This window comes from Sorex araneus, chromosome 2, assembly GCF_027595985.1.
Source record: "Sorex araneus isolate mSorAra2 chromosome 2, mSorAra2.pri, whole genome shotgun sequence".
Taxonomy (NCBI): Eukaryota; Metazoa; Chordata; class Mammalia; order Eulipotyphla; family Soricidae; genus Sorex; species Sorex araneus.
Window position 1 is genome coordinate 318,731,761 of NC_073303.1, and position 144,179 is coordinate 318,875,939.

The 144,179-nt window shown below is 38.8% G+C and overlaps 1 protein-coding gene across 1 annotated transcript; it reads right to left on the reverse strand.

Moving 5' to 3' along the window:
• Nucleotides 1-11,557: 11,557 nt before the first annotated feature.
• Nucleotides 11,558-105,934, reverse strand: IKZF1 (IKAROS family zinc finger 1). The gene is made up of 9 exons (XM_055127590.1): nt 105,815-105,934; nt 92,940-92,993; nt 83,315-83,434; nt 44,171-44,230; nt 36,415-36,675; nt 30,316-30,483; nt 25,836-25,961; nt 22,532-22,666; nt 11,558-12,548 (listed from the first exon to the last, which is right to left on the reverse strand). Exons 2-9 carry the CDS (start codon nt 92,977-92,979, stop codon nt 11,848-11,850), a joined length of 1,611 nt encoding a protein of 536 aa, XP_054983565.1. The 5' UTR covers nt 92,980-92,993; nt 105,815-105,934; the 3' UTR covers nt 11,558-11,847.
• Nucleotides 105,935-144,179: the final 38,245 nt, after the last annotated feature.

Here is a 144,179-nt window from a genome sequence, read left to right on the forward strand (position 1 = left end):
TGCTGGTCCTCCCTCAGGGGGCCTATGTCTTGACATAGAATCCTCCCAGGGCTGTGTGTGTAAGGTGTGTAAGCACAGCCCTCCTCAGTGTACTCTTTTTCCATACTCTGGTCCAACAATTACACCATCTCTCTGCCTAAAGTTCTCTTGCCACCTTTCATCACCCAAAAATAACCTCTTCTGTTTCAGTTTCACCAAGTCCTAACTGATTTTCTGCCTGTTAGATCTGCCCATTTCCCAAAGGGGGTGTTGTTGAAGTCTTCAACTGTAATAATGAGTTCATCTATATATTCTTTCAGTATATTATCTTTGCCCTTAAGTATTATGATGCTCTGCTGTTGGTGCATACATATTAAGGATTGTTATATCTTATTTTAAAATGGACTCATTTTTTATTATTGTATTATCTCTATGTCTGATAGCAATCCTTGTTCTGAGATAAACTTTATCTGGGACTAATACAGGTATTTATGATTTTGGGGGGGTTAGTGTTGGCATAGTGTATTATTCTCCATTCCTTAACTTTCTTTTTAAAATAATATTCTATTTTATTTGTTTTTTTATTGATTTATTCCTAGTCATGCTTGAACACTGCTACTGGCTCTGTTCTTGGGATTTTTTGTGGTGGTGCTCAGAGGACTGTGAGATGCTGAAGATCAAACTCATATCTTCAATGTGAAGAATGAGTTCAGTTTCAAATCCTAGAATTCCATATTTCAGCCTTTGGATGTCTCAGTGTTTATCAGCTTAATAAGCATGAGGCTATGAGTTTAGTAAGTGGTGCTGTCCACAGGTGTGGAGCATGTCCCTCACGGTCCTGGTATTGCAATGGGGTCTGTGATCTCAGGGGCAAGGCCAGGTAAATCTATGCACTGTGTCTCAAAGAGGGTGACCCCCATGAGTATTACGAGCAAGAACACCAAGACCAGGAAGTGAATCCTCTGGCAAGTACACATGTGAATGCCACAGTGGTGTTTCAAAAAGACTAACCAGCATGCATGTGAATATTGCTGAATGAGTGTGGATATGGCAGGCATGTATACAAAGACTACAACCAAAGTGCATACCTCCTTGCAAGTACAGAACCTAAGTGAATGAGTGCACAACCACATGTGTGTCAGCCGAGGCATGAACACACAACAACACATGTTACCTTGGTGTCAATGTGATGTATATATGTGTGTGTGTGTGTGTATGTGTAGCTAGGCAGTCACACCCACAAATTACCCCCATCACCCGTATAATCCCATCAATGGCCAAGATCCAGAGACTATAAAACAAAACTCTTGGAAGTGCGCAGCCACATTTGCAACCACACAACCTCTTATTGTCTAGTTCTCCCACTTGGAGAACTTGGCAAGCTACTGAGAGTATCCTGCCTGCACGCAGAGCCTTGTAAGTTCCCCGTGTCATATTCTATATGCCAAAAACAGCAACAATGATGGGTCTCATTCCCCTGACCCTGAAAGAGCCTCCCATGTGGCACCATTGGGAAGGATGAGTAAAAAGAGGCTGCTAAAATCTCAGGGCAAGGATGAATGGAGCCCGCTAGAGCAAATCAATGAATAATGGGATGACAGTGATACAGTGATACAGTATCATATAAATACAGTATATATATGCAAAGCTTTGTCCCTGGACCACTGTAGGATAACATTGGGTTTGTCCTTTTAGTCTTGCCACAGGGAACTTAGTTTACCTTAAAGCAATGTCCTTTCTGTATGGACACAGGAAGATAGTTAATATTATGCTTTGTAACTTGGGAGCTGATTGACTCCAATAATATTTACTCCTGGGCATCTGCTTTCTCGACTCATTTGTCCTTAGTTCTTAGCACCCCAAAATGAGGGGTGGAATGCACCTAGGGAAAGTTGTGTGCTACCCTGGCATTGAAATGGGCCAGGCCAAAGTGCCACAATACTCAACTATAAGTTGAGAACATGGTCATAGACAAATGCTGTCATGAACTAAAAGTAATGATGAGACTAGGACCTTGCTGGGGTTAGGAAGACTAACCTGACCTGAGGATTGTGGTCTAGAAAGTATAGTGAGATATCTTCATAAAGAATCAAACTTTAAGTTTGATACATCTCTTACTGTGCTCATACATAATGACATTGCTAGAAATATTAGAAGTAGATTTACTACAACTATTTAAGTGGATTACTAGCTGAGGAAGGAAGAAAGGGACACACCCTGACACCTTTGTTTGGACCCCACCCTTGAGCAGATCTCCTAGTAATCTGGAGTAATCTCCTTAGATGAGATTTTTGTTAATCTTCTGGAGGAGTGGTCTTACCCCTCTTTGTTGATTTAATGTTCAACCCACCTTTGTGAATGTCATGTGACTAATTTAGCATGTGTCACCACCCTATATAATTTGCTATATAAACTAAGACTGTGGGGGAAGAGAAGGAGACAGCAGAGACAGAAGAAGAGGCAGCAGGACACAGGGCAGAGGCAGCAAGACACAGACAGAAGAAGACACAGCAAGGAGAGGACAGAGGCAAGATAAAAGCAAGAAGACACAGGAGAAGACGCAGCAGAGAATACAGAAGCAAGAGAAGACACAGAAGCAGAGACAGAGAGAGATCAGAAGAGACCAGAGGAGAGACTACAGAGACAGAGACAGAGATAGACAGACAGAAGAGAGCACAGCGGCACACACAGAAGCAGAGCACAAGGAGGAGCCATCCCGATCCAGTCCATAAAGAGTGGCTTGAGAGCACTGAACTCAGCGGCGCATGTGAGGAAGAAAGACCTGCCCCGAGAGCCTGCGAACAACACAACACACATCTCATCTCCCCCTCCCACACGCACGCATCTTTGTAATTTTTTAAATTTCTGTGTCTTTATATTTAAAAGGTAGCTTCAAAAATTAGCATAGGTGTTCAGAAATGTCATGTGACTAATTTAGCATTCAATTGAGGAAGGGGGTACATTCCAGACCCAGAAGAGCCCAAGGTGTATGGGTATCTGGAAATCAAAAATAACCTGAAGACTGGAAGGAGTCTGGAGAGAATGTTGGTCAGTTCTTTTGGCGAGTGTGGGCTTGACTATAGTCCCAATTCTCCCAATTCTCTGGACTCAGGAGACTATGGAAATGGGGGTAGACTTTCCTGAGCTCATATTTGTATATATATGTATATAATTTTCTATCAATAGATATCATTATTTCAGTCATCAGATGATAAAAGTCATTTTAAGCAAGAATGCTTAAAGAGGTGTGTCTGGGTGTGGACAAAGAAAGATAGGGCAATACCCAGAAGAAGGAGATCCTGAAAGGGGAACCACAGTCCCTCTTCACCCTGGGGCATGGCCCGCCCTGGCCCACAGGAAGTGGTCACAATAGTGGTGAGGAGGAAGCTGAAGCAGGTGCCCCAGTAGATGATACTGCCTGCGACTGTAGCATTTGGAGGGACTGGAATACCCCTATGAGCCTTGAGGCAGTGCAACTGAAAGAGAGGTGAGAAGCAGCTTGACATAGCCTGCGTGTTTGGTGGCAAAACAGGCAAAGACGCCTGGTATGAGCTTGAGAGTTAGAAACATGAAAGAATGGTGAGAGAAGAGGCAGGGACTGGCCCATAAAGGGAAAAACAAAATATCTTTGGACAATTCATACACTCAACATCATGTCTAGTTGGTTTGACAAAACATGGGAAAGAAGAAGTGAAATTTGTTAACTATACTGAGATCCATGTAGTTCACTTCAGGGGACAGTTTTGGTACCAAATTATCCTTATTATGCAAATTTTCTCTCCAAGTGACTGGTTCCCAGTTGTGCACAGGGCCATGGTGGGTGCATCTGCTTCCCGTCATACCAGCTCACCAAGTGGCCGCAACCCATCTGCTGAGCCTGTTGCCAAGAAGAGGAAGGTGTGCGGCTGTCTCTGTGGGCAGGGGAGCTGTGAGGAGCCGGCTCCCTAGGGCAGCAACTCGTTCCAGATAACTCAGCTATCAGAGAAAGAGCTCAAGTGATGCCTGATTTCTGTCTTTGACCTTGATCCAGAAAATGCAAGGGGACTTCATAGTGAGATGCTGGTCTTTCTTCCTAAAAAATTTACAGTCGAAAGTGACATTTTAAAAACATTAGGTTCCACTTGAGATTGGGACTATGGTGCCTCGAGTTCCCTATATTTTTTTCTTCCAGCTCTTCTCTTAAGACTGCACCCATTGTGACTCCTCATATCCCTGACACCCTTTTGCCAGTCTTCTGAGGAGTCTTTCTGAAAGCCACTATCATTATTCAAGACAGTCAATGACTTCTCATTCTTTCAGCTGAAACAAGAGACTATTTTGGCAAAAAGAAAATCTAGGCGTCTGTGCCCAATTCTAATGTGAGCGTATAGAGGTTTCTGCATAAGTCAGTCTCAGACACTAGCAGTATTTTGGAAATTCTACCAACTGTAACACTCTGAGAGATTACAGCAGGTTCTATAATTTATCGACTCTATCTTGTAACACTGTCACCCTTCTCAGACGCCAGTCACAAGCCCAGACAGGGTGTTGCCTGTGTTTCTAACTAACTGACTGCAATCATAGATTCTTATGACTTCTGCCTCTGGTTGAATCAATTTTCTTGAATGACTCATAGAACTCAGAGAAACATTCTACTCACTAGTTTATTATTAAAGGACAAAATCAGAAACATCCAGGTGGAAGAGACACCTTCAAGAAATGAGGACGGGCAATGGAGCTTCTACACACATTTCAGGGGAGATATTCTTCCAATTACCTTGCATTCATCAATCAGGACTCTCTCAGAAAGTTCACACCTTGAGTATTTTATGGATGCTTTATTATTTATGGACAATTGATGAACTCATTGGCCATTGAAGTTTCAATCAACTGCTTCTCACTTCCTGGAAGTGTGGGGATAGGCTCAGAAGTTTCAAACCCTCTTATCATATGATTGACTTTCTGGGAAATCAGCCCCCAGTCTTCACAAAGCCACCTGATTCAAATAATTGCAGAGAATTTTATCATTTGAGTGACTGTTTCTCTCCTTCTCTCTCTTCTCTCTCTTTAATATATACATATAAAATGTATGTATATTACATATTTATATGTATCTTGAGAGGAATAAAAATGTTGACTTTTGGTGGTGATTATAATATACAAATGTTAAATTATAATGATCTTGAAAACTGTTATGTTACATTTTTATTTTTAATGGATTCTTGTCAATTCATTAATTTACAATATTATAAAATTTAGGGGTATGGCTTCATACATTTATATGTGCTTAAGTCTCACCATTTGCACATTAAAACTCTAGGGCTGTCACTATCAAATTTGGTGCATATACCCATTATTTCCCCAACCCTTTCCATTTCTTTCTGGCAACCACTGCATTTTCCAGAGTCTAAGAGTTATCTCCTTATTTCTTATAAATGCATATTCCTTATAAATCACAATATTACACTGTCTGTTTCGCTTTCCTTTCTTCTGTTGTTCCAGAACTGTTTTCTCTTTTTCCCCTCTATTACTCTCCTTGGGAGTCTTCATAGGTCACAGCTTTCCTGTACAACTTACCTATTCTCCTCATGCAACTGCTTAAACAAAACCAAGCTTTCTTCTCCAAGCTATTGCCATCTTTCCTTTCTTATTTGTGGCACAGACAAAATCTGATACTAGGGTCAACATCTCATTATTCCTCCATGTACAATAAAGTTAATAATCTAAAATAGATGATTACTTAGAAAACCGATTTATTATGCTTCCTTTTCAGCAGGTCCGACTTTAGGGGGAGAAACTCCAGACAATAATAGTGAGTTTTGTGTTGAAATATTGAATGTAATCAAAGTAAAGTGAAAGTAAAGTGAAATTTATCAGTTACACAGGCGGGGTGGGGGGCTGGGGATGTGGGGGGAACGGGGTGGAGCTATACTGTGATTCTTGGTGGTGGAATATGTGCACTGGTGAAGGGATGGGTGTTCGAGCATTGTATAACTGAGACTTAAACCTGAAAACTTTGAAAGGGTTTCACTTTCCACATAGTGATTCAACAAAAGAAAAAAAACCGATTTATTGAACATTGTCTTAATTCGTTGGACTGCAGTAGCAAAACATCAGGGAGAGGGAGGCTTACGAACAACAGATACTTGGTTCTCTAGTTATAGGGGCAAGAGTTCTAGAGACTGGACAGTGAGAGCCTGGTTGGGTGAAGACTTTGTTTTTTGTTTTTGAGGCCACACCCATCAGTGTTTAGGGCTTATTCCTGGATCTGTGTTTAGAGCTCACATCTGGCAGGGCTCAGGAAAAATTTTGGGTGTCAGAAATAAAACCCAGGTTATCTATATGCACCCTACCTCCTGTAGTATTGCTCTGGCTTTTTAAGACCTTCTTGGTTGAAGACTTCATTGTGTCCATCACACAGCTCAAATGAAAAGGAGGTCTATTTAGGCATCTACTCTCATTGTGAGTTCTACACTTGTCAACCACTCATCTCTTGCTTCCTAACAACCATCATCCTGGGGGTTAATATGCCCACTTATGAGTTGGACAGTGGAACACAAATATATTCAGATCATAGTAAGCATGACTTATTCTTCTGAAATTTAGGATTGAGTGGCAATTGTAAACCTAAGCTCATGGAGAGTGTATTCTAGTGGATATTCAAATCCTTTTCTCTTGCTTCCCCTTTTGTGACCTTTCACACCTGTGAAAATGTTAAAATGTTAAAAAATAAAAACAATGTAACTGCTAAGTACCTGTATTGCAAACCGAGAGAGAGAGAGAGAGAGAGAGAGAGAGAGAGAGAGAGAGAGAGAGAGAGAGAGAGAGAGAGAAAGTGCCTGCCATAGAGGCAGGCTGGGAGGGTGGTAGTGGCGGGAGGGAAACTGGGGACATTGGTGGTGGGAAACGTACACACTGATGGAGGTAATGGGTGTTGGAACATTGTTTGACTGAAACCCTACCATGTAACAGGCAAAAATACAATTTTTGCAAAAATGGCTTTTTATAATGTATTATTTGTGTTATATTTGTCCTCCCCTTAAGTTATAATGGGCTGGAGCAATAGCACAGCAGGTAGGGCGTTCGCCTTGCACTCGGCCGACCTGGGTTAGATTCATTCGCCCCTCTCAGAGATCCTGGCAAGATACTGAGAGTATCCTACCCGCATGGCAGAGCCTGGCAAGCTACCTGTGGTGTATTTGAATGCCAAAAACAGTAACAATGAGTTTCACAATGGAGACATTACTGGTGCTCACTTGAAAAAATCAATGAGCAAGGGATGACAGTGATACAGTGACTATATATATATATATATATACATACATACATATATATATAATGAGGTGGCATAGTTTAAAAGACAACATGAATATCAATATTATGGAAGTCTTCTGTGATCTTGAGGAGTTTTGCCTCTTTTGAATCAAATGTACTATGGAAACTTTACCCCTCTTATTATTAGATCTAAACCCATAAGATGTCCAGTTACTCTTCCAAAGGCTCAGAGAATTTCCACACAGGGAGTGCATGTGGTTCTGGTCCTTTTTACATGGCCTGATGTGCCACTGTGCAATGTGACCATGTGTCTGGTGGACAGTGAGGTCTACTACTCTCTCTTTATTCTCCAACTAGTTTGCTTCTTGGTTTTATGCATGTATCTGAAAGAATTGGTGAAGTCTTTTTTGGTGGAGGTAAGGAGAGGAGGCTCCCAACAATGAACAGGAGAGCTGGAACCACTCCCAGTGACACTCAGCTCACTTGGCTGCATGACTCAAGACTCAAACCTGGTGATGCCGTACTCCTCAGACTCTGGCGCTCAACACCATCAGGATGACCCCTAGCCATGTTCTGTCTAGAAGCATTTTTGGGGAGCCATGTGGTTCAAGGAATGGAAATCAGGGATTTGCACATATCAGGAAGGTGCTCTAGCCCTTTGTGTGCCCCTTCTGATGCAGGAGCGATTTGTTTTTGCCTACCACCTCCACTGACACTCAGAATCACACCTTGAGATCAAGCACTGAGGCTGAATCCTGTGAGCCCAGCACCACTCTGCCAGGAGGAGGTCAGCGGACTAAACCTCCTGGGTACCCAATATGATAACATATGGGTCTCATTTGTGCTGCTTGTCTCCAGGCTTACCTCTGCTCTTTCTGACTGTGAGGGTTTCAGTGAGTTAGTCCTGAGCATCAGAGTTTCCATCCTCACATTATAGAAGTCCCCAGGAGTATAACTCATTATCATTCCCTTTACATTAAGGTGAGAGGCACCAGATGGTCAGACAGCTTGTTTATTTGTTCTATCACTACAGAAGAAGCATTTCAAAATGAGTACAAAAGGATACTATATTCCTCAAGGGGCATACCCTTGTTCACAGCTAAACAGAAATAATTTAACACCATTATTGACCAGTGTGACGGTACAACTGCATTATTTTTCATTTACAATCCTATCCACGCATCTGCTGAAACTGTAGCTGACAACTTAAAGCTCTGTGGTATACAAACGGATCGAACCCTAAGAATCACTCCACAAGACATTGTAAAAAAGTGGTAGAAAGTATTGGAAACATATTGCATATTAAGATCTGGTAACAAGTGTTCACAGTGCGACCAACGTGCTTATCTTCTTGGTGTCTGTACATTTTAAATAATTCTGATTTTGCTTCATTTAAAGGTAAAAAAGACCCATACACACATTGAACTGAATGTGAGATATAAAGTTGTGTCTTTGTGGTTGCCATAGCTTAGGAACTGAAGAACAGGAAAACATATTTGTTTCATGACTTGTCTAAATAAATCCATTTCATCTTGCTTTCGCTTTGGAAATATAAAAAATATAGAACAAAACAAGATAAATTAAAAAATAAAACAGAAAACCTACCACATCTTCATAATTTGTAGCTCCCTTTTTCAATGTAGATTCTAAGATTTCATCAGGTGATTGCCTCTATTTTGGAGATGAAATATGCTATTATCTGAAGCTACTGATAGTAGGACAACCCTAAGAAATAAAGTAATAGTAACAAAACTCTTTTTAGTAAATCTTCAACTAGGGCAAGCCAAGATCCATGGTACATACACAGAAGGGTCCTGGGTAGGAGGATGTGTCCAGACTTCCTGCATCCAGGGAAGGTGGGTGATGGAGAAATTAGAGAGATGCTAAGGAGAGATTTCTTGTTGTATTCCACAGATAAATCTGCTATTCATAGCACGCAATTCTGTGGCACTTATTTTAAAAACAATAAGGCATGAGACCAAGGCAGACTTCAGTATACAGTAGTTCTCATGACACACACACTGACAGACGAAAGAACAATATGCAGAACAAAAAACAGTGGTGAGATCATGCAAAAATACTTTTACCATCTAGAAGAAAACCATGATTCAGCTGTTGGTACAGGACATGGCCTCAAACATGATTTCACTAATTGTTGCTATATATGAAGCCTTACTTTAAATACAATAGTTTTAAAGAAAAATGGTGTTGTAATATAAAACAACAAAATATGTCTTATAGTTATATTGGCGCCAAAGGGCCGGGAGAGTAAGGGAAAGAATTTTAGAAAAGAATCCCCAAGTCACTATTTATGGTTCTTGTTAAGTTTTATTTGAAGCCACTCAGAAAAATATCTCCTTTCAGCCAATTGACTCTGCAGGATGAAAAGAACAGGGCAGGCAAAAAAAAAAAAGAAAAGCCAGCCCAGTAGCAATCTAAGCAGTTTCTTACTTTGAATATGTTACTGTCTCTGTAACTGCGTATTGAGCTACGTCTGTCAACAGACCCACTCCTCTCTCTGTTCCTTTATTTATCGCATCCATATGCCACTGCTTGAAATGAATGATTTATTTAATTTATTTCTAATTTCAAAATGCCATATCATCTGTATGCACAGAAATCCATGACTCAAGAATATTAAAAAAAACTACATACTTTCAACAAAACCTGAATGTATATGAACAATATGTTTGTGAAGACTGAAGAACAAATTATAGAATTTATAATAACTTCAGTGGAGCACTTATTAGTCTTCTCAGAGAAAACTAATCTTCAGCGGATAAAGACTGCTATCAGGGATGATACTTCTAGTGTGTTTACCTCTGGAAAGCTTCCCCAATCCATTGAGAGCAGGATTTCTCATGTGAGGGTAATTAACCCTCAGGGGATACTTGGAAAATTCTGAAGGTATTTTTGATTACTATTTGAGGATGCTAACTGGCATGTTGGAAGAGTAACCAGGCATGTTGCCAAGTCTTCCACAATGCAACAGAGGGTTCTTACAAGAAAATATCTAAATTATGTACTGTTAGTAGTTCAAAGATGGTACTTATCAGATGGTACTTATGTACAATATTCCCTGTCCATTCATATTCACCTCAGGAAGTTTCAGAAAATACATGTTCTATGATAACTAAAATTGTAAACTATTCCTTGTTTGAGATGATCCTACTTAACATGAAGGGAGATTTTTTCTGGTTGGGATTATAATCCTCAAATGCTATTAGTAAGGCTTTGAGGAGGCTCTGGATGTCCTGGTATCAATGGGGCAGTGCTCTCAACTCTAATTCCACCTGCCTTTTCCTTAACATGCATGGGAGTAAAATGGGATGTATTGGTGAAGCTTCGGTCACATGATTAACCCCAAATCTACAAATCTCCCAGTGACAAAAGGCATGGGGTCAAGACTCCTATTTATTTGCAAACACATGGATGCTACCTTACCCTTACAGTAGAGAGTTTTAATCTCTTTCTTTGAAAGTTGAGTTTAAAACAGGTGTTATGCATTATAATCTGCTGGCCTCTTTAGTTGTATTTTTTTAAATTGGGAAATTAATAATGATCCTGGATGCTTTCATTTTTTGTTGTTAAAACAAGAACAATATACAGTGAAGATAGAGAAAGAAATTTACCTGCAGTAAATTTAATTTACTGCAAATTTACAGGCCTGCAAGCATGTTCTTAGAAAAATAAGGTCTAGGGTTTGCAGGCAACAGGCTTCCTGAGATAGGCAGAAAAGCTCAGAGAAAGAAAAGATAAAAAATATAAATTAAAAAAAGAAATGAATATGGAATTTGGTCTAAACCTTTGGCTTCTAAAATGTTTTACCACTTGAGAAGGAATTAAGGTCCGAATTGCGGAACTTTTGTTGGAAATGTAGTGATAGACTTTTGGGTCATTAAAGAGATGAAGAAGAAGAAATGGAGATGAAGAAGAGAAAATAGTCATCTTTAGATAACCCTTGACGTTTTTCCACCGATAGTGGGTCCTGGAAGCCTTGAAGCCACTTGAGCAATATTCAAGTGGTTTCTAAACTGGGAACAAGTCGTAAAGATTCCCCACCTACTTTATTTAGTGGACCCTATACAGTTTTCTGCCAATAGTCTGTTTCACTATACATAATAGATTAACATGATACATGAAGTCTGGCACGGGCCCTCTGCATAGTGTCCCAGTCTGCTGAGGGGTTCCTCACATCTGCCCACCTGCAGGGCCACCTTGGAGACCATGGCCACTGATGCTGCAGCTTCAGAAATCACACATGGTGTGTGACTTCTATTCTTTCCCAGGATTTGACTTGATTGTAACACTCTCTCATAAGATGATGGGATGCTTGCTTGTTAGGTGAGGGAATTTCAGGTAGCAGTGAATAGAAACATCAAGTGACAACCATTTGAGACGGTTCCAAATATCACTTAGCATCTAATCATAAAAGTCTCCTTGTTTTTTAAAAGAAAATCAAACACCAAACAAATTGAAACGAAACAAAATAAAATAAAAACCACTTAGAAATTAAAGCACAAGGCTCTCATCCAGTGTCCAGTCTCTGCTCAGGCCGATGGTAGGAAGCATCTGTTTGTGCTTTTCTGAGAGGTCTATGAAGTGCAGGGGAGTTTAGCTCATGTGGAAGCGATGCTCCCCTCGGGTAATGTGGGAAGAGAATTCATACCTGTCCTGGCTGTGGTAGCCACACATGTTGCACTCAAAAGGATCTCGGAAACCATGGCAACCCATATGGATGGTGTACATGACGTGGTCCAGGAAAAGCACCCTGCAGTGTTCACATTTGTACACTTTCATCTGCTCCCCACTCATGCCGATCACTCGCAAGGCATCCTGGGAGCTGTCAGAGGCTGCCCGCAGCATCTCGTAGGCCTGGTGCTCCTCCTTGATAGACAGGCCGTTTCGGGAATGAGGGTTGGTCAGGTAGATGAGGCCACTTCGTTGCTCCTCGTTATTACTCTCGGTGTCTGTTGAGTCTTGGCAGCTATTGCTGGGGGACACTTCTCTTTCAGAAGACACTGATTTGGTTTTGGAGAGAAGCAGCAGATTTTCCACAGCGCTGTCCTGGGCTGAGTGGTTGGTACGTGGAGGACCCTCTGTGTGGGACTTGTGGAGTTGATATATTGGACTGATAACCGGGACCACCTCAGAGCTTCCAGGCGGTGTCTGTACCAGTGGACGCAGAGACTCTGCCCCCAGGTAGCTGATGGCATTGTTGATGGCTTGGTCCATCACATGGGTTTGCATGAGCTCATTCTCCTTCTCATAGCTGGCACTGCCATCATAGGGCATGTCTAGGAGGCACTTGTCCCCTGTGAGAAGTAGAAATCAGTGTGACATGATTACCTGTACACATGGGAACAACAGAAGACATGAATACCAAGTGAGGGAGGGCACCTAACCTCAGGGTATTTTATGTTGTAACATTCAGCAGACATGAAACATAAACAGCTCTTAAGTCAGGGAGTCAAAGAATCTATGCCTATGGTGCCTCGCATGGGGATCTTCCCAGGGTGGGCATTTAAAGAAATTTGGTTGCATAAATAAACAGTAGGAAAGATGGAACATGTCAACTTAAATGCATTTACTCAAGTGAACTAACAAAATCACTGCATATTTCAACATTATCACATTTAATTAAAGATTAATGTTAAATTCTGTATTTTTATAAGTAGTTATAATAACTGCTTGATTCATCATATATTTATCATTTATTACATATAATATATTTAAGTTTATATATTATTCACAATATTGTATAGAATTCTTATTTGAGATATGTAACGTTTTAATTTATGACAGTGATACTTTAAAATAAAATAAACATATAAGAATACTATATATAGTAGATTCTTAAACAACATGAGTTTAAAGTTTCAGGGTCCACTTAATTGCAATTTTTTTCTGTCTGCATTCACAGATTTAATGCAGGTGTCTGTTGGTTAGCTTGCTGAATCAGAAGATAAAAGGCTAATGGGTATGGAAGGAATCAACTTTAAACTATACTCTAATTTGCAATTGGGATGGGCGTTATGTGCTCCTAATTCCAAAGTTGTTCAATGGTCAACTGTATTAATTTATAATAAAATAAAAGGACTTCAACTAGCAGTGAGCGTAAAAAGAATGTTTAGACTTAAAAGTCATTCTCTACATCCTTTCTCAAATGGAACTCGCTTTTAATCCTTAGCAGCACAGCACTGTTTGCTATAGAGATAAATGGGGGAGATATGGGAATAAAATAAGGGAACTACATGGGATATAGATATAGATTCAGAAATTTACTGAACATCAATAATCACCAAGCTAGCAAGCTAGCTTTGCCTCAGAGATTCACCAGCTGGTACCTAGTATGTAGGAATAGCAAATTTCTGCCCCAAGAAAGGTAAAATTTGAGAAAGGTTTTGACTTCTCATAAATACCTTTTAAGTAAATATTTTCACAAAGAAATTAAGAAACTTTCCTTGAAGATGCATTTGCTCTATGTTATTTTCAAATTCATGATCTTTGGCTTAAGTAGAAAATTCATGAATCAACAAAGTCACCAGGACTATGAAACTGACTTGCTTTACAAGTACAAATGGGCCGACAGCATAGACTGCAGCCAAAAAGAGAAGACAGACACTAAAGTATGATCACACAAAGAACATATTCTAGCCTGAAAAGTCCCACAAAGATAAAGTTTTATACCAGAGTGTCACAAGACTTCTGACCTACAGAAACACAGTAGGTGAGTAGGATTTTGGGTCCTAACACTAAGAGCAGCAAACAAGCAAACAAAACAAAACTGAACAACCCCAAAAACACCAAGAGGAGAAAGATGAGGGGCGTGGAGGCATGGTGAGAGTTCTGGGTGTGGGCAACATTCTCTCAACAGGCAAGGTTAGAACTAGTGATGCTTTGTTCAAAGGAAAACGTATAGGTGGAAGCTCCCTTCTGATTTGCAGGAAAAGAAATTACTTGTGGCTCTCCCCAGCATCTAGTTAAGGATATGGGTGGTGGCAGTGGAGGACCTCATTTCTCCCACACTGATGTCTGACATCAAGGTCTTCTCTAGTTCTTAGTAAGAATAGGAGAAAAAATTCACAGTTCATAAATTTAATTGCTCTTTCCTTAAAAAATACCAGTGACCATTGATAACCATACTAAAATAAGTAAACCCCATGGTTCTTACACTCTGAATATTGTAGTGGATTGTTATCATATAACAGCCTGACTTCATTCATTTTAATCTCCTTGTATCAGAAATGGCACATGTTTTGATAATTGAACAATGATCCTTAGATTACAGTCACACCCTCCAGATCAACTGCACAGAGAAAAATGTCTTTGCAAACTGAATGGCAGGGGTCAAAAGAGAAGTGGTGTTTCCCTGCGTTAAGTTCTAGAAAGAAGTAACTAGAGAGAACACAGAAACGATGTGCTTTTGTGTTGGAGGGACCAGAGGGATAGTGCAATAGGGAGGGTGCTTATTTTGTGAGTAGCTGGCCTGGGTTTTATTCTTCACACCAATGAGCACCAGCAGGAGTGATCCCTGAGCAAAGAGCCAGAAATAAAAATCAAAAACAAAGAAAATAAAACACATTTTGTTTCATTCACCCTTCAAAAGAATGACTCTGCCCTCACTTGTACCTCAGTATATCCCTCAACCAAATCTGGAAACAGGAAGGGGAATGGTGGCCAATTCTAGTAAATATGAAGCACTTATAGTAACCAAAATGGTACTTTCCCACCTGACCATCCTTTCCCCCCAGTGCCCTGGTTCTGTAATTTTCCAAGCAACTACTGAGAGCTATTGTTTTAAAAAACTTGGAATCATTAACAAATGAATGGAAAAATATATGTAATATATTATATTGTCACATGCTGAAAATGGATACTTTCAGTGAATACAGAATTTGTCTTTCCTTAAACTTCATAAAGTGAGAATAAAAACCTATAAATTTTACCTTGGTGTCAGCAAACAAAAAGGTCACATATTCTAGTGAAATACATATTTAAAAAATCAATAACCCAGAAAAGAAAATTCTGGCATGAGACATAAGGCAAAGCTCAACTATTAATCTCATTTTCAAAGCCTTCGATATGAACCAACAATCCTTTATATCTTCTGTAATCTACTCAATTTTTTTTTTTTGCTTTTTGGGTCATACCTGGCAATGCTCAGGGGTTATTTCTGGCTTTGCACTCAGGAATCACTACTGACAGAGCTCGGAGAACTATGTAAGAAGCTGGGGATCGAACCTGGGTCAGCCGCGTGCAAAGCAAATGGCCTACCCACTATACTATTGCTCTGGCCCCAATTTACTAATTTCTTAGTCAATTCCAATAGGTGTCTTTTTTTCCACTTCTGATTAAAAAGCAACAGAAAGTTCTGCTAAAAAGAACCAAGTAACACTGCTGAAGTGCTTTGTGAAATTGGCTGTCTGGCAGCCAATGTCCTAGATGCTGAGTGCTGCAAGAGGTAGCCTAAAGTTCTAGAGTATTCTTCCAAGGGGTTGGGAAGCAATCTCCAACCAGGCACACTGACTGCTGTTTCTCCCCACCCCCCTTCAAATCCTACAATATGTTAAGAGAGCAAAGAGAAGTCTTTAACAAAGACTACATTTTGCCTTACCTGATTTGCTCCTCCCCCCATCCCCCATCGCCCATCCTTGGCATTCTTTCAGGATTTAGAAAAGTGGAGAGATCTCATAGGAAAAAAAGTCTCAGATACAGTGGGAAGAAAGTTGAAATGTCAATCAAGCTATATCAGCCCAAGGAGAACAAGCAGGATCAAAGAAATGTCATGGTTACTGAGAAAATATTTTCTTGCAAAGCAAGAGAAGAAAGGAAGTAACAGAGACCAATAAGCACATACTAGGAAAAAAGATTAATTCAAGGAAGAGATTAAATATCTTATAATTGCTTTGTGACATGGACTAAAATTATACTAAAAGAAAGCATACTAAAGTTCCAGAATGAGTTGAAAAAGATTTCATGCTCCAGTCAACAAAATAAGGTCTTAATTGATATTACTACAGAATTAACATGTGGAATAAAAGTATCAAGCACTATAAGAAAAACTAGTAAATATGAAATGACATAGAGGAAAAATAAAATAACATCAGTGAGCATATATGAATAAAAAAATAAAGAGATACTAATGGATATAGAAGACAAATTATCCCACATAAGAACAACTCATACCTCTGAGAGTAATATTAATTGATGGGATAAAAGATGTGCTTATAAAAAAAAGAGAGGACTTATAAGAAATGAAGAAAACAAAAGGGAATCTCAAGAATAAGATTCTGCAGAATTTCTATTCAGAATGTATAGTGACACATGCTATTTAACACTTCTAATTTGAGATGTATTCAAAGATATACAAGGCACTGGTTGAACTCTATAGAAAAAAAAATCCAATCCCATAAGAAAATGGGGCAATGAAATGAACAGAAACTTTATCAAAGAAGAAATCTGAATGGCCAAAGGCACATGAAAAATGCTCTTCATCACTAATAATTATGGAGATGCAGATCAAAACAACTATGAGATATGATCTCATACCAGAGACTGGCACACATACAAAAGAACAAAAGCTATCAGTGTTAGCATGGATGTGGGGAGAAGGGACTCTCCTTGATTGTTGGTGGGAATGCAAACTGACCCAGCCTTTTTGGAAAACAATATGGAGTTTCTAAAATAACTAGAAATTGAGCTCGTATTTGACCCAGCAATACCACTTCTGGGAACACACCCTGGGGACCCAAAACCACACAGCAGAAACACCATCTGCACTTCTATGTTCGTTGCATTACTATTCATCATAACCAGAATCTGGAAACAACCTGAATGCCCAAGAACAGATGAATTATAAAGAAGCTATGGCACATCTACACAATGGAATACTATGCAGCTGTTAGGAAAAATGAAGTCATGAAATTTGCCTATAAATTGATGGACATGGAGAGTATCATGCTGAGTAAAATGAGTCTGAAGGAGAAGGATGGACAGATATAGAATAACTGCATTTATTTGTGATATATAAAAATATGTAGTAGAAATCATGGCGATGGAAAATAGGGTTTAGGAGATCTGGTCAATGGTTGGATCTAACCAAGTGTGTGGGGCTGAGGGTAGGTAAGATAGAGAGGAGACTGGCATGAAAATAATAGTGGGCATGATCATGCTGGTCAAAAACTTAGTGTTAAAAGTAGGTAAAGGGATATTCTTGATAACCTTTTCATATCAGGACTGAAAACCACAATGCCCAAAAGGAGAGGGAGAAGGAGAGAGAGAGAGAGAGAGAGAGAGAGAGAGAGAGAGAGAGAGAGAGAGAGAGAGAGAGAGAGAGAGAGAGGGGGAAGGAAAGCATCTGCCATAGAGGCAGGGCAGGGGGTGAGGTTAGGGAGTGATGATGGGAGGAAACCTGGGGACACTGGTACTGGGAAATGTACACAGTGGAGGGATGGGTGTTGGAATGTTGTATGAATAAAATTCAATCATGAACAATTTTGTAGGGGTCTATCTCACAGTGATTCAATAAAAAGTTTTAAAAATAAAAATTTTAATTTTATTATTAAATTTTTTTCTTTAATCTGATTAAAGCACCATGATACATAAAGTGATTCATAGTTGAGTCTTCGACATGCAATGTTCCAACACTGATCCCAGCACCAGTGTAAAAAAGTAAAAGAAAAAACTTTTGAGATTTTTGATGACATAAAGGTGAAGGAGATTGATGGACATTTAAACTCATGACCCCATCAAAAAATGGGGCGAAGAAATGAACAGAAACTTTCTCAAGGAAGAAATACGAATAGCTAAAAGGCACATGAAAAAATGCTCTTCATCACTAATCATCAGGGAGATGCAGATCAAAACAACTATGAGCTATCACCTCACACCACAGAGACTGGCTCACATCCAAAAGAACAAAAACAACTGCTGTTGGCGTGGATGTTGGGAGAAAGGGACCCTTCTACACTGCTGGTGGGAATGTCGACTGGTTCAGCCCTTTTGGAAAACAATATGATCGATTCTCAAAAAGTTAGAAATTGAGCTTCCATTTGACCCAGCAATACCACTTCTGGGAATATACCCCGGAAAAGCAAAAAAGTATAGTCAAAATGACATCTGCACCTGTATGTTTATCGCAGCACAGTTTACAATAGCCAGAATCTGGAAAAATACCGAATGCCCGAGAACAGATGACTGGCTAAAAAAACTTTGGTAGATCTACACAATGGAATACTATGCAGCTGTTAGAAAGCATGAAGTCATGAACTTTGCATATAAGTGGATCAACATGGAAAGTATCATGTTGAGTGAAATGAGTCAGAAAGAAAGAGACAGACACAGAAAGATTGCACTCATATGTGGAATATAAAGTAACAGAGAGGTATGAGCTAGCAATGATGCAACCTCTGGCAGAAAGCCCTCTGGACTTAGTCACTAAAATACTAAAATACAGAAATCTAGAACCTCACGGCCACTACTGTGGCCACAGGACCTCATATCTCCTCATCCTCAGCAATGGAAAACAAATTATCAAATGCTTCCTTTCCAGCAGGTCCGACTCTGGGGGGGAAACTCCAAACAATAATAGTGAGTTTTTTTGTTTGTATGTAATCAAAGTAAAGAGAAAGTAAAGTGAAATATATCAATTACACAGGCGGGGTGGGGGGCTGGGGGGCGGGGGGTGGGGGGGAGGTTTACTGTGGTTCTTGGTGGTGGAATATGTGCATTGGTGAAGGGATGGGTGTTCGAGCATTATGTAACTGAGACTTAAGCCTGAAAGCTTTGTAACTTTCAACATGGTGATTCAATAAAAAAAATAAATTAAAATAAATATAAACCCATGACAAATTTAGTTGAAAAAATTCAATCAGAGATCACCTATAAAATAAAATAAAGCAAAATATTTGCAACTCCACGTAAAATTTAGCATTAAAATAAAACTACCATACATTTAAGGTGCTGTGTTGTGACACTGCCAAACCATCACCTATTATCCTTTGAACAAACCTGGGAAGAAGGCAGTCCAGGAGGTAGTTTACATCTCTTTAATAGATGGGGACTAAGGAATTAATGCTCCAGGTTACCAACGATACCTGATCTAGAGCTTAAACTGAGGTCTCTTGCATGTGAGAGAGCTCTTTCATCCATCAGCATGGATCCATTATGATAATTATATATCATATCAGATCAAGAATGATACTAATATTTTTACACACTTTCTGATTTTATACAAAGTATACACTCAGAATCTAAAGGTTGAGAAACCTTCAGATGCATTTACTGTTTAATTTTAGGGATAGAGAAAGTATGAGAAGATAGTATTGGCTGACTGAGAAAGCTCATCAAATGGAAGTCCCATCAAATGGAAGTGAGGATATAGTGGGTATTTAAGGGCAAGAAGAGATAGTCTTCTATAAATAAAGTGCCAAAAATTTCACAGAAAACACCATCACTTACGTATCACACCTTATGGTCTTTTCTGATTACACTTTTTCTCAAAATTCTGCTACGTGTGTCCAACTCTTTCTATTATACTCTCCCGGTATGTCCTACCTCTCCCCAGTGGATTTCTTGATTCTACTTTGACTTGATCAGATTTATATTTTTACACAGAAGGATCTAAAACTCAAGGCATCACCTAAATTTTGCTTTTACTTGATGTGACTGCCTCATTTGTTCTGATGTTTCCAAAAGCTTGAGCAGGCTGCGCATATTCATTGACCAAAGTAATTAGCATTCTCCAGTTTACTAAATTGAAGGAGGAAATCGCACCTGTCTCGCCTAGACCGATGACTAATAACTAAATTCTTGGATTTACTGGCTGCTCTATCTTCATTTAATCTCTCTTGTCCTACCCAACCAAATGTCTCTACCCCCAGCATCTATTGAGTGAGGAAGCTGGACTGCTTTCCCACCTCGGCATGTGCTACATGAAGTCTGAGCACTGATAGATACTTTCTGACCATGATTGCAGTTCCACCCTGCAGTGGAAATTTAAATTATTCTCCCTTACATAGTTGAAACACTCACGTGTACGTGGGTGACTCCCACACAGTGTTTCCAAACAGTGGTTCTAAAAATTACTTTTATTCTTCCACTATCTCTCAACCCCCAGCCTATGGCAAACATTAATGACACCATGTCAAAATTGAGTATATTTTAAGCTTCAGGAATGGGGCTGGGGTCCACCCAAACTTGGTTTCTCCTTTGTCCTCTCCTCTTCCTGCTATTTTAACCAGAAACCCCACTACAGATCCATCTTTTCTCCCACAAGCATTTTTCAGTTTCCCAAGGACCAGAAGGTCCTTGAAAAATAGCAGATTAATCAAGAAATAGTTTTTTTCCAAAACTTATATGCATATCATATTGTGTTACTCTGCTAGAGTCACCGGAACTAATAACTTCCATCATTGAGGTTCTTGCGCTGATGCTTTACCTCCTTACCTCCTTTACCTTTACTCCTTACCTTCTACTTTTCTCTCTACTTCCCATTCCTTTACCTTTTCCAATCAATTTTTGGCACTTGCTATCTTTCCCACAAGATGTTGCTATGATTAAAATCTGCTTCCCTCATCCACACCAAATTAAGGATACATCTTTCACCTTGGCATGGGAAGGCCATTAACTCCAAGACCAAGCACACTGAGACTATTTTTGCTGCTTCTCTGTGAGCACAAGAGTTAGTTCCAAGCAGACCATTCTTTTTAATCAAATCCTACACATTCTTTTCTAGTATCACAAGTATCACGATTTATGCTCATTTTTATCTGTCTAGAATCCTTTCCTTTCCTCCACCATTCCATTGGTTTAACATTTTATTCCTCCCCTAAGGTCTATCTCAGACAGTCACCTCACCAAGTCCTTGTCCTGGCAGTGACCTCATTATTCTCTTCCTTGGACATTACCCTTTCCCCCTGCTAATAATTGATCTATACAGAAGAGTTTCTAAATGTTTTATAGCCTTAGTATTGGGCTGGAGCGACAGCACAGTGGGTAGGGCATTTGCCTTGCATGCCACCGACTTGGGTTCGATTCCTCCGCCCCTCTCGGAGAGCCTGGCAGCTACTGAGAGTATCTTGCCCACACAGCAGAGCCTGGAAGTTACCTGTGGCATATTTGATATGCAAAAAAACAGTAACAACAAGTCTCACAATGGAGACGTTACTGGTGCCCACTCGAGCAAATTGATAACAGTGACAGTGATCCTTAGTATTAATTTATGTTCACAAACTCCTATATTTTTTATCCCATAAGATAAAAAATGCAAACAAGGCCCAGAGAGGTCAAGTAATTTTATCAAGTTAAAAGTGTTAATGTTACTGATACTTTCAGGTCCCTATACTTAGTCAATTTTCACTTTACACCTGTATAGGTACCCTTCTTCTTGCACTTAACAGCATTTCACTTGTATGATGGTTATTGCTACACTTCTCTATCAACTACCCTTGACACAAGCTCCCAGTAGAAAGTGTCACCTTAATCTTCCTTTTATCCCTGACATACAGGCAATGGTTTAAAGTTCCAATTGTAGCTATGTGCTTAACTATTCAGGCCCCAGGAGCTATTTGTTCTGTAATGTAATCCTGCTCTTCAGGTCTTTAAAGTAACCCACATGAGAGTGTTACAAGCTTCAAATGAAGAACAATAATCTAAATCTTAGATATTGCTCACTACAATGGGGGCTTTTTACTGGGTCGGGTCCCACTCATCACTCTGCATCCACTGACACAGCTTTCTGCAGAAAGTCAGGGATGCCCCACAGCAGATGCTACTGAATGCCCAGAACAGCAGAATGATGTCTAATAAATATGGCTGGGGAGGATTTTTTTTCATTTGTAATTTTTTGGCCTCTGTGCTCAGGAGATTCAGGAGCCCTTCCCAGTGACTTTCAGCCAACCCAGATTGACAATTCAATGCAAGGTCCCAAAGCTGTGGTGCTGCTCATATGTCCTGTGGTGCTGGTTATTACTTGGGTGGCCCTGGAAGAACTCGGGGGCTTCTCAGACTGAACCCATTGATGCTTGGGGGACCACGTGGTTCTGGGTACTGAACTGGGATTGGCCACATAAAAGACATGTGTTTTAATTTCTGTATTGCCCCTCTGTTTTTCGGATTTAATACTTTAAATAAACCTACTGGGAAAATACCAATTTATTTAGGAAATGTTAAACTAACCAATTTTTGCTTCCTAAAATTTAATATATTTTCTTCCTTGTATCCTTAACAAATTACCACCTGATTCTAAAACCCCACAGAGTTGATTTTTAATAGACAGCAAACATTTAACTCTTACCAACAAATTTCTGAGGCATAGAGCTCTTACGTTTGGCGACGTTACTTGCTAGTCTGTCCAGCACAAGGGATCTCTCTGACCCCATCTTGCACAAGTCTTCTGCCATTTCACTGTGATTAGTTTCTTCTTTAGTGACTAAAGTCAAAGACAATCAGAGAGGAGAGTTTAGAAATGCTTATGGTAAAAAGATTCAATCCCATCCATCATTTTAGTGCTAAATCTGACACTTGTTAAGCACCTACAAGAACCAGGCCCGTTGTAGAGATTATTTCTAATCTTCCCAGAAATGCTGTCAGAGGCTGAACACAACAAGCTAAAGATGGATCATCTGTTAGTGATAACTGCTCTCCCCCTAGCTGCAGAGTCCAAAGAAACAAGCATACCACTCTCACTGGAAAATGCACTGGGATTAAATAATTGTGTTGCTTTGACAAGTCCTCCTCACTTTTCAAGGTACTCCCAAGTCCACTAACTCAGTCAATCCTAACAACCGGTCTCTGAGAATCAAAGATCTTTGAGTGTTAGAAGTGATCTGAGAGACAATTCCATTTGTTGCAGGGCAAATGGGAAAGCAGAAAAAAATATGGCTGCTAAAATGCTACAGCAAATCCTGAGAAGGTTGAGGTGGGTGGAAACCCAGACTTTCTCATCCTCAAACACATGGAAAATTCTGAAAACTGAATAGCACCTGCAGCAGAATGTTTGTGAATATGGAGGTAAAGCCTGATATAGGAGGTATTTTCTGCTGAATTTCAATTTTTTGATATTATATTTTTCTATAACCTACAATTCACCCCTGTATCCTGAATAGTTTTATCTACAGTGTAGATCTTATGGTTGGTTCTCAGAAATTATATTGCATAAAGATCCTCCAAATTTATCTAATATGTAAGGAACTAAAAAATGTAAATTGATTATATTCCAATTAGCTAATCAATTCTTGCAACACAAGTTATGAAGTAATTTTAAAGCCTACTACAATAGGCTTCCTACATGACATACTGCTTTATGTAGGTCTCAGGGAGGTATTCTTCCATTTTGTTTTGTTTTTGTTTTGGGGCCACGCCTGGCCATACTCAGGGTTCTCTCCTGGCTCTGGCTTGGAGAACCTCCTGGTGGTGCTTGGAAGACTATATTTGGTGCAAGGGATTGAATCTAAGTCAGTTGCATCCAAGCAAGTGCCTTATCCCCTGTACTATCTCTCCATCCCCCATTCTTCCATTTTGATTACTTGTTATTTGTTCTTCAGAATTCCTTGCTATTTATATTTTAATATAGCAATAGTTATCTCTACTTTTAAAAACATCACTTCTGTAATCTATTTTTCCATATATTTTATAATGTATTCCAAATACCAATAGCTTTTGCAAACCAATATTATGTTAAAATCATGCCTTTATTTAGAAGGACATTCAATTGTCTAGATTCTCTCCCTCTTCAATCTTCCTTGAACACTGAAGTTTTCTTTCTTGTCTCAGAATGGTTTGGTAGCTTTCTTTATTATTTCTGGAATATCACCTGTTATGCTTATTTCTAAGTATTTTATATTTCAAAGTACTATTATTAAAGTCACTTTGAAAATGTATACTACAAATCTGTTCCACTGGTATAAGTAGATTTTAACATTGCATATCTGGGCTTTTTATTAAATGGACAAAAGTAGATATTCATTCACTATTTTGTATGAAGAATATAAACACAAAATTCATAAATATAATTATACTGATTGTACTTTTGACATACAAGGTTACTCAGTTCCCAATCTATCTTCTTCTCTGGAAAGAGGATGCTATGTCTAGTTCTCGTTTCTTATGCACAGTCAGGAAGGTTTCTTTTCCATCAGATCACCAGGCATACTGAGAAAGGACACTCAAGCGAAAGAGATGCAAACATGCTCCTTCTCCCAGATCCTGGAGATCTGCCCTTTGACATGTTTCTCTTCATATAAGCTGGTAACAAAAGTTTTCTAAATAATGCTCAAGGGAAACTTACTCTTCCCATAGGAAGTTATAAAAGATGACCAAAAAAGCCTTTGACTCAGATAAATAATATTAAAATATATCTATTTTTACATAATCTTAAATGATGGACTCAATTTAAAGAAAGCAAAGAGATCTTATGAATGCCTAGACAGTGATGGGGACTAGTCTGAAGGAAGGACAGAAGTGAGAGCCTTGCAGAAAGCACAGCCTTGACCCATCCTGATAGAGCAAAGACCCATCCTGATAAGCGATTAATAATCTCCAACTAGAAATACTGGCTGCTCTCTGAATTCCAGATATATTCTTATAAAACTTTCCATTAACTCTTTACCATTTCTTTGGTAGTCCAAATCCCTCCAATTTACTGCAGAAGAATGACAGCCATCATTTTGTATTCCTAATTATTAATCACAGAGGGAAATAAGCTAATATTTTACTTAAATGGATTTGGACCACAGACAATAGTTAATATATGTATTATGATATATGTAATGATATAGGCATTGTTATATAAATAGCCAATTACAGAGTGGGACCAGAAAAATTCTCCACTATTTATTTAACTTTGCTCTATTTCTTAGCCCTGTGATGACTTTCTGTTCATGTACCACATAAAAAGATTAGTTTCAGTTGACCTATTAGTAAATTTCTTATGTCCTCTAACGTTGTAAAGATACATTTTGTAATTTTACCATTCCTGTGAGTAAATGAAGCTTCCTCTGGCATTCTCTCCACATTTTTCACTTTATATTATCTGAGATTAGAGTCAAGTCCTGTCTTGAGATGCAATAAGGAACAAAGCACCAAAGCACATGAGAAGAGTGTCCTTCCCTCAAACTTGGGACAGCCTCACTGCTATTACTTGCCAGTCTTCCAACAAGTCCCTCTCCCATGTTCCAGTACCAAAACTGATGACAGTAAACAGTCAAGCCTATACCTGATCAACTTCATAAGAAAAAGTCTTTAAAACAACATTTCATATCTGATTCTGACTACTAAGCACATACACACAAAAGCAATCAATGATTTTTGTTAAGGGAAAAAACCTCCAAAGGCCTCTGAACTTTCAAGGGCCACTCTTATTTTGGAAGATTCCCCAGATTTCAAGAGAGGAATTTTTAAAGTAAAGTTTTCTCTGGCAGACTAGCTATGACTCTAAGAGTTGGGAATAACATGTGTCTCTGCTAAAATATAGAGATTTTTTTTGTAGTCACAGCTCCCTGCCATCCCCAACATCCCCCTCACAGCACTGTCACAGGGGCCCTTCATACATTCGGGGAGGCACAGCCGGACCAGGTGTGTTTCCTGCAACCAGGACTTACCTTGGTACAGCGTGCCTGGGAGGCCCATGCTTTGCAAGTAGTTGTGGCAACGCTCTTTATGTTCCTCTAAAGAGCTTCGCTGCTTATAGCTTCGGCCACAATATCCACATTTGTGAGGTTTACCAACTGCAGAAAACACAATTGAGTTCAAGACCCCAATTAAATGTTGACCTTATGTGTAATGGGAAGTCATGCAATACAACTATTACACAACGTAAAAAAACAAACCAAAAAATATGGGTCTACTCGAGAGCTTGAAGTTTATGGATTTAGATAAAATGACTGAATTTGAAAATGTTAATGTCCAGTATTTGTTTTTCCTTGATTGTACAAGGAACTCCTGTGATTCTTATTTCATCTTAATTTCCTACCATACTGTGTGCCACCTTTTCCCTTCTAAAGTCTCTGATTTTGGTTCTCTAACTACAGGGAATGAACCGCTGCACTGCTCTAATGTATTCTAATGAGAATGGTGAAAAAATTGAGAGCTTTACAAAGTGTTATAATATGGATGGTGAACAAATCTGAGATATAAGTCAGGCTTGTGCTGGCTGAAATTATAGAGATTAACTGAATTCCTGGAACTGGCATTATATTTAAGGCAACCGGTGTGAATTCAGTTCCAGGGGCTAAGGTGGATGATGTGAGAGCTCTAAGAATCCATGGTGGGTACATATACTTAAGCGAAATGAGAATTTAATTACAAAATATATTTTATTATTCTGACTTGGATAAACCCTCTTTTCTCTCCTAGGAACTTTAAGATAGATGGCTTCTAGCACTATCTGATAGAACTTACTCCTATGACTGAAGTGTTTATTTTCTGTACTGTTCAAGCTAGTGTACAGAGCATAAAAAGTATGACAAGTGTCACTGAGGATGTTAATTTAAAAGGTTGATTTTAATTCTAATTGATTAAAATTTTAATACTTCATATAGTTAATGAATGCGCTGTTGGACAGTGCAATCCTACAAAAGGTATTTAGCTTTTCCCTAATTTCACTGAGTAGTATTTTCAAAAAAGAGGAGTAAGACAATTAATAGCATGCTTAATTTTAAAGTCTTCAGTAGACAGCATTTTACTAGATGAAGAAGAAAAAGCATCTTCAGTCACTAAGGTCACTGTCACTGTCATCTCATTGCTCATCGATTTGCTCGAGCAGGCACCAGTAACGTCTCCATTGTGAGTCTTGTTATTGTTTTTGGCATATCGAATACGCCACGGGTAGCTTGCCAGGCTCTGCCGTGCAGGCGGGATACTCTTGGTAGCTTGCCAGGCTCTCCGAGAGGGATGAAGGAATTGGGCCCAGGTCGGCTGCATGCAAGGCAAATGCCCTACCTGCTGTGCTATCGCTCCAGTCCAAAAAATCAATATTATAACTAAAAATTTTACTTCTGGAATGTTTAATAGAGGCAAAAAGGGATTTTACCTCATCTATAAAATATTGTATCCTTAATACTAGTGAGTAATGTTGGAGATATACAGCCTAAAATCAAACATTTTAGTAAGTACGGCTTTTCTGAAAGCAATGCAGTATAGATAACCACTCAATGTCCAGTCTCAGAAAAGCTTTAATGTTAACAAATTCTGGCACATATAACATGTCTTATTATGAGTATATGATTTTAACTCTCTGGATCTAAGAAAAATATTTACTGCAAGAACGGAAGCAAAGCATAATGTGAAGAAAGTCTAATATTCGCCAGGAAAGAAAGTTTCTAGTTAATCTTGCAATTTACAAAGAAAGCAACAAAGAGAAGAGGAGCTGCTTCTCCACCTATCAGATCACCCAGGGACCCCTATTTATTACTATGTGACAAATTACAGAGCTGCAGAACCAGAACATATTGATACTTGGAACCTCAGGCCACCCACCACTGGCTTCTAGAGGAGCTGAGAGGTTTCTAGTTATGTTTTCAGGAAAATGAGGAGGGGGACACCCAGCCCATAGTGGAAAAGAATGTGGGTCCACATGTACTTTTAGACAAAGGATGAGGTCTGTCTTCATTTAATTATGATAAGATCACCTTGCAGAACCTAGATAATTGATTTTTTTAAGAGCCACGTGGCACTTTAAGATAGGGAATTCCCAGTAAAATGACCAATCATCTGTGGATCACATACAGTTTTCTTCATTATAGTATTATCCACTTACCGGTTTGTGGATCTATAGTAGAAAAAATATCCAAAGTCTACCACCTGATATATATAAGTGCTAAAGTTATTAACTAGCATATAGAGGAAGACACCCTCATGCTGAGTGAGATCATCATTCACCGTCAGAAAAACAACACTGAAAACATGAGATTTGAGCTGCAACCACTGGACTTTGTAATATGCCTATCAATGTGGTAGGTGGGACTGGGAGTGGAATGGTGTGTGTGTGTGTGTGTGTGTGTGTGTGTGTGTGTGTGTGTGTGTGTAGGAGGTGGAGTATAGGAAGATGGGTGGAAGAAAGTTGATGCTGGTGGTAGGATTGGCATTGGAATATTATATGCCTAAAATGCAACTATCAATAATGTATTAAATCACGGTTATTTAAATAAAAAATGTAAAACAGTACTGAGTACTGTCCTACATCCAGAAAGGAAAGAAATGTGTACTGCATTGCTTTATGTTTTAAGAACTAGTAAGCCTGTTGCCAGCCCAAGGGATCCAGGAATGACAATGACATGGTTATTATCAAACTAAAGCTAAGTCATTGTGTTTTCTGCCTGCCTGTGAGGATGTGCTTCCTCCCAACCTCAGTTAAGTGCCAGTGCCATTTCAATGTTTACTTGTCTCTGTAGATAAATACAGGCAGGGCTTCTTTTCCTAGATAGCCTGTTAGACACTGTACTCAGATCACTTGGGGCACAGCTGGTATCTAGATGTATCTAGTTTGTCACTTAACCTCTAGGGTGACAAGACATGACCCTTATTACTGACACATGTTTGCATTAAAAAATGCTCATAGTCATGTCGTCACCATACAACTTTCGGGAAAACTCCTTCTCTCTCCATCCCCTGCAGCAAAGCTCTTCCAGCCTGGGCATGTGTCGGGGCCCTGGTTGAGAGATCCTGGCACAGGCACCATTGTCACCTTACCTTCTACCCACTCTATGAGTAGAGTAACTCCTCAACTTTTCATCATTTCTTGGAAGATTTCAAGAATTCCATTCAAATCACGTAGCCTCCTGACTTCTAGTCCAAGTGCAGTTACACCAGCTTACAGGCAGGCATTTCACCAAGCCTCCTTTAACAAGCATCTCCCCACTTTCTAGGAGAGTTTACTGAACCACATGTCACTCGGGACTCCTCAGAAGGCAAACTAGAGAAACTCACCATTTGGCCTGACTCAAACCTCTCCTTATGCCTGTCAGAGTGTTACCTCACTGTGCATCCTCTCAGACACTTGTGCTACACTTGTGACAAGGTCATTGCTACTTTGCACTTATTCCTTTGATGGGACAGGGGGTCCTTGGTGTTCTCAGAAAACAGAGACATGAACAGAAGGAAAAGGTTTATGATAGCTGGGAGAGATTCTGAGCTCAAGGAAATCTTTCTCCAAACAATCGATGTCCCTTCTCTTGTGGAGATTCCTCTTCATTTGTTGCTGGAGGGAAGTGAGAAGAACGATACTTGGAATTCTGGAGAATCCTACTTTCACATTATCCATCTCAGCAGAGTCTAGAATCTTTGGAAAAGAGATAACTAAGGGCAGGGAACAGGCACATACTGTACCCGAAAGGTACCACTTCAAGTAACCCCACTGGGCAGTGTGTGTATCTGCACATCAGGCTCTCACTGATGTCTCTGAAGACCCCAGAAGAGACTTTGGGGTTGCTCTGTTCTTTGAGGAAAGGTTCCCAAAGGACAGAAAATCTGGTATAAGCATTCAAACTAATTAATCATTTAAGCCTTAACTCCTTGAAGACAGCACTGCTCAGGAAAATACATAATCTAGTAGTAGGTAGCTTCACATTGGTCTTGCCTGGCTTCCGGTGTGAGATTTTCATTTGGGACCACCTATGACTATCATCTTTGTGAAGAAACCCATCCCAATGATTGCAATTGTGCTAAATAAATCTGATTTAACAATTACATAATAAGATGAATTGGGACACTCTCGGGGAATTATCAGTATAGTTGATAATGGGATATCAAAAATATTCCTACCTGACAAAATGGGAGGGGAAGCCTCTTTGAAGCACTCTCCCTACCTCAGGTGGAACTTTGTGTGCATATGTGTGTTTGTGATGGGGGAGGGTGTGTATGTGTGTTTCTCATCTCTGATTTACTGAGACATAAGAAAATATAAGGGGTGTTAGAGGGAACTAGAGGCAGTGATGACCAGGTTAATGACAGGCTCTGCTCTCAGACTAGGCCAGCTAACAAAATCACACACACACACATTTGTACACATGAAAATCCTTGAGACCCTGGAGCACCAAGATGAATCCTTGTCCCTCAGCCTTGGTCTGCACCCGGAGGACCTACCAGAGTGTGTCCTCAAGTGGCCGGTGAGGGCATCTCTCCTGCGGCATGCATAGTTGCAGAGGTGGCACTTGAAAGGCTTCTCCCCAGAATGTAACTTGATGTGCCGTAGTAGGTTGCCTTTCTGCGTGAAAGAGGCCCCACACTGGTTGCACTGGAAAGGCCGTTCTCCTGCAAGTGAGGATGAGAGGCAAGGCAGTGAGAAAAGAACTCAGCTCAGGGACAAGAGGAGGACAAGAAAGTTGTTTCTCACAGGGGCCCGTTGACTTCCACCGGCTGCAGGTTTGATAGAACATGAGGCTTTCAGACTAAACCTGCCAGCTCCTTAACGCTTCACTGGTTGGGTCAATTTGATCTGAAAATCTAATTTTTTTCCCTAAATCAGAATGGCACATCACAATGCAAATTCAAACTCATTTAAATAAAGTGACTGCAACATTTTGTGATGAAGAGCCACTCTTCCTGATCAGCAGTTTTGGAATAAACCAATATCCAATTTTGCGTGTTGTGGCATTTGGTGGGGTTTTTAATGTGGCTTTTTTCAAAGGGTCTTTAAAATATGCCACTGAAGCAGCAAAATAAAAAGGAAACTCATTAAAAATGCATTTCAGGATCACAAGTTCATTTCAGCGTTACATTCTTATATTTAAATGAAAGGCACTTCATTATAACAGTTATAATAACTTCTTTTCATTTACATTTTCCCTGTATTTTCCCTTTCAGTTTCTTCTCCATTACCTGTCTGTCCCTAAGCAGGCAAATCAGGAAAGAGACAGACAGAGACTGTGTGGGTGAGAGAGAGAGAGAGAGGAGAAAGATTGAATAAAATGGGAAGTTAAGAAACTGCGAGGAAGCTCTCTATATTGTCCAAAGAAAAGTCCCAAATCCCCCAGGGCATAAAAATCAGAGCTGTGTTGAGATTTATTGCTTTTGGCTCTCAAAAATCCTAAACCCTTTATGCTGTTATTTATCTATAGTCATGGGATATATTATATTTTCAGGACAAATACTGTAAGAGATGTGATCTAGCTGTTGTTGGGAATTCTTTCTGGAGTGATATTCAATTTGTCTAAGAAACATCTGACTCTCTGCTGTGTGTGGCAGTCCAAATTTCTATATTCTGGATCTAACAAAAAGGACAGATGGAAATAGGAGTAAAATAAGTATGCTGCTGAGTAGTCATAGGTCTTGGATTTAAACTGGTGAATATTTAATTTAAACCACACTATTAAGAGTAAATATGTTTAAATAAATATTAAGGCTCTTTTGAAGACAAGTTTTTATTTTTTTCTTAAAAAATCTTTATGTCGCCATAATCTTAGATGCTGAGATCAGAGCAACATTTTTTCCTAGGAAAAAAGACTGTCTTAAAGTATATATGTAACAAATTTCCCAATTGATTAATGTAATTTTGGCAAACAAGACAAAGCAATTAAGAAGGAGCATATCTGGTACTGCTAAAATCACACACAATTAAGTCTGAAAGTCTCTATTTGCACCTGGATTTAATGATTGTCATCACATATTTTTTCAAATGGGCAAAACAAGTGTGTTACTATTAAAAACTGAAACCAGGATATTCTATTATAGACTAACGGGGCATCCTGACACTAACAAGGATGTATAAAATATTCTCCAAAATCTCAATTTGGAGTAAATCTGGTGGGTCACAGAGAAGATTTTAAATCATTTAAGTGAGGTGAAGGATGATGGCAAAACCAGCCACTGAATCTTTGAGCTCACACTGGACCAGGAGATTAAATTAACTGGTAGCCAGCAGGCCTGAGGAATGTATGAGATAATTTGTCTACTGAATACATTCAGGATCTTCACAACACACATGTGTGAGAGTATCTGGCCAAGAGGGAAATGAACTGCAATAAAGTTTTGTGTAGGGGCTCTGCAGAGTGAAATGACATGTGTTTCAGTTACAGCTTCAGTTTGGATATGCCACGCCCACAGGCTGTTGGGTCAGCTAGGCGATCTGACTGCACATCACAGAAATGCTTATGATAGGATATGGGACACCTCGTGCCACTTACATGTGCTCTGATAGGACTCAACACCAGTCGTATCAGTGTTGTGCCTTTGAGCTCCGAAAGGAGTCAGAACTCTTCTATGGGAGGTGGTAGCACAGTGGCGCTCTTTATAGGAGAGTCATCTTGGCATGGGGGTGGAGAAGCACAGGTCTCACTAACCATGTTCTCTGTCCTCGGAACAGGCCAGGTAGAAAAGGAAAGGAGACGTTTTTCCTCCACTGGGGTCTATCTGAGTCAGTGGCTCTCCTGCATCCTCTGCGTCATTTTCTTAGCTGAGAAGCACCCCTGGAGATCTAGCTATCTGTTTCTGATGGCATCTGCTGACAAGGGCCTGGGAACTGGAAGAGGTTATCCTCTGAAGCGCAGTGCAGAACGTTGAACTCAGACAGTGTTGGCCCTTGGGAGTGTCAGCAGGAGGAGCGTGATGCCCAAGCATTTGTGCTGGTCACTGCCACTCACCTGCCTCCTCCTGCATGCCTTCCGTTGGTCAGTAGTTTGCCTATTATAACTAAGATCAAGGTTCTGATATTGCATTTCTTTTTTAGGGATAAGGAATTTAATTACTATTTACTCAAAATGAAGTTTTGAAATTAACTCTACAGGTCAGATCACAGGGAGTTTGAAAGAATGTGTGAGTCTCTTTTCTTTTACATTATTGTTTAAAAATCACATTTCTTAGATTAATGATACTGACTGTTTGCAAAGTGGAGTATCCCCTATACTTAATGCTTCTTCCATACCAGCATCTTCTCTAATTCACCTTAATCCTGGGATATTTCATTACTTTGTGAATTAAAATATAAAACTGAGCACCAAAGACAGGCAAGGTAAGTGGTGATATCAATGAATTGCTGAGAAAATTATGCTAATCATATCTAATTGAGCTGGTGACATAGGAAAAATTTAGGTTTCTCCCAATGGGAAATTGTATCTGGAAATGGCCAAGGAAGAACTGGGAATCCCAGTCAGGAGCAAGTCCTTGTTTCTTGTCAAACCAAAGCAACCAATTAATGAGTTCTATCATCCACCTATTTTTTGGGGTCTGAATTAGAAGCTGCATTTTTATAGGATCTTAGAGGGCATTTCAAGTCTGGAAAACACTGTTGCAGAAACATTGTTAAAGAATTCAGGAAAGCCCTTTCTAACCTATTGCACCTATATTCCAGCAAGCTGAAGACCTTGATAGCATGAGCAGTGATCAGTTTTGGTGTTTTTGATCAGTGTTTTTCTGTCTCTGCCTATCATTCTTTGCATTTAGGCAAGGGGAAATTCATTATGAAGATAGTTTATGAATTCATTTGTTTTAGGTGTTTTAAAAAAATAAAATAAGGGGCTGGAGCGATAGCACAGTGGGTAAGGCATTTGCCTTGCACTTGGCCAACCCGGGTTTGATCCCCGGCATCCCATATGGTCCCTCAAGCACCGCCAGGAGTAATTCCTGAGTGCAAATCCAGGAGTAACCCCTGAGCATCGCTGGGTGTGACCCAAAAAGCAAAAATAAATAAATAAATAAATAAATAAAAATAAAAAATAAAAGCCAAAGCAGGAGCTATAAAAAGGATGGTGTGTGTATCATTTTTCTGGAATTTCCTCCTGTAATTCAGAACTCAGGGTATGGTACGTACTTGGTACTGAGCTGCCATTTATGAGGAGGAGTGGGCAGCAAACTGCAGGTTCCACTCTGCATATCTGTGCTTAGCAGGTTCATTCATTACATGTAATTATTCTTTTTATCAGGGCAGGCAGTCATTATATTTTGGCAATTTAGTATGCCAGAATTTGATTCATTTATCAAATATTTATTTAAGAGAATTTTCCCTGTATAGTCAAGGTTTTACATGAATTAGCAGGAAAGTTATTCATTTGTGAGGTCTCTCCCTCCATCAGGAATATATTAACATGGGTCCGGGCATATTTTGTTAGGTGTCCATCACAAGGTTTTCTACTTTCACTTTAATTTTTACTTCATTATATAAAGGGAGAACGTGACAATTCTCCTGCAACCTTTACTTAGGGCTGGATAGTGATAGGGTTTATTTCACTGGATGATTTGAAGATCAAGGGGCACATTAGGGAAAACAATGTTTGCTTAATTGCAGATGTAAATTTTTTTAATTGAAAATGAAGGCTTATTGAAACTACGCATATTTTGTGGTTTTCCATTTGTATTGGAAATGTATGGTATGATTTTTAGGCATTCTTGCTTCAAACATAAGAACTACAACTCCACAAAAGTCTGTTATTTCCTGACAATCCTGTTTTTGGTTGTTTGTTTTTGTTTGTGGGTCATAATGGTGTGATGCTCAAGGGATTATGGCTGGTTCTGCACTCAGATATCACTTCTTTTTTGGGGGGTCGGGGTTACACCTCAAGCTCAGGGGCTTCTCCTAGGCCCTACACTTAGGAATTACTCCTGGAATTGCTTGTGGGAGCATATGGGATGCCGGGGATGGAATCCAGGTCTGCTGCATGCAAGGCAAATGCTCTAACCGCAGTAGCATTGCTCTGGCCCTCAGATATCACTCTGGCATGGTTCAGGGGACCATGTGTAGTGCCAGAGAACAAACCCAAGTCGGGCATACATGAGACAAATGCTGTACCTGCTGTACTATCTCTCTGGCCTCTCATCCAGTTTTTCTTTTTCTTTTTTGCTTTTTGGGTCATGCCCAGTGATGCACAGGGGTTACTCCTGGCTCTGCACTCAGGTTTACTCCTGGCGGTGCTCAGGGGACCATGGGGCATGCTGGGAATCAAACCTGGGTTGGCTGCGTACAAGGCAAATGCCCTACCCACTGTGTTATCGCTCCCACATCCAGTTTCTCTTGCTAAATAATTTTTGGTCAATTTGTGCTTAATTCTGATAATCACATACTTGTTTGGCTCTAAGTATAGATCAGATTAGGCTGTGATTTGTATGTCTCTTTCCTTCGTTTTCTGAGGTAGCTTATAAAATATAATTGAACTTATGAAGTCTGCTTTCATCTGCTTGTTTAGTTTCCCTGTAGGTGTAGTGGCCAACACTGACCTTATGATGACACTGACACTACCTCTCATGCAACAAGAGGCCCAGGGTTTCCATGGTTAATGTTTATGTTCAAACTTTCAGTGGCAATTAGTTGGTGAATTTATTTTTCTATCCACCTTGGGCAGCAGAAAATTTTCTGTTCAGTTCTAAAGATAACTCATGCATACATTTAAAGGTAAAATGCTTTCCATTAATATTTTATTTCAAATAAAATATCTAAATATCTCTATTGCCATTAGCAATGACAGCTTTGGTGGAGAAGTAGGTAACTGGTCACTCGCCAGGGTTCATGTACAGAGTGGACATCCTTATTCCTCAACCCTCCCCCACCCCAAGGTGGAAGTGCATCTCATGAGCTTGGGCTGTATTTGGACACAGATCATCTTCATTCCTTTGGTTTTGGACACAAATGAGTACTTTAAAAACCTTAAAAATATTATCCAATAAGAAAGCTTTTATAGGAAACTTTCATACTAAGTTCTTGACTAATATAAAACAAACTAGTGGCAATCAAGCAATTTTGCATGGTCTCACTATTAGAGGGCAAACTGATCAAAACTTTTTTTCTTAAAGACTAAATTTTCATCTAATTGAACCACTCACCTAAGTTTCTAAAAATCAAGCCTTTTAGTTTGAATGCTCAAAAAATAATGTATATTTTCCTCATGGGTTCTTGGTGGAAGTCATTTTGTGGATCATTCTCTTTCTGCTTTGTTTGTCCTATTTTTTTTTTAAGGGTGAGACCCACTGGTACATGCCATCTAATGATGCAGCTGCTCTTAAAAAGCTTAACCTCAGGTCCTAAACAGAACTTGCAAACTTTGAGGCAAAATTTTCCTTCTGTTCATTGCCTTAACTTTTAGGATCAAATCTGTGCATTTCAGAAGAAGTGCTTTTCCATGTTGTTCCAAAATAAGAACTGAATTGCAAGTTTTCCTGAAACACACTTAGAACATTATCTAAGACAAAATAGTTTTCTCCTGCAACACTCCACGACCTTTTCTAGGCCATGAAGGGAGAAACTACACCAGTCCTTACCAGTATGGCTTCTTTTGTGGACCATGAGCACATTGGGACCGATGCAAATTATCCCACAGATATCACACTTTAGTTTGCCGTTAGGAAGTCGGATGCCTCCAGCTCCTGACAAAGCTTTGCTGCCTTGGCCACTGTGGGAGCCATTCATTTTCTCTCCTGAGGCATCAAGCATTCGTAAATCCTCAGCACATTCTTCCCCATTCATTTCACAGGCACGCCCATTCTCTTCATCACTCTGAGTCTCTATTTTAACATTACTGGCTGAAAGAAACAATACAGGGTGCCACTCAGTGTCATTGCAAAAACAAAACAAAACAACACAGCAGCAAAAAGACAACCAAATAGAAATGGGGAGCTTCTGTTTGAAGACTCTGAGTATTACACACGTACCAGGTGAACAGCAGCGCAACATGTTTAGGCCTCTGGGGCTTTGAGAGCAGAAGAAATTGAGGTTGCCCTATGTAGTTCTGAATGGCAATGATGAGAATGTATGAATAACTTACTCTCACATTGTGTCAGGCACTCACTCAAGCCAAAGGCCAAAGACTTCACAATCATTGCCTTGTGGCACCTCTGGATAGACTGGAGGGGGCTGTGTGAACCTGTCTGGAAGTGAGCACTGACTCTCTACTAAGAGTACTGACTCCACACCAGGAGTACTGACTCCCTACCAGGAGTACTGGCTCCCTACCAGCTAAGCAAAGGGCCCTCCTAGTGATTATCAAACCTGGGCCACTCCTCTTATTCATAATGCAATTATTGTATTTATCAGTAAAATTTTGGACAACATGAAGCAAAAATATGTTCAGATATCTGACCACCTGATAGAATTTTATTTATTTATTTATTATTTATTTATTTATTTATTTATTGTCTGGTCCATAGTCATCCTTATTTCATAATGATAATAAAACTTAAAGCTAGCTAAGTCTATGATTTGTTATATAACTTTACAATGCTGAAATCTGATAAAATTTGATGAATGTAAGGAATCCAGGTGTTCAAAGAGAAATCCAAGTGTGAGTGGGTAGGGGTGGAGATAAAAACGATTGTTAATTCAATAACCACTGTCTACTTTGCACTATTGTTTCTTTTGTGTCACATATAGGGTAATTATATCATTTGAATGTTTTTCCCCCCTGTAAATTCTATACTCTTCTGAAACACTGTCTGGAGTATAAGTAGATGAATTTAATACTGGGAACTGCATACATACTGAAAGAGCCCTCTCTTTCATCACATTCTCTATAGAAAGTAATAATGGGTAGATATATTCTGCCCAGCAAAATAATAAATGAGACAAATGGCATCACAATCCCAGAATATCTAATCTTTTGATTGAGGGATTCTCAAAGTGATTTCCCAGAACTGACAGCATTAGCATCACCAAAAACTCACTTCAGTACACTACAGGGCCACCAAACTACAGACTGTGGGGGTAGGCGCAGCACTCTGTCCCCATGAATTCTCTAGGAAATGCTAATGCCCACTTAAGTCTAATACAACTAAACAGTTAGGAGCACTCAATGCCAATTAATTTTATTTAATACATTTCTTTTGATTTGAAGACTAGAACCCAGATTCTAAGAGAAAAATCCCTAGTTTAGAGTATTAGTTTCACTCTTCCTAAGTGCCTTTTACACAGGCCAGCTAACTGCTGTGTGTGTTAGTCTATCCTTCTGTCAAAAGTGAATATATTAGTACTAGCTTAACAGGGGATTAAGCTGAGAGTATGTGAGAAGTTAGAATAGGACTGTGGCTTGGAATAGCAAGAAGAAATAGAAGCACCTTCCCCCTAGAGGTATGATTATGTACAGGGGGCTCAGTATCATCCCAATTATGTTTACGGAATAATTATCATGTACCAGGCCTTGAATTAACATTTAGCTTGAATTATAGCATTTAGTGGTCAGGACAATCCTATAAAAGAGATGCTACTACTGTCATGTTTTAAAGCTGAGGAAACTCAAGCAGAGAGAGGTGTAACCATTTGCTTACCCTCACTTATCGAGCAAAGGGGTGGAGCCTTGTAGGTTCTGATGCCTGCACTCATGACTGTTTATAGTGCAAGGAGCTCCCGTTAGCTCTTCAGCGAAAAGACTTACAAGTGAATAGAAAAGAATGCCTGGAACATGGATTTTAGCCCTCACTGTGAACTTTGAGAACCTAGACGTCAGGGAGTACCTCCTTCCCATCATATTCAACATTATGCAAGAATGAAAGATCTGCTCAGGGTGATTCTCCAATGCTTTTCCCAATAGGATTCTGAAGGCCACAGACCCAGAAGGCCCTTTGCGTTTCAGCAGCCTCTTTCTGACCTTTTCACACAATCAGAGACAAGAGACCCTATAACCACTGGCATGTAAGTACAGGAAAGATGTCAGGCAAGGAAGATCAAAGCACCATGAGACTGGGATGTTTTCTGACCTCCCTGCCCTGGAATCACCCTTTGATGTGTGCCACTGATTTCTCTGAGTGGAAGCTAATTTTCTAGGACCTCTCTGCTCACTTGATTCTGCACCAGAATGCTCTGACAGTAAGATCTCAAAAATCTCAGAACCCTTTATCCTGGAAGTATTTTTAACTGGATGAATTTGGAAGGGCCATTATGAAGCACAGTGGAATGGAGATTACTGTTAGTTGTGAGACACAGTTGCAGTGAAGGGCCAACGGCATGCTGGACTAGAAGAGGAAACCACACAGGGGAATAGCACTGGGATACTCCCCTTCGCATGCTCCTCCACTCCCTCAGTTTCATAATTTCACAGGAAAGAAGCTAAGGAGAATGAAATATTTTTTTCAAAGACACATGGAATACTAGTTCTTATCAGTTAGACACTTGAATTTGTTTATATAAGCACTAAAAATGGCAGGTATTTTTGCAATTTTTCTAACTTGCCTTGGGGCTTGTACAGATGCCGGTGTCATTTCTTTTTGCTGAGGAGCAGAAGAAAGGACAGTTCAGCAGGGGAAGGCCATGAGTTTTCTGATACATGACATGCTCCCTTACAGTAGCATCTTGTGGAGATCCAGCATGACAGTGGTAACACGTGGTAGGTTGCTGACTTGGATGCCAGAGCCACTTCATGCCAGGAGACCTAATACCAGTCACTAACTTAGCTAGTAGTTTTTGAGGGTGAGACTAGCACAGTTATGCCTTGTGACTCTTTATCTAAGAACTGTAACAAAGCACCATTGTGGGCACAATAAATTCATCAAAAGGCACTTAAGCCTATCACCTTGAGGTCACTTGCATCCCCAGTAGACTAAGTAGAAGTTTTTAGAGTCAGAAGAGGTAGAGCATAAAGCATTAAATGCAGGATTCGGTCATATTCTGGGTTTCTGACAAGAAAGATGCAGACGATACCCCAGATCACAGAGACTAGGTCAAGAAACTTGAGCTAAACCATGGAATCTTGACAGATGACTTACCCAGAGCAAATGTTGCATGGTCATTGTTTTAGAGCTAGATTCTTGCTGGCACCATAGGACAGATTTTAGCAGAAAGGTCTGAAGGACTAAGAGAGGGAGATAATGATCTTGGTGGTCAGGGTAAGATAAAATGGGTAACAACATTAGCCCTGGGCATATTAAGTCCAGTATGAGTGAATGTTTCCTAAGTATGGGGAATGGTTCTTATTTCCAATGAACAAATGCCAAGAAGGTGGTGTTTGCATAAAGGAACCTGAAAGACTCCTGTTCATTTTCAGGAAGTGAGGTACACATAAAGTGTTGTGTGAGTGTGTGTGTGTGTGTGTGTGTGTGTGTGTGTGTGTGTGTGTGTGTGTGAGTGGGTGGAGGTGGGTGTCTCACCGTAAGTGAAAAAAATAACACAGGAAATACACTTATTTTTACAGATGAGGAAATCAGGACATGAAACTACCTTAAGTCACAAACACTGGACCTCAAAGTTCAGATATTATAAACATAAATATGAGGCCGACATAAGTGCAAATAGTTACATTCAAGGGACATATATTTGAATAGTGAACTCTTGGTTTTAGTTGACAGTAGGACTGATTAGTGATGCTGACCAGAGCAAGATAAAAACAGAACAGGTAGTTTGGGGTTGGGTTCTGTGGGACTAAAGTTTGAGTGGTCAGGTTGCACCCTACACTGGCCAGGTCACATGTCTTTTCATGGGCCGGTAAAGTCTGGAGTGTGTCAGGGGGATAGATGCTGGTGGGAAACCAAGCCCATATTTGCGGGAAACATGGAGGACACTAGGCATGCCTGAAACAGACACCAAGGCTAAGAACATGCTCAGAGGCACTTCTGAAAGCACCAGGAACTGTTATAGACAATGAAGAGTGAAGAAGGGAGCAGAGGTTTCTCCAAGAGGGATATTTGGTCCTGTGAGGTATCTGGGGGTCACAGGTTGTGTTTATACCTCTGATGGTAAGCTCTGGGATCTGCCTGCTGTGGGCCTTTACTTAAATCCTGTAGTCCTGCAGAGTTAATGGCATCAAGTGATTGCTTCAAATAATGACAGAAGAGCTTGGGTATGGGTAACTGTCATTTATTTGAACTACCCTTTTTCTGGTTGCTTCCTTCATATTCCTCTTCCTTGAAATCTACTTAAGAATATGCAAAACTGATGCTTTATTACATTGAAAATGCCACAGAGTAACGCCTTGGTAACTGAAACTCCTAAAATAAAACAGATCACCTAACATTAAATTCAAATTCCTCAGTCCCCTTATAATTTGCATTTATTGGACTTTGATCCTTCCTGTGAAATATCCCCATGGGAAGCTACCTAGGGCTTGTGTTGGTTGTGTGGATGCGTCTCTGGTTTTCTAACTCTCTTCTGCTCCATGTTTTTGGGGTAGGAACTGCTTAGTTTTGATATTGTTTATATGAAATGTTATATTCTCCTAATATAGAGAACATATTTATAAATATTTTGTAGCTTCATCCCTCCCACCCCTCAGAGATGTTGAACTCAGAATAATGTTCTGAGTTGAACTGATTAAATATAGAAGATGAAGTGGAGTCTGTGAGCCCTGCCACCTACCTCTGGCTCAGCAGTCCCAGCCCAGGGCTCTCTTACTGACTACGGAGAGCTAATGGGCAAGTTTATTATTTAATAAATCTGTCTTTTATTAAGAATAGAAGTACTTGAACCCTGAAAATGCTGGTTAAACTAGAAAAAATTAGACCTTATTGTTCTAGTTTTTTTAGAGGCCTTCTATGTGCAGTCCTAAGAGAGACCCAGACTCCTGGATGTGGAGTAAACTCCAGCATATACACTAGATTAGCTCTGATGGAGCTGGAGAATCCAGGGAATTCAAAGGCCAGTAAGAGCAGGAGACTGATCTGTTGCCAAGCAGTGCATGCACTCATGAATGATTGAAACATTTTAATGCATAGGTATAATGTACACTAGCAGTCTGCATCTTACAAATGAGTTATGCATCCTTAAATTTTTTTCTTTTTAGAGTGTGGCCTCATATTTCCTAGTAAGTAAATTTTTAGGATTCAGATTGAATTTTATCACTGGAAGGATATTTCTAAATTATAATTGTAGTATTAGTTAAGCCATGTGAGGTTATGAAGCTCAGTACTTTAAATAAAAAACAGTAAATTAAACTAAGTAAAGAGGAAAAGTAATTCCTCTATAAGATAAAATAAGTAAAATGAAGTGGAATTAAAATAGTTCAGATATATTTTAAATAGGGTAACTAAAAAATATTAAGATGGAGAAGTTTCTCCAAAAATTTATAAAGACTTCAAATATTTTAAAGGGAGTTATGGCACAGCGGGTAGGGTGTTTGCCTTGCACGTGGCCCGCCTGGGTTTGATTCCTCCGTCCCTCTTGAGAAACCGGTAAGCTACCAAGTGTATCCCGCCCACACGGTAGAGCCTGGCAAGTTACCCATGGCGTATTCGATATGCCAAAAACAGTAACAACAAGTTTCACAATGGAGACATTAGGTGCCCGTTTGAGCAAATTGCTGAACAACGGGATGGGCAGTGCTACAGAATGAAATCAATTATTATAGCTTACATCATTTAAGTTTGTAAATGAACATAAGTAATTAGAAATATTTATCTTATTTTATATTTTAAATTTTAAGTGAAGTCAGGGAGAGAGAAACTATGAAGAAAATGAAAAAAGGGGGAATTTTACAAGTATAGCTATACTTTCTGTATTTTACCTAAGTAACAATCAAATTTCAATTTTCAAGGAAAAAACGGTGATGAGGAATGAGTAGGGCAATTCTTTACCATGACCACTAGGTGGTAATGTTGGCCCAGAACAGTTTGGTTGCATCCCCACCCCCACCCCCTACCCCCCACACTGTGGGGAGGGTCTCCGGATCAATAGCCATTTCTAAAAGGAGGGGATATTTATACTTTATTCATAATTTGGGTACTTTGCAATTGTGTGCGTGTGTGATTAATACCCATGAACCCATTTATGTAATATTAAGTGTTTCAAAAGATACATTATTTGTCTTATAAAATCTCCAAATATCTTTATATGCAATTTTTATATACCAACATCTTCACCAAAAGATTAATTTGAAAATTATAGTTTTGTAGACCCTAAACCTTCTCACATTTGAGAACATGTCTTATAATGCATTACTCTTTAGTGCATTTGATTTCTTAATATGGTGTTCATCTAAAATGAGTATTTCTCTGTCCTCATTCTATATTTTAAACAGTAATATAAGCACATACATACATAAACACACATAATGCATATGTATGTATTTTATAAAAATATGATATTTTTTCAAAGTTGAATCAAGATGCCTAATAAAAGAATGATCTTGACAGCTCTTATACTCTAAAACGGGAATCTTGGCTGTAAGGAATGGGATTGTTATGCTAAATACTAAGTACTAAACATCTAAGACATTTGATAACCAGAACATCAGAAACCTATCTTTAACTGTTACTGGCACTTTTAAAGTTAGAATCCATATAAGTAATTACTACAACATTAATGCATACAGCCTGTTTTTTGTTGCTTTGTAATATTAAAGAATTTTCTAATTCAGGCTCTGAAAACAAAAGTTCTAAGATGGGCTACCAACTTGCATCACATCAAATATTCAACTATCTGTACATTTTTAAAAAGCACTTTCCATTCTTTAAAATACTTCTCTAAGGAAGCTGCCCAAATACACTTATCATTTATCATCTCTCAGAACCTTAAAAAATAAAATTCACATCTACTTTAAGTTTAACAACTCTCATCAGGAAGCTTCAACCTGCTCACAGCAGTAAGAGTGTTTGCTCAGATAGCAGGTGCCATGGACTAACGGCCTTGATGCCTGTGAGTTTTTTCTTCTCAGTTCTGAAATTAATATTTTAGACCAACAGGGAGTATGTTGACTTACTGAATTGTGAAACAGTTTAAAAATGTGCTAAGTGTTTAATGATGACAAGTCTGGAATTTTTTCATGATATTCAATAAAAAGGAAATGATCACATTAATAACGAAACTAGAATTACAATTCCATTAGTACAATTGTTAATTCTACCTTACTTTTACATTTTGCTACTGCATGCTCTTTTGCATGCTCTTCAGAACATTGTTCAACAGTCTGAAACCCAAGTTATTGACTTTACTATGGTAGAGATATTTCTGATGATATCAAATAAAATGATCAACAGTTTTTCTCATGCTTATAAGTATGAAGGAAGGAGGCAAAGAAACATGCAATATTTTACTATGTAAACTGCATATGAAATAAAAAAAAACATGTTTCTGTTTTCTAGAAGCAAAGCATATACTTACGAGAGAAAGATTTGGGAATTATTGCATGAAAATCCCTAAAGCCATCAGCCCCATATGTAACTGCAATAAAGAAGGAAAAGAGAGCTAGGTTGTGATATATTTGAGAGACACAGTAAGAGTTCAAAAGAAAGGATTATTTTTTAAAAGTCTTATTGCTCAAAACTCATTCTTTATCTATGAATCTGCCTATATTCAACCTTTATGACAACTAAAAGTTGTCAGAGTACTGACACACTTCTGCAATGCCCAGAGGTCTGAGCTCGAGGCAATCTATCACATGGAGTATTCTGTAGTGACCCCTGGTATGTGAAACACCTTAGGGGCAGTGACCTAAAGTATTCTGTAACTGTGAGAACATCAGCAGAAATGGCACAGACATTTCTTAGTAGGGGTTCCCCTAGAAGGACAATCACATCTGAGTGTGCTGTGTTTTTTTATGGGCCAATGGCATAGCCGACATTCTTGATTCAGTTTTTGTCTTAGGAAATGTCATAGAAAATTGGAACATATTCATGTAACTCATTGGGGGAAAAATCCGTGTTTCCCCACCTAAAAAACAAGCTGCCATTTTTTTGTGTGCTTTCCTGTGAGTTTCCTATAGTTTTCTTGTCCCAAATCTATAATTCCTATTCTGTGTAATAGGCCAGAGCATCCAAAGTGTAACATGTTTGAGGACAGTAGACAGCCAAGCACACAGAGACCCACACAATTTTCTCTTCAGTAGTGTAATCCAGGGACTCTAAGAGTGATATAGACAGTGTAGTTGAATCAAACTTGTTGGGTGAACTACTGAATTAGTATTAGCATGAAAAAGGTTATGATGTTTTGCAGGAAACTGACTTACCAAACTTTCTTAAAAGTATTTTCAAACTGATCTGACCACAGACCCTCCTATTTTCCCATAAAAATTTTGTTGAACTATTATGATGATGTGAAAACTTCCTAGATGTGACTAGGAGCAACTAGCTTAATTTCTTCCTGACAATTCCTTAATCTTCTGTCATTCTTTGGTCATCTAAGACTCTAAAGAAGTCTTTAGACTCTTTAACTCTAAAGACTATCTTCTGACTCTAAAGAAGAAAGTCACCACTGTGCATTCTGGTCAAAGCAGCTGTCGTCAGGGACCTGGTGCTTATGCTTGGTGACCACTGCTGGAGTCACAGCCTCTGCCCAGTAGGACTTGGTATGGGGCCACACGGATATGGAGAATATCAAAGATGCTTTAAAAGTTAGTATTACTGTTTTTAAAAGGGGACATTGCTATAGGTGATACACTGTCAGATTTTCTGATTAAGTGACCTAACTCTAAGATCCTGCTGACTTGGAGTTCGGCTATGACTCTGATCTGCTGATTTGGAGTTTGACAATTGGAATTGAGCCTCCTTGTCACTGTCTTCATGTTCACTGGCAAGCAGTGGAGAGAAGGGGCTCATGGTCTGGAAGTGAAAAAGACTAATCTAAAAACTGTTCCACTGGTACTAAGCTCAGTTCTGCACAGGTCTTGAATAATCCAAGTGTAACCCTTGACGTTTTTGTCAGAATGATTTCCATTTAATAACTACCACTCATAAAAATTACATTAGTAAGTGAAACACTTAATCGTTTTAAAGAAAATGAGTTTTGTGCTTGGTATAATTGAATTAACTTAGAATTTTGTCCTATTTGATTCCTAAAAAATTGCAAAGTTTAAAAAAGTAAAAAAAGCTGCACCTACAGAACGGCTTTACTCCCCTTTAAAAATTCTTAATTGAGTAAACATACACTCTTGCTCAGGCACAGTTAAATTCGGGCACAGATCAACTTCTGAGTTCAGAAAAGGAAAACATGTTATGTTATATGCAAAACAGAAAAAGGTGAAGACACACCCTGGCCTGGTGTAGTCATTCTGTTCTATTCTGTTCTCTTCAATTTAGCACCCATGGAAGACACTCTTGGGAAGTTTTGTGAATTCCAGTCACTCATAAAGGTCTTTCTATCAATTACCGTTCAACCTCACTGTGTTTCTATGAGGCTGTGAGGCAGAGCCATTGTTTAATAAGGAGACGGGGGGCAAAGTGGTTCTAAAAGGCAATTTTTTTCATTGTTAGCATGAAAATGCATAAATCTAAGACTGCAGCCAGTAATCCACATTCTCCTGTGCAGCATGTGTCTTTATTTTTTATTTTTAATTTTTAAAAATTTTTATTTATTTATTTTATTGAATCACCATGTGGAAAGTTACAAAGCTTTCAGGCTTAAGTCTCAGTTATTACAATGCTCGAACACCCATCCCTTCACCAGTGCATGTATTCCACCACCAAGAACCACAGTAAACCTCCCCCCAACATCCCCACCCCCACAGCCCCCCACCCTGCCTGTGTAGCTGATAAATTTCATTTCACTTTCTCTTTACTTTGATTACATTCAATATTTCAACACAAAACTCACTATTATTGTTTGGAGTTTCCCCCCTTCAAAGTCGGACCTGCTGGAAAAGAAGCATTTGATAATTTGTTTTCCATTGGTAAGAATGAAGAGATATGAGGTCATGTGGCCACACTAGTGGCCGCAAGATTTTGGATTTCTGTATTTTAGTATTTTTTTTTTTTTATTGAATCACTATGTGGAAAGTTACAAAGTTTTCAGGTTTAAGTCTCAGTTGTATAAGCAGCATGTGTCTTTAAAAAGCAGTTTTCTCTTTATAATACTTCCAAAGTGCTTGTAGTATCTTATGTGAATATTTGTGTATGCATGTGTGAACTGTAGCTGCGTACATGTAACATGAAATGTGTAAGTTGTTGGTGTGCATGTGAACAAGTGCACGCATGCACACACACATGCACACACACACACACACACACACACACACACACACACACACACACCCTACATTGGAGTTACAGTGCATGTACCAACAGAGAGCCCCAAAACAACAAAATGATTGCCAACCAATGATTTGGAAAGTGTGTCCTTCCTGGCTCTACCCACTGTGTGGACCTACAATCCTGTCCTTCCTCATGCACAGTGACACTGGCAGTTTCTGAGAGCACCTGGACTCCTAGAGCCAATCGCCTCAGAGCCAGGGCTCTGACGGTTCACATGAACGTCTCTTCTTACTCATTTGGAGAAACATTCAGGTGATACCCGCTGTGTCCTACCACAGCTCTGCTTGTAAGTACAGCCCTCTCCTGGCCCTGGGAGAAGGCTCTGCAGGGAACGGGAGCAGTTAAGCTGTGCGGCTGATTCTCAGCCTCACCTTCACTTCTTCAGTAAATCCATCTTATATTTCAAGTCATTTTTCTACAAAAGGATACAGGTAAAAGAATATTTCCATATCTTGCCAAGTTTTCTAAATATGAAGCATTCTTATAAACCAGAGCAAATATTTGGTAACGTTTTCACATACAATATTGTGAACCCCTCTGATACTGAATCCTATCCAGACGACCAAATGCTACTTTTCTAGAAAGAAAAAAACGGAAAGAAACTACACTTGTTGTTTTGCATTGAGTTGATATATTATCACATATAAACTCATAATGAACATACAAACTCATGCTGTTGCTACCTTAGGGGAAGATGGAAACATCCATAGGATTTTCAATGTCAGAGGAGAAAATGACCCTGACACTTTTCTGAGGGTAAACACATGAGAGTAAACACATCCAGATTTATATTTTCAGGAAAATTCAGAAATATACAATTGTATAACTCTTATCTGTATTTTTAAAATCATGCTAGTTTCCTATTCTGAAACAGCACTTTCTTGAAGTAAATGGTCAGAATATTATTTTTAGATTAGATATTACCTTACCTGGATTAACAAAAGTTCCCTAAGTTAGAGGATTGTTTAAGAACAAGGATCTGCTGTACCAGAGTGACAGTCGAGTTTGCAGGGTCACTGTCTTGTATATGGTGGACCTGGGTTTAATCCCCAACACCAATATAGTTTTCCAAGCCCTGAGAAATATAGTTCTCCAAGCCCTGAGTGCGTGAGTGCAAAACTAGAAATAAGCCCTGAACACTGCTAGGTGTGTCCTGTACCCTGACTCCTCCCTCCTACCCCCAACCCCCACAAGTATCTACACAGAAGTGTCTCAGTATAGGAGAACTGACAAAGATCTGGACCTACTACCTATTCAGTACAGAGCTAGTGCTCCAGCAGTCATAAGACCTTAGTTCTGCTTGTTTTCTACTAGGGGAGGAGCAGCCATGGAGGGGAGCATCTGGTTCTCTCTCTGTATCTGCAAACTAAGCTGCTCTACAGCCACAGAGCCAAGGAGCACTGGTGGAAGATGTTACATGAGAGCTGCTGCTTCTGTTCTATTTGCAGCTTGCTACTCCACCAGCTCTTTTTTTTTAGTCTTCAGATTTTATGATCCTTGGTATGGTAGCAGTGGTTTAAATTATTCCCCAATCCTGCTGGCCCTAATACAATGCCATGTGCCTCAGGTCTTGTTAAGTGCCCAAGAAAGAAAACATATGCCTTCCAGGTGGGAGGCTCTACCTGGGTCCAGCAGCCACGCCTTTCTTCCCTCTGGCCAAATTCACATCAACCTCTTTCTATTCTTTCTTTTCTTTTTCTCTTTCTTTCTTCTTTCTTTCTTTCTTTTTCTCTTTCTTTCTTCTTTCTTTCTTTCTTTTTCTCTTTCTTTCTTTCTTTCTTTCTTTCTTTCTTTCTTTCTTTCTTTCTTTCTTTCTTTCTTTCTTTCTTTCTTTCTTTCTTTCCTTCTTTCTTTCTTTCCTTCTTTCTCTTCCTTCCCTCCCTCCCTCCCTCCCTCCCTCCTTCCTTCCTTTCTTTCTTTCTTTCTTTCTTTCTTTCTTTCTTTCTTTCTTTCTTTCTTTCTTTCTTTCTTTCTTTCTTTCTTTCTTTCTTTCTTTCTTTCTTTCTTTCTTTCTCTCTTTCTTTCTTTCTTTCTTTCTTTCTTTCTCTCTTTCTTTCTTCTTTCTCTCTCTTTCTTTCTTTCCTTCTTTCTTTCTTTCTTTCCTTCTCTTCCTTCCCTTCCTCCCTCCCTCCCTCCCTCCCTCCCTCTCTCTTTCTTTCTTTCTTTCTTTCTTTCTTTCTTTCTTTCTTTCTTTCTTTCTTTCTTTCTTTCTTTCTTTCTTTCTTTCTTTCTTTCTTTCTTTCTTTCTTTCTCTCCCTTCCTTCCTTCCTTCCTTCCTTCCTTCCTTCCTTCCTTCCTTCCTTCCTTCCTTCCTTCCTTCCTTCCTTCCTTCCTTCCTTTTTTTTAAATTGAATCCCTGTGAGACATAGTCACAAAGCTTTAATGCTTTCATTTCAGTCATACAAAGATGGAACACCCATTCCTTCATCAGTGCACATTTTCCACCACCAATGTCCTCAGTATTCCCCCCAAACACACACACTTCCCAACCCTCCCCCTCCTCTCTGGCAGACAATTTCCCCCATGCCCTCTTTCTACTGTGGTTTGCAGTATAGATACTGAGAGGTTATCACGTTTGGTCCTTTATCTACTTTCAGCACACATCTCCCATCCTGATCGATTCCTCCAACCATCATTGACTTGGTGATCCCTTCTCTATTCCAGCTACCTTCTTCCCTAGCTCCTGAGACAGGCTTCCAACTATGGGGCAATATTCCTTGTGTTACTGTCCTTGGGTGTCAATCTCATATTGTGTAATTCTATATTCCACAAGTGAGTGCAGTCCTTCTGTGTCTGTCCCTTTCTTTCTGACTAGATCAACATCTTTCAACATTCATATTACTACCTTCTCACTACTTCTTTCTGTTTTCTATTCCACTGGTGCCAGTGGAGCACAAGTTTTCATCTGGATTTCTCTACTTCCAGTCACCACGACCCAACTCTCTTTTCTTTCTTGAGAGACTCCTTTCTTCGTATTTTTCATGCACCACACCCAGCATATCTGCCTTCAACTGCTTGCCTTTGCGGTTACTTTGCCCAGTGCACCTCCCCACTCTGCCCCTAATGCTCCCAGCACTTCCTGCCTGAGCCTGCAAGGGCATTCTCCTCTTCCTCTCACTGCATTTGCCCATTACCTTAAAGTGATTTTCTCTAGGCTCCTCTTACTGGGTTGTATCACTTTGAATTTTTTCCCTGTGACTGTTATGATCAGGTAAAAAATGCTATGTTCTGAGTCAAAAATCCCCTCACATGGAAGCTCTCAACAAGCAATGATATTTATTTATATAATCAAATGGAGGAATCTTACAGAAAAAAATGCAAGGATGCCCAGCTATATCCTATTTATACATATCCTGTGATTTTCATTCAGTGTGGCATGAAATTATTTGCCAACTAATGTCAGTGCAGTCTGAAATGTATTACTAGTCATGGCGTATCTCCATCTCCTGTATGGATACAGGGAAAATCCCATTATAGCTCAATTCACTCCCCTGCTCATCTAGTAGTTTATCCCCACCTCTCACAGAATTGTGCATCCTACAGGGTGGTCCTTGGAACATCCACTTAAAACCAAATCTTCCCGGTGTTTCCCAAATTGGGTGGTATGACATATTGGGGGTGCAAGAATAATGTGGGGGGTGGAGTAGTAATCTAGGGTACAATTGGAGGACACTTTTTGTTCATTCACTTAAGATTTACAAAGGAGGCATTGGGTAATTTTTTTTTCTGGAACAGGGACAGTAGGTCAACTAACTTTGAGAAGTTTTGCTTTAGATTCAGATGGCCCTGTTATCTCTATTCCATGATGCTTGAAAAACATAATCAACTCTGGAATTCGATATGAGTCTGGAGCCCGGAATGAAGAATTATGACCTACCAATAGTTGAGTTCTCCTTCTCTCACTCTTGTCCTTCTATATAAGACTCATTATGTAGAAAGTAAAACATGCACTGAATTGGTGTGCATTTTATTTTTACTTTATAAACACAGTCATGGTAGTTGAACATTTTCAGAAATACTTTAAGTGATATGTTGGAAAGTATATTGCAATATGGACTGCATTTTCTATGCTGATTGACTGAAGTCCAGAAACTTGGTGTATTTAGAATAAGTTAATACAGGGAAATCATTATTATTGACAGTTCTCATTCACTGGCACACTCAGCCAAGCATTTGGGGTTTGGCTTTCTTTTCAAATAGGTCCTCTGAATTCCCTGTATGTGTCTTACTACATTCTAGCAATTTGTTAACTAGATGCTTGATGGTTGTCAGGTTACTTTCTGGTTAACCATCATGTCCTGGAGCAATTTTTGTTGATTTATGACAGGAAAAAAAAGTCAACTTAGCTTTATTTGAAATCACAACTGTGAGATCTGCCTTAAGAGGAGACAATGTACAGAACTAAAATGACTCTCCATGAACAGGTTGGGATAAATCAGTTTTTGACCCTCATGATCCTGAGGGCTTGTGCAATTTTGTTTATGTTTTCTTAATATAATTTTAATTATTCATGATGAACTAAGTGAAGGGAGACAAATCTCTGATTGATAAGTCTACAATTTTTCAAAAAGTAATAGATAAGCAGACTTTTATTAGGAACACAACCAAAAATGAGGAGGTGGAACAATGCTGATTCTATTTATGAAATACTTTTTTAATTTTTAATTTTTTTGAGCCACACCTGGAGATACTCAGGGGTTACTCCTGGCTCTACACTCAAGAATCACTCCTGGTAGTGCTCAGGGGACCAACAGGGGATCAAACCCAGGTTGGCAGAATGCAAGGCAAGCACCTTACCCATTGAACTATCTCTCTGGCCTCATATGAAATTATGTTCAAGTCATTGTTTTGAAACCACTTGTAATTTTTCTCAATTGCTTTCTTAGGCATTTTGCTACAGTTTGGAATTTGGGCTGAAATGGTCAAGAAGTTTAAAAATTGGTTTAAGGTTATTTTCTGAAGGTTAAATCATTGCTTTTTTATGCACACACATATATGTATATATACAATTAAGGCAACATGATTTACATTAAGGCACCATGATTTTACAATACCATCAATATTAATGTTTCAAAAATACAGCACGTACAACAGAGTATCAGCATTCCTCCACCACTATCTCTAGTCTCTCTCATTACCCTACACTCACTTTTTCATATTTTTGATGAAAAGAACCTCTTTTTAAAGAGATATTTTACTAGTATAAAGATAAAACCATATATAAGTACCATAATACATTTTCTAAAATAAAACTCAAGCTTCTATATTCTAAAAAGTCAGGAAAATAAAAAAAAATGGAAACATAATAAATATAGTGAGAAAGTTTAGTCCAATACTCAGAAAGAAAGAAGATAAGGAATGTTTCCAGGCAACAAGTAAAGAAAGGAAGATGGCTGGGTCAGTAATGACAATTCAGAAAAAGTTTGCACTGGGGGGTTGGAATAATGTGAGTCCTGGATATAAGAGAAACATTAAATTATATTTTATTTTTAATTCCAAATATTATTCCAGAGAGAGAAATATATACCAAAAAACATAGGTAAGCAGAAAATTCTATTGTAACCCAGACTGCACTTCACACAGGTATTTCTGGAACAGCAGGCAGACCCAAGGACAGATCAGGCAGTCACCCTCTGGGGACAGATGGCCATCAGAGAATACTGAGAGAAGAAAGGGGCACTGAGGGCTTCTGGAACGCCAGAGTCCAGTAGCAGCAAGTGTGTCTGCAGCAGGGGCTGCCTTGCCTGGACACCCTCACCTGTTTGGGCATGTGCTTTACTGCTGTGACTGCACACATACAATTTGCAAGTGGTTTCCTGGCAGTATATTCTTACAAAGCCACAGTGAACTGTTATTGCGAGTGTCAACCGGAATTTGACAAAAGAAGCTCTAAGGAGGTCACAGGGTCTTCTGAGTGACTAGGTGTGCTCTGCAGTATGCTGCTGTGTGTGCCCTGTGCCAACCAGGGGTCGCAGGGCATGCTGCTCCTTTGGGCAGGGTGGGAGACCTTGCAAGAGAGGGACATGCTCTTGCCTTGTGAAGCAGCCCGGTCTTGTCTGCATATCCTATTCCTGCCTTGTCCCTGCAGTTGGCGTTGTGTCAAACCCAAAAGATCCCAGGAGCCTGGGTTTAGTGTCAGGGAGTCCAGAGATAAAATAATCTCCCCCAGGACACACGGAGGGCAGGCCCCTGTTGTCCCTCCCTCCCAGAAGTTCAAAGCAAATTCTTGCCAGAATTCCAAGCAAAAGGTGACTCAGCACAGAAAAAGACAAGTCGGGAAAGTAAACTCTGGTTGTATGAGCTCTTGTCTCTGAGACCTCGGGAGAAAAATCTATAGCCAGGTGGGCTGACCTCCAAGGGACAGTGTCCCTATCCCCGTTACACAGAGACTTCAGCAGGGCTCAGTGATCATTCCATACGGTGACAAGAAAGCCTCTGTTCCTACCTTCCCATTCCTTCAGGCCTCCACCAAAAAGTCACCTTGCAGAGATGCCACCAGTATAGGGAACAAGTTCAGGGGAAAGAGCAGAGAGTAGATTTCTTGGTATGTTTGTGACCTAGCTGGCTGCCAGCAAGTGAGAAAAGACTGAGTTTGTGAGCAGCAGCTGAAAACAAAATGTGTCCTGTGTACTTTGCATGTTTCCGTGTGCAGTGGTGTGTGTGATGGGGTGCATACGTGGCCTGTGCATTTTGTGCTTGTCCATGTGCACTGGTGTGTGTGTGTGTGACGATGTGCATACATGCCTGTACACTTTGTGTGTGTGCATGTGCACTGGTGCATGTGACGGTTGCATATGTAAGTGGCAATCATCCGTCCTCCTGTTCAGTGTTATAAAGGCTTCTCAGAGTATGGTTGGGATATGGGGAGGATGGAAGGTAGAGATTTCTCCCCCTCAGTGGCTTACATGTCATGATGAAGTTCATGCTCACTTATTTCTGTACTGAGGGCAGTTCTGGGGAGGTTGCAGCCTCACACTAAGTTCTACATCCTGACAATTCACAGAGGCTGTGAGGAAGCATAGGCAGGTGATGTGGCTACTTTAAAACTCTTGGTCTATGGTTGGGAGACACACATACAGTGCATGGGGTTGTTTCTGTTCTCTACTCAGGCAGTCATTCCTGGTGGTGCTTAGGGTACCATGTTGCCAGAGGTAGAACCTGAGCCTCCTGCATACAAAGCATGGCTTAACCTCTCGAGCTCTTTCTGATCTAAGATCTTTAGTATTTAGGGTGAATGCACTGCCTAACAGTAAAAGCAACTACGAACACTTTGCATTTTTTATTTATTTGGAGAGGTTAGACTACAACACGCAGTGCTCAGGGGCTCATTCTGGTTCTGTGCTCAGGAGTAATGCTTGGTAGAGCTCAGAGGACCATATGTAGTGCCAGGGATGGAATCAAGGTTGGCTATATGCCTCTATCCCTATATTTGCATTTTAAGAAATTCCTTAAACTCTTTTCTTTTTTAAGGAACTCTTTAAACTATTCCCACTCTTATTAGTCCACTTCTCTTTCTTTCTGTTTTCATTTCTCTGTCTTTGTCTTCCTGTCTTTCAATTTCATTATTTCCTGATCTATAGCAGTACTTGTAAGATGCTAAGTGTTAGTTATTTTAGCAGTCCTCACACAAAAGCTCTGGAATGCAGGTTTTGGGACAGAAACACAGATAACTAGGAGTGGTACATGGATTCAGAAAGAAAGAGCTGTTCACTTAGAAGCTCTGGGACCTGAGAGATCCCATGTGTTGCTCCAGAATCAGTGCTATAAAACATGGAGAGGATCAGGGTATGTCAGTCCCAGAGCGGAAGCCCGAAAATACGTCTTCCACTTCATTCCAAGCCTCCTTCTGAACTTCAGTCTTTACTCAGCAGTCTCTGACTTCCCAACTTCTGTCAAATATAACATCATCTGGGAAGAACCTACAAACATCTATTTTTCATTCCTAGCAGACATCAACTGTTTATTGGGATCATAGCATCCCCAAAAGTCCTGTCCTTCACTTAAGCATGATTTATTTGAAATAAGGAGGACCCTCTCTTTCTCTGCCAAACTCTCTATAGTGTTATGATTCATTATTTACTGGGAAACATGTAAGACAAGTTTAGGTCCTGCACTCTTCTTATATGAAATTTTGGGGGTTTTGTACTCTTGAAAGTCTATACCACATGCAAGGTATGTGTCTACACACAGCTCTGTGCTTAGGGGTTGGTCTCTGTAGTGCTCTGGTGTCCATATAGTGCCAGGGATGTACAAAGCATATGCCCAGATTATTGGTCTATCTTTTCACCCCATTTTTCATTATCATTTTTTGTTGTCATTGTCACTATTGTTAAGATTTGAGGGTCACACCTGGCAGTGCTCAGAGCTTACTCTGTACTCAGGGATCACATGTAGTGGGGATCAGGAGACCATGTGGGATTGAACTCAGGTCAGTCTCCTGCAAGGTAAAGGCCTTATATTCTGTACTATTTATCTGGTCCCACTTTTTCATTCTTGAAGGAGTCTTATCGGGAAAAGGAGTATTGTAGGGAAATATCTTCATAAATGATAACAACAAGGTTTAGAGCAGTTAATGAACTGGTCAAGGTCATCTACAAGAACCACACAAAGCAGAGAGCAAGTCCTTACTTATTCTTTCACCCCTCATCATTCCTGACTGTCACAAATTTCACACAGACTTGAAAACTAAATGAGACTTATTGACTGAAATTAGGATTTTAAATCAAAAGTGATCTAATGAGCTAGATTCCCATAACCATACTACTAGGGATGAGCCAACTTTTGCTTCCAGTTCATTCTAGCAGCTAATGAGTTTATGAAATGAAGGTCATCAACAAACCACATTACACATTATCCAAGGAGTGACTTCTACTTCAGGATTGCACATGTGTGGCTCTAAAGCCCTCAGGATCTTACAAGAGAAAGGAAGGCAGGAAAACAGTCTCTGACTACAGCTAGAGAGGACTTCAGGGCTGGAGGAGAAATATATGCAGTACAACCTCAGTCCTATTGAAGGGAATCACATCATCAAAGGGAATTTGAGCTTTTGGGGATCCTGGATTTTGCCTCAGAAGGGAGACCAAGAGGAGACCATTCTGATGCCTGAAAAGGGGGCTTTGTGACATTGGTCTGGGGAAAAGGAGGGTTAGGGTTCAGAATTGAGAAGTAGTCACCTTGAAGATCCCTTCTGAAGTAACAACAGCCCACTCCATACACACAGTCTTGGAGATTTTGCTGTTCAGTATACAATGGGCCTCTAGTGGGAAACTCCAGGCTTAGAGGAAACGGTCTTGATCTTGCCAGAATATGGGTTTCCAGAGCCTCACTTCTGCATTCCATCCTCTTCCCTCTCCACACATCCATCTTCCTCCTTCTCTAGATGCCCGCAGGAGACAGGGTCCACAGTGATTGTGACACTATAGCTTGTGTGTCATACTGTAACTGGGTTTCCACATCCTTCTGGCTGTGTTTAAAAGCTCCAGAAGAGGAACAAGACGAATAATGAAATATAGGAATGCAGGAAAAGAGGAAGCTACTGTGAGAGAGCGGCCCAACCGAAATACAAAGAATTATGGAGAAGTGACAGAAAGGGAAGCAAGAGTAAGGAATTGCACTGGTGGCTTAGCACACACACAAGCATGCTCACACTCAGTTGTATATACACTCACAGTTCCACAGGACACACAGAGATGCACGCTCACAGAGACACACTCACACACACTGTCATAACATGCACACATTGACATAAATATATATGAGATAATCACACAGCAGTCACACAGACAAAAAGCACACCAACATATACACATATACACAGCCATGCAAATGGATATACTAACACATGAACACATGGTAGGGAATCACATAGGGAAACATACACCCCATACTTGTAAACTCATATACAAGATACACACCTATTGACATGAGACCCTGTGGTATATACATGATCACACATACATATATACATACCCTTATATATACACACTCTTTCTTTTTTTTAAATCTAAATTGAACTGCATTGGGGTAACCAGTGCTTAGTTTTCAACCAGTAGGGAACACACCTGGACTCCGCAATGCAGGTGAGGAGAGGTGGAAGCCACGTAATCAGCATGTCTGAGCGGCACTAGATTCTGAAATTCCTGAGAATTCTAAGAGATCATTTTGTTACTTTTCTCTTGTTTTAGAAAGCCAGAGTAAATAAATATGGTAAAATTTCCTTGCATTTTAGTAAAAATTTTAAATTTGGGCTCAGACAAAAAAGCAAATGGAGCAGAAAAAAGGCTTATTCTTTCTTGTAGATGATCTTTGGGACCTCCAGATAGCAATTTTTTTAAAACACAAAAACAAGCCAAGAGGAAAAAACCTGAAATCTAGGGTAAAACAAGAAAGACACTGAGGTAACGGGCGAGCAGCATTTTCTGTTGGTGGAGATAACAGCAGCAGGGCTGAGTCTAGGCAACCACTGGGGACTCTGGGGGTGCTTAGAAAAATAACCCTTATCTAGCATTTTCACAGACACAGGGCAGGGCCAGGGCCCAGTGAGGAGACTTTCTGGGGGGCCTCCCTCTGGAATCTCTGAATTCAGATGGAAAGTTCCTGACAACTGCATGTTGTAAGAGTAGTGGTCCATCCTCCCTCTTCCTTATTTGCCAAAAAAAAAAAAAAACACTGGCTACTCCAAGAATTCCTACCGTGCTTATATCAAAGCCAAATGAGCTCATGGAACTTCACTTGGAGTGCATTGTTCTCTGGCATTGATTCATTGTGAGCTGACCACTTGGCACTAGCCCTCAACCTGAAAGGGGAGAGACTAAATGCACAGACCGGGCGGAGGTCAGGAGCACAGCCCACAAAGGCAGCCTGTGCTCAAAGGCTCAGGAGTGAGCTAATTTTGAGGACCCCACACACCTCTGAGAACTGTCCCATGCACTTCCTCTCCTGTTCTGATACCCAGATCCCCTCTCTTCTGTCAGACTGAGCAGCTGCCTTCAATGATAGGGCCCCTAAAGGGGGTTCCCACCTCGTGGGTTCTTTTAGTGCATCTGCGAAGGAGCTATGGGAGGTCTAGTCATTTCTCTGAGCACAGGAACAGCTCTCAGGGACTGCCAGAACGGTGGCTCCAAGATGGTGGTCAGTTCCTTCACTCAAGATGTGGGTGTGTCCCCACTCCCCCCCCTCATTTTCATTACTCTACCCTCCACACTTCCTGTTTCATTGAATCACCATGAGATACAGTTACAAAGCTTTAATGTTTGAGTTTCAGTCATAAAATGATCAAACACCCATACCTTTACCAGTGCACATATTCCACCACCAATGTCTCCAGTTTTCCCCCATCCCAACCCTCCCCCTGCCTCTCTGGCAGACATTTCTCCCATACTCTCTCTCTACTTTAGGGAATTATGGTTTGCAATACAGATACTGAGAGGCTATCACGTTTGATCCCTTATCTACTTTCAACACACATCTCCCATTCCAAACAGCCCTTCCAATCATCATTGACTTAGTGATCCCGTCTCTTTTCCAATTGCCTTCTCCTCCAGCTCATGAGACAGGCTTCAAACTATGGAGCAATATCCCTGGCTCTTATGTCTACTGTCCTTGGGTGTCAGTCTCATATTATGTTATTTTATATTCCACAAATGAATGCAGTCCTTATAGGTCTCTCCCTCTCTTTCTGACTCATTTCACTTAACATGATACTCTCCATGATAATCCACTTATAAGAAAATTTCATGACTTCATCTTTCCTAACAGCTGCATAGTATTCCATTGTGTAGATGTACCAAAGTTTCTTTAACCAGTCGTCTGTTCTCGGGCACTTGGTTGTTTCCAGATTCTGGCTATTGTGAACAGTGCTGCAATGAACATACAGTTGCAGATGTCATTTCTACTGTGCTTTTTTGCACCCTCAGGATATATTCCTAGAAGTTGCGACCTGGGTTTTAAGACAAACCATAAGCAAGATTCTGTTCAAGTATTATCAGTGCAAAGGGACACTCGCACTGTACTAGGAAGTGTTTGATCATGGAAGGTTACACCCTACAGCCCAGGAGTCCTATGAAATGGATCCCAGCTCGTCCCCCTGCCACACCCTTGAATCAGGGGTATCAGTGGCTGTGTGCCTTCACTCTAAATTTCTCTTTTTCTTCCTCTCCAGTCCATGCCCTGTCTCCCAGAAGTAACTTTTACCAGAAGTGAAGGTCTGCTCTCAATGCATATTGATTTGCTTGAGAAGACAGCCAGGCTGGAGGTAGGAGTAGAGGGTCACACTAGCCCCTTACCCAGGAGGGAGAGCTGGCCGAGAAGTTCTTGGCATGTCCAACATGTAAACTTGGTGTTTTTCACCTTGTGTTGCAGATACACACAGACACAACCATAAATTAGCACTGTGTAAAGATTCTGACATTTAATTCTTTTGTCACTGACACTTCTAATACAGTCTTGGATTCCTGGCTCTGGGACAGACTGGATAAAGTACCTGTATAGTCTTACACTTTGTAAGAGACACAGGGGGAAACACATGAAAGAAAACTGATATTTTAATACACGACCTTTTAATAACTTGTTTGTAGACCTGGGGATTCGGTAATGAAGTGGCCTTTCATAATCACACAGCACTGAAGTATGGAGCCAAGCTGACTTTGCTCTGCTCCTCACATCTTCAGACAGAGACAGCAGGAATAATACACAGCCCTGATACCTCTGACCTCAGTGTCTCCACTGGTAGACCAGCTCTGATGGCCAGACTCTGCACTGGTGGCTCCAGACAGATGCCAAAAGAAAAGAAAAACTTCAAGTACAAATACTGAGGAGAGATAAATGTCCAGAGATATTCCTGACAGATGGGCCAGACACCAGGGTCTTCTGGGATTGTACAGCATTGGCAGGTCCGAGGGAGAGTGGTGGCTGGTAAGATTGAAGGGCTTGGTGTCATCCATGACAACTCTCCCCCATTTTCCTCTCTCCTTATCTTTTTTTCTTTTGCTCAGTGTCACTTAAGTCTGAGAAAAGTGGAACTGGAAATTATGCAAAACACTTGATCAGGGCTGGCATCACCACCAATTAATCCTGGTGGCCCTCTGTCTCCAGTTCTTCCAACTGGATCTTTATGATGAGACCCCATAAAAAGATCTTAGTGAGGAAGCCATAATCTTGCTTATGATAAATATATTTTATTTTTAGAAAACAAAATATAGAATTAAAGATATATTTAAGAGGAAAAACAAACACCATGAAAAACACTCAGAAAATTTTATCTTCCACAAGATAAAATATTCATAGATATGTCATCAATCATACGCGTGTGTCATGCTTGCAGGCCATTTGTTCAGGGATGGAGATATAGTTCAGTGGATATAGCTCACATGGATCAAGCTCTCATATCACATTTTACATTATAAAAGTAAAAAAACAAATAAAAGGAAATTTCTAACCAAGCACTGATAAAATATATCTGCCCAAACAACTTGGAATCTTTGGGTTTACATAATAGAAGACAATAAAAACTTAAATTGGAAATCTGAATAAAGATCAAGACAATTAAAAAAAAAGATCTAGGAGATTTAAAATCTGTACTTGGTGCCATTCTTAACTGATAATCTGAAACGTAAATGGGAAAAATCAAGAGAATCTTTGGCTGATCTCATTCCGTTGACATTATATTTACTCAGAATTATACATCCTTCTGCATCAACTGGTCGCAATAAGTTAAGCACGAGAAGGAAAGTAAAACTGACCTCTGAAGCAACCAACCTAAAGAGAAGTAAAAAACCTTTGAACTAAAATTCACAAGTTTACTCATGGGTGATTCCCTGTGGCTGCTGGGAGCTCTGTGTCCTTATCTTAAACCCTAGTAAGAATAATTAAATGATTCTTTATTCATACACAGCAGATTAGATGTTGAAAATTAGAAGGTATAGGAAGAGACTGAAAATATTATCCAAACCGATTAATAGAATTTTAAATCCAGGGCCATTTGGGAACAACAATAAACTCTATATCCATTATTTTTTTCTAAAAGTCCAGGAAAAGTCAGGTAAATGTGTACATTTTAGCTGCAGGAGGACTATGTACTTGCCTCTCGTGCTGGATGGACAATCTAACAGCCAATATCCCTACTGTGCTGGAGGCAAATGAAATATTTACTGAGGTAATGAGCAATGAAGTGATAATCAATCCATCCTGTTGAAGGGGTTATAACCTACACAGTGCTTACTCACACATGATCTCTCAGCAATGGTATAGTCTTGACTTAGCTCAGAAAAAAAGGTGAAATATTTTCTAGACATTCTTTTTTTTCTTCTTTTTTTGCTTTTTGAGTCACACCCGGTGATGCACAGGGGTTACTCCTGGCTCTGCACTCAGGAATTACCCCTGGTGGTGCTCAGGAGACCATATGGAATGCTGGGAATCAAACCCGGGTCGGCCACGTGCAAAAGAAGCTCAGAGGTTCCAGAAGATTCTAGAAAAGAATATTCATCTGAAAGCTTAGAATTTAGTAGACAAAGACAAGCCCTCTTCTCACACAAAGATATTGCAAGATGGCCTCAAACATGAATTATCAACTGAATGCTGAACCTAATTTCAGTCTTAGCTTCAGCTCCAGGTATCAGAGGAGTTCTAGTAACCCTTGCTGCAATGAATGACTCATTGGCCAGATTGTGGAATGATTTCATACATGATAGAGATAGCAAATTTTTCATTATAATTTCATTTCTGTGCAAAGATATTATGGATATGATTATAATTCTGTGCACTGTGCATATACTATAGGTAAAGGTAAAAGGTTTATTGTCAGTTGTTTCCAGGGTCTTAGTGCCAGGAAAGAAGATCTGAAGGAAATACACAACATTCTGAGATTAAAAACAGGAAATGGGTAAATTCAGTGCCCCTTCTAGGAAATGATGAAATAAAATGTGTTTCAACCTTGAAAGTATATTCATGCAAAAGTTAGTTTTTCAAAGTTACTAAGTTATATGATTGCTTATAGAGATAAACTAGTTAGTATATGGCTAAATCCATAACTCTTCTCTATAAAAAAGAGCTAGAAGCCCTCTTAATACATATTAAGAGAAAGCTCATATTGGTGACTATGATGTGAATATCTCAATAAACTCAATTAAAATTTGGAAAGTTTAAATTGGTTGGTTATATTCACATAAATTGAATTTAACAACTAAAGGCATTGTGCTAAGACAGTGAATTTATACGAAAAGCACAACTAGTGCTTTTTCGAGCAGGTCTTTAAGTTAGAAGCCCACACTGTTATCTACTTGCTAATCTGGGGTGACCCAGGCAAGGCCCACTGTGGCACTGCCTTTGAGCTAACCACTGAAACCAGCATGCCGGGACAAAGTAGCACCAACTGCTTAGTTTGTCAGGAGATTTCTTTTCACAGATCAGCTCACAGAACGGTTGTACAAATCATACCAAAGATCTCCATTTATGAGTAACCAATGCAAATGAGAGGGAATGAAAGAACAGAAAATGATGGGAAATCTAACAGCATAAATATTTTCACACTTCAGTGACACATTTCTAACGGTAAAGAAGGAGGCAGTTATTTGTTCATGATGTCAGGCCATTGTCAAAGTCTATTGATGTAACCTACTATCAGAACCCAATTTATCTATCTTCTATCCACCTGCCTCAAGTTCTTCCTGAGAATTCACTATCCAGCTTAAAAATCATTTGCAAATGAATGCTCTCAAATTCAGGTGAGGGGATCATTCATGAACTATTGATGTGTATAAAAATCTAATCTGTTCAGGATATTCAATTCCTAGATGAGCCTCGAAAACACCAGGCATTTGTAGCCCCAAAGCTGGCAACAATGGTGAAGAACACCTTACTGAGAAACAGTAGAAGGAATGTCATGTGGGTTCCTCATGATATGTATCCACAGGATTCCCACCCACAGTCCTATTGGTGCAATTGCCTTTGGGAAGGGAGTGGCTCAAAGCCACATGGTTGCCCATGGGAATTGAAACCTAGGTCTGCCTGGCTTCAGGACCCATCCCAAAGCTACAGCTGCTCATTATTACTTCATATGCCTATTTCCTATCAAATCTGATTTTGATTAGGCTGTTTCTTGCACAAGTATGGTGTTTTCAAGTGACGTTTCTGAACAAAATAGAAAATAAGACTCCCTTTATTGCCAAAGCCTTGACTCAAACTTTGTATGGAATATCCAACATTCAGTACTCACAGATCCCTTAATATGAATTAAAAGATTAGGTTTAATAACCTATATGTGATAGGATTTCCATTGAGGGAGATATGCTGAATGTTCTATTACAAAAGGTAATAGGAGAAATGCTTCAAATATTGGTAGTAATGGGATGAGGTAACTGTATATCAATACTACAATCTTAAATATTACTCTAACTGTATTTCTTAAACTAATATTTTTTTAAAAGAAGAAATGCTTTAGGAGCCAAGGGATATTAGAGTTGGTAGGGAACTTATCTTACACAGCCAATCCGATTTCACCTCAAGGCTCCCATATAGCCCCTGAGCCCTGCCAGCAGTAATTTCTGAGTACAGAGCCAGGAGTAAGGCCTTCGCACCACTGGGTGTTCAAAAGAGAGAAGAAGAAGGAGAAAAGGGAGGAGGAGGAGGAGGAGGAGGAGGAGAAGGAAGAGGAAGAAGTGGAGGAGGAGGATAGAAAAGAAGAAACTCTTCAAACTAGTGGCCATTGTGTAGTAACTCCCCACATCATTCACATATCTGAGGAATGCCTATGGAAAACACTCACTGATATCAGATTTCCCTAAATCTTTTTTTTTGTCCCCACAGAAACCAAGGCCAAAATATTTTTTCATACTAGTACTCCCCCAAATTATACCATTCTTAGGGAGATTCTATGTCATGTCTTTTAAAAAGCCTACACAATTTCTACAAAACAGATTCCACTTCTATTTGCTTTGTGGTCTTTATTTAGACCTTCTCCAGCATTCTGGTTAAATCCTTCCTCACCAGGAAGACCTGGGCTGCGTCTACTAAGCTCCTTATTTCTCTTCTTATTACAAGTTCAATTAAGACACAGGAGGAGTTGGACTTCGTATATAGCTTGACAATATTTTTCTACCAGTTTTCTAGTATCATTTCAAATATCAGTATTTTTAGTATGTTCCTTGTCTTGGATGATAACAAAGATTATAGACATACAGAGTTAAAATGCAAAATGGTAACATCTAAAAATAAAAATAAAAACAGGAGACTTAGAATCAGAAAACCCGGCTTCGTGTGTGTGTGTGTGTGTGTGTGTGTGTGTGTGTGTGTGTATGGGATTATTTAAAGGTTGGTTAATTAACCTCATTATAATCAAGTGTGCACCCAAGAAGGTGAGCAACGGGCAACAATTCTACTGCCTCTTCTAAAGTGGCGGAGGCTGGTTGTGTGCTAGGAAAGCTTCTCATTTGTAAAACACAGAGAGAGCAATATTTATTCATCCCATGCTATTAAGAAATAATTAGATAAACCATGTTGCCAGGACAAGTGAACTCTATTTCTATCTCTTTGGTAGTAAGCCTATTTTCACAGGCTCTTCACATCATTAGCATATGATTCTGGCATATTTTCTTACAATGGGTTGTAAATAAATTAAATAAATAACAAAAATAACAATTCACTCATTAATTTTTTTTGGTGCTATCTTAAGATCTATTTATTTTTCTACACAAAGGTATCTGCTTTTAGTAACATCTGTCATAACAATTCCATTTGTTCATTCACAAACAAAATGGCTGCTGGGCTAAGTTTTCAGTGGATGGCATCTTAGTAGCTGTTACGAATGATGCCCATTGTTCCAAGAATATTGCTCTCTTGTTCTAATTTTGCTACCACAGTAAAGAGGAAACAGCACCTCAAAGAGGTGTTTTACCTCAAAGAATGTGCCTCACGTAACTGTTTCTCACTGTATATATGCATAATTCTCATTTTTAAAATGATAATTTTGCTAACAGCTAATTTGTAGGAAAACTCTTTTAAATAAATTATTTAAAATATCATTTTTCTTTCTCAACAAGGTTTCATGCTTTTCTATGACTTCTGCTAAGTTTGCTATGTCACTTCTAGTGTCAAGCAAAGAACTAATAACTCATGCAATGGTTTTTTCTAACCTCCTTTTTAGCTTTTTGGAAGGCATAACTAAATGATGAGAAATCAACAGGCTAAGTCTCTCTGAAATGAGAATTCTCTTGGAAATGATCCTGAAAATAACATAATTTTCATTATCATTTCTAATTAAAATAAAAAACTTATATTAATACTTAAATTACAATAAAATGCTTCTCATTTCTCTGTGGATCTAGAGATGCAATCTTCCTGATCCAAAGTATGTGAAGTATAAGCAAAAGGAGAATGAAGGGAAGCAAAAATCATAAGGATAGTACAAACTGTCACAGAGAAAAATTCCTGCAATTATTACTGTAAAACATATTTCTACTTTGATTCCCTTCTTACTAAGCTTTCTAAAATTCTCTACATATCTATGGTCAAGCACTTGTACTTAAATGATTCATGAAATTATGAGACTCACTTGATACTTATAGCGAATTCTGATAACTCTAGTTTTCTTATTTTGTAGGGTGAGAGGTTTGAAATGATTCGGTGATGCTCTTGGGCTTTTTTTTTTTTTGGAGGTGGGGAACACACTCGGTCGTGTTCAGAGCTGACTCTTGTCTCTAAATTCAGGGATCACTCCTGGTAGTGCTTGGGAATGCCAGCAATTGAACCCAGGTTGAACAAGTGTAAGACAAATACCTTTCCTCCTGTACTATCACTCTGGCACCCAAATTCTGATAGTTGTGGATTGAGGAAATGAGCTGACTTGGGTAAAGATAACTTTTACTCAAAAACGTGAATAATAAATTCAGTTAAAAACTGAATGGAGGGCCAGGGTGATAGTACAATGGGTAGGCTTTTGTCTTGCACGCAGCTGGCCTGGATATAATCCCTGGCATCCCACATGGTCCCTGAGCAATGCCAGGAGTAATTCCTGAGTTCAGAGGCAGGAGTAATCCCTGAGAATCATGGCATGTGACCCAAGAAGGAAAAAAGAAACACCCAAAAATCAAACCCAAATAAAAAATCTCAACTGAATGGATACCGCTCCTTGCAAAATAACTTCACCTGGAATATATTGGAACTGAAGTGATTTCCAAGGGGTAGAATCACATTTTTCTGCTTTAATTTTGATCTATGATACAAGTTTTACTCCTTTTATGAAACTTGCTGAAACATCGGTTTCAATGTTTGAAAGTAAGACTTTGACTTTAATCCTGAGTTCCTGATAAACCATCAGGCACTGGTTTCCTTTGCACAGGTTTGTACCAACAGAGAGACTGCGGATCTCAGAAATGGAATGACCTCAAGGCCATGTTTTCTGTCAGCCACTTCTTAAAACAGCTGTGGAAATAAACGTCACCAAAGAAGGACGGTGTTCAGAGCTGACTCTTGTCTCTGCATTCAGGGATCACCTCTGGCAATGCCTTGAAATGCTAGGAATTGAATCTAATCTAATGGGTTGAAATGAAACACAGTATACCAAAGCTGACAATGATGATTTCTAGAGTGTATCCTTAGATCCAAATAACAAAGGCAAAAAAAAACAGAGGAGGAGGGCTACTTCTTAAGAAACCACTGAGGAACCAATGCCTGGCCTTAGCTAACAGTGAAAATGGGTCGTGGTGTCATAGGTCTAAGACCAGTACATGGCAAGTATGAGCTGCACCTGGAGGAGGTGAGCAAAGACTCTATTCTTAGTCTATTCTTACTCTACAGGGGCTGGAGCGATAGTACAGTGGGTAGGGCGTTTGCCTTGCATGCGGCCAACCCAGACTCAATTTCCAGCATCCCATATGGTCCTCTGAGCACTGCCAGGAGTAATTCCTGAGTGCAAAGTCAGAAGTAACCCCTCTGCATCACCGGGTGTGACCCAAAAAGCAATAAATAAATAAATAAATAAATAAATAAATAAATAAATAAATAAATAAAACATTCTACTCTATAGAACTAGAATATTTGATAAAGGTCAAAACTATGTGAAACTTATGTGGATATTAAATATCCATGCTTTTATAAAATAACAGTGGTAAATCATTGAGATTAGAGTTAATTTAGACAGTTTATCTTCTATAATATCTAATACTGAGCGATAGCACAGCGAGTAGGGCATTTGCCTTGTAAACGGCTGATCCGGGTTTGATTCTTCCATCCCTCTTGGAGAGCCCAGCAAGCTACCGAATATCTCACCTGCATGGCAGAGCCTGGCAAGCAACCCGTGAAGTGTTCAATATGCCAAAAACAGTAACAAGTCTCACAATGAAGATGTTACTAGTGCCCACTTGAGCAAATCAATGAGCAACAGGATGACAGTGTTACAGTGAATATCTGAGAGGAAAGGTATATTAAGAAGAAGGCTGGTTCCTTCAGAGGTAGGGTTGAACTGTCCTACTTTATTCACTCTCCCTCCCAAGACAAATTGAGAACAGTGTTTAAAGAGAGAGGAGTAAGGAGGAGTAAAACAAGTGCACTGCAATGTTCATTTCATTGTTTATAAAAGGAATAGTAAACATGAGGAGACAATTTTTAGAGGACAGGTATAACTATTACAATGATATGAAGGATTGTCATCCTTAAGGGAAGGTATTTATATTGCAGATGGCTATGAGGATATTCTAAATAATACATGCCATTTAGACTTCTCTAAATAACCAGTGTGTCTACAAACTTAAGCAGGCTGTCTTATTAGGTGTCCAAACAGACTGGTCCGTAATCTGCCTAGGATACTGAGTGTTATGGATAGTGATCATCACTGGCATTGCATCTGGGATGGTCTATGTACTCGGGATTTTTATTCACCCTTACGGTGACAACATAGCATTGATCAAACAAAATGTATATGGCTGATATAGATGTTAGTGATAAAGGAAGGTGTTAACACCATTAGGTTTCCTAAGTTTTACTTGTTTCTTTCATATGGAGACAGAAGAACCAGTTAATATTTCACTAGGGGAATGAAATAGTGATAATTTAGTCCACATTCAATAAGAAGCAGCCATGCACCTCAAGGCATCAAACTAAATGTTTGTTTAATTAGAACAAACATGTTCAAAAAAGCAGAGTTGTCCCTGGGACAGAAAGAAAACGTATTCTGTACTTTCTCTCTTCACTATTTTTGTCTTTGCTCATCTGTTTCTTTTCTTTATTCAAAGATCAACTAAACTCTTTGACCCTTGAAACATCTTTCTTCGTCATCCCTCTGTTAGTAGGATGGCTGGGTAAAGTAGTTATGCAACGAATTTTGACCTAATTGATTGATTCTGCAAAACTAGCTCAACTGCCATCTCCAGTACCTTCTCTTGCATTGTTGATATTCTAAAATGTTGATACCACTCCAAAACTGTATGAGCTACTTCACTTCCAGCTGGAAAATGTAATTCTTTGCTTACTTGCAGCATATGCATCAATTTTTCTCCTTGAAGAGGGAACTTGTTCCTACACTCAATTCCCCTTTGCATCTATTCTAGTAGGGCTTGTGATTCTATTATTAAACTTTGAAGACAATATAGTTTTGAGTAACATGTCATCAATAATTTGATTTCATCTCAATTTATAGGAATTCATAGGAAAAATTAATTCATAGTATTAATTTTTGAATTTTGTCTGAAAACTTTAAAATGATAGCAATTTAGTGCAGGACATACTATAATTACTGAGATACAAGGGTGCAATAACTTTGGATTATTTGTATCCTTAAGGGTTAGAAAAAGACCAAGAGGTGACCTAAATTAATTCAAGAATGAAAAGAAGTTTCCATTTTTACAGGAAAACTAAAAATACACATTTCCATTAATTTTCCCATCTATATTTGATTTATTATTTTTTAAAAATTTCAGGTGATTCCCAGCTGTGCTCAGGGCTTACTGGCTTTGACTCAAGAATCACTTTTAGCAGGTTCGAGGTACCATATGGAGTGCCAGGGATGAAGCATGCATCAGTCACATGCCAGGCAAGCTACTGTACTCTCTCTCTGGCCCCCTGACTTGATTTTTAGATGATTTTACTTTTCTCCTTAGCTGTATAAATATTGCTCCCTTTTCTCCTATGCTATTTTCTTCTGATGGCTGAAGCTTTGGACTTTTAACTCCATCCTGATATGTTTATATCTCTTTCTATAGTTAGTCTTTTTTTTTTTTTTAAATAGGACCGGTGACATCGTCTGGTCAAGAATTTTATTTATTTATTTATTTATTTATTTTGGGGGGTCACACCCAGTGATGCACAGGGGTTACTCCTGGCTTGGCACTCAGGAATTACTCCTGGCGGTGCTTGGGGGACCATATGGGTGCTGGGAATCAAAGCCGGGTCAGCCGTGTGCAAGGCAAATGCCCTACCCGCTGTGCTATTGCTCCAGCCCAAGAACAGAGTATTTTTTCAATGCACTTTATACCCGAGCATCAGGGGAAACAAGAGCACAAAATTCTCCTCATCTTATCCTGCCAAATCAAAAATATTTACATAAATTGGAATTGGCCTTGCCTTTCTATAAGCAGATCCATCCATGGGATCAACCACTGGACACCTGAGTTGAGTGCATAACTGCAGATAAAAAATTTTTAAATATTGTGTAAGAGAACCCTCATAGTTCAAACCTATTCAAAAGTATATTAATGAGAATGTTCATTACGTTTCTGCTTTCCCCATATTATACTATATGATGAAGAAGCCAAAGAAGGAGAAGGTTTAGTTACTGCCTGTATCTTGAGTTCAGATACAAACATCCATCATTTCTTTGGGGTAGTTTACATGCAAATGCTAGATGAATGCATTCTAGGTCTCTTTACACTGATTTTACCTTTTGGTGATCATGCATGAGATAGCAATTTCTAAATGTGCTCAGATGTCTGAGGTAAATGTTTTGAGCTGTAGAATATATTTGCCAGAGCACAGATTGGGTAAAGATTGAACTGTGAACAACTGATTTATATCCTGTAAGTTTGTTTCATCATGAAAAATTTAGAAAGTCATACCAGAAAACAATGCTTACTATCTTACAACTACATTCTGAACAAAACAATAGTATTTTCAGGTCATGTATTCAAGGATAGAGATCCCACACTGTCCAGTGCATTGATTCTGATCATTTTAGCCCTAAAAACAGTACACTGAGCTAAGGTCATAGAGCTAGAGGCAGCAACCTTTTCACCATGACCTTTTCCCAAAACTCTGATACAAACATTTTTGTGCAAAGAAGTAGTTCTATTTATCAACAACTTCTGAGCCAGGTAATCCCTGTCTAGTTAAGTTCCCAATTATCAAAACCACAGAGGTTGTGACCTCATTGTGTCACTGTCAGCTACACACGACTTTTACTCAGAACACAAGTGTGTAAGACCTTGGAAGCCTTAACTCCTAAAATTGCCCATTTGGGTGCAAATGGCTTTAGTCATTGTTTCATGGACCCAAATAAAATAACCTTGATAAAACTATCAAAAGCAGTGGTGAAGGAAAAAAATAGTAAGCAGGAAAATAAGGCACAAGGGCGGAAGAGAGGAAAGAAGGAAAAACGGACAGATGGGAGAGAATGAAAGGAGAAAATGAAGGGAAGAAGAAAAGGAAAAAGGAAAGGAAAAGGAGGACAAAGAATTAAAAGGAATAAAAATGGGGAGAGACAGGGGAGAGAAAGAAGCAAAGAGAAGAAGGAAAGACAGAGGAAACAAATGGGGAAAGATCAAAGGCTACTGAGAGCACAGTCTGAATTGTGCTGCTGGATGTTCGTCTCTGGGTCACAGAGTGCTCAGAAATGTAGCAGCCACCTAAGCACATGCTGTCTCCTGAAACACAAGAGCACCAGTTAGCAAGCATGCTGTGTCCTTTACACAGGGAGGTTGAGTTCTGGGGTATACACAATGAAACTGATCAAGCGGTAGGTGTCCACTGCATGGGCTTGTGGGATGTGGGTGCTGAGGTGAAACATCATGTTTGCTCTGTCAGGCTGCTGTTTGGGTAGCTTGCTACATCTCTTTTGTACTATGGAAAAAAAAAAAGCCTTTCCTTCACCACTCTACCCGTTGCTACATCAGGTTGCAGCAGCATCTTTTAGGAAGTTAACAAGATGCTTCATCTCCACTATTTTTTTTTTTGCAGTAAAAATGGTGTCCAGTTTTAAAGACTGGTTCTTTTAGTTCCCACCACACCTCTTTCCCTTACATCCATGAGAATTGCATTCTCATGAGATTTACATTGTGGCTATAAGGCAATTGCTTCATTCAACAAATCTCTAAAAGATGTATAACTCCCTCAAATGACAATAAAGAGCATTTGAGATTTAAATGAAAAGATAAAAGCTAATTCTAAACATGATGTATTGATATATTTAATTATTGCGATTTTGGAAAATTAATTTTTCACATGTACACTTTTTTTGGGTCACACACCCAGAGATGCTCAGGAATTACTCCTGGCTCTGCACTCATGAATTACTCCTGGTGGTACACAGGTGACCATATGGGATGTCAGGGGTTGAACCTGGTCAGCTTCCTACAAGGCAAGAGCCCTACCTGCTGTTCTATCACTCCAGCCCCCTACATGTATACATTTTGGGCTGTACCTAGTTTATCTAAATAATATGTGGCCCCAAATTGAAGAACTAAAAAGAAATTTTTGCATTCACTTTTGATAACAATTAGGAAAATGTTTCAAGAAGAATAATTTAAAAGCAACTTTAGAGAGTTGATAGATAACTGGAGAGGGGGTAAATTTCAGCAAGAATTTAAGAATATTTTTTAAAACATAAAATAGAACTATACATCTCTCTCTCTCTCTCTCTCTCTCTCACACACACACACACACACACACACACACACACACATAGCTACTGAGTCCATGAAATGGGTTTAATCCAAACTGTAATGAGTTTGAAGTATAAAATATATACTGGATTAAAAAAAACTCAGTACAAAAATAGGACAAAATTCTCATTAACAATAGTTTAAACAATAATATTTGGGTACATATGCTAATATTTTCATATATTGCAAAATATGTGAAAATAAATTCCTTCTGTGCTATTTTTCTCATTGAATGTGGTTACCAGAAAAATGATATATTGAAATCTCATGATAATTTCACTGGACAGTGCTACCTAGGAACTTTTGAGTCCCATATTTCACAATATGTCCAGAAATGCCATCTATCATTCATTTATAAAATCTCTGTCCCTAATCAAAGCTGTCTTGTGTCTTGAGGAGCAAATATCAACTTCCTAGGACCTACTGGAAAGTCTTTAGAGAGTGTCTGTGCATATACAGAGCAGGCTGCTTTTAAGGATGTCTTTTTAGCAGGCATTTAGTCAATAATAACAAATAGTTTTTGAGTGAAAAGAGTAAAGCAAATGTGCAAACAGAATTTTTATCACCTTGAGCTTTAAAGCTAAAAATAAAAGTTAGTAACGATATATATGTTTATAATAGTAACAACTTAAAAAATTGTAAGTGCCATTTTTATAATGACAAAATAATTTTTCTTAGGGTCATAACTGCTTCACTTAAAATGACAGTATTTACTACTGAACATGAATCTCAGTCAAAACTGTTTCAACTGAAACACTAAGATTACAGAGGAGGTCATTATTCTGGGTAACAGTTAATTGTTATTATTTAATATTCTGGTGGGAGCAGACAGAAGCTTTAGAAGCCAATAGAAGCATTCTGGGAGCATTCTACAGGCACAATTTAATTGCCAAACACTTCAGGTTTAACCCGAGTACAGAGATATTGTCAAAGTATTTGCTGCCAGATTCTAAGAATAAAAATAAAACTAGACATTCAACTGCCTCTGAACCTATATTAAAAGTTTATTTTTTTCCTCATTTAAACAGGATTTTACCTTTCATGTGGCAGGCTTTCATCTTAAAGGAAAATGGCTGATTTGCTAAGAGCCCAGTAACTGTAGCAAGGACCCCAGGTTAGTGGTTTTCCATTGATCAACCAATGTGGTGGGGAAAGACACCGGATGTTCAGGGCTTCACCGGAATCCTGCCGGGGTGACTTCAGTGGAAATCCACAGCCTGCAGCCACTTCCCTGGTAGGGGAAGTGCTCTCCTGGCCAGGGGCCCTGCTGTGCTGAAGTCTTTTGCAGCTCAACTCCTGGAAGTGCCACATGGCTCTTAGGTTAATCAGGTTTCTGCAAGTGTCAGGTGCTTTGAAGCAGAAACATGGAACATGGCATTCCACTCTGCCTTTTGATTCCCCAGTTCCTGGGTTCTCACTAAGTCCCCACTGAGAAATGAAACTACAGCATACATAGGGATGATTAAGAGGTCACTCCGACATCTACACAGATACCTGAGAGTTGTATTTAATCCCAAACCTGAAAAATACTTTGAGAAGACCGTGTTCAATCCCATGTTTTAAAGCACATAGGGTAGCTAATGCTTTTCTGGAAAATCACTACAATATGTTAGTGTAATGCAGACAACTACTTTGCATTTTAAAGTTCGTTAAACTAAAAAAAGTTTCTTAAACCAAACTAACAATAGTATTAAAAGTATCTCATAAAAAAACAGAATCATTTTCTAATAATTTTCTAACGGGGTATGACCCCATGGACATTATAATATTATACCTTATTTTTAATGCCCTACCAGCAGCAAAGAGTCACTTGGACAGACAGACTATATATACCCCTTACTGTCCACAATCTTCCCCGGAGTCGTGTGCAGTATTCACATAATAACTCCTTCTTTCAAATTTTCTTGTGGTTGTCAAGATTTTAAAACTTTTCTTAGGTCAATGAGGTGCAGTAAAAAAAGCAGTTGTCAAAAATAAAACTCCCAAACCCCAACTTTTCAGCATTATGCTGATTTCTGTGGAGAAAATCTTCCAACTAAGGTTGACTTCAAGATAGCAAGAGTTGATCAAGAATCTAGTAGCCTTTCTGGATATGTAAATATGGGTGACCCTTGCTGGCTCCAGCACACCATGAACTCAAACACACTTTTATGTTCCCTGTAAGTTTCTGTTACCTCCAAGGTCCTAACAGAGAGAGCATTTAAATTTTTAAGCAGATATTCCGTAGCAAATTGCTGTTCCTGATGAGGAATATGAGGCTTATCAGACCTAACCACACTTTAGAAGAGAGGGTAACTTTGGGGGCTGGAGCGATAGCACAGCGGGGAGGGTGTTTGCCTTGCACCCGGCCGACCCGGGTTCGATTCCCAGCACCCCATATGGTCCCCTGAGCACCGCCAGGGGTAATTCCTGAGGGCAGAGCCAGGAGTGACCCCTGTGCATTGCGGGGTGTGACCCAAAAAGCAAAAAAAAAAAAAAGAAGAAGAAGAGAGGGTAACTTCTAGACCGTAGGTGGGAGGGTGTTGGCTGACCCTTCAAACAAGGTTTCCATCTACCTTGACTTTATTTGGTTCTGGGGAAAATTTCAGGGCAATGGTTAGGGCTCTGCTCTTTCTGCTTTTGCATAAAAAGGAGGGGAAGCTTTTTTTTTCCTGGGTTATATTTATACTTCCCAAATCAGAAAATGTCCTAACCAGATAGGAGCACAGGTGGCAACTGGCAACCACAGCTCAAAGCCTTTTTTCCCCATTTTTTTCTGAAACCCCATATAGAAGGAAAGTTAACAAAATGTCAATTGGTTGTTTCATACACAGAACAATTCTTTCAACACAGATGGGACAAAGCAGAAAACAAAATTGGAACTAAAAGCTTTGGTACCAAATTGTTTTTTTTTTTCTAATGACTGATATATTGTTTATCTAATTGTTTATTTAATTTAATTGACATATTATTTGGTATATTGTTTGTTTAATTTGATATACATATACGACTCATCAATTTTATAAAATAATCAAGTATGATATGGTCATAAATTTAATTTTTAGAGTAAAGTGAAAATAATACTGGTTCCTTTTAATCAAAATAATTAACTTTTCAAAGTTATTATCAAAAGTTACTTTTGGAGAAATGAAGTGTTATTGAAAAAAGCTTGAGCTTTCCCACTTTTTCTGGTCCAGTTTTTCCATAGGTGTTTCTGTTCTTTTAATTCATACATCAGGTTCTGGAGCACTGCTGTCTATATTTTAAAACAATTTCAAATTGTGAGCCCCAAATTACCTGTTCTGAAGGCTCTATGAGTGAGATACACTGAACCAGGTAAGGATGAAAATTATTAAATTGAATGGTAGGACTTCAAACTGGAATTTTGGAAATTTAAAATTTGAAAACACCTGGGAATTATATGGAAACTTTTTGGGACAAATTCTGATTTGGGTGGCTAAATATCTCACAATGAGATAACAGTCTCAGTAAATAAAGACCTCTCTCTGACTAAATACCAATTTTTACAGTTAAGAATATGTTCTAAAGGCATCTCAAAGATGAACCTAAAATTATATTCCTTCAAAGTTCTATTTTCTTACCAATTTTCCCACCAGACAAAAATTTCATCCATCCATCCATCCATCCATCCATCCATCCATCCATCCATCCATTCATCCATCCATCCATCCAACCATCCAGTACATTGTTTTAGATGTCTTGAAAAGCTGAATATGTCCAGATGCTGGTACTAGGGAAATGGTGAAAAGTTCATTTAAGGGGAATATTTTCTGTGTAAATGGTGACAAACAGGATGAGAACAGAGACAAAGACACTGCTATTTTAGGTTGTGGGATAAAAATGATATCTTTCATGTAAAGTCTGATTAGACCTTTAGAAGAGGACCCCACTCGGGCAGTGGGAGTCATTCCAGGTGGGAAATTGTCAAGATAGAGCACCATGCCTAACTTCTGGAAAGCTAAGACAGTTTTCTGGGATGCCACCTGGGTTTTTATATTTAAAAACTTTCTCTTAAGTCGAGTCTTCCAATTAGCCTTCAAACATTGTTGCATATATTGCCTTATAAATATCAACCAGAAAATTCTTTCCTAACGCATTCAATCTGTTTCTAGCACTTTTTCATGCCTAATTTTTCTATCACCCACAGTGTTATTTTCTTGGTCTTACTGATCACTCTTGTTCTTCTACACTATAACCTGGGTCATGACCTGGAGGAAACACACTCCTGAATCCTTTCTCTACTACCTTCTGTTGTTCATTTCCTGTTTTGCCTCAATTCTCTGCCTTTTTTGAGATTTTAGCCAAATCAAACAATTTATTTTTGTCTTTTTTTCACTAGACAATCACATTTATTTATCCCCCAAGATGCTCTCTTGTTATTCCCAACTGACATCATGAAATAACTAGAACCCACTCTTTTGAATTCTTACAAGTTTTGTTTTGCAAGCTATAAACTTTTTTTTAGAGTTCATATTCAACAAAACTCATTATACATTTCCCATTTTGTTTAACAAAATCATTGCTGCCCCAACAACTAGAAGGTAATCCTCTGATTTATTTATTTTTATTTTATTTTATTTTTTTTTGCTTTTTTGGGTCACACCCAGCGATGCACAGGGGTCACTCCTGGCTCATGCACTCAGGAATTACTCCTGGCGGTGCTCGGGGGACCATATGGGATGCTGGGATTCGAACCCGGGTCGGCCGCGTGCAAGGCAAACGCCCTACCCGCTGTGCTATCACTCCAGCCCCAGTAATCCTCTGATTTAAAGTGCCCAACTAGTAAGTAATAGATAGGAATTTACTAAAAGGGCTATTTCTTAGTTCCATTTCCCAGGACAGGCAGAGGTAAGGAATACTCTCCCTGTTAACTGTCAGCAGGATGAACTGTCAGCACAATACTGATCTGAAGGATAATTCTTTAGGTTAAAACATCAGAAAGACTCCCCTCCAAGTCCTTTTCTGGGGGAGAGAGGTTCTTTCTATCTACCCATAACTTTTTTCCCTGAGTTTAAATATGATTTACTTGTCACACTCCTCCTCAAACTTCAGCCAAGAAGTCCTTCCCCCATTGTCCTCTCCCAACTTCCCAATCCAGCTAGGAACAATCTTTCCTCTTCTCCATTCTTGGAAAAAAACTCAAAGTTCTTGTAAGTAAATTTTGCTTTGAATGGTGGTTATTCACCAGTCTTAAACCTTTAATTCTAAGGTCTTGGCTGTCTGACTCAGCCAAGGGTCTATCAATTTCTTTTAATTGCTAGAATTTCCTAAATTGCAGTTTGAAAATCCAACATACAAATAAATCACTAAATCATCATTAAAGGTATCTGTATAAGTCCTAAAGTGATAAAAGTGATACTAGCAGGGGGCATAGAAAGGGGAGGGTTAAGGCAAAGATGCTTTCAGCACACAACTATGTTTCAGCCCCACATAAGCAGTTACTAACATACTGGATCTTACATGACAGAAAGGGTAGAATCCATATTCCCTTGCCAACTCCTCTCCTGAGAGATGGCATGCCCTCACCAAACCTGCATGAGGTTTCTCCACCATCTTGCTTTGGCCGGCCTCTTCTATGCAGCCAGTCTTCCTGTGATTAGTGAGAACTTCACTATTGATCTTGATGACCAACCAATTTCTATTCTCTGCATGTGCATGTTTCTTAGGAATAACTCTTGTAATTCACCCTTATTGGTATTTTTCTTGTACCATAGTGACAGTAAGTCATCTCTTAGGTACAGAATGGCCTGTAGGACTAGCAGGCTAGGGTATCAAATTTTAGTGATACTTTGCAGACTGATTCTAAGCAAAAGTCTTCTTTAGGCCAGTTAATAGTCTCTGTTCAATGACAAAACATCACACACACTTGTGTTCACCTGCACACACAACACATATATGCATCCATACATATTTATTCCACATTAACATATACTACACAGGCACCTTCATACACAGATACATACAGACACCATGCACATTACACATGTATACATGTACACAGTAATAAATACCAAAGAGGCATATGCATGATACATATGAGCAGCATGCATGGCACACATGCATGCACACATTTCTCTATATGTACAGACATACATCAGACATGCTGCATGAAGTATGCACACATATACCAAAGATACACAGAATTACTCCTATATACATCAAGCACTCAAACTAAATATATATATATATACCACATCTCCTATATGTATACTTATACCAGAGATATCATACACACATATTCACACACAAACACCAGTTTTACTATGTTCTTTAGGAATGTTCTTTATTCTGTGCAGCATGCTCTTATATATGTCTATACCACACTCGTACAATTATTATTCCAATTGTCTCACCTAATACAATATAAATTTACTTATTTTAACTTGCTGTTTTACCATGGGGTTCTACACAGACTATGACTTCTAATGGTTCATATTAACCTACAAAGTAGAGGCAATATAATACTTTTAAATTGAAAGCTATAAACTTTCTTTAAAACTTAAAACACTGAGATGGTAGGCAAAATATGTTTTTAATGTTATGTTTTATGTTTGGAATAACTAAAAACAATTATTGTCTTACAAAAGAAATCAACTTGTTTTGAATGGATGTGTCATGGTCGCATTAGCTCTGTCTTTACAGGACAGTCTTAAATGAAAACAGTGACTTGCATAATAAATAACAACAAAAAAAACCCTGATCACCAAAACAATTATATATAACTTCAACTATGAAAAACAGAGAAATTTCAGCATAAAGGTATATAAGAATCCAAATTATTCTTTATAGAGAAAGAACAACAACAACAAAACCCTCTAAAAAAGAAGTCACCAAACCACTTGCTTCTTAGCAAACTGTATTCACTCTTTGTCTCTTACACACATCCCCTCTGAACAGATCTGAGCTCAACTGCAGCTACTGCTCAGATGCTGCTAGATAATATTCCTCCCCAACTAACAGAGGGTTTATCTTTCAAAAGAGATGCATTTCACAGATAAAGACAACTTCCTCTAACTGCTGATTAGATAAGCAGCTTAGCATCCGTGCTCAAAAGGTTGCTGCCCAACCTCCAATTAGACAAAAGCCACTGCTTTCTCTTTCCATCCTGAAACACTTCCCTCTCAGGCTGTGGAGAACTTGACAGCCCATGCCTCAGGACTGTCTTGGCATTGTGCCTAACATCTAAAATGAAGGTGAGACTTAAAAAAAAACTGGGCAGAAGAGATTGCACAGGATTGTTCATGGCTGATATCCAGCACCATATACCTAAGCATCACCAGGGATGATTCCTGAGGATATCCAGGAGTAAACCCTGAGCACCACCAAGTATGGCTCCTAAATAAAACAAAAATAAATATGCGGATCCTCTTAAATTTTAATCTCCCAACTGATGACAGTAGAGAAATGTTGCTTTGTTAAAAAAGACATAAATAAGTTTTTACACACCTAATTATTTTCTTGTATTCTCTTTCTCCCTCTGTCTCTCTTTCTCTCTGTGTGTATGTGTGTGTGAGAGAGAGATAGAGCGTGAGAGAAAGAGGGAGAGAGAAAGAGAAATATAGATATTTTCGCATTTTCTTTTCTTTCCATTTTTTTTTGGCCAGGATGAAACACATGTTGGTCAATCTATTAAATAGAAAAGTCCTAAGGTGTGAACTCAACTTTGAGAAAAGTATGCCTGCAGTGTAGAACTATGTCTTCTAAACACAACTTGTGAGATGATATAACTAAATTCTAGTAAAATCCACCCTTAACACAATGGCATAACCTCTCAAATTTGGGAAGAGGCCATATAGGAGAGCAGAGTGTAAAAAGCATATAGTAGAATGGAACAAAGCAGGTATATACCATCACTATTTATACACTCCAATTCACACAAACCTTCACTCTGCCTTGTGCCTGTGCACGGCATCAATGAAGTGGTCTGAATAGAGAAATAAAGCAACTGAAAAGAAGCTTTTAGACTTTAATTTGTACAAAGCACCAACTTTCTTTTTAGAGACCTACCTATTCTGACATAGTTGCTATCGAACAAATAAACAAACAACCCTATTCCCCCCTCCACCTCACTTTTAAGAGATCCTGGTCAACAATTTCCAGAAGAAATCTCAAATTATTTTCCACTGTCTATATGCGTGCAGTGGTTGAGTGAGTAAATTTGGGGTTGCCTTAAGAGGTCACCAAGTACATCCTCTGCTTCAAGCAGTTCCACACACAATCACTTCAGAGATGCAAAATTTCTCTCATTTTTAGAGAGACCACTTAAGAAGAATGAGTGTTTATTAGATTTTAAAAAAGTTACCCTCCATATCTAACTAAAATTCTTCAAGCTGCGCTTAAATTCAAGTTTCCTCTTATTTAGACCTAGAATAAAATGGAGTCCAAAGAGTACTAGATCCAAATTGGATTTATTTCTCTGATATCTGTTCCTCTACACTGTTTTCACTCATGAGAAAAATTCTAAGTAATAGACTACTAGAGTGTCCCTTCAACCTTGGCTAAAGCAAGCAGTGAGATGTGAAACCACTGCTTTGGCTGATACTTAGTAAAGCATGCTCATGGTTTTTAGCCAACCCCTGAAGACATTCTGAGATGAGATTTATTCTAACTGCCACTTTAGAAAGAAGAAATTGACATTCAGAGAATAAAGGTGACTGAGAATTCTAAACACGAGGCAGAGAGGGAGCGTGGATTTGGCGCTGCCGTGTCTCAGCTGCATCTTCTCTAGCTGGCTGACTCTACCTTTACCACTCCCTAACTGCTGTGTTTCTGTCCTGCCTCCTCCAGCCACTTCCTCTTCTTGCTCCAGTGCTGTGTGCAGGGAGGAGTTCTTTCTAACTTCCTGTGTTCCGGCCCCTGACACTCTTGCTCTTTTGACTCCTTCCCATGTAGCTGAGGAAATGTCACTTCAAATGTATTTCTTTTTCTGTCATCTGATAATACTGCTATTACGCTATATTTTCTTCTAACACACACTTAATTGGTTTGATGATGAAGATTATGAATGAATAAATGATCTATCACCCATCTCAATGCTACATTATCTCCTTAAGAACTGTCAAGGATGAATCTAAACCTTGGTGGCTGTGAATAGTCACTGATCCTATTTATGCCTCTTCCTGCTTTTGGTTTTTAAGACCAACTTGTTCACTGACTTTCTACTCCAACATCCTCCCACTTTTGCTCTGGTGTCATAATGTCATTTTTAGTTCTTGCCCCTTGGCTCTGAGGCCCCCACTGGAGAGCTGTAAAGCAGCACTTCAGTTTGACTTCAGTGGTTTTTCCTGTTGGTCAAGTGGCCATGACAGCAACTGCCATGACAATAAACAAAGTAAGTAATGAGATTGATAGGGTTTTTGAATTTTACAACACTGAAATTTTTCTCTATAAACTTTCCCATGACAGGAGAAACAGAATGATAACCATATCACATGTGAGAGACCATTGGGAACAAATCCTGGAGAAATTACCAACTTTCTTCTTTTCCATAGTGACACCCGACCAGGTTTGTGTTAGGAAGAGAAGTGGGAATTGCAACTAGAACAAAGTTTGAAAGCTGGTTGGAAATGACCATCAGGAATGTGATGACCTCTAACAAAGAGTCACCACAACAATAGAAAGTGCACGGGGATGATACATATAGGAGACTGTGAAGGCATTTACAATAACAGTTGTGAACTCTGAGCTATTCTTTACTCTCCAGGAATAAGCCTGACTTTCAGTTCTCTAAAGATGTTAGAGGGAAATGACGGAAGACTGCACAACTGTAAGGTGTAAGGGACAACTCCCTGGTTTCCCTGTAGTCCTAATTCTGATGTGTGAGTTTTCAGTTGATATTTAAATGCCAGTGGATATATACATGCAAGACTTCCAGTAGTTTTTGGTTCTTAAACCTTTCCTCTGTGTCCAATTAATATCAACAGGTATTTGTTCATGTGTGAAAGGGTAAGAACAGCATCCATACCAGAAACGAAACATGTGTGGCAATATGGATTAGTTGGATATTTTATTATTTCTGGTATTTCTTTTACATATTCGTTGTCATTGACTTAATGTTTTTATTTACATTTGCTTTTTGATTTATGTGTATTTTGAAGGGACATTGTAGCAGTACCAAGTATATTGAACCAGTATCCCTTACAGAAGATAGAAATCAATCTCAAAAACAAATGCACAACAACAAAGCATACTCTTTTGTGTGGCAGCTTTGAAAAAAATCCTGAAAATGTAGAAAGGAGAGGCTAGATCATTGTTGTGTTTATTTTCTCATCTACTCTTCCATTTATAGTAGCATTTTCTAATAAGGAAAATGATTTATAAGTGTCTTTGTTTTTTGGTTCCTCTAAATAAAATGGCTGGAATCTCTATTATCTGATCATACACTGTAGCTAAATTTAAAATATATATACATATATATATACATAAAGACGACTTAGTTTCTAATACATATATAGATAACAGCATAAGCTCTTAGTTATTGCCTTTGTATGTCCTGTTGAAAGAAGGAATGTGATGCTTTTCTTAACTCAAAAACTTTTGCAGACATTGCTCTGTTGACTGTGAAGTCATATGTAGCCAATCCAGATGTAATCCATTTTATTTCATGTTTACCTGCATATCCTTTAATGATAATCTTTGTGAAAATAAATGTTTTTTCCATATATCAGGTTTTAAAATTTTTTAAAGGTAAAATAGATATTTTAACCTTTCACTTCTTTTTTCTCTCATGAGAACAAGATATAAGGCAGTAAAAACTAGTATTCAGATAAGAAATTGAGTCTAATTATGACTCTGCTATTTGATTTTGAGTAATTCTATGAATTTTTCTGGACCTTTGCTTCTTTCTTACAATTAAGAGGTTGGTCTAAGGAACAAGCATGTTATCCAGGAAAAAGTATGGAAACTTCTTCACCAATCTTTTGTGGAAAAAGCAGATAAGGATATTCTAATATTATCTATATGTACTTTTAACATTTAAATATTCCAATTTATAAAAATTATAGTGAAATTTAACACACAAAACAGAGAGATAATATCAAATAGTCATGGTGAATTCTCCTTAGCTAAAGCTCTAAAGAGAAAACAGCCTTATTTGCCAGAGCTATTTGAAATTCCTTCAAGGAAACTGAGAACTGAGGACAGAGATAGCAGCAATTCCCTGTGGCATCATGTTCTTCAACTGTTATTTGCTCTATGAGTGGATCTCCCAGTAGGGTTAATCCATGAGTGTTTTTCCATCTTCATACATCAAGATACGCTTTTGCTGATCTTTAATCCAAATTTCCTTAACATGAGGTTGAAAGCAAGCCAGATAGCATGAGTCATGTCATATGATAAGTCTCTTTGGAAGGATATAAGGAGCCAAAGGGTTAATAGGAACACACATACGGTCAACTGTCTGATTGTCAGACCCAACTCACCTACTCCTCTCTCACTCTTGGTGCTCTGTGTTCCTCCAGATGTGGTGGAAAGGTCTTCAGGGATAGGCATGGGCTCATCACCATCATCTGGGGTATCACTTACTGGAGGACTTTCTTTCCCTGAGGAGACAAGTAGAAGTATGAGTCTCTGTGATTGAGTCACGGGGGCAGGTCAGCAGAGAGCCCTTGCAGACTTTGAGAAGAGCACATGAGGAAGTTACTGGATTGAATTAGTGCCTCCCTGTACGGTTTAAAATTTATTACCCTTTTTCATTTTTGGGCCACATTCAGCTGTGGACAGGACTTACTCCTGACGTTTTGCTCAAGGGTCACTCCTGGAGGCGCTCAGGGCAATCTGCATTGCCAGCGATGGAACCATGATTGGTTGAATGCAAGCCTTATCCCTTGTACTACTTCTCCAGTTCTAATAGGCTCCTTTTTACAAAGGAACATAATTACCACATATTCTATTAAAAAATAGAGAATAGATACACAATGAAAACATTAAAAAGAAACTATCATGTTAGTTTTAACTATTAAAATCATCAAGTTTATATAAACATAGGTAGTATGTGATAATATATATTTTTCAATCAAAAGGAACTAGCTTTTTTACATTCTTGCAAATTTTATTCCCTGACATGTGATCATATTGCTATCACTTAATTTACAATGTCTGTGTAATACTCCATTGTTTGGGTACATAGTACACATTTGTATCCTTTTAATTTTGACTTATATTGTTTTCAGTATTATTATTACTATTATTGTTGTTGTTAAACACCCTGGGGAATATCCTACCAGCTAATCCGCTGCACGTTTCTTAATGATTACCAGAATAAATATATTTCCAGAAGCTTTATGGTAGGGTCAAAGTCATCTACATATTTTATAACTCTTCATGACAGTATGCCAAATGCTTCCATTATATAGCTGCCCCAATTATCTTCATGAAGTTTTCATCATATTACACCCTCATACTTATCTGGTTTTTCATCATCAGAATGATCATTCTAAGCACCCTGGTTTTGTTCATTTTGTTTTCAGGAGCCAGGGAATGTTCTTCTAGTTGTTTTAAGCTAATTCAAATTGGTGGAATCAGAAAGACAGGACAGAAAATAAACAAGTAATACAGGAACACAATTCCCTCCTCACATCAGGAGATACTCAAACAACAGGATTTATATCTTTGAAATATGAAAATAAAATACAATACAATGCATGAAGACTGGAATACAGACCCAATTATGAAACAGAAAAAGGAAGTAAAGACGGAGGAAGACCCAAGGCAATTGTTCTACCTGCTTGTACCAGTTCTCTGGTCCCAATGCCATAAATTTTAACACTATTTAAAATTTAACCTTACAATAATTGCTATTTAAATTACTTAGTACCATTGTAACTTATTTAACTGTAGTAAATAAAAAAACCTAAAAACAACTTAAATTCAACCTAACAAAGTAGAATTTTTCAATAATATTGTGAATTTTAGGATGTCTTCTGCACAATTAGACTATATTAGAATCAAGTGTATCCAGCACTGGATAGATAGTACTGAAGGTAGAGAGCTTGTTTTGCACATGGCTGTCCTGGATTTGATTCCCAGCATTCCATACAGTCCCTTGAACCTAGTAGGAGTGATACTTGAATGCCAAAAGTAAATTATAAGCACCAAGAAGTGTGCCCTATCCTCCCCTTGCCAACAACAACAGAAAATTAAGTCTCTTGCAATAAAGAACATACTACCACACTTTGAAGATTTTAGTGAGAACACATAGCTTATTGAAAGCTCTCTCTTTGGACCCCCCCCCCAAAAAAAAACCTTCTAACCTTCTAACCTTCTCTTTGGAACGCCCCCCCCCCAAAAAAAAACCCTTCTAACCTTCTATATATGCTTTAAAATTGAGGTAGGAGGTGTAAAATATATGCAAGAAACAGGTGGGGAGGTCCCAGCTGAAGCAAATGACTCATTCAGGCTATAGTGGAATAATAGTTAAGAATAAGAATGTAAAGGAAGATTGATAGAGAATCAAGTCTGGGGGTGCATGCTTGATGGCTAGGTTTGTACCTTGATTAACAGGCAAAGAATTTTCCCACAGACAAACCCAGACTTGAGGGAGAAAGTTTAAAGAATTAGGAAAGTATGAGAAAACATGGCACAATAGAATTTTCAAGTTTTTTTTTTTTTAATGAACTACCTGCAAGAACAATATTAGCTCTTCGGAGAATTGGTGAGATCAGAAAAAAGGATCTCCAATGTATGAAATAACTCTTACTGGAATACTTTAAAATAGAACCTGCACAGACACCAGGTAAGGCTTTAGGGAATATTCACATTCTCTAGGAAACAGACATTGCAGTTTGTTATTCCAGCTTAATTACCACTGGCATATCTTCAGAAAGAACATTATTGAGTATATTTGGATAGCCGATACAAGATAAATAGTTAAAAACAATGATGCAGGATTGTAAGAATTTCTCAAGGAAAAACAAAAGGGCAGAGAGAAATTGATTAAAGTGCTCATGTTTCATCCAAGCCTTTATAGCAGTAATGCTTTCATGGCCCTAAATAGAAGAGCTTAGAGTAATAATAACTAAATATTTAGCTATTTTCACCTAATTTATAAGTGGGGGAAACTCTGAATAAAAGAAGCAAGGAGATATGTAAGCAATTCATTAATCAGTATTTTTAATGATGACTAAAAGGAATAAGTATTTTCACGTTTTAAGGACCAGAGATATGGTGACTTTCATCATTTTAGTTAGAATAATCATACAGAGAACTTCAATATTTAAAACTATCTTCTGTTTAGAGAGGTAAGAATCACAGATCAAAGGCCCAGACTGCTTACTTTCTTGAATACTTTCCATAGAAATGAGTGTTGAACCTATCTTGTTCATAAATTTACAATTAAATGTACATGGAATGGCGAATCATTGTAATCAACCAGCTAGAGGCAATTATTATAGGGTGAAAATTTGAGTTGATACTAAGCTTTATCAGTATATTATATTATTATTATTTTACTTATAATGACTTTGCAGTATTCCATGATACTCTTGAATGTATTTAAATACCATGGTACACTGAGATCAGGTAGAACCATAAAGAATCAAGAGTTCCATGAAATAATACTACTCTTCTGAATTCATGTCAAAATATGCCTAAATAACCCTTGATTGCTTAGAAATTATTCGGTATGTTTTTCAGAGTACAAAGTCAACTAAAAACTGTTGATCCTTTTAATAATGAGCATGCTCCTTAATAGTACCCCCAGCATGTCAGGGCTGCCTGGACTAAATGCTGGCTCACCAGTGTCCTTCATCTCGTATCTCACTACTTTATAATGTCCCATGTGGGGGAGAAGAGGGAATAATGAAAGCAGCAGGGGTTATGGTTCTAAAATACCATGGGTCAGATTGATCAATAGGCACTCTCTATCAGAAAAAACACATGGGGAGAAAGGAGAATACAAAATCAACCTAGGCATGTTCAGTGGCATCTAGAAAGAAGTCAGAACTGGAAAAGAGCAAAGTTAGATCTATTCCTGTGCTCTCCAAGGGCTCCATTGTAAGTCAGTCTTGCTCACCTTCACTCAGCGATGGTTTTTAAGAGTCATCTGATTTGCCTAAAAGCCCCCAGAGTTTTAGAAGTGGCAGCTGTGATTAAGAAGCTGAAATCATTCCCATAAGTTTTGTACCCAGTGACCCTCAGGTACTTTCATTACTGGAGATTTCCACAGTAAAATATACTGTTAGGTAAAAAACTTCATGTGAAACAAATATATCTTTTCATGCTGATTCTAAACAAATTTTTCATTTTAAATGTAAAACAAACAGATAATCATTTTAAATATAAAACAAACAGAATTATTAACACACTGTATCTGAAAATTAGTTGATCCAAATGAATTTCCAGTTTGACCAACATAAGGCTGATAGGAATTTGAAAAAGTGATTCCTCAAAAATTCTTATCTCAATAGTAAAAGTAGGCTTAAAATCATGATTATTACTTACCTCATAGGGTTATTATTTAGATAAGATAAAATAATTATGTGTCTGAATGCTGGTATGCTAAATGAGTTCATGAGACTGTTTTGTAAACTATTATGTACTACAGAAACATGTATAACACAAATGCTCATATTTTGCCTAAGTGCATATACAATGACACACAAACACACAGAGTTGTAAATAGCAAGAAATAAAGTATTTAAAGGGGAGATATAAAATAATTTCATTTATTTTGAGAAATGAAACAAATCTTTTGCTAATATGCAATTTACTGAATGTCTATGTTTCAAGTAAACTATTACCTATGAGAAATATTTTGACAAATTAGATGAGAAAAGTATATAATTGGCTTTTCAGCAGCAATAAAACAATTTTAATTAGTTTATAATTCATGCAATAGACTTCTATAATTTTATATCTTCCCAAATATATGAGTTTTATTATACAAAATCCTAGGTAACCAGGCGAACACAATTTCTGGGGCCAAACAGAAATTATAATACAGAATTTCAACTCCATCGAGTAGTGGAGAAGTTTGCAATCCAATATCCAAGTGAAGTAAGTAAACCCTGGGGACTCAGAGTCAGGTTCTGAAACTCTCTTGAATCTATAGACCCACAAACAAAGATGGCAATTCTACCTTCTTCGTTGGAGTCTTATAAAGTTTAAATAAGAAAAGTGCTTAGAGGAGTCTTTCACAAATAAAAAGTATTCCATCAAAGTACTTTACCATGACTAACTAGAGAAGCTAGTACTTTTTGTTGATATTTCAGTACAAATGAGCCCAATTTCATGAAACAGTTTATCTGTGTTTACAGAGCCTATTTATTATTCTGATGTTCTGAAAATATTATGAACACCATTAAGAAACAGTCATTATATGGCACTCGAGATAGACTATAGGTCTATGGTTCATGTCTTTCATGAGAATGCAACTAATCTGGTTAGATCCCTGGTACCACATGGTCTCTTGGGCGTCATGAGGGATATCCCCCAAAGCACCAAGCACTGCAGGGTATGACTCTGGAAGCCTCTGAACACTGCAGGGTGGTCCAGGTAATCTGTAGCACCACAGGATCTGAGCAGCACCATAAGCTGAGACCCTCACAGTGCATCATTAGCCTACTTGGCTTTGAACTGCCAAGAGCCACGCTATTGCCTTGCATGCAGTCGACCAGGATTTGATCTCTGGCACCACATATGGTCTCCCAAGCACTAGCAGGAGTGATTCCTAAGCATAAAGTCGGGAATAATCCCTGAGCACCAAAAGCATGGCCCATCAGTGCCTGTCATGCAAAATAAAAAATTACCGTGGGGGAGGAGGCGCAGTTCCTCAGCATCACTTGGGAGAAGCATCCCTACCCCCAAAGGGAAAAAAGGTGCCATTATAGCTCTAGCTTCAGGGCTGTAAGAGCCAGAGAAACCAAAGTCTCAAATCTCACACTCTGCAGATGACACTCCAGTATCCCAGGCAAGGAAAATTGTCCATTTCTGTAGTTTTGATAAAAGGTAACCCCACTGTTGATACAGACCTCAACTCTTACATCCTTTATTCTATCATAGGCCAAGCCTTACCTTAGAAAGCAAACCAAACAGTAACACAGATGGTTCAGCTGCGATAAATAGTTTAGCAAATCCTTAGACAAAAATGTAACAACCATGTGGTGAGGTATAACAATTTTCACATAAAAATTGATTCAAGTTTATCAATTTTAATATTGGAGACATCTTCTAATAAATTTCAACTCTAGAATTGTATCAATAGTTGTGGCTTTGTCTACATTAAAAAAATAAATAAATTGATGAATATGTTAATCAACTTGATGGGGAGATTTCCTTATATGGAATGACAATATTTTATGATTAAAAAATTGTTTTCCTCCTAAAAAAATTAATAAATAAATAAATTTTAAAAAAGAAAGTTAACTAAGGATCTAATGCACATATATACATATATACATACATATAACACAGTTTATTAAGATTGTCTTTTGGAAATCTTCATTAAGAAAAGAAAAAATATTTTACCAAAAGAGTTAATGAGATGTTCCCTAAAGAAAAGGTTATGTTGCTTTGGAAAGCTTCCTCCAAGCCTATTCAACAACATTTTCCATATTCAACAATATTTTAAGTAAAGACAAATCACTAAACATTTAATAGGCGTCTGTCATCAGCAAGATTGTTTAAACTGAAGTGCAGATCACATTTAGTATAAATTCCAGGGAAGAAATAATCATGTCATTCATAAAAAGAAGCTGGAGTTATAATTATTCCTCTGTTTTTGAGTGTAATTTTATATAAGGTTGACTATAAAATTGCTGATATTTTATATGACTATAAAATGCTTTTAGGGAGGGGATCTGGGTCATACCTGGCTGTGCTCAGGGCTTACTTCTGACTCTGTGTTCAGGAATGATTGTTGGGAGTGCTCAGGGTGCCACATATGGTGCCAGGCAGGGATTGAACTTGGTTGACCATGTGTAAGGCGAGCACCTTAATCTCTGCCGTTTCTCTCTCTGTCTCTGTCTCTCTGTCTCTGTCTCTCTTTTGGCCACACCAGTGTTGCTTAGGGCTTATTCCTGGCCTGAGCTCAAAGATCACTCCTTGCGGGGTCCTGGGGACCATATGGAGCACTGGAGATTTAGCCCAGGTTAGCCACGTGCCAGGCAAGCACCCTATCCACTGCACTAGTGCTCTGACCCCTATACTTTCTCTTTGACCCTAGAGCATGTTTTGCCTAAATAGTTGTCAATTTCCTAGGGTTAAACTTAGAAAGTTAATGTTTTCTTTCCTGTGGAAAGAACATAGCACTGAACAATTTCATGAGAAAATAGGAGTCAGTAACATGTTCCTCAGAATTGTTTACATTCATATCAAGAACATCAACTCCTGTTTGGCTAAATGACCAACCTTATTCCATATTAATAATTTTGGATACAAAAACATAATTATCTTGGTTTTAACTGAAGTTGCACTAAAATTCTAAGAAATAGAAAAAAAGCACTCAAATTTTCAGTAAACATGTCACTATTTTCTAAATGCTTTAATCATTCTTTAAAATATTCCACCTTTAACATCAATCAAAAGCACTAAGGCCGAAGAGATAGTACACGTGCCTAGCATGATTTGAACTGTGCCTCTATGTATGGTGTCCTGGGCATAACCAGGAACAGCCCTGAGCACTTCAGGGTGTAATATCCACCCTACAGCCACCCCCCCAATAAACCCCAAAGCACTGTTAGTGTTTTAGAAATATAATTTCCTTTGCTAAGTATTAACCAACTGAAATTTAGACCAAACCTCACATCATTTCAACCCCAGAAGTTTTTCTTTTTAAGAAAGTCACAAGTAATAAATCTGCTCTCTTATCATCCCCTCATGTCAAAATCTCTACATGTAACACTACCATCTCCTCTCAATGTCCAGCTCCTGGAACAAATGGAATGTTCGGCATCATGTTAAGAAGGAGACAAATATGAAAAGAAAATGAGACTTTTTTGGGGGGGATGTTGGTGTCACATCCAGCGTTGCTCAGGGTTTTCTTCTGTCTCTGAACCCAGGAATTACTCTGTGTGGTATTCAGGGGACCATAAGGGCTGCTAGAGATCAAATCCAGGTAGGCCACATGCAAGGCAACGTACCCACTATATTATGACTCAGCCCCAGGCTCTTGTTGTTTTTGTTACCATGGTATAAGAAAACTGACCAGCTGTTCTTCAGGCAAAACATTTTAGAAATTCCTGCCCAAGTGAAGGCATTCAGTATTGCTTTTAGGATTAAGAGTAAAGATTACAAACTGATCGATTTCATTATTATATATTATTATATTATATAATTGATATAATTAAAATTATTCTATAATTTTCCTAAATGTATACACAAGCATATAGAAAGTGTGTGATTTGCTGACATTTTTTTTAAAAAAAGATACTTTGCACACCATCCTGAAAAATCCTTCTTTTGCATTTGTATTTTTCTTGGAGATCTTTTCAAACTATTCTTATCATCTTTATTTTTAAGCATTATTTTTATTATTCCTATCTTCTTTATTTTTAAGCATTGAATGAAAAGAGGATGGATATATCAAAGTTTTCAGGTGCAAGTGCTTCTGAGAATCTCTGATTAAATACTCTGTGCATTTGTGAGAGTATCTTTAGGATCGCCTTCTTCAATACATTGTAAATGTAGACTTTGATTAGTATAGGTATTACTAAACTTGTTGATAGATTTTCACTTCCATCAAAGGTCCTGCCTAAATGGTCCTAGGACTCAATGCTTTCAAATGTAAATGACACAGTTGAAAATCTGATCTTTTGCTTGTTCTTTGAACTCAGGAGTCAAGTCCAAACTTTTTAGCTTTCTAACTGGAGCGATAGCACAGCGGGTAGGGCATTTGCCTTGCACACAGCCGACCTGGGTTCGATTCCTCCACCACTCTTGGAGAGCCCGGCAAGCTACCAAGAGTATCTTGCCCGCACAGCAGAGCCTGGCAAGCTACCCGTGGCATATACAATATGCCAAAACCAGTAACAACAAGTCTCACAATGGAGACATTACTGGTGCCCGCTCGAGCAAATCGATGAACAATGGGATGACAGTGCTATGGTACAACAGAATCTTGAGCAATGGAGGAAGGATATGGGTGGGTGCAACTGTAGTAAGGTGGTCTCCAGCTGATGAAATTTGAGTAGTTCTCCTGCACACTCTCCAATGAGTGGCCACCAAGTAGCAGCTGCCACTCTCAGGCCTGGTCTCCACTATGTGATCTGACTTAGGAATATGCATGGTTTGATCAAAACTTGGAAACAAGTGGGGACAAGTTACTTCAGTGATGAGCAGGGGGCTCAGGGGTCAATGGCAAGCCATCCTCTCACAGTGTCTAGCCTCGTGGACCAGGAGTCTAGAAAGTGCTAAGTATCACATACTAAAACCCTACAGCCCTAGCTATTTCTAAGCTTAATAAACATTCTAAAAATGTTGAACTGAGACCCCAAACTATGTTTCTGAAAGTCCTCTCTCCTTTATCCCTCCTTCTCTCCAATCTCCCTCTTGTTCTTTCTTTGCATTTTAAACACAATTGCTGACACGTATTTGGGGTTTAGAAAAGATAACCCTCCACCCCCATGAGTAGTACATATATTTAATCCTCTGCAAGTTGATTTATTATTAATAGTAAAGCTGGAGATGGAGCAATAGCACAGCGGGTAGGGCATTTGCCTTGCATGCAGCCAACCCGGGTTCGATTCCCAGCATCTCATATGGTCCCCTGAGCACCGCCAGGAGTGATTTCTGAGTGCAAAGCCAAGAGTAACCCCTGAGAATCTCCAAGTGTGACCCAAAAAGCAAAACACAAAAACAAAAACAAAAAAATTAGTAAAGCCAATTTTATCTTTGAGATTTTTCTGTTCAGGTTCTCAAATTGGGAAAATTTGAGAGTTGAAGTTAAATGATGATGTAAGTTCCACCTTGGTTTACCCTTTTGTAGGACAGACATGAAATTTTCTTTCTCCCATGAAAACTGGCACCTAACTGCTGGTATACAACAGACAGTCCTCATGAGCCCCTGCCCCCCCACCACTGCCCAAGTAGGTCATCTTAAAATGTTCTCACCTGAAACTTGGGACAAATCTTGACCCTCCTCAGCATTCATTGTCCTCAGTTTATCTGAAAAAGAGAGGAAGGAATTTTAGTTTAAAGCAAATGACTAATGAGATAGGAGAGAGAAAGAGAGAGTTAAAGAAACCTTATGCTATTTAACAACAATGTTATCTAGAGAGAATAATGCATTTTCCTTTCTACATACTTGCTGGAGTATCAGACTGGCACAGACCTTGATCCTTTTAAAAACGGCATTACAAAGATTTATAAAAATATCATTACAAGCACAGGAGGACCAAATTTGTTATTTATTGTTAATTTCCTACTGCATAATAACCCAAAATGCAAACTGACTGCAACAAAATTAAGCAGAAAATTAAATGGCCCTGGGTCATTGTAGGCACAGAATTCATTCTCTTGGCTGATCCATAGTTATGTTCTTTCTAATTTACTGAGCATGCATCGATGAACCTTGAGTCAGCTTGGTGACACGCGTACAATCAGCAATCAAAAAACGAAGCAATTTGCTGAAGAATGTCTCATTTACCCAGGCAGGGCTGCATATATGAGCAGCAACTCCACTACCTCCATCAATAATGAATACACCTCTAGCCTGGCAGATGGGTAATTCGAGTGCTTCTGTCTTTGTCCCCCACTCTTTGGGCCTTGTCTCAGACTTTTCCAGTGCTCTTACACAGAAAAAAAGTCAAGCTCGTGCTAGCCTCAGAACAAGCCCAGGAGAGGCCTCAAAACTTCCTCTTTTGGTTGGCTCCTCAGAACGGGAGTAAAAGAGAAAAGCAACTGGAAAGGTTTGCCCTTGAGAGGAACAATAAATACTCTGCACACACAGTGATCACCATCACAAACCCCAGAGAGATGCCTACAGAGTCAGGCAGAAGGCAATGCTTGCCTAGTAGTTAGGGTTCTGGCCTATACCTCAAAAGTTACAGGTGCCTCCAATAAAGGATGTGTGGGAGCTCTGTGGATGGGAAAAGTGTGGCCATCAGAAAGTGACCTCAACAAAATTTATTAAGTTAAGCTTGGCAGAAAACTTTCAGATGGAACCCTTCTCTAACCTGACTGAATCAATCATTAAACCTAAACATTTTGCTTCCCTGGGGGGTACGTCTCCCACTGGTTCAGACATGTAAGCCTGAGATATCAGGGCACCGAGGGAAGGCTGGGAGAGTCTTGCCCTCTTCAGCCAGACTTAAAAAGCCTTGTAGGCAGAGGTCACATAGATGTAGACAATCACATTTTGGGGTGCTTATGAAATATGTATTTTAACTTCAGTATCATGCGCACTATTTATGAAGATGACACGAATGACTGTCATCTTACATGGATGGTGAAAGGTTTCCAAACCTCTCGGAAAGCCACTGCTCTAGTCTGAGTTGGGACATGGATTTCCACAGCTGATGTGTGGCTGACAGTCAGTGACTAGGGGTGGCAGAGACACTGTTCTCTCTGTTACTCACAGGGTCTCATACTCAGGAGCAAGGGTCCACAGGCAGGCAAGGACTGACAAAGTAGCTCGAAATAAACACAGAACCAGAGCAGTGGACCAGTCTCAGAGCCTTTAACTATGAAAAAGGCAGAAATGTGGAATTCCTTAGAAACAGCCAAAACTATTATAAGGAAGTAAGATGCACTTAAATGAGAGAAACGTGCAGCTTTGATATGCAATTCTGTTTTCTGAATATTAATACAGTATTTTTGTGATAATTTAAAAAAATCTTAAAATATATGTATTAGTTAGATATACAGCAGAACTAAAATAATTTTGCAACAAATACTACTTTGATACAAAATTTTAATATGACTGATCACTTTGAATATTTTTCATATAAATAATGTTTCATAATATTTTAAAAATATGTGCAAGAAAACATCCATACTATCTACACTTTATAGTAATTAAAATTTTCATATGTGTGCATGTGTTCACCTCTCTCCACAAGTTTTGGTTTTATTTTTAAATCAAAAGTGAATTACTAAGAATATTCCAAGTGTACTGCCATAAATGCTTTTGATTTACTACAGCACACTTTTATTTTACAAGTAGACACAACATCCTCATTTTAGAGTTTGTGCTTTACTCAGTTTCAGAAATGTCTTTAGCCCAAACACTGCAGGGAGTGGAGCAGACCGGTGCTGTCTCCCAGAACTTCAGGCCCTTCACAGGATGAAGCAGAGGATCTGTGCCCATGCGTGAGGTTCTGCTGTGCAGCAAAGCCCTCGCTCTGGGCAAGGACCGAAAGAAGGGAATTGGGTGAGGACTTTCCTGGAACCCGCCTGCTCACTGGGCAGACTAGTGCTATTGTGCAGAGCGACAACATGGAGCCAGAGGACTCTGGAATTGTGTGCAAGAAGCTTTTTTCCATCGGTACTAAAAGTCCACAGCTATCCTCCTACCAATACCACTAGGGACTTTGTTAGGTGATCAGGCCCACTCAGACTTTCCGACACACTTTCGGCCATCCTACTGATACCAGATTTTGCTTGGGCAGGTATCTAGTGAAATCGCTCAACCAATTTTTAATATTCTTAAAGAGCTAGGAATAAAGCCAGTGTGGGTATTTTCAGTGTGGATGAAGTCCTGTGAATTTCATGACCTTTCTTGTCTGTAACATGGGGTTCCCTCAAACTCCTCAAAATTCCTAATTTACAGCTCAGGATGATAAAACGGGTAACTTTTATTTTTTTTTCTTCCACTGTTTTCTCCACGAGACTTCAATTTTAGTCAAAGACTAAAATAATAAACCAGCAATGAGAAACTGAGGAAAGGCACCTTCCAAAGGCAGAGCTTAAAAAGGGGCAGCACTGGGAGTCTCTCAAGGGGCCTGAGAAACCATCTTATCCCATTACACATGTGCTACCAAAGACTTATATTTATTTTAGCTAGAACTTACTGGAATCTGTTCTCCCACACTTAAGCAGAAAGTGGTGTCAGGTGGAAGATGGGATTCAGGCTTGAATTGAGTTTTGCTGCAGAGGAGCTTGCAATTAGTAAGATATCCTCCCCAAAGTGAATTAATAAACTGCTTTTGCCAATCGTCACCTGAAGAAAAATTAATACCAGAAATTTTTCAAGAGAGAAATCAGAATGCTTTTTCACAGAAACACAGGAAGTCTCTTCTCTGCAGAGGGACAACATAAATTTGGGCCAGAATTCAAGCTATAAGTAATAGAAAATATTTCTAAATATTTCTACTATTTCCCCTGTGCAGTGTTTATAAATGTGAATGCATTTATTGTTTCTCTGGAGCAAGCAGTTCTGAATCTTGCACAAGGGGAAATAGATGCAGAGATAAGTGAGGGCCAACTTGACAGGCAGTCAGTGGCCATCCCGAGACAAGAGCCTAAACCTGTGATCCTAAAGTACAGCAGCTTCTGCTCCTAGGCTCTCACTGAACTGGAAGGGACAGACTCTGCATCGCCTGCTGTCTGCTCCAGCTCCATCTGACTCTCCTCACTTGCTTCTCCTTCTCTGCATCTCTTTTTGGTTCTTCAGACCAAACATACTTAAACAGAATTTTCCTAAGCCCATTTCAATGGAGTTAGCATATCAATGACTTCAAAGAGCAGGCAAAATTGAAGATCAAGCAAAAAAAAAAAACAAATGAACCAACAAGAGCAGAGCAGCCCCACAGCACCTCTGGTCAAAGGCCAGCACCAAGGACATTTCTACTTCCTACTTCTTCTGGCCCTTGGAACATCCTACCAGATAGTGATCATCTAAAATCACCATCCCTGACCCTGCCTTCTTCTCTTCCTTCAGTTAATTATGGGAATGGACCCACCTGTGTCCTAGGGATAAGCATCCAACAGCCCAGGGCAGATGTAGCTCCTTAGAGAGGAGCCTGGGCAGACCTACACGAGCACCGCCCTTATTCCTGCTGCCAGTGAGCATGTGACCTGGAGAATATGCCATAGAGCCCACGATCCAGTGGGACTGTGAGAAAGGTTAAGGTGGGGGTAGGTCAGTAAGTTCGCTATATTCCTCTTTTTCTCTGTGAGAAAGACCCCTTCTCCCTAAAGCATTTGCTCTGAAATATTGTGGTTCTTCCATGAAAATGAGTCGGATGAATGAAACTAGAATTTAAACACAGATGCCTGACAAGAAGCATTGTTTGATCGCTTTTCAAGCCACACAAAGCAGTAGCTATTAAAGAACTGTTAAGCAAACAGCATGCCAAAAATACCGTAATGAACCACTGAAGGACACTCAGAATTAGTCTGTTCACTGCCAGCATGGAATACTTTTACAAGCTTTGAAACTCTGTGTTCTCTGATGTTTGAACAATATAATACTATCCTTAAAAAAAACAAATAAATTACTTCCCATCCCTGATATAATGTATTTTATAAGACAGTTTAAAAGAAGAGCTTTATAGCAAACTTTATATAAGCAACCTATCATGTGTCTGACGTTTTTAAAGGATTTCTAAGATTCACAGAGCCATGTATGTCCTTCCCCAGCAAATAAAATTATTTGACACCTTCATTGTGTACAATGCATTCTATATCTATTTGTTTGATGTGTATCCTATATTATAAATATTACTATTATGTGTAATACATACTATTCCTATTGTTATGGATGAAAAACTAAGCTAAGAGAGAATTAGCTTCCCAAGTTTATGCAACCACACAGTGGAGTTGAGACATGAACCACGCTGTCCCACAATGATGTCTGTCATCCTGTCCTTACAGGTCAGAATTTCAGAGTCCAGTATACCCTGACTTCAAGGGTATAAGAAATAAGAAATGCACATGATCTATCTTTACAGGAATCACATATTCCCCTGCAATTAAGGAAAATTTCATTATCAAACTTTACAATAGAGCAAAATTCTGGGTATTTACTCAAATATGTGTGTGTGTGTGTGTATAGTTCTGTTTATAGTAACTTATGTACTCAATGACAGTGAATTTTGAATTTTGAGTAGGGCAAATACAAGTCATGCCTATAACCTATTTAAAAACCTTAGCTCCTTATTCCTGCTGAGAGGGCAGTCATTTCATCTCAGACTGGCAGATTTTATTTATTGAACAATTTATTTATTTATTTTAGAGACCTATCATATGAACACCTTAGGAAAAAGAAATGTTCCAAGAGAAAGTTCCAGAAGTCAAGCCTGGTCTGTGTCTAATCAGGGGAACCTTTAAGTTTTCCTAATGACTTGACAAAACAGGTTGAGAGCACTCATACTTCATTTCTAAAGTATTTTCATTCTTCAGAAATTAGCTGCCAATCTGCATAGTTCATGATCACTCTACAACATATTAGTGGCTCAAATAATAGTGAAAAATAGGATTTGGACAGGACAGCAGAGAATTCAGTTTGGATACTACACCTTCCTCTCTTTACCCCCAATACCGCATATTTAAATGAGTCACAGAAAATGCTTCTAGCTGTGTGTTCTACTGGAACATTCTTTTTGGGGACAAATTAGTTCAGATATGCAATTCTGTCTGCACATATTTTTTTCCATGAGTAGGAACTGATATGCATAAGAGGAAGGGTCAAAGGGAATAGAGGCAGCCTTTTCAAAATAAGAGGCAGCCATTTCAAACATGTGGTTTGAAAACATTCTTAGCAAAGAAGTATTCAAAACAGAAGGAAAATAATCACAGTAGTATTTTTGAATGCCATAGTATGCCATACATATCCAACTGAGGTAGAAAAGACAAGTTAACCAAGTCACTGGGTGTTTTTAAAGAGAGAAAATATAGTTGGAGACACTTTCCTGTATGCAGGTTGTTGTTAGCAGGTTGAGAACTGGATTCAAAGTGGCCCAGGAAATGTTTTGGCAAGGCCTAGTCCATTTACATTCTCTTATCTATCCCCCACCTCTCATGTGTAGAGGAGCCACTTCTTAGGGAAGAGTTATGCTAATATTCTTTCAGCTTTCATACTACAACAAATGACTGCTATTCATTCAGCAGCTCTGGGAGAAATACACACACACACATTCAAAAGTCACATATGCTGTTACAAGACTTTTCCTGACATGGACTCTCATCTTATGCCATTTACTATGTAGCTTCAAACATAAATAGCATTTTACACTTCATCATTTAATTTAAACACTATACGTTTAAAAATAATTTAACTTCTTCCCCTCATCCCAATTTTAGAAGACTTCATGTATGGCCAGCAACAAAATTAGATACAACTCTAATGAGACCTACATTTTAAAAAAAATGTAGGAACTGCCAGTAAAGAATGTTTTTCACTGATAGTTCTAAAAGTACTGATGTCTTATCACTAACTGGAGTTATAAACTTAAGACAGAACAATGTCAGGTGAACATTTGTGTTCCTATTACCAAAGTATTCTCCCCAAGTTAAAAAAAAGTTGTAAAAGTTGTGTCTTTTAACTGAATAAGGCAATACATTGTTAAAAAAGAACACAGAATCTTGTCTTGTCTTCTTAGCAGTGAAGTTATCTTAAGATACCAGTAGATTCTTTTATGTGGACATGTTAAAATTCAAAATGAAAACCACTTGTAGTGGAAAATCCACTCAAGTACCTATATTATTAAAAACAAAGAACACTTAATGTTTTTACAGGACTGTTGAACTTCTACTTAAAGGTGAGAGAGTCTTCCGTGAAAGCTGTATTTAATTTGAATCAAAGAAAGTAAAATTATTTAAATCCTCACAAGAGTCTCCACTTCTTTATAAATTTTATAAAGATACTTATAAACAGTCAATGAAAGGTGTTGTTGATTTGTCCAGTGAGGATATTGTTCTAGAACAGTCACATTTTTCTCTTTTCATTTCATTTAGAGAAAAACCTACTGTCTAGGTGGGAGAGACACAAGCAAGAGAGAAAATCTGTTTGAAAGCAGGCACATGTTTCCCAGGTAGCTATTTACCTCTTACCCACTACAATAGAAATGGGAGCTTTGGTTCAACATCCAAAATGGAATGCAGTATTTTGGTCCAGTTCCAAAATAAAGGGGTTCAGACTGTTGGAGTGCTCCCTCTGACTCCCCACTACAACATCACATGATTTCCATGGTTTCAAGGATCTCCATTCTAAAATCAGTTCTGGTTTATCAGCTCTGATCTATTAATAGGAGGTAGCTTTTTAGAGATTATTGAAGGATCATCCCTGTTCATCTTTTTAAACTCTGCTACAGTATACAGTGTATACTGTAAAATGTGTATACTGTGGATAAAAAAATTAGGCTCTTTAAATCATAGCTGGATCTCTTAATAGTTTTACCTTTTTCATCTCATCTTCAAACGAAGTTAAATTAAGCCGTGTCTGAGAAGGGCACAGAGAAGAATAGGAGTATCTATTATTTCACAGCACATAATTGCTATCGAAAAAAGACTCAAATGATTGCAGAAAAGAATGCTGCTTGATATTCTGACATTTTTATTGAATACAATTAGCAAAAAATGTTATGTTTCCATTTTATTCTGTGATACTGTTTATCACTAGCTATCCTATAATCCTGCCTTTGATTCTCTTGAATATGTAAGTGCCCCAAACCGTGGACATAGGAAAATATTTCATGAATGTGACTTGGAGTGGAAATCAGGCTCAGTGAGGATTGCTTGGAACAGAGTCTGTAACTCACAACCTTTAGCCTGCACTGTCCTCATGCATAAACAGGGAGAGACAGGGGGTGTCATTAGGAGAACCTCAAAGCAGCTTACAACTTCCTCATTTGTAGGACTACAGAAATAAGCCTGTCCTTTATTTATAATCTTATAAAAAATGCTTATATCTATTAAAAAATAGAAAACATAATTTTATAAACAAAAAAGTCAAGTTTCTCTGTGGCCTTTAAATGGGTTTAAATTATTTACTTTCAACATATTACTCTGTATTGTTTAGTTAAAGCAAATTACATTTCCTTTATAAAAAGCCTTATCTGACCCTCATTAAACTTAACAACCTTTAAATTGAAGGAAACATATACAATCTCAGAGAGAAATTGCAAAACACATGTAGAAAAGTTCTAGAAAATTCACAAATATTCAAAATTATAATTATCTGCTTTATCATAAAAATATGAGAGAATTAGCCTTATGATTTTAGTTAAGTGGAATACACAATTTGTCAATGATTTTCCTGCGGATCTTCTGAATATCACCTTAATTTTCTTCTCTACAAAAAAGCACAGAGAACTAGGAAAAGGTCACTTTTCAGGCTAGAAGTGGGGCTCCCAACAGGGGGCCAATGGCTCTCTGGGTTCCATTAAAGGCCTGGAGGACATTTCAGAGTGCCTCAGAAGTAAGCTTATAAAAGATCAATTCCTCATTTTCATTTCTCCTAAAGATTCTAAATTAAACATTTTCCCACTTGCTTATGGGAAATCTTATATGCCAGTTCATTTGTTTGGATTTGTTTGTGAAAATCTGATATTTTAAAAAAATTACTAAAAATGGACATATTGATCTTCATAGTGGAACTTGTAGCTTTAGAAAAGGACTCACACCCAAGCCATACTATTTAAATACAAACAGTTTCAAACTGGCAGAAAATGCTCTGGCACAACAGTTTTGGTATGTGAATTAAAAAACTGGAGCACTAAAATGTCTTTCAGTATGTATAAGGCCATTAAAAAATATTCTATCCAGTCCTTCTTGTTTAGTCTCTGGAACAACTTTACAAATGAAAAAGGAAGACAGAAAAAGAAGACAGGAGAAGAATAAAGACAAGGGAGTGAGAGAGAGAGAGAGAGAGAGAGAGAGAGAGACAGAGACAGAGACAGAGAGACACAGAGAGAGATAGAGACAGAGATGAGGAATCAATGAATCAACTTGGGCCCCCTTCATATTATTGTTTTGCCTTGTAATTATATAGGGTACCTCCATTTTAATTCACTTTTGGCGCGAAAATGGCAGGAAGACAGTCAGATTTGCTTTAACACTAAGCTGATTGCTGAAGAAAAATGAACCATTGCACACTTGAGTGAGAAAATATGAAGAAGGCGCTTTCCCACTAATTAGGGTCCATTTTAAGCAATTCCTTAAGCCATGACCCCAAGCCCCCAAGCCCTCAGGAAATGGAGCATGGGACAAGCAGGAAGCAAAGTGTGCAAATGGAGCTTGATGGTACTGTCCATCACCTGAGACACCTGGCAGGATAGGGGCAGCAGGTGCCAGGGTACAGCCCCAGGAAGAGAAGCCCACAGGTTATTCCCAGCTCTGCAAGCATGGCAAAGAAACAGTGTGACACTCACCAGTGAGCGTGTGCCTCCCACACGCCTCTCCACACCAACTCTGACCTGGAGCACTGGGCTCTTGAAAACTGGTGCTCGGGGGCTCCTCTACTCGGTCACCTGGAAGTGACTCTACAGTAGCTGCTTCCTTCACACTCCACAAAGCGGAGAGCAAGGTGGAACCATTTGCCAAATATGCAAAAATGGAGGGAAGAGAGTGTTCTCTCAGGACAACAGAGGCAGGAAGGGAGCGTGTGTTTCCTGTCCTGACCAAAACGGGTTCAGAGATTATTAAGACGTCTGATTTGACAGTCTTGTGGTGGCAGAGAAAGCTCTCTTAGTCAACAGGAATTGCGAGTTCCCCAAAGGCAAAAATGGCCATGGGAGAAGGGAAACAGGACAGGGGGGGGGGTGTTAACAGGGAGACAGGGTGAGAGCCAGAGGGGAGACAGGGCCGGGGCTATGGGGGAGGCAGGGTGGGGGCTCTGGGGGAGGCAGGGTGGGGGCTCTGGGGGAGGCAGGGCGGAGGCTAGCAGCGGGGAGACAAGTGGCCTCCAGGCTCTGACTGAGTTTTCACCATTTTTAAAAAAATTTCGCAGGTGGCTCATGGAAAACAGATCACCGACCAATTTATTCCAGTAAAATATGAGAAAAGAAGTCAACTCAAATGATTCAGCAGTGGCCTGTGGCTTTAGCCTCACTGCCTTCTCTTGGGGACCTTCCCTCAGAGGAACCACCTGCTCCAGCAAGGTGGGCCTTCCACAAACACAACTCCATTTAGACGCTTTCGGCCACGCTTGTTCAGTTAGGTGTCTGAAGTCTTCAGAAGTATTTGCAGCACTTCAGCAACACTCATTTGTGATGTTTTTCAATGTCTTACACATATTTGTTAGAACATCATCAAACATTTAAAAACTATTAAACCCACTGACATTAAACCCACTGAAACTGTCATTCTGAAAATAGAAAGACAACTATCAATAGATATTACAGAATAGTAAGGTAATGCAGGAAGATACCCAGAGATGTAAAATAATTCTTCAAATTCAGAAAAAAATACCCCAAACCCCAAAGGCTATGGTTCTACATGGAGAACCTAATGTGAGTGTCTTGTCAATACCACAATAAAATGAGTTTTGCTGTTGTTGTCCCAGTGCAGGCTGGGGAACAATGTTCCTCAAAAGCCTGTTCCTGTTTTCTCTCTTAATCTAAACATTTGTGATACTGATCCACTGAAATCCAGCTTGCCTCACACCTGGACCACACATTCATATGGGCCTGTTTTGAGCAAAATACAATTATCCATCTCAGGGTGTAAACTGGACCAGCAGTTCTCTTAGAAACTGAAAGACTGGGTCATTAGGCACTTTAAAATGTCATGCTTTTTCCTCTGAAATGAAATGATTATGTATCCCTGTCTGAGGCTCCTGGGGATATGTTGTGCAGACAGCAGAGAGTGATTGTACATGCAGAGCAGAAGGGTTAGTAGAAGCCCAGATCTGCTAACCAGTAGATCTCCCGATTAAAGGCAAGAATTACAGTCCCCGAAAAAAAATTGCTTGTGAATTTTCTTTGGAATGAAGTAACAGAAATCAACACTTACAGAAATCATTTCTTAAGCAAAGCTTAGTTCTAGAAGGGGAACATTACCAAAATGCCACTAAACCACTAAATATATGTAAATCCTTTACATATAATTCTGGAATGACAGCAATTTCCTAATATGTACGGAGACTCAAAGTCATCACTCTAAATAGGAAAACCCACTTTTTTAGTAAAAGGTAACAAGCAAAAATAAGGGGCTCTCTTACTTTGCTTGGGTGTTTGATGTAGACCCCTTCACCATCTTTGTCCATATACCTCTCTCAATGCCGTATTCATGCTCTGGGTATATGAATGCTCATGTCACTTCTTATATCTAATTAATACACACAATTTAAGGACTACATATGATGCATTTATGTGGGGCTGGGTGATGGATTCTTAGCATAGTTTACATGGTGAGAATACACAAGGTTTTCTCAGACTTCAAATTTATATTATTAAATTTATATTGTAAGATCTTAATGAAACATAATTTGGTGTTGACTCAACACGAAGTCCTGGGAGAAAAAAATCCCCAAACCAAAGAAACAGTATCCTCAAACTCTAAGTCTTTTGTTAAGTGACTGAAACAGAGAAGCCCCAGATACTGCTAATATTCTAGTCTCAGGGTCAGCAAATTTACTCAAATCTTAATTTTTCATCAAGGAAAATGGCTAGGACACCGCAGACAAACTTATCCAAAGGATCAGGTATAACACATGCACATTTTTACTTGCAGACCTTCTGAACTCAACCTGTCAGAACATATTGGACTATTTAGTATTACCACAGTGCTCCAGAATTTCAGAAAATGCATAGTTTCCCCAAGATGTAGCACTTTACTTAAAACACCGATGAATTAAATGAATAAGAATGGTAGATTTTCTGAAACTCCTGCCTTCAACTTATCAAAAACAAAAGGGAAATTAAAAATAAACATATAACTCAAGAAAATGTCTTGGTGTTTAGCTCCTAAGGATTTTATCATTGGAAAACACATTTTTCCATGTGAAAGAGGAATGGGTAGGAATGTTTGTGGAAAATTCTGAAGCCAGATACATTACAGCAAACCAGAATTGCATAGGATCTGAAAATGTAAAATCATTATTTTTATACTTACATGTAAAAATTATTCTTAATATCCCATATATCCTATGATAGGGGCAGGCAATCTTCCTCTCATAGATTTCTGACACGTTTAAATCTTGCACCAAATAATTTTATTGGTGCTGAAAAAAAATCTGACACAATACAAATAACACTTAAATCGTTACTGGTAAAATCCCATGTAAAAGGTGAGTTCACCTCATCAAAGAAGTATCTTTCAGCAAAAAAGTAGTCCCCCAAAGTTCTAACTGCTTCCTGGAGATTTTTTTCTCCTTTCAACTCACAACCAATGTGAATTACTCCTTGAATTAAAATTTTAAATCCTTAAAATAATTTAACTGTCCATTATGAATACGATACCTATGAGTTCTCTCTAACATACACGAGATTTTGCTTTTCTTATGGAGACGGAGAGGACTAGTAAGCAGTGATTTCTTCACACCATTTCGTCTCCAAGTTTAAAGCCAGGTTCCTGGAGGCTGAGACGCGAAGTCGGGATGCGGGTGGGAGCTTTGCGCCTGCACCATGCTAGAGCCGCGCCTCGCCAACGCTCGCGCTGGGCAGGGGACCTCAAAAGAAAGGGGCCTGCGCCGCAAGCGCTGCGTGCTCACCGGACCCTGTTCAATCTCTAGCCTTCTACTCTGCCTCCAAATCAGAAGAGGGAAAAATAAGCACACCTTCCGAACTTCAGGAATCACCAGCGGTCCTTGCTAGTTTGTAAAATCACGTTTCAGACACAGCCACAAGTGAACCGCCGCCTTAGCACCCTGGGGCTGAGTAGCCGAGAGCCAGAACTGCTTCCAGCCAGCGCGCCGCCAACTTTGCCCCGCTGGGATCCGACTTTGCAGAAGGCGAGTCGGGGCTGGAACTGCTCATCCCCCGGCAGGAGCCGGCCCCGCTCACCCCGGAGCGCCGCGCGCCGTCCGTGCGCACCTGCGGCCCGAGCCCCTTCCCGCACCCGCGGCGCCCGACTTTCCCGCTGAAACTCGCTCTAGACACACTCACGTGGCTTGGCGCGTCGCGCGTTGGGGGCTCAGTCTTCTCCGTAGGTGCGAAGGGAGCCTTGGGACGCGCGGGGCGCGGGGACGCCGGGCGCTCGGCGGGGCCGGGCTCGGGGCTCGGGCGACGCTGGCACCGGGATGGGGCGTCGCCGGCACCGGGCGCGGGCGTTGGGGCACCCCGGGCTGTGCGCGCGGCGGACCCCAGGCTCGGGGCGCTGGGCGGGGCGGGGACTAGTGGGCGCTGGGCGCGGGGCGCTCGGGGCCCCCGGGCTGTGCGCGGCGGGAGCGGCCCGCGGGCACCTGTCAGCGCGCCCGGCCGCGGCCCTTGCACAATGACTTCCTCAAGTTGCGCCCCGCGCGCTTCCCCGTTTCCCGCCGCCCCGCCCGCGGCTCCGACCCGCCGCCTCGCTCCCGAGCGGCCCCTGCGCCCGCGCGTCCCCTCGGCGGCTCCCGGGCCGGGCAGCGGTAGCGCGTCTCCCCCGGCGCTGACCCCCGCCCGCACCCCGCGCCCCGGCCGGACCCGCCGGCGCGCCGCGGGGGGCAGCCGCGCCCACCCTAGCCCCGTCCCGCGCCCGCATCGCTCCCCGCTCAGTGCTCCGCGCTTAACCCTAGGCGGCCCGGGGCGCGCCACGATGCTGGCTGTCCCGAGAAGCCCGGCCGCCTGGCCAGGTCACTCGCAGGCCCGGCCGCCGCGCGGCGGGGGCGCACGGGGCAGCTGGGGGGCGACCCACGCCAGCCCAGCGCCAGGGGACTGAAGCCGCGGGGGTTCGCGGGCTCCGCGGCGGCCCGACTTGTGGGTGAAGTTGGCTCTCCGCACAGAGGGAAGGTGCAGTGCATTTTCCCAGACAACCAATGGAATACCTCTCGCCTTCCCTCCCTCCCACCTGCTCGCAGAAGTTAGGATCGCGTGTTCCATCCCGCGAGCGTGGGAGCGCGGTCGCAGGAGGAGCGGGCACGGCTGCCAGGGGCTGGGCTCCGCGACCCGCGCACTTCGGGGAGCGGGGATGGGGCACGCCAGCAGGGACCCATCGCACATCAGCCAGGCCCACCCGAGAGCGCCATGCGAGTACTCACTCAGAGAAGAGGGAGCCCCAGTGCAAGGGGTCAGCTTGGATCCCTGAAGGGCGCTGGGCAAGGGCTGCGGGAAAGGGCCTTGGTCCCTGTAAGGCGCCGCGGAACAGAAAAAAGCACCAGGGCCCCTGTTAGTGGAACGGATAAGTTCTTCAGGGAACTCAAAGGAAGGCAGGATGACGCGCCTGGGTAGGGGAAAGGGTGTTGTGGCTCTCTATGGGAGGAGGCTGTCTGCCTTCCAGGTGGAGAGAGCAGTCTGCGAGGGAGCAGGCAAGAATGCCACTTTTGGGCAGCTCAGCGTGGCCATGGAAGGCAGCTGCCAGGGAAGGCTTGGGAGGCTATGGGCAGGCCCAGATGGCCAGTTGGTTTGCTTCTCCCGGCTCTCCTGGGAGGACGTTCTTCTAGCCCCTGTGAACCACAAACAGAATCTGCCCAACTCTTCCTGAACCCAGCACCTACACCCCAGTTCTCACTCAGAAATTCTGTTATTCTGAATGTGAGCTAGTTAACTCCTGTTAAAGCCCAGAGCAGGAGACTAAGAGAAGGTTCATCACTTCCCTTATCTGTAGGACCACAGGCAACTTACTGAAAATTTTTGGTGGTGGGCCTGGTGTTGGAATATTGAAAACATCAGGAACAACTTTGAAAACAATGGTATTTAAATAAAGTGTCTCTGAGTCAGAAAGAGAGGGACAGACATAGAATTCCTGCACTCACTGTGGAATATAAAATAACATAATACGAGACTGACACCCAAGGACCATAGACACAAGGGCCAGGAAGATTGCTTTATGGCTGGAAGCCTGCCTCATGAGCTAGGGGAGAAGGCAGCTGGAATAGAGAAGGGATACTAAGTCAATGATGGTTGGAGGGATCGTTCAGGATGGGAGATGTGTGCTGAAAGTAGATAAAGAAACAAATGTGAAAACCTCTCAGTATCTCTATTGCAAACCATAATGCCCAAAGATAGAGAGAGAGAGAGAGTAAGAAGGAAATTGTCTGCCCTGGAGGCAGGGGGAAGGGTGGGGAGCAGGAGGGATACTGGGGACATTGGTGGTGGAAAATGTACACTGGTAGAGGGATGGGTTTTCGATCATTGTATGACTGAAACTCAAACATGAAAGCTTTGTAACTACCTCATGGTGATTCAATAAAAAATGGGAAAAAAATAAAGTGTGTGTGTGTGTTTGTGTGTGTGTGTGTATAGTGGGGGAGTAGATGCCACTTTATTCTTTATTCTTGTCAGAATGATTGAAGTAATAAAAATCAGGTACAAAGTCCAAAGGGAGATTTATAGTTTTTAAAGATATATAGATGATCAAAATAAAGATATATCAAAATATAGTTGAGGAGTCATGTGTCACCACTGGTTATTAGATGCACCCAATACTCTTTACTCCAGACTCTCTCTTTCAGTGGGTGTTGTGCACCAGGGGAATGAAATTCAAGGACTGAGCATGAGTATAAGGAGAGGTCAGAAAATTTAGACTATGAATTTGACTAGGTTCCTGAATGTTTCTTCTTTCTTTTAATTAATAGATTAATATTTTGTTTAAAGAATCATGATTTACAAAGTTATTGAGAGTTGAGGTATATAATGTATACAATGTTCCAATGTTCCAGCGCAATCCTACCTCTAGAGTTCTAGTTTTCCTCCATCCACCAGTGTTCCGATGTTCCCTCCCGGACCCCGCCCCTGCTACATTGATGGGAACATAATAAAGTTTGGAGGTTGTAGGGTTTTTTTTTTTTGATGGTTGATCCAGGTTTTATTTCCACTAAGAACAGCAAAGAAGCTTTCTTATTCTTTTTAAAAAATAATTTTAAAAACATTCTTATTCTTTTTAAAAATTAATTTTTATTAAAAAACAGCATGATTTACAATGCATCCACTGTACAGTTGTTTCAAGCGTTTAGTGTTCCAGCACTGCCACTGTGACCTTCTCTCCACTAATATCCCAGTCTCCCTCCCAAGCCCTTCATGTCCCCTTTGGCACATAATAAATTGACTTCTTCCAACAAAACTTTCACTGTATCAATGTATCACTGTATCACTGTCATCCCATTGCTCATCGATTTGCTCGAGCAGGCACCAGTAACATCTCCATTGTGAGACTTGTTACTGTTTTTGGCATATTGAATACGCCACAGGTAGCTTGCCAGGCTCTGCCCTGCGGGCAAGATACTCTCGGTAGCTTGCTGGACTCTCCAAGAGGGATGAAGGAACTGAACCTGGGTCGGCCACATGCAAGGCTAATGACCTTCCACTGTGCTATCTCCCCAGCCCAACAAAACTTTAAAAAATGGCAAATAGAATGATCAGAAACTAAATCAGTAAGAACTAATTTGTGATTACTATATGATTTTGACCTATGCATATAAGATAATTTAAACCATTTAAAACAATATAATAAAATGACTATTCTCATTTACATATACATTTTCAACTCTGGAATCTAAAATATATCACATTAAATTTTATTTATACTTGGATCTTGTTGTGGTAATAATCATGCTTCATCTGTCATTGATAAGACTTTTAAAGCAATTCTGCTTTATATATTTCGGAGTTTACATGGGATAGGTAAGACCTACATATGTAAATTTCCTCCCTAGACTTTGCATACACACTGTAGTTTCAGAGTGATGCATGATGATTTGTTACAGGCATTCAACACCAATCCCACCACCATTACATCTTCCCTCCACTATTGCCTCTAATTTTCCCAATGCTGGTTGTAGTTTTGATCTCATGTTTTCAATGTTGAGTTGATGGTCTGAATATATAACTAAACAACTTCCCCACATTACCAATTACCTGAGATTCTTGCCCACTGTTTCCCTTTTACTTCTCTTTGGCCATGCACATGTCATGCCTAGGTTCAATCCTCAGCACCACATATGGTCACCTGATCCTGCAGAAGAGATCCTTGAACACAAAGCCAGGAATAATCCCTGAGCACAGTCAAGTATGGCCACAAACAAACAAGTAAAAAGAAAAAACAGTAGACTTATATTGGAGGAAAAAGCCTTGCAAGGAAAATGGTAGCATATGTGATACCTTTTGTCAGAAAGGAAAATATAGGGAAAGGGGCAGGATTCAAGTTGTAGAGTTCTGAGATGTGTGCCTTAGATATGTGAGGCCTGAATTAAAACCCAAGCACTGCTCACTGTGCCCCCTATAAATGTTTTTAAAGCTCTCAGTAAAATAAAACTATGGAGCTAAAGTCATTCAGTTTTTGTTTTACTTATGTTATGTATAAAATAAAGCTTATTCCAATGATGATTGTTAACATTGTCAAAAAATAAAGAGCTCCTGTAGAATACTCAAAGATCTCTTACTCAGAGCTTACCTCACCCAGTAAGGGAGTCAGCTACCAGAACTTTTGTTTCAGCAGAAACTGGAAGGGACTTAAAGAGAAAGTGAGTTCTACAGAGGAAAAATTATATTCAGGGTGAAGTGATATAGTTAATAGTTTGATTTTGTTTATTTATTTTAGTTTTGGGGGGTCATCATCCTTGCTCTGCACTCTGAGCTTACTCCTGGCTGGATCGGGGGACATATGTGGTGTCAGGGATTACATATGAGTCTGCTGCATGCAAGGCAAGTGTCCTATCTGCTGTACTATCTCTCTGGTTCCAATCTTTTCTTTTCTTTTCTTTTCTTTTCTTTTCTTTTCTTTTCTTTTCTTTTCTTTTCTTTTCTTTTCTTTTCTTTTCTTTTCTTTTCTTATTTTCTTTCCTTTCCTTTCCTTTTCTTTTCTTTTCTTTTCTTTTCTTTTCTTTTCTTTTCTTTTCTTTTCTTTTCTTTTCTTTTCTTTTCTTTTCCTTTCCTTTCCTTTCCTTTCCTTTCCTTTCCTTTCTCTTCCCTTCCCTTCCCTTCCCTTCCCTTCCCTTCCCTTCCCTTCCCTTCCCTTCCCTTCCCTTCCCTTCCCTTCCCTTCCCTTCCCTTCCCTTCCCTTCCCTTCCCTTCCCTTCCCTTCCCTTCCCTTCCCTTCCCTTCCCTTCCCTTCCCTTCCCTTCCCTTCCCTTCCCTTCCCTTCCCTTCCTTTCTTTGCTTTTCTTTTTTCTTTTCTCTTCTTTTCCAACCATGAGATAACCAACCATGAGATACACAGTTGCAAGGCTGTTCATGGTTGGCTTTCAGTCATACAATGTTCCAAGACCCATCCCTCCGCCTGTGTACGTTTCCCACCACCAGTGTCCCCAGATTCCCTCCTGCCAGCCCCCAGCCCCCATCCCAGTCTGCTTCTATAGCAAACACTTTTATTCTCTCTCTCTCTCTCTCTCTCTCTCTCTCACTCACTCACTCACTCTCTCTTTCACTCTCCCTCTTCCTCTCTCTCTATCACTCTCTCCTTTTGGGAATTACATTTTGTAATACAGGCACTGAGGAGTTGTCATGTTGTTCCTTTACCTACTTTCAGCACTCAGTTCTTTTCCAGAATGTATCCTAATTGCCTTCTATCCCCAGCACTTGAGACAGTCTTCCAACCATGAACCAATCTTCCTAGCCCTTATTTTTTTGTTCTATTTATTTATTTATTTATTTATTTATTTGTTTGTTGTTTTTTTTGTTTGTTTTTTGGGTCACACCCAGCGATGCTCAGGGGTTACTCCTGGCTTTGCGCTCAGGAATTACTCCTGGCGGTGCTTGGGGGACCATATGGGATGCCGGTGATCGAACCCAGGTCGGCCGCGTGCAAGGCAAACACCCTACCCACTGTGCTATCGCTCCGGCCCCTGTTTTATTTTTTATTATAAATATTTCAAAAAAATTTATTCTTTTATTGAATCACCATGTGGAAAGTTACAAAGCTTTCAGGTTTAAGTCTCAGTTATACAATGCTCGAACACCTATCCTTTCACCAGTGCACATATTCCACCACCAAGAATCACAGTATACCTCCCCCATTACCCCCACCTCCCCAGCCCCCCACTCCGCATGTGTAACTGGTAAATTTCACTTTACTTTCACTTTACTTTGATTACATTCAATATTTCAACAAAAAACTCACTATTATTGATTTGGAGTTTCTCCCCCCTAAAGTCGACTTGCTGAAAAGAAAGCATTAGATAATTTGTTTTCCATTGATGAGAATGAAGAGATATGAGGTAGAGAGGCCACACTAGCAGCCGCATGGGTTTGGATTTCTGTATTTTAGTACTTTAGTAACTAAGTCCAGAGAAATCTGCCAGAAATTGCATCATTGTAGGCTTGTACCTCTGAGCTACTTTATATTCCACATATGAGTGCAATCTTTCTATGTCTGTCTCTTTCTTTCTGACTTATTTCACTCAGCATGATACTTTCCATTTTGATCCACTTATATGCAATTTTCATGACTTCATGTTTTCTGACAGCTACGTAGCATTCCATTGTGTAGATATACCAGAGTTTCTTTAACCAGTCATCTGTTTTGGGGCACTCTGTTTTTTTTCCATATTGTGGCTATTGTGAACAGTGCGGCTATGAATATAGAAATGCAGATGTCATCTCTACTATACCTTTTGCCTCTCCGGGATATATTCCCAGGAGTGGTATTGCTGGGTCAAATGGAAGGTCAATTTCTAACTTTTTGAGAATTGTCCATATTGTTTTCCAAAAGTCTAGCCCATATTTTTGCTGTCGCCTTGGGTATTCATCTCATACTGTTTTTTTCCTTAAATTAAATTTATTTTCATAAAGTTGTTTATAATAATTTATCACATTCAATAGTCCAATGCCAATCCCACCACCATTACATCTTCCCACCACCTTTATTTTGAATTTTCCAACCACCACCCAATATTTTGAATTTTCCAACCACTGTCACAATAGCAGGCCCTAAATAATTTATTTTGTTTTGCTTGTTATGAATAATCTGTTAAAATGATTCAAAAATCTTCCTTAGAAGAAAGTGTGAAGATTATTATATCTCAAAAAAGATTATTTTGTTTTGCTTGTTATGAATAATCTGCTAAAATGATTCAAAAAGTTTCCTTAGAAGAAAGTGTGTGAAGATTATTATATCTCACCTGGAGCCATTAAGCCCTTGTATAAGAGATTCTCATGGCAAAGCCTGGCAAGCTACCCGTGGTGTATTTGATATGCCAAAAAACAGTAACAAGTTTCACAATGGAGACGTTACTGATGTCTGCTCAAGCAAATCGATGAACAACGGGACGACAGTGCAACAGTGCTATAAGAGATTCTAACATGTTGTTACAGACTGAGCCTTGTGTGCTAGTGTTTTTTTTTTATCCAGATCAGTTGCCTTCTATTTTACACTCCATCCAATGTGGTGTGCTACTTACTCCTGGCACATCAGTGGTATAGAGTATAAAATGTTGCTCCAAGATTTCTAAAATTTTGAATAGAGTGATTGAACTGGAGTTAGATTTTAACTGTATGGTGACTTTGGGGTTCCAAGGCATCTCTGAAGTGTGTTGCTCTCTTCCAAGATTTATTTGTGAGTCTCTGGATTATGGCTATTAGTGAGCATATATGGTGACAGAGGCAGTTTGTGGGCATGACTTCCAGGCTACTGGAAGAACAGGGAGATGGGGGAGGTCACTCATTCCTGAGTCTGGAGATTTCTGAGTTTTCAACTAATGGATGAGGCTGTCCCAAGCCTGTTGTCTGTGAACATGGTGGCAGTTGGTTTCTGGAGATTTTCTACTGTCTGTGCTCTATTAGGGCATGTGGTGGACTCACCCGGCCCCTCTGGGGTGCCCTTGATGAGACAGTCTGGCGTGGGGTCTGGAGCCATCTCTGCAGTTTGTTAATCTCTTCTAAGCTTTATTTGTGAGTCTCTGGATCATGACCATTAAATACTATGTTTGTTTTTAATATCCCACAAATGAGTGCAATCATTTTATGTTTATCCCTCTTCTTCGGACTTGAATTTTCCAATCACACTTATTTTAGTCAGCATGATACTCTCCTTTTCCATCCACTTATGAGAAAATTTCATGATTTCATTTTTCTTGGTGGCTTCATAGTATTCTATTGTGCAGGCATACCATAATTTCTTTATCTGTCTTCGGGCACTTGGGTTGTTTCCAGATTCTGGCTATTCTGAAGGAACATAAAAATGAACACAGAAGTGCAGATTTTTCCTGCTCTGTGCTTTTGGGCCCCCAGTGTATATTTCTAGTGATGTTGGTGGGTTACATGGAAGCTCAATTTCTAGTTTTTTGAGTGATGACCAATTTTTCTCCCCAAAAAGACTTGTCCAATCAGTATTCCCAATGGCAATGAATGAGAGTCCTTTTCTCCCCACATCTGCGTCATCACTGGTTGTTCTTATTCTTTTTTATGTGTGCCAATTTCTGTGGTGTGAGATGATATCTCATTGTTGTTTGATTTGCATCTCCCTGATGATTAGTGATGTAGAGCATTTATTCATGAGCCTTTTCACCATTTAAATTTCTTCTTTCAGGAACTTTCTGTTTATTTCTTCTCATTTTTTTTGACTAGGGTTGGACTTTTTTTTGTAAAATTCTACCTGAGTCTTATATATCTTTGATAATAACCCATTATTAGATGGGTATTAAGTAAATAATTTTTTTCCATTCATGGCTGTCTTTTTTATCTTAGTCACTGTTTCTTCTGTGGTGCAGAAGCTTCTTACTTTAATGTATTCCCATTTGTTTACCTTTGCTTCCACTTTCTTGATCAGTGGTTCTTCATATTTGATGAAACCTTTAGCTTCAATGGCATGGAGAGTTCTGCCTATACTTTCCTCCATGTACATTATGGATTCGGGTATGATTTTGAGGTCTTTAATCTATTTTGATCTGACTTTTGTGCCTGATTTTAGAAAGAAGTCTGAGTTCATTTTTTTTGCCTTTAGCTGCCCAGTTTTCCCTTCACTGGTTGAAGAGGTTCTTATTGCTCTACTTCATATTTCTTGCTCCTTTATCAAATATTAAGTGATCATATATCTGAGGGTCTGTGTCAGGATATTCAATTCTATTCCTCTAATCGGAGGGTCTATCTTTATTCCAAGACCATTATGTTTAAATTACTACAGCTTTGTAGCAGAGTTTGAAGTTGATGTGGCCCCAAATTTGTATATATGTATATACATGTATGTATATGTGTGTGTATCTAGTTGTTGTTGTCAGTTTTTAGATCACACCCAGCTGTACTCGGGGCTTATTCATGGCTCTATGCTCAGGGATTACTCTTGGTAGGGCTCAAGGGACCTTTTGGGGTGCAGAGGATCTAATCTGGGTCAGCTGAATGCAAGGCAAACACCCTACCTGCTGTACTATCACTCTGGTCTCAATTAATAGTTTAATTTCTTACTAGCAGTGTGTGTCTTAGAAAGTTATGTAACTTTTCTGAGCTTCACTTTATAATCTACAGTACAAGTCTACAATATTATTGGTAGAAATAAATGAAATTAGGTGAGAATTGTGAATTACAATTGCATTTTAATCCATTATAACTGCATTTTAATCAGTTAAAATAATTTGTTAAACAGCAACCAAATTAACATCATTATTTTCCTCTACCAGTTCTAAAACAAGAAGAATATTTGGAGAGGAGAATTTGGGCCATACCTGGTGGTGCTTAGGGTTTACTTTTGGCTCTGTGCTCAGGGATCACCCTGGGTGGTCTAGGAGTCAAACCAGGGTGCTGGCAATCAACACATGGTGATGTTGATCAAACTGGAGATGGCCTCATGCAACTAAGTGCATTTGCCATTGTACTATCTCTATGTTCTAAGTATATTTTAGATAATGCAAGGATTTTATAAAAGATTCCCATTTTACAGTGTTTAAATAATAAAGCATTCAGGTACTTTCTTATGAAAAGCCAAAAGGAGGAGAAAGACTTAAAATCTGGATGAAACTTTTGTAGTACAGACCCTAATTCTCTGATTTCTTTTTTCTAGGTTTCAAAATTGACTGCTTCTGCTGCTTTTGAAGATGATTGGTGTCTGACTTGAACACAGTTCTTGATCTTTCTCTTGGGTTCATTCTTTCAGGTTGGGTCTTTGTGTGAATAGGCTTTGACTCTTCCCTACTTATGGAAGTAAAGGAGCAGAATACAGCTTTGGGGAAGGAGTGGAAGCTATACTGGGAGTCACGCTACCCGATTCTCCATGCAGAAGTGGTGGATGGAACCCCCCCGCTGGGGGCTACTTTTTCTCTCTGGAGCAGTAGAGTATCTTGGGTTTGAAAGCCACTGAAATTCAATAGCTTTTTGTTCGTTCACCTCTTCCTATATATTTTGCCCCAAAAATGTGCTACAGCTGACATACCAAAATCTCCCACTTTGTAATAATCTGTTCACCATGTTTCCTCTGGTATTTGTAAGAAGAAAATACTTAGATTCTGAATAACTCCAAACTGTTATCATTTCCATGTGTTTACAAGACACTGGTAAACAGTGATTTAGAGACCATTAATTTGGAGAACATACATTTAGCCCAAAAGCTTTCTTTTTTTTTTCTTTTCTGGGTCACACCTGGCAATGCACAGGGGCCACTCCTGGCTCTGCACTCAGGAATTACCCCGGCGGTGCTCAGGGGACCATATGGGATGCTGGGAATCGAACCCGGGTCGGCCGCGTGCAAGGCAAACGCCCTACCCACTGTGCTATCTCTCCAGCCCCTAGCCCAAAAGCTTTCTTAAAAATTTTTAGAAAATACTTTGGATATTGATCTTATGTATTTGGATATTGATATTGATGATATTGATATTGATATGGATATTGATCTTACATAAACAGATACAAATAAATCATCCTTTCATGGGTTCTGCTGTGTAAAAATATAACTGAATCATTTTGAAGGAATAAAATTTGATTGTGACATATATTCACTCATTTATTCAATGAGTGCACATATTTAATGAAAGTCTGTCATTGTGGTTAGACTATAAGAAACAGGTAGTTCCAATCAAATGTAAATATGATTTTATCCCTTCATTGACTCCTATCTAGTGAGGTAGAAGTGATTCATTTTGATATTACATGTATTATGTTAAATTAAGACTCAAGGCTTTGTAGAGTTCAAAAGGGCAAGCCATTGGGTGGTTGCTTGCAAGTGTCAGAATGGCAAAATGTTCTGTGGTAACCTGATGGGACAAAGGAAAATATAACGTAGGGTCAGTGTAAGGAAAAATGTATCTTCTCCACATTGGTAGTGGTGGCAGTGGAGTGTTAAAATATTTTCTTCAAAAAATAATTGAACAGACACACGAATTCTTTTTCTAATTTTTTTTCAAATATTATTATTTAATGATCTGTGATTTATAAAGTTATTGATAGATGAGTTTTATTCCAATACCAACCCCACAACCCATGTCATCTTCCTTCCACCAATATTCCCGCATATTTTATCTCTACCCCATGTCCTTCCCCCTCCACCTCCACTCCACATCCTGCCCCATTCTCCTGACAACTTAACAGGCATATTACAAATTCTCTGTGGTTGCAGCTTAGATCTCAGGTTTTAAGTGTCGTTGAGTCTGTGTTTTGGATGTGATCTAGGCATCTCCCCTATACTATAATATGCTTCCTCATCCAGTTATTCTATATATCACAGATAAGTGAGATCATACTGCACTTTCTTTCTTCTGGCTTCCATCACTCAACATATCTTCCAGTTCCAACCAGGTTTCAACATTGCATGATTTCATTGTTCCTTGCAGTTGCAATTGAAGATACACAAAAATTCTTTAGTAATCAGACATTCTGTACCCAACTTAGAAGGACAATACTAGACCATATCTGTCATCTAAATAAATAGGTATCGAAGCCGGCATTGTTGCCCAAACATCATAATGAACACAACACTTAGAAAGGAAAAGAAATTGTTGGGAGAAGGAATACTAGCAAAGGAAATAATGGAGATACAGGGATCAGAGGCCTTGTATCTACTGGTAAGTTGAGAGAATAGTGTAGCTATATATCCAAAGTACAGACTCATCAACACTGGAAACCTGAGGTCTAAAATATAACCATGAATATTTGAAATGTCAAAGGGGAGGGAATTTGACACTGGTGGTAAAATTGGTGTTTGGATATTGTATGCCTATAGCTGTTAAATTTAGAAAATTTTAAAGGCTGCTTAAATCAGGAGAGAAAATTAATCTTGAGGTCAACTCTAGAGTAGCAGATATGGCAAGTTTCAAGTACCTATGCCTCAGTTTCTCCTTCTGTAAAATGGAGTGTGAGCAATTCAAAATGCTGCTGCACTTAAAACAAAATACGTTCCTCAAAAGTGTATATAGTTTGAATTAATTATAGAAGATTTTAAAAAGTGAAGCAAAGCAGTTTGTTTTGTTTCATTTTACTTTGTGGCTACACTTGGCTGTACTCATAGCTTACTTCTGACTCTGTGCTCAGAGATGACTTCTGGAAATTCTCAGGGGGACCATATGAGGTGATGGAGTTCAAACCAGGGTTGGTCACATACAAGGCCAGCTCCTATAGCCTTCTCTCTCTAGGTACAGTAAAGTATTTTTATTTAAATATATTTAGTTAGATACATGTAAGGAGAAGCAGGAAACAGAGAGAGAGAGAGAGAAAGAGAAAGAGAAAGAGAAAGAGAAAGAGAAATACAGAGACAGAGACAGAGAGGGGGGTATTCAAAAGAGAAATCAAATTTCCCTAGAAGGGAAAAAGCCAACACAGAATTTATTGAACATTTTCATCTTATTTTTTTTTCAACCAGAGAAATGCAAAATGAGTGAGCAGTGCAAGAAAACACCTTAAATTCAAGTTCATAGTAGTTTTGATTTTTGAATATATTAGTGGAGGGATAGCACAGTGGGCAGGACATTTGCCTTGCATATGGCTGACCAGGGTTTGATTTCTCTGTCCCTCTTGGAGAGCCTGGCAAGCTACCAACAGTATCCAGTCCGCATGGCAGAGCCTTGCAAGCTACCCATGGCATATTTGATATGCCCAAAACAGTAATGAACCAAGCATGATGACCTCTCAGTGTCTGTGTTGCATGCCATAATGCCCAAAAGTAGAGAGAGTATGGGGAATATTGTCCGCCATGGAGGCAGGGGGAGGGTAGGAAAGGTGGGGGTATTCCCTGGATATTGGTGGTGGGGAATGTGCACTGGTGGAGGGATGGGTGTTTGATCATTGTATGATTGTAACCCAAACATGAAAGCTTGTAACTATCTCACAGTGATTCAATAAATTTTTTTAAAAAATCCATAAGAAAAAGTAACCACAAGTCTCACAATGGAGACTTTATTGGTACCGGCTCCAATAAACCGATGAACAACAGGATGACAGTGCTACAGTGCTACAGTCATGCTTAGAAATATTTTACTGTCATTATATTCTTGGCAATCCCACCTTCAGTTATATGACCCCAGGTGGGGGTCACAACCCACAATTTAAGTAGTTAGGAGTTAGAGTGTGTAACTCACAGACATCTTCCTAGCAGATGTTATGTATGGTATGACTGTTGGATATTTTGAAATATTCCGTTCCTAAATTGTTGGGCTAGGACCAGTTTGGGTAGTTTCTTTAGCTGTGCTCCATGCCCAGACTCTGCCAGGCAGGAGAGCACTACCAGCCCTCCAAAGTTGATTCATGTTACTCCAATTGGTAGAAAAGTGGACCTCTCCAGTTTATTTTTTCATTTTCTTTTACTTCCCCCCCTAAGTCCAACTTGAAAATCTTGGCAGTATTCCTCTTGATAGAAGAAATGGACTGGGACATTTAGAAAAGAGTTTGGTTAATAAGTGCTTTTTTCAATTTATGAAAAACGAAAAAATATGGTCTAGTGATTTTTGAATTGTTGTAACAACTTTCTTTTATTTGTGTTAGTAAATTGTAAATGTTTTCCATTCAAGTCATTAGAGTATGTGGAATAGTCTTGGGGAGGGAGTTGCATGCTGAGACTCATGTTTGGAGTCCTAAACTTCATGGTGTGTGTCTTCCACTGTTTTGCAATGGTCACTGTAGAAACTTGGTTGTGTTATATCACAACTATGAGCATCATCTTATTATTCTCATCTCAAGAAAAATAAGTTCTGTTTTATGGATAAAGCATAAAGATGAAATCAGAGTATGAATATAAATATTCACTTAGAATACCTGTAATGAATGTTTGACCCTTTTTTCTTTCTGGTGACTAGAGTTCTAGAGAAGATTCCTATAAGCTGGTATCCAGCAGAAAGCAGGTGAAAGAGTATCTAAGAGATGTTTACAGATGTTTACAGTACTACCCTTGTCTAGGCTTCAAATAGATGATTTCTTTATCTAAGAAGAACTGGAAGAATTATCTCAAGGTAGTTGGGGAATTTACCTAGTGCTTTAACATTCACAACATCTATCACAAACATTTTGTATGAATCTTCTGCTAGAGTTCACCAGACCAAAACCTAGACAGTGTCATCTCTATACTCATATGTGGGAGCCAGATATTTCTCTAAAAACATTTCCTGCTCCTTGGTACTTAGGATAATTGAATTCTACTTATTTACCATGTCCGCAAACGGACTCTCAGTCCTCTTACCCAGCTATTTCATGGCAGTCACTTGTCACTTTCATCAGCAGCCAGAAATTGCTGAGGTCAAATACTGGGAAACGTTGGAAGGCTCTCTTTCTCCCACTGTCCCAAAATTTCCTTTTGGTTCTGCTTCTTAGAGGTATTCATGATCCAGTCTCTCTCAATTCTGCTACCAAATCATTGGTCCAAACTATCTTTCCTTTCACCTACAAGTGGTAGGACTTTTTAATCTCCCTTCTTTCTGGTGCCTCATAGAAACTCAGAGAGCACTAGAAGAAAACCAAGTGCTGCTTCTTTTCTGGATATATACCAACTCTCTCTAGGTATCAGATAGGGTTCTATAGAGGACATCTAGTTTCCTTTTCTTTATGTCTCTTTCTAAATTTTTTGTGTGCCAAATTACTCCTTCCCCTTTTAAAAATTTTGATCCAATCCTGTTACTATTACTATATTTTACCATTTATAAAGATTTCTGAACTTGCTCACTTGACTGACTTTCCTCTGGACTCCTGAAGATCTGATCCTTCCCAATTTGAGGTCTTTTCAAGTGTCACCTTGGTTCAGAGACTATCATTGATCACTTCAAAAACCGTAACATGTGTAGGAACCCAAACTCTCCTGCCTTCCCCTTTTTTGACATGTTTCACAGCACTACCCATCTTTTACTGCAGTGTATGTATTTTACCTTTTTTAAAAGTTGTTTTTGTTTATTCTCCATGAATGTAGAAAAATTTCAGGGATTTCAGTGTCTGAAACAATGTTTAAAACATTCAACGGCTACTTCCATATATGAGTACTGCTTTTGACAGTTTTATCTTACTTTTATGAATCAGAAAAAATGTTTCTTTATATCATATTACAGGAACAACCAGCTGCCATATATCTGTAGTCTGCAGAGGAACTGTGTTTTCTTACTGGATCAGTGGAAGCTACTATATTTCTGTCTAGAGTCATTTTCAAGCAAGTAGAAGTCACATCGTTTCTACTTTCCTTCTTTGGTGTGTAAGAAAGGCAACAATTTAGTTCACACTTTATATTATTCTGTTCATTTTCATATTACTAAAAATCAAACAAATACTTTTAAAATAGAAAAGCCCAGACTCATAGTATACTTTTCTCCAATCCTTTACTGGTTGCAAAGAATAATCATCCTAAGTGAGTTGACACCTTTTTTTTTTCACTGTATCATAAGAAATCAGGTTATCATTCAGTAAGATCAGGTATTAGTTTTGTTTAAGTTTGTAATTTAGAATTTACTTAAATATATAATGTATTCTGCAACTTATCACAGTCCAATGGTCATATATTCTTTTAATATTTACTCATAATATTTTATTACTTGCAGATCTGCTTTTCTAATGAAGAAAAAGAACTCATTTTCTATGATATGCATCTCAGAAACTGGTAACCTGGTAACTTTATTTCCACTTCAGAGCTCAAATACACAATTTTCTTTAGCTTTAACAGTGCTTTGCAATTAAACTGAAGGGTTGATTTCTCATTATACCATTTTTTAATTTTCTATGATATATCTCATAAACATTTCTGCCAAGAAGCATGTTTTCAATATATTGTGTTGAATTACCCACAATTTTGGGAAAAGGAATCACATTGTCTTTATTTATAGATGAAAGCAAAGGTTACTTTCCAAAGAGGAGATCCAGGATGAAAATCCCATTATTTGGCACAAATTGAAATAAGGAATATGTGTATGTTTGTAAGACAATCAAGCATAATGGGGGACATAGTTCATGGTCATCAAATTATACAAGAAAAGTGACTAACTTCAGAGAAAAACCCAGGAATCTGGTTTCATAAAAGATGTGCACATGTTGATTTTTAAATTCATATTATAGATCAGTGGAATCTATATGATAGCTTACTTATTCTATCATTCAGTGAGCATTTGTGAAGTAAAAGTTCTACCTTGCTATTACCCCTCCAGTCTATGAAGAGCTTTTGTTCACTTCTGAGGGCAGCTCTCGGCCCTTTGGATTCCAATACCATTAAGCTGTGAGACAGAGTGTTGCACCAAATGATTGATGCCTTCGAGCTCGACTCCTGATGTAGCAGTCTTCGCAGAGCAAATCCAAGTGCAGCGGTCGATAATCATACATTTAGTAGTTGCCACTCCACTATTCAGTGCTTCAGTAATCTTCACCAAACACTCTGGATTCATCTATCTGTGCACATATTTTTTGTACATTCCTGTTGATTTTAGCAAGACACCCAGGCACTGGAGCAGCAGCACATGGTGTGCACTTTACTCAATGATTTCTATTTTTGTAGATTTTTGAGTCCATCAGCAAAAAAAAAAAATGCTCATTAATTTTTTTCCTAGAAAATTAGGTCTCCTTATTATCTTATTTTGCGGATAAGGAAACTGAGGTAAAGGGGCCTCAAGAAGTGAGGAGTTGGAAAAAACTGTTTCTTGGTAACCCAAGTAAACTCATCTGATCTTATAACAGGTGGTATCAAGCATTCTGATTGCTCGGCAGAAAGCACTTTATGGGCATTCTAATGCCAGTGGAAAATATTGTTACTCCACTGTGATAGTTGTATTTCGTTCTGAATATTTCTTTTAGTTAAAACTTGGCAAGCTAATTCACGTAGAAAGACAAGCAAGACTGTTCACTTGCTCTGCCTCCCTTGAGTTAGTAGTTCATGGTCACTGATTATGTAGTTGCCAAAATTTGGCCTCTGTCTTTGTAGTAGAAACCCAGAATGCAAGAATATCTTACTGCATGCCTTGCTTCTGTGCTTCTTCCAGGATAGGTTTGCACCAGACTCATTTCCTAGGTATAATAAATTTAGGAGCCTCCCACAGTGGAACTGACAGCAAAGGCAAAAACTGTCAACTTACCTCCCCCCCTGTGATGGAAAACTTCTCAAGGTTTTCCCAGCAGTGCATTAGGCTGCTCTGTAAGAACCCACTGTTGTGCGCGTTTTGAGACTTCACATCTTCCATTAACCAATTCTAAGACAGAAGACCAGTGTCTTTATTTCCCATGTTGTTGAAGTACTTTACATAGACTTTAACCCAGTTGCTAAATTGCTTGAATTTGTTAAATGTACAAAAGGGCCTACTCCCCGTTGATGGAGTGAAAGTAGATGTTTGATTAAGTAGATAGCGGGATGTGCTTTTTTCTCCCCATCTGGATGTGTTAAGGGGGTATGTTTGAAACTTAGCACTCAGTTCATGCCTTTCATAAGGGGAGGGAAGAGGGTATTTAACAAGGTTAATAATGACAGAAAGAGGAATTGACACCACAAAAGAAAAAGAATCATTCTAGCAGTTCGTGACAGTTCAAAGACAGATGTCGTTGGCTAAGTGAGAATCTCGTAGACATGGGGGTAATATACACCTTATATGCATATGGATTAGTGAAAGCAGACTGTCAAATTGGTGAGTGTAAGATTGTCAAATATGAGACATAGCAGCAGAAAACGTGAATAAGTACTTACTATTTATTTCTTCACTTAAAGATCCGATCCTGTTGTCTTTCACAGACAAAAGACCAAGTGCTTTAAGGACTAAGTCAGGTCAAGGGGAGAATGACTAGAAACATTGCATTGGGATGTCCAGAGGACACCAAGGTTAGGTTCTTATAAAAGTATTTCACCTTAATCATATTCACAGCATTCCATTTTCGTATGATAGACTTTAGGTCAACCAACACAGTCATATGTAATCCTGTTTTTCTGATGTCCATGATGAAAAGTTTGGAATTGAGTGTGATGAGACTCTCAAATGAGTAAGTTATAGTCTTAGTCACTTGAAATAGTTTGACAGTAACGACACCTCTGATTTGATTTGAAGCTGTTCCATAACAGAAATGGTTTCAAAGAGTCATCGTTGTCCTCCTGAGTTTCGGTAGAGGTTGGGTAACCCACCAGAGACAGTTTGGTTTGTTGATAGAGGGAGAGTGCCAATTGGAAGAACCTGGAATCCTGGTTAAGGTCATACTTTCATCTATAACCTTTGGCAAATCATTCAGTTCATTATCCTAAACTTGGATTTTAAAGTTAGCAGATGATGATAGTTGACATATTCTCTATGACCAATCTAGGGGCTCTGCGCTTGCTTTCCAGTAGTTCCAAAGTCTGCCGGGTTAGCTCTAAATATACCCACCTCTCTTTCTAGAAAATAGCTCTACTAAATCAATTAGAACCAATCTATTATGAAACATGCACAAAGACAACCATTAGTGTTGGTCCTTTGTTACTTTATTGTGATTAAACTCATTTGGCTAAATATGAAATGCTGGGCTGTAGGTTGTGTGAGTAGGAGTGGAAAAGTTAAAAATTCTCCTAGCCTGAAACATAAGTGAAACAGATGTGTGTTCGAGGTAAATATCCACGTGACTTTGACTGCCCTTCAAAGGGATACTAGATATTTCTTGCTGCTGGTAGAGTTTTCTTTAGAAAGTCCTACTGGGTAAAAGATCAGACACCTGGTGAAGATCATGACTCTAGGGAAAAGATACTTACTACATAAGCAATGGGAGATTTAGGGAAGATGAGTTAATATTAGAATGAAATAAGAGTATTGATTTTGGGGAAATCCTGAACTCTAGGCAATCTCTAAGTGGGAAATGCTTTGGGGAAAACCCATAACTTCCCCCAATGACTATGTAAATGCCTACAACATGGAAAATTAACAGGAAGAGCTGAGGTCCCAGCATACACAATTTATAAGATTGGAACTATTAATCTGAGGAAAGGCAATAAAAATTTAAATGATATAAGCTTCTTAGATTTGAAGACTTCTGATATTCCAACTGATATTTGAGGAAGAATGTAATGTCTCTATAAGATTATTTGAATAAAGCTAAAATCCTTTGTAAAAAAGAAAATCTGATGCACTTATAGAATTGTGTTAAAGAAGCTATTTGAAATAGATAAAGGTACTTTCTAGATAAAGAAAGAAAGCAACCTAAAGAAAATTACTTGGGGGGAAGGAGTGGCCTTTCAAATGTACATGTAACATTCCAAAAGGTTTAATATGCCAGATAAAGTGTTCTTATTATTAAAATGGATAAGTTGAAAAACATGGTGTGTAGCTATGTATCATAATGTCTTTGTTAATTACTGATGCATATTAATGTATTTAAGGATAAAATGTCTGTGCTTTAAGTTATGCCAACAAAACAACAATAAAAGCAACAACAAATAAAATGATCAGTTGAGACATGGGACAAAGTTGCTGATGATGGTTAACTATGGATTCATTATATTTGGAAATTTCTGTAATTTACTTTTAAAGAAAAAAAAGATGTCAAGAAGACTGTTGACAGCATATTTAATAATTGTTTATGGGTGAGTGTTAGATGTGGTTTTATTATATGATTATTTTTATTTATACATTTATACTTATAATATTTTGTGTGATATTCTTTTTTTTTTTGGCAGATGGCACATCCAGCAACACTCAGGGTTTACTTCTGGTCTCACACTCAGAGAATGAATACCTCTGAGTGTGCATGGGGGCCTCTATGCGATGCTGAAGATCAAAACTGAGTCTGTCACGTTCCAGGAAAATGCTTTGCCTTATACTTTCTCTCTAACATCTTTGTGATATTTTAAAAGAAAAGTATAAAATGAACAAAGAAATTTATTTCAATACAAATGAGTCTTTGTGGAGTCTATGAGAAAAGGGTTCAATTGCTAATATACAAAGAGCTCTTATGAATTGGTAAACAGTTACACAATGGGCAAATGACTTAAATATACAATTAGTAGAAAAATAAACATAAAAGATCACCAAGTACAAAAATTCCTTAGACTTTATCAAAGTTTAGAAACTGAAATTTCAAATAAATAAATTCAGAAAACCTTGGCTCTTTCAGCTCAGAGATGATCATTAAGAAAAAACTGGGATTCACTGGTGTTATCAATGGACTGTTTAGAGGATACTTTAACATCACATATAGATATAAATTAAATTTTTAAACATAAAATGTGCAAGAACTTTTATTTTTTAAATATAAATTAAGAAATGCTTAATAATTGTGCATGTCTGCTTATATTTTGCTTTAACAAGGAAATGAGAATATTTTGAATAAGTTAAGGTATATGATATATGTCTATTTTCTGAGATGGCATTCTATCCTTTATGCATTTTTAAATAAAAATTCTAATTACAAGGTAGTTTTAAATATTTTAAGTATATAGCAAGTAAGATTTTATTCAGTTATAAATGTCATTTGTAGTGGAAAGTTTTTTATAATTTTATATAGTCTGTATTATATTAAAATTCACTAGCAATAACTTATATCACCAATAAAATTACACACATTTTAAAAGTGTAATTGATATAACTCGTTTAATTTGCTTCATACAATAATAAGTGTTATAAAGAATCCAAATTGGGTTAAACTTATATTGGAAAGTATATAATAATTGATTTATCATTAAAAGGAAAAGTACATAGTAAGCAAAAATATCTTGAAAAAAATAATTTAACTCTAAGAAATAGATGAGTAAAAGTATTGGGTGAAGACATTTTGATGACCTAATTATTAAATTTATAGGGGGGAAGTGGGAATGCATCAAAATTAAAAAAACCCTCACATTTGAAGTTTAAAAATATACTTAAATAAGTCTCCAAAATCATTTATAATGAATTCATTCCATATCTTGAATGAATTATATAACACACCTTTTGTATACCACACCTTTGTGGGGGCCAAAATAACTGGGTATAAGAAAGAAAAACATAATTTCAACCAACCACATAACAAAATATTCTCAAGAATATCAGCTATTACTGAGAAACATTGTAACTCCCTGCTCTTACATTAAACCTAAAATACAGGAAAATATTTTTACATAATGGAAGCAGTAGTACCTAATATAAAATTGTCTAATAAAAGCAGATTTAAATGGAGTGTTTGAAGAATCTGTCCTTTTTCTGTTGTAGCAGAGTACACATAATATAGAATTTACATCATAGCTAAAGTGCACAACTCAGTGGCAGTAAGAACATTCACAATGTTGTGCAATATTACCACTATTTCCAGAACTTTTTCATCACCTCAACAGGAAGCCTTGTACCCATTGAGCAGTCACTCCCATTCCTGTCTACCCCCTGCACAGCCTCAGAGAACTCCTAACCTGCTTTCTATCTCGACTGATTGACCTATTCTAGATATTTCATGCAAATGGAGATATTCAATATGTGATATTATGTCTTTTTTTTCACTTAGCACACTTTGTGTGTGTATGTGTAGTTCATCTATGTTGTATGTATTAACATTTTGTTTCCTCTAATAATTGAAATATAATAATCCATTTTGTGTATATTTAATCTATTTATTTCATATTAAACTATTGAAAATTTAGATTATTTCTACATTTTGTGTGATATGAACAGATTGTAGTAAGAACTGTTTTGTCTTCTTTAAGTTCTGTATACCATAGTCCACTGATTATGCATTTTCTACCCATGCTCAATCTCAGCCTGAAAATATAGCATATAATAAGACACTTTGAGAAGAGAGAGGAGCAAAATATATAAAATATATTTACATAATTTTGATTACAATACATTATTATAACTTTTGTTCCATTTATTATATGATATCTTAATTAATCTCTTACTAAGCCTAATTAAAAAATAAACATTATTATAGGTATGTAAATACAGAGGACAAAATTTATATAGAGTTTCAGACATCCCCAGTCTTGGAAGATACCCCCTATAGATAAGGGGATATGTAAATGTATGATTTTATATACTTACCTATAAAATTAGTATATTATGTGATAATTATTAACTTCTTTGTTGGAGAACCACACCTGGCAGTGTTCAGGGGTTATTTCTAGCTCAGAGCTCAGAGAACTATTCTGGTGTGATCAGGGAACATATGTGGTGGAGGGGATCAAATCTAGATCAATCACTTGTAAGGTAAGTGCCCTACCTGCTGTATTAGCTCATTGGACTCAATTTATTTACTTCTTGAGGAACTTCCAGACAATTTCCTATAGCAACAGAATCATTTTAAATTCCTTCCTTGCTCAGAAAGCTACCGAGAGAATCTTGCCCACATGGCAGAGCCTGGCAATCTACCCATGGCGTATTCGATATGCCAAAAACAGTAACAACAAGTCTCACAATGGAGATGTTACTGGTGCCCACTCAAGCAAATCAATGAGCAATGGAATGTCAGTGATACAGTGATACCTTGGTATATATATGAGTGTTCTCAATATATGAGTATATGAGTGTTCCAGTTTCTCAACATCCTCACTGGTAGGACCCAGACAGCATCGTATCCTATGGTCCTTGCACTGAACACAGGAAACAGTGTTGGAGAATAAGCCTCTGGATCTCCTGAGCACCACCTGGAACCTCAAAATTTAAAAATAAATAATTTTAAAAATTCTGTTCTCATTTAATTACTTTAAAATAAAATGTGTATTCCTTATCTAGTTGGTGAAGTTGAAACATCAGTATAAAATAAAAAATTTGGAAACTTTTTACAGGTTTTATTTTTTTGGGGTTTTATGTTTTTAAAATTGAGATAAAATTGAGACACTAGACATTTCTTTTGGGAAAGCAGAACATATGTTAAAAAGTGATTAAAAAGTATTTTGGAGAGTGAAAGATGATTGTATGGTTGCATTATAATCTAATGGCTTGCATTCTCTCATACCTAAAAAATAGAACTAATGCTAAAACTTGCTAATTAAAATAAATAAAATATAATTTACAACTTTCACAGAGTTCAGAATGAATGTAAGGTGAAAACATGATTAACAATTTAATTCATAGAGTACAAAGCAATAACCAAATAGATTATCAGTGACAAAAATAGAGCTCATTTTAATTTTAGTTTTCTAAAATGGTTGTGTAATTTTAGTTTTGGAAAACATGGATGCAAAATAAGCTGACAAGTAAGTATTGCAATAATTTCATACAGAACTTCTTACAGTGGAATTTTTTTCTATAAAAATTTTATTACTAACAGAATAAAAAGTATGGAAGTACAGATACCTTTCTAAAGAAGAACTACAGGTGGTAAGTAAGCATAATAAAGAGACACTCAATATAATATATCATTAGGGAATTGAAAGTTAATGAAATAGTGAGATATCACTTTATACATATCAGGGTGACCAAAATTTGGAACACTAACACCATCAGTTATGGTGAGGGTGGGGAACAACAGAGACTCATTCCTTGCTAATAAAATGCAAAATGATATGCCTTGGAAGAAAAGCAAAACTAAGCATAGTTTAAGACTCAGAAATTGTGCATGGTATTGACCTAAGTTAGATGAAAACTAAATACTGCACACATATAAACAAAAAACTGCACATGAATGTTTATAGCAAATTTTATACATAATTGTATAAACTTGGAAGCAATTAATAAGCCCTTCAGTAAGTAAATGATTTAGTCATTTTGGAAGCTAATATGGTAATTTCTCAAAAAACTAGCAATTGAGATTCCGTACAACCCAGTAATCCCAGACCTTGGAATATGTCCCAAGGGTTCAAAAGCACAATCCAGAATAGACATATGCACTTCTATGTTCATTGGAGTACTAGAAACAATAGTTAAAATCTGGAAACAACCCAATTGTCTAAAAATGAATGACTGAATAAAGAAACTATGCACAATGGAATGCTACTTGGCAGTAAGAAAAGGCAAAGTCATGAAATTTCCTGCTACAGGGATGGACCTGGAGAGGAACACATTGAGTGAAGTTAGCCAGAGGGAGAGGAACAGACACAGAATGATCTCTCTGATATATGGGAGATAAGGAAACGCCATAAGGTAATAAAACAAAACCTAAAATACAATGACTATGGAGAGAAGGAGAAAAAGTACCTGCTCTAGAAGCAGCTGGAGGATGGGGGCCCGGGTGGGGGGAAGTGCGAAGGGATTCATATGGGAACAATGCGTGCCTGAAACAATAATTAATAACTTTGTAACTCTTTACCTCATGATGATTAAAATAAAAACATGTTAAAAATAAGTAAGTGAATAAATTATTTTGATACATCCAGACAATGAATATTATTTAGCTCTAAAAAGAAATGAGTTACCAAGCAGTGTGAAAGCATGAAGGAAACTTAAATTCATATTTAAGTTCTAACATTCTAACAAAAGAAGAACAAAATATGGAAAATTATTATACTTCATGATCACAACAACATGATATTTTGAAAAAGGTGAAACTCCAGAGACAATAAAAATTATCAGGAGTTGCCAGAGGATAAGGGGTAATTGAGAGAAGATAAGCACACGAAAATTTTAGACAGCTAAATGATTGTCTGATAATATAATGGTGGATACATGTGATTTGTGTATTTGTCAAAACCCATAGAACATATAACCATGAGTGAATTATGAGTATATATAGACTTTGAGTAATGATTTCTTCAGTGGACTATAAGTAAAACTTTACTGTGATGAGGGATATTTATAGTGGGGGAAGGCATGGGGCAGGACAGACTATTTTGGAATTCTCTGTATTCTCTGTATCTCTGTATCTCCTACTCAAATTTTCTGTGAGGAAATACTCTAAAAATATAGGACTGTTAAAAAGCACTCTGTTTAGAATGTCAATCAAAGGTTGAATTTTCTAGAAAACTAAGACTCAAGATTTTAGTGAAAATTCTCAGGGCAGATGACAAACAGGTATGTTAACATAGTTTATATGATCCCTCTGATTCTGAATATCCAGAGATAAAAATGTATATCCATGAGGACCCCAGCACTCGCCCAATCTTAGTGAGAGATTCTCACATTTTCATATGTCATTCCGAAGAATGCATATTGTCACATTTCTCAGAAGGCTCAGCAAAACAGATGCTGCACATACCCACTCCATAATTTCTGCTGAAGTAGTTTGATGGGGCTCAATAAATAATTTGCATGTCTATCGAGTACCAAGTGTTCTTTGAGAACTGCCCCTCAAGAATTTAAAGGTTAAACCCTAACATCAAAAAACATTCAGAGTAGCTATAAACAGACCTTTGATTGTATCTTTCTAGTTCACCCTTTCAATTTTTTGGACTTTCTCAGAGTAGGACCTGTGTTTTCTCAAGGCACATCACTAGAATGGTTGATGCCCCCGGAGAAATGAGCCAATACAATTAAAAATTGAACATGTAGCATAACTGCTTCAAATAGTGGCAAACAGCACCCAAAAACATGTGTGAAATGGAAAGAACATGACAATTTAAAGCAAACTAACAAAATATAGGCTATAGACTGAATGATCTACCAAATTCCAAAGTTGAAACGTATCTCCCATAGTGTTAGGAGATAAAAACTATGTGACAAGTGTTTAGGTTAGGTCTTGAAAGTGGGATCCCCATAGCAAAATTAGTGACTTAGAAGAGAAAAACAGAGAGATCAGAACTCTCCTTCAAAATGAGGACACACTAGAAGGTTCTGAGCAGAAAATGGGTTGTCATCGGTAACTTAAACTTCCAGAACCATACTGATATATTTTCAGTCCTCATGAATGTGAGAAATGAATACTGACACACCTTGCTCCCCACCAGTACCACACCACCAGGTATTCTTAAGTGAACTCTCAACATCCTCTCTTCATAGAAGACAACACCCAGTTGGAACCCATTTCCTGCTATCCTCAGGAAGTCAGATACTGAAGACTAGAATTAAGTTTCAGGTCTGTTGAGTGTGTTATAAAGCCTGCTGCTATTTAATCATATAATTTAAAGTTCTTATTACTTCTTGTGTTAGACTGTATTTCTATAGAAATTCACCATAAGAAAGGGATGCAACTGAAGATGGTGTCAGAAAATCCTGCTGATGGAAATGACAAATTATGAAGAGAAAGAAGACAGCTCTGTATCAACAAGCAGGTTACTAAGCCAGAGTTTAATCCTAAGGATACCTCTGAGAAATGACATAACATTTTATTTCTCTCTTTTTTTTAATTTCAATTTTTTCAATTGAGTCACTGTGAGACACAGATACAAAGCTGTTCAGGATCAGGTTTCGGTCATATAATGATCCAACATCCATCCCTCCACCAGTGTCCATTTTCCACCACTAATGACCCCACTTTTCCTCCTGCTACCCTCCCCCCTGCCCAGAATGCCTCTATGGCTCTATCACAAGCACGTTCCTTCCTTCCCTCTCTCCCAGTCCTTTTCTTTCTCCTTTTGGACAACACAGATACTGAGGGCTTATCATGTTTGTTCATTTACCTACTTCCAGCACACAGTTCCTATCCAGAGTGATCATTTCCAACTACGTTGACATGACACTTTTTCTTCACACTTTTCTATCACCTGTGGAACAAGAAAGTTGGGTGTTTTATTCATTGATTCATATCAACAGTTAATGAAATCCCACTACCCGGAGGCAATAATTTATTACTCTTTTGTGTAATGGCCAGTGTTTGTGAATGCACATGTGTGTGGGTATGCACACAGTTGTGTGTGAACAGGGCATGTGAATATATATGTGTGAGAATTTGTGGGCGTGTGTGTATATATGTATATGTGTGTGTGTATATATGTATCTATGTACATTATTAATGAGACCCAGATACCAAGATATAATAAAGACTGTTACTCCAGAATTCCAATGTTAAATGAGAATTCCAAATAAAATCTAATGCCATCATGATGGTAAACTCTGTTAGAGGAAGAGATGAATTATATTGAAATTCCTAAAGAATTTAGTAAATTTATTCATAAGTCAATGCCTTGCTCTGAATGCTTGTGTTCCCCTAAAATTTACAACCTTAATGCCAAATATAATGTTTGGCAAGATACTCTTCATTATTGATCTCATTATTGTAAATGAGATCTCTAGGAGGTGCTTGAATAATTAGGTTGGAGTATTGATGTGATACAAGGGCCTCTGATGACAATGCTAACCTCATGATTTCAGCATTTTCCAAAGGCCCATTTCTAAAAATGCCATTACATGATTAAGGAGACTCCAGAGACTCCCTAGCCCTGCTATGTGAGCATTCAATGAGAATTTTGAAACTTGGAAATGGACTATTACCTAACTATGTTGGCATCTGATCATAAACTTTTAGCTTACAGAATTGAAACAAATGCCTTCTTCTTGTAAAGAGGGCAACTTTAAAAATAAATATACCAAAGAGATTGAGACAATGCATTTGTTGAGTTAAGATGTTAATAAAACCTACACATAAATATGAATTTCTAGTCCATATTATATACACCCAGGTTGGGTTCCCCTGCCCTCTTGGAGAGCCTGGTAAGCTACTGAGAGTATCTCGCCTGCACAGCAGAACTTGGCAAGCTACCCATGGCATATTCGATATGCCAGAAACAGTAACAACAAGTCTCACAATGGAGAAGTTACTGGTGCCTGCTCGAGCAAATCGATGAGCAATGGGATGACAGTGACAGTGACAGATTTTATATAATAATGCTACCATGAAGTTAACTTTTACAAATAAGAGGGATAGAGAGTATTGGGGAATTTGTGCTTTCTTCCTAAGGGACAGGAATGGTCAGCTGTCCTCCCCTTCTTGCGTAAGTTTTCTTGAGATCAGAGACACACATGGGTGTAGGCTTAGTGTGAAGTGTAACTCTGCACCTAGGGATCCCTCAGTGATCTAACTTATGATTTTTAAACATATCCGTGTGATCATCTAGTGTTTATGGACTAATATTGTCCATAACCAGGGAGGTCCTGGGCCATTTAATATTTTCTCACTTATTAAGTTAAATTCTTAACAAAAGAAAATATCAGAGAATAAGGAAAAGTCTATAAGTCACTTCTTCGCCAGTATTTTAGAGCTGTTCTTTCTTATGTGGAGTGGTAAGGAAAAATTGGTTAATTACAATAAGTTGTTGAAGTTACTGAATACACTATATATTTGATAATTATCGGCAGTCCACATGGTATCCCCCTACCAACACACACATACAATGATTCAGTCACTCTATATTAGTAAGTCCCACGTTTTGTGGGCACAGTTTGCTTGCTAACCCATGTAGGCCAGTTTGAGTTTTACTCCCAATATGAAATTGTTGCTTAATATTTTCTTTGCTATGCAAACTGAGGCCAAGTTAATTATATTTGGTCATATCTATGGCAGAAAAGGTTCAGGAATTCTGCAGGTTTACAAAAATGAGAGAGACATTTTGAGGTATAGGTCAGACTACATGGCCTGGTAAAGATGAGCAAAGAATCTATGTTTTTGATTGGGTTCAACTTGGACTTCCCTTCTAGTTACAACTTCTGATAGTTCGGGTACCTCTCTGTCTTTATATAACAAGATACCCTTCATTCTTCATTATGAAAGACAAAATCTAAAGCAATTTTTTTTTCTTAAGGGAATTTGAATGGGTTTCTGGTAAAAAAAGTTAATGGATACAAATGGCCAAAAGGCACATAAAAAAATGCTTCACATCCTTAGTCATTAGGGAGATGCAATACAAAACAATGAGATATAATTTCACACCACAGAGACTGGCACACATTCAAAAGAGCAAAAGCAACCAGTGCTGGCTTGGATGTGGGGGAAAAGGGATGCTCTTTCACTGTTGGTGGGAATGCCGACTGGTCCAGTCTTTCTGGAAAACAATATGGACAGTCCTTCAAAAACTAGAATTTGAGCTTCTATATGACCCTGCAGTACCACTTCTCAGAACATATCCCGAGGATGCAAAAAAGCACAGTAGAGATGACATCTGTACCTGTATGTTCATTGCAGCACTGTTCACAATAGTCAAAATCTGGAAACAACCCAAGTACTCTAGAACAGATGACTGGTTAAAGAACTTTGGTACAACTACACAGTGGAATACTATGCAGCTGTTAGGAGTGATGAAGTAATGAAATTTTCTTATAAATGGATAGACCTGGAGAGTACCATGCTAAGTAAAAATGGGTCAGAAAAAGAGGGACAGACATAGAAGGACTGCACTCATTTGTGGCGTATAGAATAACATCACATGAGGCTGACACCCAAGGACAGTAGATACAAGGGCCAGGAGGATTTCCCCATAGCTGGAAGCCTGCTTTATGAGTGGAGAGGAGAAGGCAGATGGAATAGAGAAGGGATCACTAAGAAAATGATGGCTGGAGTAATCAGTTGGGATGGGAGATGTATGTAGGAAGTACATAATGGACCAAACATGATGACTTTTCAGTGTCTGTGTTGCAAGTCATAATGACCAAAAGTAGAGAGTATGGGAAATATTGTCTACCATGGAGGCAAGGGGAGGGGGGGAAAGGGGGGGTATACCTATATTGGTGGTGGGGAATGTGCACTGGTGGAGGGATGGGTGTTTGATCATTGTGTGATTATAACCCAAACATGAAAGCTTGTAACTATCTCACAATGATTCAATAAAATTAAAAAAAATAAACCTTAATGAATAGTTTTTTTTTAAATTTATTTATTTTTATATAGAGAATCACCGTGAGGGTACAGTTACAGATTTATACACTTTTGTGCTTATACTTCCCTCATACAAAGTTTGGGAACCCATCCCTTCACCAGTGCCCATTCTCCACCACCCGTAACCCCAGCGTCCCTCCCACCCTCCCCAATCCCATCTCCCCCCCACCCCACCCTGCCACTGTGGCAAGGCATTCCCTTCTGTTCTCTCTCTCTAATTAGCTGTTGTGGTTTGCAATAAAGGTGTTGAGTGGCCACTGTGCTCAGTCTCTAGCCCTCATTCAGCCCGCAACTCCCTTCCCCCACATGGCCTTCAACTACAATGTAGTTGGTGATCGCTTCTCTGAGTTGCCCTTTCCCCGGAACGTGAGGCCAGCCTCGAAGCCATGGAGTCAACCTCCTGGTACTTATTTCTACAGTTCTTGGGTATTAGTCTCCCACTCTGTTATTCTATATACCATAGATGAGTGCAATCTTTCTATGTCTGTCTCTCTCTTTCTGGCTCATTTCACTCAGCATGAAACTTTTCATGCCCATCCACTTAACTACAAAATTCTTGACTTCCTTTTTTCTAACAGCTGCATAGTATTCCATTGTATAGATGTACCAAAGTTTCCTCAACCAGTCATCAGTTCTGGGGCATTTGGGTTTTTTCCAGATTCTGGCTATTGTAAACAGTGCTGTGATGAACATACATGTGCAGATGTTGTTTCGATTGTACTTTTTTGCCTCTCTGGGATATATTCCCAGCAGTGGTATTGCTGGGTCAAATGGGAATTCAATATCTAATTTTTTGAGAATCGTCCATATTGTTTTCCAGAAGGGCTGAACCAGTCGGCAATGAATAGTTCTTTTAAGAAATTGTTTTAGGATCCGTGGCTTACAAAACCATTATTGGTATGGTTTCATAAGTATATCATTCCAGCAATGTAACCTCAATTGAGTGTCTGCTTCCCTCCACCATCATTCCAGTGTTCTCTACAATCCCTCTTCCCATGCCTCCATCCCATAATACCGTGGTAAGTTTTCTACCCAAGATCAGATATCCATTACTATTGCTTCCTCAGGCATTTTCTCTATTATTTCCTTTATATTCCACATATAAATACATTATTCTTTGTCTATCTATCCCTTTCTAACTTCCTTCAGCATGATACTATTCAAATACAACCATGTTGCAGAAAATTGTCAGATTCCATCTTTTCTTTAAGTCAAATCGTATTGCACTGTGTATATGTACTAGAGTTTTTCTAGTCAACTGTTCATGGAAACTGGTTATTTCCAGATTCTGGCTATTGTGAATAGTGCTGCAACAATCAAAGAAATTAAAATGTTATTTCTGTGTTGAGTTTCTGAGTATTTAGGGTAGATATCAAGAAGTGGAATTTCTGGGACATATGTAAGCTCAACTCCTATATTTTGATGCATATTCATCATGTTTTTCAAAAAGGATCAACCAGTTAGAAATTGCACCAGCAATAAATTCATGCCAACTCTGGATGTTTCTACTTCTTATTTTGCCATCTCACTGGTGTGTGGTGATATCTCAAAGTTCTTTTGATTTTCATTTCCCTGATGATAAGTGATGTGGAACAACTTTTCATATGCTTTTTGGCCATTTGTATGTCTTCTTTGAGGAAGTTTCTACTCATAGATCCCCTCATTTTGTGATGGCATTGGCTTTTCCCCTTCTCTATAAAGTTCCACCAGTGCTTTAGATATCTTGAAAATCAATTCCTTATCAGTTGAATAGTGGGAGAACTCTGTCTCCCAGTATCTGGACTGTTCTTTTATTGTACTCATTGTTTCCTTTGCAGTGCAGAAGTTCTTTAGTTTGATTCAATTTCAACTGTTTATCTTTGTTTCTGTTTGCTTGGCAACTGGCATTGCATAACTGAATTTATCTCTAGATTCAATGTCATGAATCTTCAAAATAATCTATAGATTCATGTATAAAGGTCTTTAATCTATTTTGATTTGATTTTTGTGCATGACCTTATAAAGGGTAAAAATAGTTTTAAGAGGAAATTACTTCATTAATTTTCATAATTATTTCTAGGGAGTTGAAATTTTTAGTTTTTAAAATGACATAACTATTGCCATTTAATAAACATATTAAATGATTATAATAAACAAAACTCCACGCCCATTCACCTAATTCTATAACTCTCAAATATGATAAAATAAATATACTGGAAAGGATAAGAAACTGGAGAATCAGGCCTGGGTCTTGCCAAAAAAAATCAACATTGGTGTTATGATTGCAAGTAAATAGCTCTCAGATGAATCAGAAATATTCTCAGTTCTGCGATTTCTAGAAAAACAAAGTTGTACCATTGATCACAGAGAAGAGGAGGACAGAGAGGGCAAGAAATCCAGGGGGAAGGAGAGATTGATGGAAAGCAATCAGAAGTATGAGTAAAGGGGTTTTGAGCATATTGAAGGTATAAAGGAGTAATCTGGCTAAATGTCCAAATCACAGAGTCAACAACACTGAAAACAAAAAATCCAAACTTCAACAGCAACATTTAAAATGTGCTGTTAAGTTGGTGGGTGGGGGCACCAGGGAGGGAATCCTGGTGGAGAAAAGTGGACACTAATGATGAGATTGGTGGTAGAATGTCCTTTGTCTAAAACTCAACTATGAATAACTTTCTCCACCCATCCTCACCTGTCAACTTAACAGGCATATTGCAAATTTTCGGTGACTGCAACTTAGATTTCAAGTTAGTTTTTAGTTTTGTTGAGTATGTGTTTTGAATATATGGCTATACAACTCATCCATATCTGCAGTATAAATGAAGCCCTGAAGCTTGTTTTCTCACCCACTACACAACCCCCACCTTGATTTCTTTCCTTCTCTGTCCTACTCTCTAAAAGAGGAGGACACAAGGGTGATATAAGCATATCCCTTTTACTAAAATATATTTTCTCATCCAGAATTCTATATACCACAAATAAGTGAGATTATCTTGTGTTTGTCTTCTTTGGGATTAATTCACTCAATTTATGTTCCACTTCCAAGCCTGTTGTACCAAATTGCATGATTTCACTGTTCCTTGCAGATGAATAGTATTCCAACATTCCAACCAGCAGTATATGAGAGTTCCTTTTTAAATAAATTTTTGCCAACACAGATTGCTCCTAATATTTTTGATACATGACATTCTCACTGGTATGAGATGGTATCTTATTATCATTGATTTGGATTTCTCTGATAATAAGTGGTGCTGAGCATCTTTTCATGTGCCTACTGGCCACCTGTCTGTCTTCCTCTGAGAAATATCTATTCATTTCCTCTCACCATTTTAAACAGGGTATTTGAATGGTTTTGTTGTTTCATCAATCTTTGTGAGTACTTTATATATACTGGATATCAAACCTTAATCTGATGTATTAAATGCATTTTTTTCATTCAGTTAAACTGTCTTTTAGTTTTAATCTGTGTTATTTTTTTGCCATGCAGAATCTCTCTAACTTTATATTGTCCCATTTGTTTATTTTTCATTGTGTTGCCCTTGCCAGTGGCATCAGATAACACATTTGAGGGCCAAATCTTGAAGTTATCTTCCTATAGTTTTCCTCAATGTACTTTATAGTTTCTGGTCAGATCTCAAGATTTTAGACCTACTTTGAATTACCTTTTGTGTGTGGTGCAAGATATGGATCCAACTTTAATTTCTTACATGTAGATATTCAATTTCCCACAACCATTTGTTGAAGACGTTTCTTTTACTCCATTTCATATTCTCAGCTCCTTTATTAAAAATAACTGTCCATATATGTGGAGTTTCACCATTGAATATTTGATTTTGACCCATTAGTCAGAGGGTCTATGTTAATTCAAATACCAGACAGTTTTGATCACAATAGCTTTATAACACTGTTCAAAGTTAAATCACGAAACACTTCCCAATTTCTTATTCTTGAGTATGGCTTTGGCTGTTCATGATCTTTTTTAGAATTCCTTTATGAAATTTATTATTGATTTTTCTAGGTCCTGGAAAAATGTTGTTTGGATGGGGGTTGCATTGAATTTATATAATAGCTTAGGTGGGATATTCATTTTTATATTAATTCTTTCAACCCATGAATGCGACTTTTTCATTTCCTAAAATCTTCTACCTCTTTCTTAAGGGATTTAAAATGTTCACTCAGATAGGACTCTGAGTGGCCGCCCAAAAATGGCTCCTCTGCTTCTGAACAGCCATGATCCCAGAGGCACACAAACCAATCTCGGAACCCAGCAGCTGCTGACAGAAATCCGTTTGGACTTAATTATTAAAATACCAGAAATCCAAAAACACACGGCCGCTCTCTTGGCCATGTAGCATCATATGCTCTTCATTCTCAGCAATAGAAAACAAATTATCAAATGATGCCTTTTCGGCAGGTCTGATTGTTGGGGGAAAATTCCAAATAATAATAATGGGTTTTCTGTTGAAACATTGAATGTAATCAAAGTAAAGAGAGAGTAAAAAGGGGGGTGTACTGGGGTTTTTGGTGGTGGAAAATGTGCACTGGTGAAGGGATGGGTGTTTGTTCATTGTATGACTGAGACTTAAACCCGAAAGCTTTGTAACTGTTCTCACAGTGATTCAATTTTTAAAAATTAAATAAATAAATAAAAAGCCATCCCTCAGTTAGAAAAAGAATGTTTAGCATCTTAAGTTTGAATAAGAAGCAAAACACTTTTTTCACCTGGTCAATTAATCAGCCTTATATTATACAGCAATTATGTTGTCTAATTATGTGATAACTTTTATTGGGACTTTTCAGAAGTGATTTTCAATAGTGATTTTTTGGGTTTTTTTCTCTTATGATTGAATGTGCTACCTGTCCTTTAATAATAATAGATGCTTTTTGTATTTAATATTTGGTATAAAGAAAATTTAAACTTTCTGAACCTCAAATATGATTTGATTCAACAGGTAAAATAAAATAAAATAAAATTTTCATGGTATATATTTCCCATGTCTTTTGTTAAGCTGACTCCTAGATACTTGATTTTTTAGATACTATTTTAGATGAGATAGAAACATTGATTGCTTTATCCTCAGTTTTATTCTTTGTGTACAAGAATGCAATCAGTTTTTGTGTATTGATTTTGTAGCCAGCCACTTTGCTGTATTGGTTTATTGTTTTTAGGTGCTCTGGTTTGGACTCTTTAGGGTATTTTATGTATATAGTCTTGTCTTCTGCAAATAGTGATCATCTGAGTTCTTCTTTTTCAATTTAGATCTCTTTGATTTGTTTTACTTGCCTGGTTATTGTAGTCAGGACTTACAGTACTATATTAAATAGGAAGGGAGAAAGTGGTTATATATGCCTTGTACTTGATTTCAGAGAGGGGATTCTTTTACCTTTTAACCATTAAGAATAATACTAGCTGTGGCCTTCCTTGGTAAAGTTTCTGTTCATTTCTTCGCCCCATTTTTTGATGGGGTTGGATGTTTTCTTCTTGTAGAGTTCAACCAGTGCTTTATATACCATTGATATCAACCCCTTATCTGATGGGTATTGTGTAAATATCCTTTCCCATTCTGTGGATAGTCTTTGGATTCTGGTCACTGTATCTCTTGCGGTGCAGAAACTTTTTAGTTTAATGTAGTCCCATTTGTTGATCTCTGTTTTTACTAGATTGCTTAGTTCCGTGTCACCTTTGAAGATACCTTTATCTTCAATATCGTGGAGGGTTTTGCCGACCTTGTCTTCAATGTACCTTATGGTTTGTGGTCTAATGTTGAGGTCTTTAATCCATTTTGATCTGACTTTTGTGCATGGTGTCAGGTCAAGGTCTAAACCCATTTTTTTGCATGTGGTTGTCCAGTTGTGCCAGCACCATTTGTTAAAGAGGCTTTCTTTGCTCCACTTCACATCTCTTGCTCCCTTATCAAAGATTAGATGATCATACATTTGGGGTTGTGTGTAGGGATATTCCACCCTGTTCCATTGGTCTATGGCTCTGCCTTTGTTCCAGTACCATGCTGTTTTAATTGTTACTGCTTTGTAGTAAAGATTGAGGTTGGGGAGGGTGATGCCTTCCATCATCTTTTTCCCAAGAATTGTTTTAGCTATCCTTGGACGTTTGTTATTCCATATGAAATTTAGGATTGCTTGATCCATTTCTTTGAAGAATGTCATGGGTATACTTATAGGGATCGCATTGAATCTGTATAATGCTTTAGGGAGTATTGCCATTTTGACAACATTGATTCTCCCTATCCACGAGCAGGGTATATGTTTCCATTTCCTCATGTCCTCTTTGATTTCATGGAGTAGCGTTTTGTAGTTTTCTTTGTAAAGGTCTTTTACTTCCTTGGTTAAGCTGATTCCGAGGTACTTGAATGGCCAAAAGGCACATGAAAAAGTGCTCTGCATCACTAATCATCAGAGAGATGCAGATCAAAACAACCATGAGATACCACCTCACACCACAGAGATTAGCACACATCCAAAAGAACAAAAGCAACCGCTGTTGCAGGGAGAAAGGGACCCTTCTTCACTGCTAGTGGGAATGCCGACTGGTTCAGCCCTTCTGGAAAACAATTTGGACAATTCTCAAAAAATTAGATATTGAATTCCCATTTGACCCAGCAATACCACTGCTGGGAATATATCCCAGAGAGGCAAAAAAGTACAATCGAAACAACATCTGCACATGTATTTTCATCGCAGCACTGTTTACAATAGCCAGAATCTGGAAAAAACCCGAATGCCCCAAAACGGATGACTGGTTGAGGAAACTTTGGTACATCTATACAATGGAATACTATGCAGCTGTTAGAAAAAAGGAAGTCAAGAATTTTGTAGTTAAGTGGATGGGCATGAAAAGTTTCATGCTGAGTGAAATGAGTCAGAAAGAGAGAGACAGACATAGAAAGACTGCACTCATCTATGGTATATAGAATATCAGAGTGGGAGACTAATACCCAAGAACTGTAGAAATAAGTACCAGGAGGTTGACCCCATGGCTTCGAGGCTGGCCTCACGTTCCGGGGAAAGGGCAACTCAGAGAAGCGATCACCAACTACATTGTAGTCAAAGGCCATGTGGGGGAAGGGAGTTGCGGGCTGAATGAGGGCTAGAGACTGAGCACAGCGGCCACTCAACACCTTTATTGCAAACCACAACAGCTAATTAGAGAGAGAGAATAGAAGGGAATGCCCTGCCACAGTGGCAGGGTGGGGTGGGGGGAGATGGGATTGGGGAGGATGGGAGGGAGGCTGGGTTTACTGGTGGTGGAGAATGGGCACTGGTGAAGGCACGGGTTCCCGAACTTTGTATGAGGGAAGTATAAGCACAAAAGTGTATAAATCTGTAACTGTACCCTCACGGTGATTCTCTAATTAAAAATAAATAAATTATTAAAAAAAATACTAGCTGTGGCCTTGTTAGAGCTGGCCATTATTATCTTGAGGAAGTCTCCTTTCACCCCTATTTTGTTGGATTTTAATTTTTACACAAATGGATGTTGGATTTGTCAAAGACTTTCTTGGATGAATTAATATGATTATATTATTTTTATCTTTCCTATTATTAATGTGGTGCATTAGTTAATTTATTTGTGTATGTTGAAACATCCAGACTTTCTGGGATAAATACTACTTGATTAGGGTGTGTGATTTTTTTTGATATGCTGTTGGATCCAGTTAGCTAAAACTTAAAAAATATTATTGAATCTAAGATTTTGTTAAGAATTTTTGCATTGATATTCATCAGAGAGTTTGGGTCTGACATTTTTTTTCTGAATATGTCTCTGTCTGCTTTGAGTATTAGTGTAATGTTAGCTTCATAAAAGGTATTAGGAAGGATTCCTATGCCTTTGATATTTTGGAAGAACTTAAGGAGTAAACTTTTGAAGCTTTGATAAAGCACACGGATGAAGCCATCTGGAGCAGAACTTTTGTTCAGGGCATATTTTTAATTACAAATATAATTGTCCTCTTTAGGCTTCCAACTTTCTCTTCATTCATCTTAGGGAGATTCCATGACCCTAAAAATCTGTCCATTTCTTCTAGGTTCTGCAGCATAAGTGCATAAATTTGTTCATAGTAACCTCTGATTACATTTTGAGTTTCTGAAGGTTCTGGTGTAATTTCTCCTCTTTTATCTCTGATCTGATTTATTTCAACATTTTCTCTTTTTTAACTCATGAGTACAGCTTTTAATCTAGCTTCTAACTTATAGACTAAGTTTACCTATCTTATTTATTTTTTAAAGAACTATCTTATGGTTTATTGATTCTTTGAATTGCCTTCTTGATTTATATTATTTCTGCTGATGTTTTAATATTTTCCTCCTCCTACTACTTTTTGGGGGATTGGAGCGATAGCGTAGCTAAAGTTTTTGCCTTGCATTCAGCCGACCAGGGTTTAATTCCTCCGCCCCTCTCGGAGAGCCCGGCAAGCTACCGAGAGTATCCTACCCGCACGGC

Coding starts and splice junctions, on each gene's coding strand:
- IKZF1 (XM_055127590.1), bottom strand. CDS start 92,979: ATGAATGCTGAGGAGGGTCAAGATTTGTCCCAAGTTTCAG. Junction 36,676..44,170: donor AATTCCCAAATCTTTCTCTC/GTAAGTATATGC, acceptor TGTTTCTTTCAG/CCAGTAATGTTAAAATAGAG. Junction 30,484..36,414: donor CCACAAAAGAAGCCATACTG/GTAAGGACTGGT, acceptor CCTCACTTGCAG/GAGAACGGCCTTTCCAGTGC.